This window comes from Lutjanus erythropterus, chromosome 13, assembly GCF_056507025.1.
Source record: "Lutjanus erythropterus isolate fLutEry1 chromosome 13, fLutEry1.hap2, whole genome shotgun sequence".
NCBI classification, from domain to species: Eukaryota; Metazoa; Chordata; class Actinopteri; order Lutjaniformes; family Lutjanidae; genus Lutjanus; species Lutjanus erythropterus.
Window position 1 is genome coordinate 11,985,154 of NC_139329.1, and position 144,179 is coordinate 12,129,332.

Sequence of the window (144,179 nt, forward strand, 5' to 3'; positions counted from 1 at the left end):
CAGTGTGTATTTTGGGGTGACATATAGGTCCAGTTGTATATGGTGGGGATGAAATCTGTTTTTGGTTACAAATTATATTATTTACCATGACTTGCCAGTATGACGAGTGGAGTGACTTAAAACCCCCTTTTCCCAGCAACTTGCATTACCAAATACCATTTACATTTACCATTTTGTAAAACAAAAGTTAATTGATACTGACCACTGACTCTGCCCTTTAATATCACAACTGAAACCTGATTAGTGTTACCAGAGACTGTATGCAGCATGGCAGAAATCTCAAGCCACTAGATGGTAACAGAAACATCTTAAATCATTTTTTGATCGAATAATAAAATACACTGTATAATCTTTACAGATTGTACATCTTGATGACAAGGGAGGAAGTACTTACGTACACTTTTGAATGTGAAACATAATGGTAAAATTTACCTTCCTGAATATTTGTCAAAGTCTTATTTTAGTTTCTTTTAGTATATTCTGACATATTAGTAGTTTATTTAGAACACTCTCAAATGTAGTCTCTTTGAAATGTAATTATGGCATTAAAAAAAGCTCAGTTCATTATATATATCTGTAATCAGTTTGTATATACTGTACCTGTAGTACAGTATATACAAACTGATTACAGATAATGATCATGAGGAAATGATGACGTTACAAATGCATGCACAGAAGTGGTCTAAATAGGTCACACCGCTAAAACTCCAGTCTACTTGTGTACAGATCTAAAAACAGATAAGCGATAAGATCTTTGGAACATCATACTGTCTTCATCACTTGTCTGCACCACACAGATTTGCATAAAAGGAGGAACTGACTCATGCTACTGTTGTTTACTCAAGATAAATCCGTCAATGTTTTTTTTTAATTTATAATCCCAGCCACGTCCTTCTGATTAAAGATATTTATTTTACTAATAAATTATAGTCTCGATAGTCTTCTTGAGATGACACAAAGGCAAAATCCCACTATGCCATCACTCTAAAAAAAAGTCTATTAATATCTAAAATTACTTGGCAGTTTAGTGTCTCTGCTCCCATTTTCTTTTGTGGGTGGAACAATGGCTATTATTAATACTAATATAATATAGTTAATGCTTTTTCTTCCCTCTTTTGGGGAGCAAGGGTAAACAGATAATAGGCCACTATTTACACCATATTCCTAGTCTGTGCTATCTGTGCAGTATTTGCTTTCTTTTGTAAAATGACACTTAGATTTTCTGTGGGGTAATTTAATTAAATGAGTTTAATTACGAGTATGCAATGTTTAAGCAATAAACAGTTAGTTAATGATGGTCTTAAACTTGATTTTGACACAGGTACCCTCTAATAGGGCCTTGAAACCAAGTATTAAGAAGGAGCCACCTTTCCTGCTTATTCAGGTTTGTGTGGAATTGTACAATTTCAAATGTTTACGCTTTTAAAGCATATAGATTAGTTTTATACAGTCAGGCCCAGAAATATTTGGACAGTGACCCAGTCTTCATGATTTAAGCTCTGCATGCCACCACATTGGATTTGAAATGAAACAACTGAGATGCAACTGAAGTTCAGACTTTCAGGTTAATTTCAAGAGGTTGAACAAAAATATCCTATACAACATTTAGGGATTGCAACCATTTTTATAAAAAGTTTCTTAATTTCAGGGGCTCAAAAGTAATTGGAAAATTAACATTACGATAAATAAAATGTTCTTTTTTAATACTTTGATGAGAATCCTTTGCAGGCAATGACTGCCTCAAGTCTGGAGCCCATGGACATCACCAAATGCTGGGTTTCTTCATTCGTGATGTTTTGCCAGGCTTTTACTGCAGCTGTCTTCAGTTTTTGCTTGTTTGTGGGTCTTTCTGCCTTAGGTTTTGTCTTTAACAAGTGAAATGCATGTTTGATCGGGTTGAGATCTGGTGATTGACTTGGCCATGGCATTATATTCCACTTCTTTGCTTTAAAAAAATCCTGGGTTGCTTTCGCAATATGTTTTGGGTCGCTGTCCAACCAACTTTGCTGCATTTGGCTGAATCTGAGCACAAAATATATCCCTATACACTTCAGAATTCATCTGGCTGCTTCTGTCTTCTGTCACATCATCAATAAACACTAATGACTCAATACCACTGGAAGCCATGCATGCCCATACCATCACACTGCCTCCACTGTGTTTAACAGAAGATGTGGTGTGCTTTGGATCATGAACCGTTCCAACCCTTCTCCATACTTTCTTTTTCCCATCATTCTGGTACTGGTCTTAGTTTCATCTGTCCAAAGAATGCTGTTCCAGAACTGGGCTGGCTTCTTTAGATGTTTTTTTGGCAAAGTCTAATCTGGCATTTCTGTTTTTGAGGCTGATTAATGGTTTATGCCTTGTGGTGAACCCTCTGTATTTGCTCTCATGAAGTCTTCTCTTTATGGTAGACTTAGATACTGATACACCTACTTCCTGGAGAGTGTTCTTCACTTGAGTGGATATTGTGATATTCTTCACCATGGAAAGGATCCTGCGATCATCCACCACTATTGTCTTCTGTACACGTCCAGGCCAGAATGTACCAAACTGTTGATTTGGCCACTCCTAACATTTCCACCATCTCTAGCTAAAGACCATTTCAGCCTAAAGATAGTCTGTTTCACTTCAATTGAGAGCTCCTTTGATCGCATGTTGTAGGTTCACAGCAACACCTTCCAAATGCAAATGCCACACCTGGAATCAACTCCAGACCTTTTAACTGCTTAAGCGATGATGGATTAATGAGGGAATAGCCCATGCAGGACATGAAATAGCTTTTGAGTCAATTGTCCAATTACTTTTGGTCCCTTGAAAAAGAGGCGGCTACATATTAAAGAGCTGTAATTCCTGAACCCTTCCTCCAATTTGGATGTAAATGCCCTCAAATTACAGCTGAGAGTCTGCACTTTAAGCCCATATTGATTATATAACTGTAGCTTGAATATGTTTGGGTAAACAGCTAAAATAACAAAACTTGTGTCAGTGTCCAAATATATATGGACCTATAAATCAGTCTTAGCTACAGAGTAATTAAATGTGTCTGTCTACTGGATTTGTAAAAGGTGACATGTTGAAAGCTCATTTCATGAGAAAACTAAAAACAAGTTCAATAGAATCAATAAAAATGTATTTCAGTTTTTTGTGTGTGCTTTGTACTTCTGTGAAAACATCTACACTATAAGTATATGACGAACTTGACCTTTCCACTAACTTAACACCAAGATGTAAAAATAAATACAGAGAAGACTTTTGTATTTAGTGGTATAGGGGAGGTGATTTCAGCACAACAAAACTCTGGGCTGCCCCTTTACAGTGACTTCCTTCCATGAACTAGATAACATCAATTTGAGTACTTCTTTGTGGTGGAAAGCTGAGGAGGTGTGGGGAAATTCTGCCCTGATGGGTGGATTAATTTTGGGTGGAAAGGCTGACATTAGACATCTTTCAGTTCTGCATTGGACAGGATTTATATGGACACAGAGCGAAGAGTCGATCACAGCAAAGACAGAAGAAGAACACCAGCATCATCGTTGTCGTTTTACTGACAGCATCATGAAGATTCTCTGCTTCACTCTGGGGCTGCTGCTGCTCGCTGCCTGCTGCTGCAACGCCATGCGTGAGTGATCTCTGTTTGTCCCTTGTCATATTTGTTTGAAGGTTTATCACTGACATGTTTATACTGACTTCATTTAATTTCCCTTAAAGCTAAAGCTGCACAGTTCAGCACAGCACCTGGAAGATGCTGTTTCAACTTCTACACAGGCACTTTACCAGTAAACCGTATTTCTACCGTAACCAAGACCCACAGCTCCTGTCTGAACCAGGCATTCATGTAAGTTTCTGCTTCATTCTTCTTCTGTTTCTTTCATAATGGATAGTAAAATGATGAAAAGAAAGATGGACAATCGATGACCTCCAGACAGGCTCTGTCACCAGGCCACACTAGCCATAATAATCAGTTACACTTCCTTTAAAACATGAACAAAAGACGGTGGATAAACTAAGATTTCTCTTCTGTATGTTTTACAGAGTCCAGACTGTCAGAGGAAGGCAGGTGTGCTACAGTCAGACTCTCCAGTGGGCTCTGGACGTCTACAATCAGCTCCACAACACTGTAGGCAGTGGTCTGCAGCTCTGAACATGTACTATTGTGTATTTCTCTATTAAATTTGATTAAAGTAAATGTTTTTTCAGGCCTCAGGGCAAAAATATAATATATCTAATTTTTGTATTTTAATTAAACCTTAATTGCTGTATTGCACTCTATTGTGGGGTGTGTGTTTTTTGATATGATTAGGTTTTTAATTCACACTTTTGTGAATTAGAGTGAATGAGTGTACAACGCATACAAGTGTTTTAACCATAAGCTCTATGATTTTAAGGTATGGTTTAGTTCACAGCAGGTTACTAGGGAAAAATAGATGATACATCAGTGATGCACTTTGTCACTCGAAGGACAGAAATGATCACACTATCAAGAGAGATTCCCTGTACAAATTAATGCTAATGTCACTCTGTGTCTGCTGGACGTGCAGTAGACGCTACATGCCAGCCTGTTAGCTACAACACTTTTACAAAGTGCAAGTATGTTGAGCCCGTGCATCTGACAGCTTGTTTGGAACTTTTTTTTTGACCATAAGCTATGTAATGCAGGTTTGCAAAGATGGCAGTAATAGCTGAGCTGCGACGTGTATATACCTGTGGCATGTGTGCATGTTGGCTCACTGGAAAGTCTCTGCTACACTAAATAGAACAAGACCTTAATTAGCATCATTGGTTTTATCCTACTATTTCTTATCAATAATATTATTAGAAAAATATGTCTTGTTGTTCTTAAGATAACAGGACATTTGAGAGACTAACCACAATGTTGATAATGTGATTAAACAAATCCACAGCAAAGCAGTCAAACTTCTAAGCATTAAATTACATTTACATTATAGATATTCAGATCATTAAAAAAAATACAAATGTAAAAATGTCTGGGAGATATGACAGTATGTTTAAAAAAATACTGTTAAAAAGGAGAAACAGTTAACAAGGATGTCTTGTCATATCCTGTGCCCCAAATCCATAGTACATAATTCTATACAATGTGTACTACTTACCAATTGTTTTAGTATAGTTATGCAGTAAATATTCCAACATACATTACAACATACTTAACTTTTTTTTACTGCTTTATATTTATGTGAAATGACACAAGATGTGAAATATCTATCAAACTGTGTCTCTGCAAATTAAACCTCACAAATAGAAACCAATACTTCTTGACATTTATTTCTTATTGTTGTTGTCTTTCTGGAGATGTTTCACCACCATTCATGTATTTATTTTTGTTCATTTTTTTTGCTGTGAGCATCTCCTTTTCCATTTCTTTCGTGCATTGCATTGAGGGAGAATAGTGTACAGCCACAGCACATACAAACTCAACTGTACTTGAATGAATACTGTCCGGTTTCAGGATACTTCATTTTTCCACTTTTCCAGTGTGAGCACATTTGGGACATGCTGATGTTTTTATTCAGTCCTCATCCTAACCCTCTATCTCCTGGTCCACAGTAAGCCTCTCCTGTCATTTCAGGACCATCATTCCTTACCTGTCCACCAGCAGTCCCCGTAAACTCATCACTTCATCCTTATTTCCTCACTCTCCTCTGCATTTTTAAGGGAGCGGGCAACCCTTCTGAAGTCAAGTAAGTATATTGCAGTGCATTCATTTAGTTGAGATCAAATAAAGCCTGTTAAAAAGGACCAGGTTAAGAGAAAAGTGAACTAACATTATGAAAACCAATGTACCATTTTAAAAGAAATATCTAGGTATGTACTCTGTGGCCATTCAAAATTATCTGTTTGCTTGCTTGCCTAACTTACAACTTTATAGGCTCAAGATAACCATGCTAGCCTACATGCTAGATTAATTAGTATCACTAATAACCTCTGTGTTACATGTCAAAATGGCTGCTGTGAAAAAGGCCCATTAACTGGCAATGACTTGAGAAAAGCAGAGAATGCTTAATTATATCGACACTTAGAACTGATGTTAATATGCAGATGAGACCATATCAGCAGCTACAAGATCACATAAGATAATCAGAAGAGAACTTATGACAGTGAAGACAGAAGGGCATCATCATTTCAGTAAAGACATCATTAAGACTCCGCTTTATTTCTTATTCTGTTAACTCAGTTTTGATTATTATATTATATATTTTTTATAATTTCCCATCCAGAAAAGATTATCAATGTTTGTCTCTATATTAAAGGGATATTTCTCCATACCTGTAGCTCTACTTATCCACCTAGATTGTTTTGGTGTGAGTACTTAACAGGAATGTCTCTTTCCAGAAATCATGACCCCTTTACTCAAGATAATCCACAGATCTTGTTGCGAACAATTTTGTGTAGGACCAATTTTCTTTCTACTGAGCTACACCCTCAACCTGCATGCAGAAGGAAGTGTACATCTACTCACGGACAAGACTCATGCCCATGTCAGCGTGGGATGTATAAACATTAATGGTGTCCTCCTCAGCTGAGCTGTAGCATTAGCACCACTGAGCTGGCTAGTGCACTGACGCAGTTGGTGATTGTAGTTCAGCGGAAAGAAAATAGTTCTGACATGAAACACACAAGGTGCTTTAAGGACCACAAGCTGACTGCCATCTAATTCCATTATGTTAATATCTCTACAGCTGATATCTCACACCAAAATAGTTTAAATTGACAAATAGCTCTACAGGTAAAAACAAAAATACGTACTTTTGATTTTGGGGTGAACTGTCCCTTTAAAGACTTATTCATTTCATGAGAGCGTTTTAAAAAGAATACTTGCACAAGTTAGGAGTTAAAGCATAACCTTGTCAACTTTAATATTAACCATGTACGGTTAGAGACAGAACACATAATAAAACAGAAGAGAAGCAGAAAACTGTGTACATATATATATATATATAAAAAAGAAAATATTACAAAAAAATCCACCTAAACTTAGGCCTATCTTAACTTGGTGTTACTGGAACGGTGAGTGGTTCCCAAACATTTTCAAGAAAAAAAAATCGCTTATTTTAACTTGGTGGACCACAGAATTGCTTTTCTCTGGACTTAGAGAAAATAGAGCGGTCCTGAGGTGTACTCATTGGCATAGATGTATATAGTATTTATGGGTGTGTGTGTGTAAAAATGTCTGGAAATGTATTCATGGGTCCTTAAAACCAGTTTTACTCAACTGGTTCTGTTCTGAGTACAAGTCCTGCTGTTATTCCTGGCTTATAATATTCTGGAAAAAACAAAACAAAACAAAAAACTAAAGAAAAAAAGGCCACTGAGCAGCCTCCAGTATGTACACAATATATGCATTTCCATCATGAACAAATCCATACAGGTCATATTTCATGTGTTGAAGGTATAAGGTGTTGTCCCTTTAGCATTTTGCTTTAAATGCATCCTAACTGCGGGCAGTCTGAAAAACTATACTAAAATAACAGAGTAATCTATGAGTCCTTTATGAAAACTACACAGGATTTAAGGAGTCATTCTTCAACCGTACATATAGTATTATCAATATCATCATTATATGAAAATAAAACATGACAACTCTTGGAAAGGTATACTTAAGATTGAATGTGTTGCAGCTCACTGCTTTCTGACTCTGAACTGGACTTCACAGTTTTATATATATATATAATATATATATATATAGTATTTTCAGTGAAGTCAGAGAAAAACCTACGGCTGAACCGGCAAACTTCTCCAAACAGTTGTCTTTCTGTAGAGGTCCAAGGGAGAAAGGAAGGTTAAAGGAATATTTCAGCTTTTAGATGAATTGTCCCTTTGGAAGTTCTGCACAAAGGGAAAACATCACAGCTTCAAGTCTATGACAACATCCATCACTTACATCACAATATAAAACATCTTTGCAATCACTGGAATCTGTAAAGTTGTACACACCAATGAGGCTTTTGCATATTGTCTTCTTTTTAAATAGGTAACACACACTGCAATGACAATATTCTGGCTGCTGTTACACACAAGAGTTGGATCTCCCTTCTTCTGTCTGCCCGCTACAGATCAGACAGTATCTATGACCTCCAACACAGCATCTACTAAAACACACCTGCTCACACACACACACACAACACCTGCCACTGCACTGAAAATCCTGTTTAAAGGCCTGGTCACACCAGCATTTAAAATGGCAACATTCTGATCAGTGGATTGGCTTGCGAGGGCGATTGTTTTCACGTAGAGTTTGGTGACGCCTGAATTTGCGCTGGTGACCGAAGCTAGTGGTGTGGTGTGTGGTGCTGACCTTTGAGGGAGTCTAAAATAGAAGAAGTTGTTGTAACCAAAATTTATCAGCTGTGTCGCACCACAGTTTCATTTAATCTTCTCTGAAGTATAAACTGCTTCACAAAAGAGGGATTATTTTGTAAACATTTTCAAGACAGGAGTTCAATCAAGTTTTTTAAAACAGGAAGTTTGCCAACAGGAAAATAATTTGTTAGCAACCTTACTGTTTTATTCAAAAGACACATTTTTTCCACTGACTGCTCTGACAATTTTGACAATTAATACTTAGCAAGATCTTTAGGTTTTTTCCTCTAACTTCAGTAACACTTTGTTGAATATTTATTGAAATACAAAGAAAACAGAAGTTAAAAAAGCCACTGTAACTAAATAGCACTAGCATGTTCCCAGCTGGCCTGCGTGTTACCAGTTAGCTCGCCAGTTAAAATTAATGGTCATCAAGCCTGTAGAACCACATAAGACTCAATGATTAATTTTGTTGTGCCACTTTCTGGTGTAACTGGGCCTTTATTCCACCAGACTCCTCCCTCCTCAGCGGCCACCTCATTCTTTTACCATCCCTCACATACACTCCCCCTTCTCTCAACACATTCTCAACAGTGAGGTCTTTAAAACCGAGTGTGTTAATTGGTGTACACTTGTGTTAAATTTTTGAGAACAATAAAAAGAAAGAGCGCCAAGGAGAGGGATAGTACATCTATCTGCAGATCTATGGAATATGTAGAGAACATACAACTACTACATGTGTTCAAATGGCTATGCATGGTCCCTGCCATGTGGTAACTCCATACTGTAGCTCAGAGGAACTCGGGCTTCTCCTCTTTGTCAGGAAATATAGGAAAATAGAATTTCACAAAAACATGCATTCTCCATGAAAAGGAAAGGTTTCAGCAGATACAGTGAAACCCTGCAGAGAGACGAGCAGGTGGACTGTTGTGGGCATTTGCATGTATGTATGTGTGTGTGTGTGTGTGTGTGTGTATGTATGTGTAAATGGTGTCCATGTAACACATGGTGCATGTTAAATGTTACACAGAAGAATGTTGTGGAATGTGCTGAGTGTTATATCTGTTCATGTGTGTGAATGTTCTGAGCGCCAACTCAGATGGGGTGAAGAAAATATGTGGAACTGAAGGAGCAGGTTGTGTCTCTCTTCAAAAGATTTTTCCTTTCTTCTTATTCTTTTCCATCGTCCTGTGTGAGAAACAAGAAAGTTGAGAGCATTAATTTACTATCTAGTGCAAGAAACATATAAAACTCATTACTGAGCTTTACAGGTAGCTTGGCAGTGAGCTGCCAAGAGTCAGGTCACTCACACTCACACTCACACTCACACACACACACACACACACACACACACACACACACACACACACACACACACACACACACACACACTGTCTATGGCATGAGGTCCAGTTGCAGTCTGGTCTGATAATGCTGATAATAAATATTTCTTTATAAACTCTTTTGACACCATATATGTTAAATAAACTCACACCAGGTTTAGTGAAGTGCAGCATGGATTGCTGTCAGTCACTAGATTTTGATTTTCCCATGTGGTAGGACTGATGATGGAGGATGACGAGTCTCCAAAACTGTCCAGTCAATGTTAGCCGTCAGTCCATACGTTCATGTTTACTCCTCTTGGTTGGTTTGTAAAAAGTCAGTGTGAACATGAATCGGATCAGCACTAGACGGTAAATATGAATCTTTTTTTCATGGTCTCAACCAAATCAACCAATCTAGTGATGTGAAAGCATAGTTAAAAAATTGTAGTCGGGTAAAAACAGCTTTGCCAACCTATAATCTTTATGTTCAGTTAATTTACTTTTCTTCTTTAGATGAATTTGAATCTTTGAGGTTTAGAGACCTGATTTGACATTATTTGGGTGCTTGAAAGTTAGATGGTTTTAATTTGAAAATATTAAGACACTGACCATTATCTACTTTCACTTCGAGTTCACTCAATTTTTGAAATACAAGTTTTGGGAGTTTCTAAAACTTGAAGATTCAAGTTTATTTAAAGAGGTAAATTAAGTATCATCTCAACAAAACTTTTTCTAAACTGTAAGAGTGTGAGTTGGGCTCAAAATGCAAAAATCTATATACGTGCAATAGGTGGAACAGGTTCTTGTTTTTTCCTCTCGTCAGGAAAGCAATATACACATTTTAACTGCTTTAGTTGAGGAGTACTGCAGGTATATATCTTAAATTTGCAGAATTACTTCCATAGTCTTTTATTTATTTGCTGACCCAGTAAAAGTCTTCTGTGATCCACCTGTGAGTCAAGACCCAGTTTCTGGGAATGACTGCTCTAGATAATCCACAGACGTCTCTGTGAGCAGTTTTCAATGTTATTACTGTCTACCGAAGACATAATGCCTAATTTTTTTTACAGTAAGGACTCTTAAATCTAATCTTTTCAATGTTTTCAGCAGCACACAGGAAATTCCATTTATCTCCTCCACCATATAAGCTTTTTTCACATTCTTATATAAACCAGAGACTTATAGTTTTAATGCACTGTGGAACTGCCTTATCTCTATTGGCCGTTGCAGTAATTTGTTACGGTGTGTCGCTCTGCCTTTCAGGTATCTTTCATAACCTATTAAACCTAATAAATAACACTTCCCACACACATACATACACACAAGGAAATAAACACCTCAAATGAATGAATTAAAAAAACAACAATGACGAAATGTAATATGTTGTTAGGTACTCTGGTGCAGAATAATGAAATGCATGCAAGGAGTAAGAATCAATCACAATGTAATGGATAGCATTACTTTGTAAATTTCATGTCAATATTGTCAAAGGGCATTTAGTGAGATGTACCAATCAGTAGACATATTGCATGCTTAACAAATCATTTTTAGCTAAACAGCTTTTCAGCCAGCTGTTACTGACTTAGAGGCGTCCAATTTCTGCTGTTCCAGGATTCTCTGCTGAGCCTCCCAGTTGGCCTTCTCATCCTCAAACACTCGTCTCTTCTCCTCCAGCTCTTTGTACTGCGCCTCCAAGTTCCTTTTCATCTGTTCGTGGCGTCGCTCCAGCTGGGGGTCAAAACATTAGAGAGAATCACTCTCTAAACACAAAGGCAGGAAACTCGAAATTCTAACACCCATTGTAAATGTTTAAACTCAGCAGAACTAAGTAAGTGGCTAGAGTAATTTGTATGGGACAATTATAAGATCTTTATACTGACACTGTTACGGAGGCTGTTTGACTTTGACCGAAATAAATTAGGTTTTACACTGTATAGTTCTGACTGGAATGACAGGCTCTGAATATGAGTGCATGGGGTGCTTGCCAAAATATCAGTGGATTATAAAGCCTTTCATCTACAAATATGGGGTCTTGTGAAAAGCTACAGAGAGGAGCTGCAGCTGAGTTGTTTGAGGTTAACCTATTGCATCATGTTAGACATCTTGATTTCATCTCCCTCTAACTCACACCCACCTCAGCTTCGGAATCCTTCAGTTTCTGCTTCTTCTCCTTAACCTTCATTTCGAAGACCTGTTCCATTTCTGCCTCCATCTTTTTCATTTTCATCACATGCTCCCTGCGCTCCTCCTCCATCTGTGCCAGAGGACTCCTGTTGACCATGGCAGAGGCAGACATTAATTGCTAATATTCATTAGAAAAAAAAAGAAAGACAGCTGCTATATGAATAGCCTTCACTTTCTTACAAACAAGCTTAAGGTTGCTAATAAATAAAGACTGTGCGACAACAAGCAGCCATTGTACTTTATACTCATCTTATTACAAATCAAGTTGTGTGTTCTCTGTCATTGAAATCAGAGAGCAGTTTAAGTAACTGAGGCTTACTTAGTTAGCTGTCCCTTGGTCTTGGAAGTGTCCACTCCATTACAGGTGACAGCAGCAAGTTTCTTACTGCGGTAATTCTCATAATGGACATTGTTGGTGACATCTTTGAGATCTTGCATATGGGTCCTTTGGAGGGGGGAGGAGAAAACAAAAATAAAATCAGGTACGGTAAGCCAGAAGGAGGATGGGGTGGAAAGAGGAGAAAAGGAATAAGAAAGAGAATCCAAGAATAAAGAAAAAGCTTATTGATTATTTATTCATGAGAGAAGAAGCTAAAGCTATAAATGCATATTTTATATTAAACTTTGATCATTGCTACACAACATCTGAGATATGCATAAGTGTATATGTAATACTGATGTGAGCATTAGAAGGCATTTGTCAGCCTCTAGTGGCCTCTGTGGGTTAGGTTTGACAGGAACATCTAACACTTTGATTTATCAAAGGGCTAGAAAACAAGTTGCATTCATGAGAGGAAGTTAAGGGGAATAAACATTCAGCTGAACACTGTGTCTCACCTGATCAGCATGTTGCGTAGCACAGTGAAGTCGCAGTGTTCCCCATTCTCAACTGAAACACAAGGGAGAGAGAGGGAAGTAGAGAGAGAGGGAGAGACACACAGATCAAAATTACTTTACATGAACACTCCTCACAGCAATTATCATAATAAGCCTTGGCTCAAGAGAAAGTGAACTAGAAATACATTGCAAGCATGATTATCTGAGCTTTTATAGATGTTTGCACATACAGTTTAACTGTCTTACAGGTGCTTAAGAACAACAATGAGTTCTGGATAAAGTTATTGGGTAAATAACTGTCAGCTGATGTAGTCTATCTCTGGCTATGTGTTCATATTGAGAGGCAGTCCCAGCAGAAACACACATTATTGTGCTTTTGGTGAGTAAGATCAACACAACTGTAGAGTGTGTTATTTACATGATAAAACATATATAGTATAGTGGCAATATAGAAAAAAAACCCAAAACAACAACACCAAGTTAAAATTAATGTTATTAGTCTCTCTGGAGACCTCATGGTACAAACACACACACATCACAGTAAGTAAAGTTCATTCATTCATCAGATATAAAGGAGGGGTACATCGAGAGAAAGGTATTTTCAGGTGTCGTCAGTATTTAGAGTGAAAGGAGACACTGTAGAATACCAGTTGTAGCAGCACAATAACAGAAAACAAAGGGCAGAGGGACACAAGGCCATGATCACATAGGACGGTTTTAATATGAACACACAGCTGTCATTCTGGTTTTTATCTGGTTGGGTTGCAACTGGCTGCCTTTAACAAATGATGTTTTGGGGCTTAAGACAAATATGTTTCAGCTGAGTAGCAACAGCAAACAATGTTCATGCAAACTTCTCTTGTGCAGATTCATATAGGAATTACTTCTTTTATATAATTAGACCAGTTTGCAAAGAGAAGAGTGTGTATAAAACACTGATGTGTATATAGAAAAATTTGGTAGTTTAGCTTTATTATTAGTTGCAAATGTAGCCACGGGCCTGCTTTATTTGAATGTGTCAGTCAGTTATAGAAATACATGTTCATGTTTTGTTTGTTCTGGCAGACAGATTTCTAACTGTCCTGGCTCTATTTATCATTTATTTAATATGAGGTGGGTTTAATATGATGACTGACAGAGGAGCATCACCAGTCCAAATCTGATAAATCACACACTAAGCTCACAAAAATCAGATTACACTGTCAAACTAGGCAGTACAGATCAAATACGAATCAAAATTCTGTTGCTGAATATCCTATTTCCTGCCTGAAATGTTTTCAGAAACACATTTTTTCCATTACTGAAAATGGACCAAGCACTACCCCACCTTGCATGTGTCACTAAGTGGTTGTAGGTCTGTCCAATTGTGTCTAAAGGCATTTTGGTCTGCACCCATTGGAAATAAAAAATGAACTGAGATCTCAAACTAATTAGCTCCGGCTACGCCAAAACCTCAAAGCAGCATTAAAAGAGTTTTGGCCACTTGGGATAAGAGCAACAAGCTGCAAACTTGTTCTGATGACATTGTTCTGATGTGACATGTTTATGACATGTTTAACATTTGCAGCAGACATGGAGCAACATTAACATTCATTTGGAGCTGCGTTTTTGTCCAACTGATGAATGAAAGTTTAATATTCAATCTCTTTTAGCTCTGGTTTTGGTCTCCACATAGCCTGGAAACCAGAAGAATCTGCTGAGCTCATGTTTTATTTGCTCTGGCACATAATTCACATTTGTGAAACAGTCTGGTGATGCAGGGCTGGTCTCCCCCACCTCCTGAGAAAAATATCATGATCTTAAGCTGCTAAATGCTCCACTATCTTCTGTTTGGTGCTGGGCAGATAGTGCACAGTATTATACTGAAAACAGCTGCCTGCTGTTGCTGAAAATGATATTGATAAGAAATTGCTAAGTGAGACTGAACACTAAATTTATCATGAAGCCAAAACAAAAACCTTAAAGAAGCTAAATTGTTTCAAGGAGCTAAGGGGAACGGAAAAGTTTGGTGATAATTCTCAATGTGTTCATCACTTAGAGTGAGCCCTTTAACATTACACATAGTTCAGCAGATGAGATTAAAAAGACATAGGCTGTTGAACAAGACAGATGAGTCTTGTGAAAACAAAGACTGCATCTCACTTCAGTACAGTTGATTTGTTGCAGCCAGCAGGGCCTTCAACTTAGTGCACTTTTGCATGAGCTCTAATATGCAGCCACTTGCCACTTAACTGCACAGCAATGAGAATGATGTTCAGTGTTCCAGCTCAGTTTTAATAGTGATGCGAGTGTTGTGTTTCAGCACAAGAAAAAAAAAAATCCTCCTATCTGATCACAGCCTTTCACTGTTTGAGCCCACAGACACCACATAGTTAGAACAAACAAGAGTTCTTGGTCAGGCAACAGTAAACAGAACTGGTCTCATTTTAACATGGTACAGTTAGAGGACTGTGAGTTTATATCAATGACAAAGACATGGTTACACGATCAGGCGGGATTCTGGAAAAGGACTGCAGATAAATTGCTGCTGAGGATGTATGTAGTGGATCTCCAGCCTCCTCTTCATCAAATATGCTGCTCCTTATTGGTTAGCCTCCACTCCACTGGCAGTCAATCATCCTCAGGGGAGCGAATAAGGAGGACACCTTACCATTGATGAAACTTAAGCAGTCCTGCTGCCCCTTGGCCTCCAAAGCCAGCCATTGACCTCCTGTCTCTTCTAGAGGAGGGAGCTCTGACGGAGGGGAGGGGTACGGTTTTTCAGTTACTGTCTGCGCCCAGTGGGGGCTAAATCTGGGTCTGGAGCAGCTGGGTTTATAATGGCTCAGACTTGGCCCGGTTCAAGCCCAGATCGGCCTATGTTTGGCCCAGATTCAGCCCAGATTTGGCCCGGATCAACACCATAACCTGCATGTGTCCAAGTTGACTGGCTAAAGAGTGCAGGGCTTGTAAAGGGAGTGTGGTGGTTGGAGGGGGTGTTATATGAGGATCTGAGCATGACCAGCTGGGGGTGAAAGTCTCACTGGGGGAATAAGTAAAGGAACTAAGTGGGGTCAAAGGTCATAGGAAAAAAAACTTGTAACTTATAGTATATAGCTTGTTTCTTGATGAGTGGCAGAAAACACCTGATACATAGCTCATTAAAAAAACAAGTCAAATCCTTTTACTTTTGTTTTTTGTCAATCATGGATTTAATAGAAAATTGTCTCAGTCCATCAGGTGTTTTGAGCCAGAGTGCTTTATCTATTAGCAATATGTATTTAGGCCATGATGATGAACTGCACTGGTTTAATAAATCATGAGCACACAACTGTCTATTTCAAACATGCAGTATATCTCTGTGTGTGTGTGTGTGTGTGTGTGTGTGTGTGTGTGTGTGTGTGTGTGTGGGCGTGCAGAATTTTTTACAAACAGCATGTTTTCACGTTAAGTGTTATATTAAAATTCTAAGTACGCTAATGAGTGGGAACTCATGATACCAAGCCACATGTTACCTTGATGACTTAAATGAGCTGCTACATGCCCTTTTGGAAAACTAGCTCACCATTAACTGCTCATGAACCTATAAGCAATGCGTTAGGATGGTGGATCCCAGTCCTTGGTCCAGCGATACAGCAAGGCCTGTACACACATTCTTACCCTGCAGCAACACAATTAACTCAACTCAAAATTAGCTGAATCATGCCTTGAAGCAGGGGAGTAATTAAAAGTTATTGCTGCTGCATGTGATACCACTGGAGCAAAGAAGGGAACCACAGTATTAGAATGATGTTTCTATTGCAGCTGTAGCTTCAGCACCAAACAGCCTCTAGTTTTCTCCATGACTATTCACAGCATCAGACCTGGGACAAAACAAGTGGCCACGTGAAAGCTTTAAGCTTGCTAAGAACATCAGACAGAAAGGATTTGAAATTTTGAGATACTTCAATTACATAAACGTTATCAAATGCACTATGCAGGATAATTCCTGTTTACTACAAACTCGGCCTTATTTTGGTCATTTTAGCCTTCATTCTTGTCAGTAATCATAATGTTGCAGAGATCTGGGAACACACTGACATCATTAAAAAGAAGTCTAATATGTAAAAAACACAAGCAAACACAATCAAACCCCCAGGTTACCTAAACTGTTTGAACAAAGTATATTTGCTGTAATTGTATGCACACAGATTACTTCAGGGTTTATTAGCAACATTTTAGATGCACTCATTTACAGTTTTGCCTCCAAATAAAATGGTTTTGATAATCTAGCTAAATCATTGGATTGTTTAAAACCTGTCTGATCGTTTGACTGATTATCCTCTTGCCCATTTAGACTTCAGTGTGTCATCCTGTCCCCAAAATCTCAGTAATTACTCTGGTGAGTACAATATCTCCTTAACTGATGGAAAATATTCTTAAAGCTATTAAAATAAGACCCAGGTTGTAATAAACTGGAAATATGCTTTATAAATATACAGTGGGGTTTTTAAAGACTGTCTTGCAGGCTATCAAATTATATAAGAACAAAGACAACAAATGTAATCATTCATGTGTCAGCCTAGTAGATCACCGGCCCTTGTGCCCTACGTAAGCACTAGCACACACAATGATAACGGAAACTAAGAAGCAGACAAGGCATAATACCATCTTTTGAGTGGGCTCTATGAAATAGCTGTTTTAGGTCAATGATGGGAGCTGGCTCCTGTCTAAGAGCTATTTTCTTTTTCTCTTTTGTAAATTAATAAAAGCCACAGTGCTCACTGGCCACACACCCTGCCCTTACACTGAACATTGTGTTGATCTGTGTGCACACGTACAAGTAATTTAGTGCTGCTTAACCTAATCCACACATGAGCAATAACTCCCATTACTACTGTCATTCCTTTTGTTGGAGGTAGATCAGTGTGGATTCTTGTGTTTGATGTGCTTCACACTGTCTTATGATCGAGATAATAATTGCTTTTTAACTTTAATACTTTACCATTTTTGATAAGGACGCCTTAAATTTGGGATTTGTGACCAAGACATGTACTGGGTGCAACATTTTACCATTAAAAAAATTTCATGAAAACTTGCTTTCTGGTGTGCAAACTATGCAATGGCAACACTGTTTCAAAATTACCCCAACATGCAGTTCATTTTGAATTTCTTTTGAGCAATTTCTTATCCCTTATCAGTCACATATAGCCCAGTACCAATCTATATGCAATAAACTAAATTAATGTGAGATTACCAGCCACACTCATGTATCAATCAGGCTCTAACTTACACCAAATGATATAAGGATGTAAGGTTTGTGCTTCAAACTACTAAGACATAGATAGTAACAACATGGAGCACGGCGATGATACGGCCTCTAGAATCTTTCCATAAAAGCGAAGCCTGCCTACATTGGTCAATACTCACTGCAGAGTGTATGATAAGACTTAGCGAAGAGCACTAAGACCAACATTCTACTGAAAACACATGAATGATTGTCTGTGTTCACATTTTAATGGCCCTGTTCTTCAGTGTTTTCATATGTATCCAAAATATGATGTATTTAAGTAGTTTTGATCAGTATTCAGCCCAAGTCTGATTAGAGCATTGGTTTGACCATCAGCCTAATGATGAGAGAGCACAGCAACAGAAAAGTGGAGGGAAAGGAGGGATGGAGAGTTTGGCGGACACTCCGAGGGAGGAGGAGTAGGGGAGAAAATGAGGTTGAAATAAAGTGAAAGATGGTTTGGTTTACCAAAAATGCCCTCTGTCAGTCATGAAAAAGAATAGACAAAGAAAAAAGAAAAAAGAGAGAAAAGAAAGAATGAAAAAGTGAAAGACTGATAAACGGTCAACCACAGAGCAACAACGGTATATTACCTTATATAAAGATAAAGATATATACAGTATATCATCTTTCAGAGGACTTTAAAACAAATGAAACTTAGTGGAAGACTAACATACCAGTAAGAGGAAGAACAGTTCATTGTGGCTAATGGTGAAAGCATGGCAGTCTGATGTTGGGTCAGTCAGCGCTTGCTGCCATACTCAAACAACATACCCCATAATACACTGTCTATCCCCCTTTTCCAGAATCCCTATCAGGATCAGGACCAGCACTACCAAAAGGGACTGTGTGCATGTGAGTTTGTCTGTGTTGAGGAGAAGACAGGTAGGTGTACAGTACAGTATAACATAACAATGTAATAACTGCCAGATAACTTCACACTTATCAAAATGTAATAACATCTTTAGGTGCATGTTGCACTCATTTATTTCCCTTTCGCAAGACAAAAAGTTCTGAATGTCTGACAGTCCTGGTCACTGCTAACTCTTCATTCACACATACAGCATCAAAAACTGAAGCAGAGGGCTTCCAGTTATTGGAAACTGATCTTCAAAAAGCGCCACCCACAGTGCCATCCACTGAACTCAATCCGTCAAAAGGGCGTCCAGCTGGACAAAAATGCTAAAAAAGTTTAACTTGATGCTGATGTCCACTGACAGCTGGGAGCAACAAATACGTGTGCTTATTCACAAATCCATCTGGAAACAGAAGAATAGAGGCGTTTTCTATTCAACTCCACTTTAAATAACAACTTTAAACAGACTCTTAATCATGGTCAGGAACTTCTGAATTTTCTACAATGTAACTCTGACACATTAACTGGAGTTCAACAAGAGATATAAAGAAGAGAACAGAAAACAGGCAGCCTGGTTGACCAGTAGGAGTCATTAATAAAATAACAAGGGCAAGATAACTCACTGAACTTCCAGCTGTAAACATTGCTGATTATTGTTGTTTCATGTGGCCTAACCCATGTTTTGGGATATTAAAGGTGTGGGTAAGTGGTTTGTCTTCTGTGGACCCACTGAATAAGGCTTTTTTAAAAATTGGTATTAAATCCATGAACATTTATAGTCTCCCATAACTAAGATCTTTAAGTTAGCAGAGTGAAATGCAGAAGCATCTTGACTAAATATAATATAATATAAAATAATAAACTTTTGTTTGATTATGAAGGTCTAGTGTTTAAGATCTGGGGGACTTACTGGAAGAATATGGCAGAAATTTAGTATAATATTCATAAGTATGTTTAAGTGTGTGATCACCTGAACATAAGAATAAGGTTTTTGTTACCTCAGAGTGAGTCCTTTATATCTACAAAGGGCAGAGAGGCTTCCATGTTGCACTGTCATGTTTCTACAGACAAAACAGACAAACGAAACACTGGCTCTGGAATGTCTCTTTCACAATTTTGCAAGTTTTACAGCAACCATAGGTTCTCCTGTGTGCTTGGAAGGGGAGGATGAGGTGAGCAGAATTCAGTTGGTTGCAATCTACAACATCACCCCTAGATGCCACTAAATCCTTCACACTGGTCCAACAATAATGAAATGACAAAAGTTCTACTAAAATCATTTTAAAATATACTTCAGGACTAATCCTATGAAGCTCTACTGGGTGTTTTAGGATTATGCTATGCTATGTTGACATAAAATACTTATTTTTCACTTTGAAAAGCTGCATTTGTTCAACTCATTTCCAGTCAAGAACACATTTTGACAAGTCACTGTGTTACCTGGCAGTTAATACATTCAGTGGATACAAGGGGTCACTGTGGAAAACATGCACCATATTCCACACTCTCAGGAATATCATGCTTCAATCATTATGAGAGAGGAAATACTGGGACTGCTGGACATTCTCAAACACATCAACCTTCCAACGCCAGCATGCGTCAGCCTCACTCTCACATCCATCATTGTCTGACCAAGGTGCAATGACATACTGTGCATCAAATGTCATACTTGAAAACTGACAAAAAAATAAGAAAGCTTAATTTTTGCCCTTTGTGAACTCTTTAAGTGTGCATACTTCTTTTCTAGTTCATTTCCTGGGCACCTGCAGTTTGGCCTCTAAGTGGTCCTTCCTTTCCGGCAGTGGACCTGAGTAAACCTACCTTCTGCCACGCCCCACGGGTACTGGCGACCTCGGACCTTCTTGCCATTCACCTCGATTACCACATTGCTGCCGACCACTGCCAGTGGCATCTTCTCCTGGGGTGGAAAGACAAAGAACTTTGTTTTATCATGGATAAACTGCTACAACAGCTCTTTCTGGATGGAGTACTGCAAACTGCTCTTTGAAAAACTGCTCTTTGATATTTGATGGTCATCTCCTGTAGTCAACTGACCATACCTGAGGAAAGATTAGGTTGGAATACTTAAGGCTGTAGGCATAAGGACGTTTATTATTATTTTTTTTTTACATTAAAACTGTCAAGTCCAAGTGCAGTAGACTGACAACATTTTCTACAGTGAGAGAGTTATCTTTTTCCATATTTACATATTCTTAAGGCGAGTCACTGCATAGCCAAACAGCCACGTACAAAAAAAGTGGCTATAGAGGTTTGGTAATGTAGAGACTACTTGTAGGTTAGCTAATTAAAGGGAAACTCCATCTGCATTCTTTTCAGGGGGCTTCAAATGTAAACTCCCACTCAGCCATTAGCAAAAAGTGGTGATGCATGTTATAGTGCTTGATAACCTCCCTCCCCTCTCCTAACACAGAGGGTTTATATGTAGCAACATCATCATGCAGAAACCTACACAGGTCACATGGGAAAGCATTTTTAGAAAGTCTTGGAAAAATAGCATTTTGATGCTAAAACATACATACACTGACAACAATATGAATGCTCAGATTTGAAAACATAAAGAACACTACTGGGAAGATACAGAATGATATGCAAACAAACAAGAAAATAATGGACCCGCCCTTACTATGGTGGCTGGAAAGAAAACACAAACACACTTAGGACAGGCTGACTTTTGATTGTGTGACAATTTCTGCTGAGATTACTAAAATGATTGTGTGGTCCGTTACCTTGATCTTTCTGATGAGTTTGTTGTCCTCGTCATCCTCCGTGTCTGGGAATTCATAAATTTTTATTTTGTGCTCCTGTATCTCTTTCATTATCTGATGAGGGGAGAAAATAATCAGAATGAAGGTCACAAGTACACTATAAACCTTTCTACATATTTAGCCTTATTTCTCCTAAGTTTACAATTTTCGTGCACTTAATGGACATTTTATGCTTATTCTAAAAATACTTTTTTTCTGAAACAGCAGCACTGCCTATCCCACTAATGTGACACACACACACACACACCTGTTTTTTAAAAAGCTGGCACTCCTCTGGGGTCAGAGTGTCGGCCTTGGCAATGAGCGGGATGACGTTCACTTTGTCATGAAGTCTTTTCATGAATTCGATGTCGAGAGGCTTCAGACTGATGGACAGAAAGAAAGAAACACATTTGACTAAAATCATCAACAAGTCCATTACTTTTTTCTATACAGGTGAGCAACAACTGGCCTATGGGGTATATTCAACAGGTTTATCCTAATAGAAAAGCACACAGCTAAATTTGTTTGCATGTGTTAGCATCCAGAGATGGGTTAGTCTCCACCCTGATCATCCATGAACAGGATAAACTCTTGTAGGAAATTGATGATTGAAAAAACAAAATTAGGGATGCATCGATCGACCGTCTGGAACCAGACAGTTTTCTGTGTGATTGGCCCTGACCATTTACTGGCAGGTCAGTGTCACATATTCAATTGTGTGCCGATCATATTCACACACATGCTCTGCATAACGGTCATGTCATCCGCACAGCAGACACAGACTGTAACATCACACTCACAACAGCGCTGATTTAAGAAGCACACACTCAGCACACACCAAGACACATGCTTGTTTGAAGTGTTAAGAGAAGACAGCAAGACAGAGCAGCTGACAATGTCGCCAAACAGCAGCACCGTGTCAGTCTCCGGTTTGTTTACAACTGCTTCCACACGAGATCACATAAAATCATGTCTCACAAGATTCCGGAAAATCTTGTGAAATTGTGTTCCCTCTGGTACATAATATAGTATAAATTATTTAATAGAATTTTATTATGAATATCTAAATTAATGTTACAAGAAAAGTGGCAAAAATGTTTGTGAATGCTGCCAATCATAGCTATAGAAAGATGGAAAAATCAAAATCGGCCAAAATCAGAATCAGCAGGTCAGACCCTGAAAAATTAAAAAAAATAAAAAAAATAAAAAATTGGGATGGCCAAGAAAACCGAAATCAATGCATCTCTACTCAAAATGCTTGATAACAAAGAAACAAATTTATGTGGATAAGCAACCCTTTCAGGCACTCTGACACATCCTTTGAATCAAGAATTACAGTAAACTAAACAAAATGCCTCCTTCCTCTCTACATTTCTTTTCAAAGTTAATGCAATTCAGAGGGTCACCAGCAGAGGGCCAACCAAAACCATACACTGCATGTTGCCCACAGCAAAGACACAATAAAGCCAGCTGAGTGTAACTGACTTCTTCTCTTATGTGTTCTCTCCTCTGACAACTGACAGTTTTGTCTTGCTGGGCTAATGAAGGACTGTCTTTGTTATACTCCCATAGGCTCTCCATCTCTGTTTGAATGACAGAGTCAGAGTCATATTCAGTCGTGTGGCCAGAGACAGAGAGCTCTGGTCCGGCATAAGGCTAGTGGGGGTGCCTGCATGTGTGCAGTGTATGTGGAAAGTGAGTGTATGTGTGTGAAAATCATGTAAATATAATTGTACAGGGGAGTCTCGTGGCTATGGCTGCGGCGGCAGAGCGGGTCATCCACTGATCACAGGGAAAAAAATAGAGTGAATATGAATAATGTTGGGAAATAAACAAAAAAAGTTTGCTGATGCTATAATGCTGTTTATACTAAAATTCAACTAGAATCGTTTTGATATTTTCTTAATTGTTGGATAGGGGATGTGGGATGGGGAACTTCTGAAGAGGGGCATGCCAGAAAAAGTTTTGGAACCACTGGATCAGTTGTTTTGACCATAAAAAGAAAATGGTGAAAAAATGTTAATTGAAAATGTTAATTACTAATTTCCAAAGGCCAAGGTGACATCCTCAGATGCCTTGTTTTGTCCCCAACCCAAACATATTCAGTTTACAGTCATAGAGGGCCAAGGAAACTAGAAAATATCCACATTTAAGAAGCTGGAATCCAAAGAATTCTGACTCAATGAAAACAACCCAATCCAGTTGATCAATTAGTAAAATAGTTGACAATTAATTTAATAAACGATTAATAATCACAGTGTTTCCCACAGGATTTTGTAAGACTGTAGTGGGTGGACCTCAGACCCTCTAGAGGGTTCTGGGGCAGGCTCCCCCAGAAAAAAAATATAATGCTGGGCTCTGGCTCTGCTGCCTGGTAATTAGTAATTTTAATAAAATACTATTCATTCTGAATAGTTGATGGGCATTATTTGAGAGATATACATCTATATTGCCCGGCTAATTAACAGCTTAAAATCAATATTTCACCTGTAATCAGTGTTAATCCATTGCTCCCCATCTTGCAGTATAGTCCAGAGTTGTAACTAAACCCTGACTGAGATTCTGCATAATCAGTGTCTTATTTTAATATTGTGTGTGTCTCTGATGAGTGACAGTGTTTCTCACAGAATAAGTAACTGTGAGAAAGTTGGCCCACACACTCATACCTACACCATCTCTTATTGCACACACAGCGACTCGCCCCGTCTCCGTTTCTCTCTGCCTGCACAGTCTGTCTCTGACCATTCAACTTTCTTTATCAGCATGTTTTATAGAATTGTGTCCAGTTGTGCCTACAAAATGCAATATTTTTTTATTTATGCACATTAAAATAAAGCATGCTGTGTGTGGACATGGTTCTGTACATGGTTGTCTGTGTGTAATGACGTGAGTAAAGGGGATGTTGAGGTACTTATCCCAGGAATGCAGAAATACAAAGAGGGCAAGAAAACAGCTGTTGAGTGGTTCACTAGTTCACAGAGGGATAGAGCATGTGTATGAACTAAGAATGGGGTCAGGTCGGTGTATAATGCAGCATCAGAGGAGCCCTGGAGTGAATGCGGTCCCAGATAAAACAGAGTGTCTTGCTCTAAGGAGAGAGAGACTGGAGGACAGCAGAAGACACTCATTGTCAAGGCACTTGTGTGACCTCAAAAACTTTTTCCTATTGCAGTATTATAGTATTCTAGTACTTGTTCCTACATACCAGCAGTGATGTATCTTAGGGCCAACCAAACAACATCATCATCCCTTGAGCCAAACTACTAGCGTAGCTAAAATCCATCACTAAACACCTACAACACCTTCACAAAGCATTTATAGTCAGTACACATATGTTTGTAGACACATTTCCGATGTTTTATGTGCTACCCACACTCTTGTCCTTAGCAAGATATGGATAAAATGCAGCATTTCAGCCTCATGAAACTAACAGCTGTGATTGTCAGGTTTTGGTGTCATCCCATCAGAAGAACAAAGCAGTACTGGATAGGGAAACTGGTTAAAGAAAAGAGGCCAATTGCCACATTAAGAGAAGCTATTTGGCTGGTACCACCTACAGATTTACACAATAATGTAATTTTAAAAGCCTTGCATACTACTCATCTGCGCAGATTTATAAACAATCCAAGGATGTAGATCAAATTTAGCCAGCACTAAAACCAGAGTGGGTGGATGGATTTTGGGTTACACAGCCCCACATTTTAAGTCTGGCTGGTGCTGCAGCTATACTGAGAAACAGGGAATGTTCCAGTGATGCCAAGTGAACACACACACGCACACACACTGAGACATTGCAAGATGAGAGAAGACAGAGTGTGTTTGTCTGAGATGAGAGGCCTGCCTCTGTGAGCTGTTCTGAGTCTCCGCTCTGATTGGGTGATTCAGTGATGGAGAGCAGAACTCTACTGAGCATGAGCAGAACTGGATTATATAACCTTTGTGGGTCACAAACACTGGCTGGCACACACACATGCATGCGGGCGCACACACACCCTTTCGCTTCAGCTACAGCTTGTATAGCTGGCGGGGGGTAGGAACCTGGATGGAAAGCTAGACATTTCCTCAAATTATGAGTCTTCAAGCCAAAGAGCGGTCATAGCACTTACAGGTTTTCATCTCATTTTAAAAACTGCATCAACTGATTTCACTGACTGGCACAGCAATGTCATTTGGACCACTATGGAAGAATGCTGGTTAGTGTTAGTGAATAACACCTTTGAATACAAACAGACTCACATAGGGAGCATCTTGACCAGAACAAAATCATCCTCCCACTTGCCAACTGCTGCTTCTAAAATGCTGGTGTCAGAATATCTCTGTTCACCTGGTTATAACTATGATACTCTATAATCTTATAAACCTGGAAGAATCTTAAAGCTGATATAATCAATGTCTTTTGATTCACTCTCACCATTTTTTATCAGTATAGTTTTCAGCAGCTGTTTTCAAAAAATAACCTCTAACAAACCCACTGTACACTACCTGCTCAGCACCAAAGAGCAGCAGACAGACAAAGTTAGTGACTAGCTGATGATTAAAAAGAGCACAGAGACAAATATTGTTGGTGGTGACCAAAACAGAGCTAAAAGGAGAGTTAATATTGAATTAATATTGATCAGGTGGAGAGAAATATGACTTCAAATAAATGCTAATGTTGTTCTGTCTGCTGGATGTATAAATAGCCAGCTATTTGCTTTATAACTTTATACATGCAGATTATTTATCATTCACGGTATTAAGTGCTTCATACTTTGCCTCTCATTCACAGACTAGAGTTACAGCTGACCACAGGTAATAATAATTGTATGGATTGAATATATTTACTTATTTCTCTGTTACACTGCCTGCAAAAAATGCCAAAACAGTAATTTAACGCAAGTTTAAGGTATCAGTATGCTAAAATTTACCAAACCTTTTAGAAGTCACAGTTACTCCATCAACTTCTGATTCCTGATGTCCTCTTATGTGAAGACACTGTCACTTATTATACAATGTTGGATGCAACTGTGTATTTATTTTGTATTTTGGTGTCATTATATTCTGAAAATGAGCCACAATCAAACATAGTCAATATTATAAGCTTAAGATTTTCCTACCCGTGACCTGAGGGCGCTATGAAATACAGACAGCAGTGGACTCTGTTGTCTGGCATGGACCTGCGGTTCACCCTTGACTCTGCATTCAGGAAGTCCTCACACTTACTGTCAATGTAGTTTATGACTGGCTGCCAACTGGGAAGATGGAGAAAAGATAGTAGACAGAGAAAAGAGGGGAGGACATAAGATAATAAAAAACATATGATCATTTTGTAGTATCTATCTATGCATATATTTCTGGAAAAGACCCCGATTGTGCAAGCACTACTCACCAATTACTATTATCCACAGCATCTCCAAAGCCTGGTGTATCGACAATGGTGAGTGTCAGCTGGACCCCTCCTTCCTTAATGAGCACTTTTGACTGCTCCACCTGAAACACAGCAACATGCACATTAGTTAGTACACTACTGATCTGAATGAAAACCATTTCCTCAGATCTAAATCCTAGTTGTGTTCTGATAATCTTCCTATATTTGTGTGGATTCAACACTTTGTTAATACAATTCAGAATGCTACTTGGCAACACAAATGTTCCCACACACATAGGCTTACATGCTCAATTATGAGAGACTATCCTCTCCCACTCAGGGCACTGATGATACATCATCACACTATAAGTGCACCCACACTGCCTGCTAGGAGATTCATAGATAGCAATATCTGCTGGTTGTATGTGCGAGGAAATAGCTGGCACAGTGATGGTGTGTAGGTGAGGAATGATTACCATTTCCTCACTAGGGTACCGACTCCATTCTAAACTTTAACCCCTGAATTCAGCCAATCCTGGAAATAACACAAGGCGGCTATGTTGAACTTTTTAAAACAGCAGCCTCACAATCTGAATCTTGTATGGAAGGAAAGCACTGCTGCACTGACCTCTATGGGTTGAAAGCTTAAAACTCACCACTAGTCCCCATAAAGTGATACGTATACCAAAAGACTTCTTAATTTGATCCCTTTAATTTCTACTTCATTCAATACCCATCATGTAAATGGAAGCATTCCTGAAATAATCCTTGTACATTGCACAAACTTATTTTTACCAGACGCCACAGGCATGTAGTATAGCTGTACTTTTTACCGTCTTGTTGCCATCTTGAAGCGCTTAACTGTATGCTTGACTTCAACAGACTGTACGAGTTGTAGCTGCTGCAGTAGTGGTGCAGTTGGCTACAAGCAAAACCATACAAATAGTCATTTTTTCTAGATCTGAGTACAAAAAGGATCAAATGCAGGTATCTTTTGACTGGAGAAGTTTCAATACTACTTGGTGCTGGGTTATTTTGATTGATACATAAAACGTCTTGAGAAATGATATGAAGGGTAACTTTAGTATTTTTCAACCTGGGCCTTATTTCCCCATGATTTTGTGTCTAAGTGACCACCATCAAGTCCACGAAAGTCCACTAAAAGTGTTGTTTTTGCCACTGATATGCTCAAATTGTTCTTATGAGTGTTTCTTACCCAAAAATTGCTTATTGCTCTTGCCAACCTAACTAATCTCCTTTTGAAAAAAATGGTAATTTAAACATGGTCATCTTCATTCAAACTCAAAAGAAACAAGATTCACCAATAACATCATGTCTTATCTTTCCACTGTCCAATAATCACTTTTCTTGTCAGGGAGAAACACAGTCTATAGCCACAATATTTTCTCATCCACCTCAGAATTTATTTTGACAACTACCAGTTGTATACCAGTTGTATAGAGGGATGCTGGAGCAATAATCTGTTAAGTCCATTTTGACTGAATATAAGGCAAATTTTAGACTCAGAGCAAATGTCTACAAAGTCAGCAGAAATACACACACAGACGCAAATGCAAGGTTGAAATTTCATGTTCAGCCTGAACATACTTGTGTCATGATTTTGAGATAACTGCTGGGGCAGGGGTGGGGTTGTATGTCTGGTTTGAAAGCATTTTGTGATTACATGGGAGGAGTGTGTTCAAGCTGAAATTGGGTGTTAAGTTGCCCTTCAATGTCTCTTGTAGTTGATTTTCATACTATACTGTACTTTATAAAAAAATGTTTGCCTCAGAAAATGCATTAAATATTTTGAAGAACAATGAAAAACTATTAAATGTTGACCAATGATCTATTCACTCTCATGCTGATCGAAGGTCAAGTTTAGTTAGTAATAAAAACAAACAAACAAATGAACAAAAAAAACAAACAAACAAAAAAAAAGGGTTTTAACCTGAATCTTCACTGTAGATCTTTAGTTTGGTGCCGCGTTAACATGCACTGTGTCGGAACTGGGTGTGTGTGGTGTAGCGCTGTGCAATCAGCATGTCAGGATTTTAGAATACTTGGACTATGCCAGCCAAGCAGGATGGAGACATTTCATGTTTTTTTCCCCAGTTGTTTTTTACTTTGCTGGTCATCATTCATACATTGTTTGGGAGATTCTGCAACGCTGCTTTCTTGTGAAACTCCAGTAGTGTTTCGAAAAACAAAATAAGCCCAACCCACAATTGGCATGAGGGTGAGTAGATGATGACTGACTTTTCATTTTTGGGTGAACTATCCCTTTTGGAAAATAACTACCTGATTGAGTTCTTTACCTGGCTTCAGTTTGAAACAGAAAAAGAGGACAAACAAAACCATTCCATCTCAGTCTTCAGTCACATACATTCACATCGAGTCCCACAGATCCATCATTTCCTGCAGCTTGTCTGCTGTTCCCTCGCTTTGCCGCATACTTTCACAAGGCCATCTAGTTATTTTAGAATCACCCCTTTAACTCAAACTACAGCCCTCTTGCTCTAACACAAACATTCTTCAGCTTCCACAAACCTTCAGATAATCTGTCCGACTTTACAGCTGAGCATATATATCACGCACCACAGTCATTTGACATATCTGAACTTAATTGTGCACCCAGCCTGTGTGTTCAAATGTGTGTTTAGACTGTAAGTGTTTGTGCATGACATGTCAGCCATCGCAAAACCAAATCTGCTATTTCCACCATTTCTGCGAAGAAAAACAGATTGGGAGAAAACCTCAAAAATGCCGTCAGTCTCAACACCATCATTTAAAAGAAATCTGATCTGGGGGAATGTGAGTGAGCGACAAAGCATGAGAGAATGTTCTGGAATATAAATACTCTGACCCCGTCTCTCTCCCTCAGCCTCAGACCACAGCACCCACGGCAAACACACTTACACACACTAACTGCTACTTGCAGGAGAGCATGTATGCCCACGTTGCGCTCTTGGGGTTCACATGAGGTTCGATGTGAGCAGAGGACTAAAAGGGATGTTTTCAGTCTCGCCAAAATGGAGTAAATATAGCACCGTGCTGGTGCACAGACTGGAACATAACAGATCTGCTGTCATGTGGAGATGCAAAAGATATACCGACATCACCTGATTTGTTCCTACAAGCTGTAAATTAGGACACACCGCATGAAGTGGAAAAACAGGACTTTCACTGCCCATGAATTGGTGGAAAAATGCATGCTTAATTACAATTTTTTCTTAATTACAAGAAATTTAAAGAATGCTGGTGACAAGAACATCACAGCTACATTTTTGGAATTTTTGTATTGCCTGTTGAATGATCTTTTTTGTGGAAAAGATGGGTATAAGTTCATCACTGATACCAAAACAATGTGTTTTTTCATTTTGTTAATCTGAATCTGTTTCTATAACCTCTTTTTTGTTTAAGAATTCAAAGTGAATAATTCAATCAGTAACAAAAAAAGGTTGATGTTCAACACTTAGACCTCCATATGGCCAGATTTCTAGGCCTTTCAGACCTATTGCCTGACCTCAAAAATGAAAATTATCTTATGAAGTCTAAAAAAATGGACTTAATAAATAAAAGAAAAGATAATAGATGTGATACAATGACTAAACAGCCATGAGTATACATGGGACTGCTTTTGACTCCATTAAATCAGAGTGGATGGTGACAGAGCTAATAAGTTACAATACCTTTCTCCATTTTTGACTCTCAGGCTCTCCCTTTTAAATATCGGGGCGACCGAGCCTTTTGTGTCAAAAAATAGCTGTTGATAGATCTGATTGAAAGTGTCCAGGTTTGAGATTTCTGCCTCCATCTCAATACAATGGTGAGTGACGGTGAGTAAAGAAATTGCATTGAAAAACAACAAGTCTTTCAAGAGACACTGTCCTGGTTACTCTATATGTACAGACCTCACTGTAGGGGATTTTAATCACAATTCTTTTTCATGTTGGTTTTAAGACCATTTTACAAGTTACTGAACAGTAACCAACCAAACTAATTTACCTATTTAAAAAAAATTTCTCTAAAAGAAAAAAAAAGAATCACAGACTATTTGTGCCAGATTTTTATCTGTGTGCAATCTGTGTGAATTTAATATTTTTATAATTAACTAAACCAGAGCAGCAACAGTAAACTGCTGTTTACAACAGCAAAGTTACTATATACTTAATATCTCACTGGAATCAAATCTAAATTTTTTGTTTAAAAAAGTCAGATGCTCCACACTTCTTTCCTGCATAAAAAAAATCATATTCCTGATATCAAAACACTGAGTGAAGTGTATCAAGAATGAAGAAAACAGACATCAGGCTTCCTGCTTGTGAAATAAAAGGGGAGCGTAAGAAATCCAAAGCACAACAGTTTCCTATGATTGGTTTATCTGCATTTTTCTCAGAAAGGCATGAAATGGACTATCAAACAGTGTGATCTGGCTGAGAAAAAAAACTTTGGATGCATCACGTGTATGAGCACAGAACTGTAACGGATAGAATGTGCACTGTAGCATGACACAACGGTCTCTCTGTAATCCTAATCCTTCTGATCCTTCATTTATTTTGTCATTTATTTCATCATATCACACACATCTTTTCATAAATTCAACTGAATTGCTCAGCAGAAAGTGGTCCCAATGAAACCTGCTGACTGCATATGAACACTGTTGAAAGACACGCTGCTGTTCACTGCCATTATGCTCGAGTGGAGGCAGAAATCTTAAAAGCAGACATATTAAAGCCTGGACAAATTAAACCAAAAGTAAAAGCAGGGTCAGTAATGTGGTTGAAATAAACTTCATAAGACCATTCATTTCTAAAGAACTATGAATTCTACTCTGAATTTTCTCACTCTTCTACCTACACACAGACACACTTTTGGCCAGCTGAGTGGTGAACTGAATAGCTGGCTTCTAGCAGTTGTGTGTGTTATGTGATGTGTGGGTGAGGCTTGTTTGTGTTAATGTTCAAAGACGACAGTGTACAGTGCAAGCAGGAGCCAAATCCTGCTGCAAAGTGATTTGCAATGTGTCTCAAGTATGTGTGTTTACGTAGGGGCAGTTTTCATGATTAGACAAACAATTTATTAATCAAGGAAAGAGGATGATTTTTTTTTTTCAGCTTTTTAGCAGTGTGTGTGTGTGTGTGTGTGTGTGTGTGTGTGTGTGTGTGTGTGTGTGTGTGTGTGTGTGTGTGTATCAGTGTATGTGTGTGGGTGAGTGTTACATTTCATGGGAACATTCTTGCCCTGTTACTGACCCTATCAGGCCCCAGGGAAGGTCCAAGGACTCTCACCCACTGCCCTGTTTTTCTTTGTTTCTCCCGTCACCTCTTACTAACCATCACTGCCTCAGTCTTCAGACACTCGTTGGTTTTACCCTGCTCTGTCTTTTTTCTCCCCATCACACTGCTTCTCCGTCCAACTTCTCCTGCTACCTGCATCCCTCCTCTTTCCTCCTGGCTGCATCGCTCCTCTGTCCACAACTCTTCTCTTCCACCTTATAGTAGCACCACTCACTGTCTTTGTCTTTTCCCTCCTTCTTCCCTTCTCCCCACTGCTGATCCAGATGCACCCTCCCTCCCTCCTCCTCCTCAGTTTGTCATGACCATAAAAGGACAAAACCAGGCCTTGTGGCCTTGCTGTTTCCCTCTTAGTTCTACCATCCCTCCCTCTTAGTTCTACCATCCTTCGTTCTCACTCTCCTTTTCCACGTTACTCCATCCTACTCTCCTCCTCCTCTCCTGAATACTCCATCTCTTGCTCCCACTCTTCTTTCTTCTCTAGCCTTTTACTCTCAGTGGCAGCATGAAAACTAGAACTGGTTCAACCACTGTGGCCAGGCCTGATAATATTTTTGTGCTGAACACGAAAGCAGCTATATTTAATTTTCAAATTAAATGTTCGACAGAGTTTATATGCTCCTTCTCAGCATAGAAAAATATTTTTTATGACTTTTGTGTGACTTGTCTATTGATCAACTTGCCTTTAAAGAGATAGTTCACCTCAAAATCAAAATCAAATTTTGTTTTGCATGAGTTTTGCAGATATCGACTGATGTCTGCCTTCACTCCAATAAAATGAGACTAGATGGCACTCAGCTTATAGTGCTCAATGCAGCAAAGACATACATTTGAAAAACTACAGGAATGTGTATTTCCAGAAATCATAGTCTGGTTACACAATATAATGCACAGACCTTGATGTGGACAATTTCATGTTGGAACCATTTTCACTCTATAGAAGAATCTACTGGAATGCTCTGCTAGAAAGAAAGCAGATGATACATAAAACTGCTCACAACAAGGTCTGAGGATTATCTTGAGTAAATGGGTCATGATTTTTGTAAACAGTCAGTGGAAAAATCTGTATTTTTGATTTTGTTGCCAACTCTGGCATGCACAGCTTAGGGATAGGAGGCAACTACCATAATCAAATGTAATGATTATGTTCTAATTTTGGAGTTAAAAAATGTTTTTCTATATATAAATGTGCTGGCTAAGCCTGACTCAGTTTGATGCGGCACGTCAGCCCACAGCAGAGATTTGTATCTTGATTACAGCTGGGTTGAAGGCATGTCTTTTAACTAAAGTCAAGCTTAGCAGCTGTAAATTGGCAAATAAACACTTCCTTTCCACAAATTGTTCTCCATTATTTTGTTATTTAAAAGCTTTTATTATGAAACAGCAAAATCAGGACATGTTGGGTTTTCATCAGCAGTACCTTGACGCGACTTGACTATATAGCTAAAAGTGAACATGAAACATTTAAAATAAAACAGACACCTGACAGTACAAACCACAATGTAGGAGAGAAACTAAACTTCCAACCACAGAGATTCAGTTAAAAGCTACCAAGAAGAGAAGATGTACAAAACACACAGTGCAGTGGAAATGGAAATCAGTGCAGTTTGAAATCACTTTGTAGTCTTCTCCTGCCTGTCGGTCAGTGAATTGATTAGATGCTGAAAACTTGTGGGGCTTCTCCATTGGCTCTTTTGTCCACGTTGAGTGAAAAATCTAGATATTGGGAGCTTCTAAATGAAGTAAGGAATGTTGGATTAGTTATAGAGACAGGTGGTCAGAACTCATCTTTGGCTTGTTCGCCCCTCAAACTTGACTTATGACTTTTTATTATCTTTTCTCTTCACATGCAAAGTTCAGACACAGGTGGCACCTGAAGAGTCCTTTGCTTTGCTCAAAGAACAGACATTTAATAACCTTGCAATGCATGACACTAAAATGTTTGCATATAGCTTATATTTAATCATTTTGATGGTTGTGGTTATGGTTGGGATTTGACTGGTGAAATGAGAGCACAGCTCATGGGGGATATAACAATTTTGCAAAGAAGTGACATGTGGAAACAGAGGTCCTTCATACCCCTTGGAGTTAGTTTACATACATTTAATTTACAAAAAAAGAAAAGGAAACTGTGATTCAAACAACTTACGTGCAGTTGTGTTTGGGCAACAGACCTCTCAGTTTTGAGTTTAAACAACAAAGGTCTTAAGAAACAAGCTTCTCCTAAGACACAAAACCAACACAGGCCTCAGGGAGCCAACAGTGTATATTATTATGTTGGAAAAGAACAATATCAAATACATGGGAAACACTTAGCTTACAATAAATCTGGATTCATGTCAATAAACCCTATCCAATTGAGAAATTACAAACAGATACAGTCCCTTTCTTACCATCTGCATGAATAAAAGACTGAAGTTACGCAGTTTCAACCAACAGCAGTACCTCAGAGCACTGGTTCCCACTCAGACAGCATTCGACCATTACTAGCCTGATAGTCAGACTGAACAGTTGTGTTTTGACTGAAGCAACCAGTGTTCTACAATTGGATTTGACTTTAAATTTTAGGTCGCGGACTGCTTTTTCCAATTTAAACCTTTTTTCTTTGAATTGACAGCTATGCCATTGTTAGAATACAGAGTCTTGATTTGGAGTGATCAACAGATCATTGTTTTATTCTTTAAAAAGACCGTCTATGACATTAAGGGTGATATAATGGCTTGCAGGCTATGTGTCATCTCTGAAGTGTTGTTTTTGTTTTCCTTCGTACATGCACCGGACGCGACAAGGAGGTGGGGGTGGAGAGAGAGAGAGAGAGAGAGAGGAAAAAAAACTGGGTAAATTGCCAATTCTGGCCTTGATTTCAATTACTGACACTGAAAGATTATTTAGATTGATTTAATATTGAGACTGTGACACTCATATGAAATATGGTCATTAGTTATTATTCAAACAAGGTGTGCAGCTGTGTCTCATCAAAAATGGTCAACAGCATGAGGTTATTTTTCTGGCTTTGGCACAGACAGATGATGATCTCAATCTTAATCCTGCCTACAAAGCTCTGATTGGTTGTTTTCCAACCAGGGGAAACTGCTGGACATGAGCATAACACTAGATCTATTTGAATTGCTGCAAGGTTATCAGTTTTTCAACAGCTACTTAGCTAATCAATATGTGTGCACTGTGTTCCTGTTATTGCAGCTGATGCTTGAGAGTTTCTTTGGAAGAGGTGGGGGAGATAAAATCATTATGTGTCTGGTAGAATATCTGAACATTTGATCTATTTACAACTAAAGCTTTTATTGTATTACGCATACTAAACTTGGAAATCACGTGTGATGTCAAATGACTTGAAGTTGAATAACCTTACCTGCACAGTCTTCTTTATGCGCTGGGAGGGTCCAGGGTAGTCCTTGGAGTACAAGTCAGTCAAGAAAAGAGAATTGATGAGTGTCGATTTCCCAAGACCAGATTCACCTGAGGACACACACAAATTTAACAAAGTTAAATATAAAAAATAGACGGCCTAAAGGGACAGGGCTGCAGCAGAAAAATAAAGTAGATTCTTTGTCTGGGAGGGAAAAGGTCAGGAGCACGTCTGCCAGCAAGAAAAGCTTTCAGATAGAGGGGATAAAACATTTCCTCTTCACCTCCCGCTCACTCTCTCTCTCACTATCCCCATTCATTCACTCTTCCTTCTTTCCCTTCACTAAACGCTTCCTTTTCGAATAAATCTTCCCATTTCTCTCCTTACTGTGCCAACTTTCCATTCTCTGCTCCCATACTGATGTTAGGGGCAGCATTTGCACAAACACACAGAGTTAACATTCACTTGACAAAGAGCACAGCCAGCCCTAACATACACATTGCATAGGCTCTCACACACACCATGTTGTGATTAATGGCCGAGCATCTGGCTCGTGTCTCATGAAAAGACTTGGAGGAGTGTTTGGTTGGATGGAAGGAGGGCCTGTTGTCCTAGCAAGACCCCTGACTGACTCCCACAGCACCATCACGCTGCTTTTCAGCCTTTGAAAATCTGAGGCTGACCCTACCGTGGCAATTTGTGACTAAACACCAAAGCAGGGTGGGTACACAGGAGTCTGAGGGCGCAGCATGTTGTTGTGTGGCTAATGTTGCTAGCTTTGACTGTAGACCCATATGCTGGAGAAATGTTGGAGTATGTAATGTTGCGGGGGAGTCAGAATATGAGTTGAATGTGGGCCATGTTACTTTTTGTCGAACACTGTAGTGCAACGCAGGCTCAGCAGGCTTTGTTATAGGGCTGCACAATTAATTGCAATATTATGGAAATCAAAATATGGCCAAGTGCAATATCCAAGTCACAGAACCAGTACCAAATTGCAATTTTTTGTAAAAGGAAAAATGTGTGAGAAAACAGTATTATAAAGAAGTACTGCAGTGCAGTACTGCAGATGTAAGAAAACAAACCTCAACAAATATCACATTTCCACAATTTAATTTTCAGTAAAAATGAAAACTGTAGTGCAAAAATTATCATTCCCAATAATCATATCACATGTTGTAATCGCAGTTTCAGCCAATATGACTTTCTTTTTTTTTACGATATTGTGCAGCTCTACCTTGTTAATATATAAAATGACTGTGCTATGTATTTCCAGTACAGATACAGTGGACAAAAATTATAATGAACAAACAGCAGTCACTCTACTTAGCAGATCGATGGACCTCAAAGGTCATAGAGGTATGATGTTTCCCTTGATGTATAGATAATGTACTGAACTGTGATCCCAAAACCTATGTATGTAGCAGATTTTGTGAACCATTGCACTCACTTTCACTGGTCTATTGATTTTTTTGTTTGTTTTTTTTGGATGTTTGGTCTAAAAAAAAAAAAAAAAGTGAAAAACACCTACCAAAAGTTCCCAAGACCCAAAGTGTTTTCAGAATCCAATCCAGATAATTAAAGCTGAATGATGGAGGCTAACTGGGACAGATCTGCCCTCAGGGGGGTTTAGTCTACTGCAGTGACTGAAGCAACCATTCTGCATGAACAATCCAAATCCACCGTCCAAAGTCCAAAGACTTTCACACTACAGGAAATTCTCACAAGCTCTCATTATTATAACAGTCTACTCATTTTCTGCCGATCAACAGATTGCCTTAACACTAACCTTTAGTAATGCTTGGACACCGAGCCCACAATACCTCTATCAAGCATTCAACTCTTTTTAACTTTTTTATGCAGCAGCTCTCGTTTCCAAACAAGTTTCTCTTACAGGAGGAAAAAAAAACTAACCTTGACCTGGAAGCAACTGTGAGCCAACATCTGAAGGGTCAAAGAAATCAAGCTGTTCTCACCAGCTAATGTGTACAGTAATGTCATCTGTACTGATCAACATACAGCATCTGTGTGCAGCCTAAAAGCAGTAATCTTTCCATTTTAAAATGCTGATTGATGATGTTCCTCCAGTAATTCTAGATTGCCCAGCAGTTTTCTAGAGATTCAACAGCTGGTGTGCCAGACTGTTGGGGGCTGCTTTAGAACTGGGGATGGTCCCTGGGTGCTGCACAGTAGCTGCCTTCTGCTCCTAGTACTGTGTTAAAGATGGGTTAAAGTGGGTCTTTACCATAATATAAATGTTGATTAAATATGTATCTGACACATTGAAGTAACAGGTGTAGGTTATTGACTTTGATTTTTGTTTACTCTGTTTTGTGATAAAGAAATTGTGTCAGAGGGTGCGACCTGAATCTTTTGTACATTATCTTGTGCTAATGAAAAAGAGATGGGCGAGGAAGCAGATTTGTTACCAATGGAGTTTAGTTAACTTAACAAACCTGGGTGTCAGAAAAGACTATATTGCTCATGCAACCAAAACATTTTTCTCATCTAATTTTCACTCTCTAATGCAAATAAATATTTAGAATTCAAAGGGCGGCTCTCATAAAGCAGCGCTGCAACACTCGCAGGCTGAGGTGGACAAAACACAAAACAGAGCAGAGCAAAGAATGGATGGGATTTTGACTGACTTTATTTTAGCTGATATGATTCATTAAAATATGCCTGGACCAGTTTGAGACATGTCTACTTATTCCACCTACTAACTACATTATATTTATTCTATCAACACAAGTAATTTTTCTGTTTTCAGTCTCTTCAAATCAGCCACCTGCTAGGGTGGAACATCTGCAGCAAGACCTTTTTCATTCATACTTTCCACAAGACATCTGTGTATTCCATCAGTCCATGTTGATGTGGTGTGGATCCCTGGTGGATTCTGGTCTTTACCCCTTCTTAACCCCTCGGTCTGCCCCCTGTGTGTGTTTGCTCAGTTATGGATGATATTCTGTCCCTGTGTGAGTTATGAACAAACTTTGTCTCTGTGTCTCCTGCAGTCTCTTCAGACAGACGATGGCCGACTCACCCGTTTGATGGACTGTTTGGAGTTAGAGGTCAAGCACGCGCACACACAAGAATACACAGAGGCCATTTCATGACCAGATAGCACAGATGTATGAAGCCTTCCTCCTTTTCAGTGCTGGGTAAATTACTCCCAGCCCTGCAAAGGGTTATCTAAATGTGGAGTGGAGGGACTAAGTGAATGCGTGAAAGTGTCTGTGTCCTTAGTGTGTCTGCTGTTCCTGTTAGCTTTGCTGTCTTGGTAAGTTGGTGTCATTACTGATGCAAACTCAACAAAACAAACAGCAGGAAATGAAGTGAAAAGTCTAACCTGAAAATGACCACACTCACATGGAGGTTTCAGCCGGATTATCTGCCTTTGCTGACTAAAAAACAATTACACAGCAAATCCAATGATTGATTCATGCCAAACTGAAGCAGCAATATTGCATGCTGTGAAACCAAAACAAAGAGCTGAAAGACTATAAAATGCTGCTAAGGTGACTTGCAGAGTAAGGGGATTCTCTGTGGGGTTTTTGCTCAAGCAACATCTCTTTGGACATTAAGGATGCTAACAATTAATTGATGATTGATTAATTTATCATTAAGAATTTGATCTATCAAGTAAAATTCAATCTAACTACTACCAAAACGATTTGAAATATACCAGATTATCTTTAGAGAGTGCTCCACAAGTTATCTGATATTCAAGTACATGGGTTTAATATTTAGACCTTTATGTCTTTATGTGTTTCATCCTAATGTAATGCTGTCAGAGAAGATGGATTATGTTGATGTGGAAATAAAGCTTAGATTGAGACGGAAAAAATGCAATTGGTATCGTTTGGTCTAAGCTAAATTTTTGTTTTTTTTTTTTAATTTTTTTATGATGATTAATCGATTAATTGATTACAAGTGTTACCGATAATAGATTAAGGAAAGTGCTTACAATTGCAAACCTACTGGACATAATATAAAATTATTGACAAAGATATAAGCTTTAAGCAACAACTTTTGGAGTTCTTACATTTTGGAGTACTAACTAGGACAAAGGAAAAGATGTTACCTCTGTTAAAAAAATATTTTCATTCATTTTCTTTTTAAAATTCACTGAAATTACCTACACACAAAGACATGCACATAATAACACAATTGTTTTTCAAATATTTTTGGTGGCATAACACAACAAAGGGCTTTAGGTCAGAATCCAACCAGGGCCAATGCAGAGGAGTCAACCCCAGCACATGGGGCGCAAGCTCCACCAACTGAGTCATCCAGGTGCTGCATGATTGGACAATCTTTTTTTTTTGGGTATATCTACCCTTCATCAAATTATAAAACTTACTACTACTGTATATCCAACACTCAGCTAGTCATGGCTTACGACGCACAGATTCATCATGTGCTATTTTACTTTAGAGTAACAATGGAGTCAAGATACTGACAGATGTTGTCCAACTATGTGAGCTGTCATGTGTTCTGATCTGTTCTGAGGTTTTCACAAACATGATTGAAACTTATTTCTAGGGGGACTACACACACCACCTGTTTTAGGGCAGACTGCCCTTCATCCTTACAGTGTTGACATAAATCTTCCTGACATTTCTAAGTATTTTCTGTGTGAACCTCACCATATTTCTTCGCCTATGTGAAAGCAGGGTCCCAGAGCCTTATCAGGACAAGAAAGTCATGGGTCAAAGGTTTCAGTTTCTGTTCCTGACAGGCTCTGTCTGTGGTTTTGCTGAACTCAGCTAGCCTAGTCTTGTCTGTGGAGCAGATGTGATACCGAGATCTGTCATCTTAGAAGTCCAGTCACAGGTCTAAAACAACCTAAACACCCTCAGCCACAGGTCTGTGGCCCTGATCAAACACTGGACAGAGCTCTCCTAAATGTCCCCTTGACCAAACATCTCAGTGGATCTTCAGCAAATACCATGTTGGCTCTCCCAACTGAACTAAACAGGTTTCACAAACACTATTATCTTTGGCACAAACACAGCAGTGAAGAGTTGTAAGCCAATCTCCAGATCTATTTCTACACACCATGTGACCTATTCAGGGTTCTATTGGCATTTGGTTTTCATGTCAATGCCATTATGTTTAGATCAAAGTTGCTGATAGGTGACATCTGGGAAAACTATTGAACTTAAATGGAGAAAATGTTATACCGAACTCCACTTAAAATATGACTATTTGTTGTTTGCTTGTTGACTAACATTTATCCCTGGTAGAAAATTCCTTAACTCAAATAGGGAGTGGTCAGGATGCATTATTCAGCAGGACACAAACACCAAGCAGCAATCTGATCTCCATTTGTGGGAACAGGAAAACATAATCTAAAAGTTTTTTCTATCAAATTAGATGGTGCAAAAACTGTCAATGGCTGTTTATTCATGGCTGTACAGCTGAAGTGGAGGATTTATAGCTAAAGATGATACGTTAGTTTCTCTGACAGAGAGGCCCACAGTGTGACGGATGCTTCACTCAGTCACAGCAGTAGTCTAAACCCCCCCTGAGGGCAGGTCCGTCCCAATTAGCCTCCCTCGTTCAGCTTTAATTAAATATTGGTTCCACATGACAAGTGGAAGCGTAGTGCCAGCTCTCTGTAAATAGACTAATGACCTGAACGTCAGTGATGGATGGCTGACCCTTCCAGCTCATCCCTGCTGTTTCTCTTCCTCTCTCCCTCAGTGAGCCATCAGTTCATCTTTCCATAGCTCTGTGTCTATGTCACTCAGCCTCCAACCACATGCCATTTTGTCCTATTTCTCTTCTCTGTCTCTGCTATCAGTTTTCATGTAGCTCTTTCATTGTTAGTATTGTGATTTTTATCTCCCATATTAAGAGAGAGGAGTCTTTGCACAACTCTTCATATTCATATATTTGTTTATTGTGAACTCAAGTTTTATCTGTGACACCTGATCATATTTTAACAGAACTTCTCAGTCTCACTGCTGTGATCTTTAGTTTCAGTACAGGCCGGTCAAAGATGGTGCAACACATGCAGGCAAAACAGGACTTAAATTTGTTTTTTATTGGCCTGGAGGAAGATGGCATCATTTGTGGTACATGATATTTTTTCTGTTGTCCATTTTTGCCTTTTAAGTACAATTAAACCATGATGCCCAACAGAAAAAATGAAAACCTACGAGAACATGTAAACCAGTAGATCCACTGCAACTGTGCTCATCAACTTTTTCTCAACTATTCCTGGAAGTTGCACTGCTCTGCTTGATATGGTGCTGAATTTGCTAGATGCTTCAAAATCAATAAAGACTCACTATTTTGGAAAAATAAATAACCAATATTTGTCTTACTCATTGCAGTTAACCTACAGGATTCAGTTTTCAGCCTTTTGTTTGAAACTGAAAGCTAAGGGAGATACAGACTTGCTTCTTGAATTAAGTAAAACAACATGAAAACCTGATTTTCACACAGCTGTTTTTCAAACACAAAGATTGTTTTATCTCAGTTGTTTTTTATTGCAACGATGGATGAGATCTCTTATTTATAACCACATTATTCAAATCCACTTGAATTTACACCAGATCACGGGACATGTTAGCTTTAGAAATTCCCAATAACAACAGTACTTGCTGAAGTGAGGAAGACTGGTTTCCAGTACAATGGACCTTGCTACTGATATGAACTGCAACATAAACTGAAAACATAAAGACAGAGACACTCCTCTGAGGGACTTCTATATTCTACTTTTTAATAATAGTTGTGATTTCTTGAATTAGTGAACCTTTGAGTTATTGAGTTCAAACTTTCTTTTGCAAAAGAAACTTAAGAAAAATCACATAAGACTTCCTGAGTATGTGCACTAACACTCTGCACAATTTGTCACACTGCACATTAAATATGAAAGTGTTGAAAGAACTATAGCAAGCTGGACTAGAGGGACAGAAAAACAAACATACAAATGGCCACAGTGGGCTTCCCATGGGATTCCTGACATTCCTCCCTCTTTTTCTCTCATTCTGTCGTCCCCCTCTTTTTCAGCCCTGAGGCAGCAGCTGGCCCCCTCACATCCTGACAGGCCTACTAACTAGCACCCAACACAAACACACACACAACACATCTAACAGGCATGTGTGAGGCCTGAACCAGAAAGTGTGAAATGAGACATCTGGGGAACATACAGGCATGAAGAAGAGAACAGCAGAGTCAGACAGACAGGCGGTGCATGTGAGAGAAGTTGTGTTTGCTGAACACCAGACTGTTGGACAAGATAATTCTCCATTGTTAAGACTAAATGAGACCGGCTGCAAAAGGGGGCAAAGGTCAGGGTTTTGGCAAAGATAAGGATCTGCAAGGCCAGCAGAGTCCATGGAAGAATCAGAATCCAACCTAAACTATGTCAGCACTCCGCCGGACAGCCGCGGTCCACATGGGCTGGCTACAGGAGCCTTGGAGGGACACAACCCACTTCCCTCTGGTTTTTTAAAATTAGAAAGTGAGTGTTCCGCTGCGATTCGCAGAGCCTGAGACTAAATCTGACAGAATCGGCACGTGCTGGGTCAAAGCAGACATGTGCATCTCAAAATAGAGACGCAGAGAACCAGAGCAGAGCAAAGAGAAAGAATGAGAAAGGAGAGGGAGAGACTTGCCTGCAGTGGTTTGACAGAGCATGCATGAACATGCACATGTGCACAACCACACACACACACACACACACACAAACACACACAGATGAGTGTTGTGCCCAGAGGCAATGCAGAGTCTTTGAGAAGTAGGTTTGTAAACAGGCTGCTGTCCAGCAATAATGACGAGGTCTGTCCTCCTTTAACACGAACAGCTTAATACACATTCAACTGACCACAGATCTAGTACAGAGATGAGACTAGAGAATACTGAGCTAAAGATTTTGACATCATTCTGTGACTTTCAGCTGGCCTGCTCAGAGGTTTCTGGGTAGCATAAGGTATTTTTAGAGCCCTGAGACTTTTCTCAGTACATGTTTCTGTGTCCTCTGTTGAATATCGAACAGTCGAAGAGTGTCAGGTAAGGATCAAAGAGGTTTCTATCTAATCAAAGATCTGTCTGATGCAAACTGTAAAGGAGCCCCAAAATTTAATGCATGTACATTGCTTGATGTCCCAGTGCAAAAGTGGGAATCAAGCAGCTGTGAGTCTGAAATGATGACATGAAGTCACAAGTGTTCAAGGATGGGAATTTTGTTGCTGTCAAGGTGACACAGAAACATCTTTCTACAAAAGGACACAAGTATTCTTGGATTGGACAATCCTTGAATATGGAAGTTGAGAAACTGTGCCTAGCCTGCAAGAATAACTTTTTATGGCCATGAAACACAGCTGTGCATAGCCCATGATACAAGATGCAGTGTGTGGAAACAATAAAAACAACACCTGTACAAGGTATCAGTGTAACAGCCCATTTGTCCAACTAGTCTTTTTCTGCTGTTGATTTGTGCCCATGTCACAGTGGCTACGTTGTCCATATGCCTTTCTCTCTAGCCACTTCCCTTTGCTCCTCCCCTGAGATCCTGGGATGTTCACAGGCCAGATGGGACATATAATTCCTTTGGCTGGTTTGGAGTTTGGCCCGTGTTCACCTCTGCACTGGGCCTATCACCTTACATCCAGAGGTTGGCCTCCAGAAGGACAACTAATCAGACATACTTACTTAATAGGCTTTTTTCACAACAGACACTTGTCATAACAGGAAAAGCACAGGTGAAACTAATAACATGACTGATGGCTCAGTTCCTAGTAAACCATGCTAGTGAGCCAGTAAACACAATACAACACTGGAACTGACACACCTGAATGGAATGCAGCCAATATTAATGTTACTAGGAGCACCTGTGTCTTTCTTGCAACAACATGTCAAAATGCTTCTCTGTCCGGGAAACAAAGACACGTCATTAATGATTACAATGAAAAATGCTAGGGATACACTGATACCACTTTTTTCAGTGCAAATTACAAGTACTTACATTTGGGTACTTGCCAATACTGAGTGCTGATACAAGTACTTAATGCCATTACAGTTTTTACAATGACTTTAAAACATGTTTTATTTTCAGATGTCCCGCACTTTCTAAATGTAACAAATTGTTCTTGCTCTTTCCCCCTGCTAATACAACCATAGTTACTGTACACATTACATTTTTAGGGTATTTGTATGAAGTTACAGTGAAGTTAGTGTGTTGATTTTATGTTCCATATTAAGCTGTGCAGTTTACTGTGCGCATAATTTTTCAGTGGCAATACTTCCACATTATTTTCAAACTTTTAATATTACTTATAATGTGACATACAATAATTATTTCATCATCAAAGTATTTACGTTTATTTCTTCGTGTCCTTCTTGCCTGAGAGCTAATTAGTTCGTAAATGCCATTGTGAAAGAGGGACAGGTATGGTGTGGTGCTGTGTGCAACAGTAGTGTTTACCCCGCTGTGAACCCAAAAGAGTGCAGTTGGGTGTACTGCGCTGTCATGTACTGTCATGTAGCGAGTTACAGACTTGTGGCAGGTGTGTTTTTTTTTCCTTTGTCTTCAAATTAACTAGCTGAGGCATTCCTGACGGGACTTATTAAACAGCAGCTGTAGTCTACAGGTGCACTCTGCCAGTTTGTTTCAGTTGACTGAATTTAGTTTAAAAAGCCAGTGGAGTTGTTAGTGGATGGCAGTGAGGATGAGTGTCTCAATGATAATGACAGTGCAACCAAGAAACGGGGGTTATTATTATTATCAAACTCCTTGAACTCTGTGTCATGCTGGTTCTTTAGATGTTTGCTTGTGTTGAAGCAGCTTCTCTGCATTATGTACTATTAGATGTGGGGTATTGGGGTAGTTTTATGAGTATAAGCACATGAAGACGGTATGGGACAGGTACCTGATGCCGGTGCAGGAATAGTGTAATCAATGATGTCCATCAGCTAACAATGTAATTTAATGCTAACTCACATCAAGTAACATCTTTGGTTAGTAAAATGTTGCTGTGGGAAAAGTATTCCAATGTAGGTGTATAGTGAAGGTGAACGGTTTAGGCCTGTGAGATATAGTTGAGAAGTCTATCACAATGGGGAAGTTTCGTATTAGTAGATAGATAATTATCAATCATGTAGGTTATGACTGACAACATGTTGGACAACTATCAGAACGCCCCTTCCAAATCTCCAAGCCCTTTGCCCTCTGATAGCTGTTGTCAGACTCAATAATGAAAATAAAAAGCCATACCGATGAGTGGCCAGGTCCTTCTTTATCTGCACTCATTTGGCATCTTGTTGTCTCATTGTCACTCCATATTGTACATGTAGATGGGGCAACTGAACAACACACCACTTGAATGATTGGGTGTTCGTGTGTCACTTGTAGCATCTAGGGAGAAGACTGGTTGTTTATGAGCCAGGGCAGGAGCACAAGTGGGGTTTGTCTGTGAAAGGACTGGCTGTTCGTGTGTCACTTGTACCATGCTTCATTATCAAGAGATATGACAGGCTGTTTATGAGACAGGCCATATTTCTTTTGTACTTTCATGGCGGTTTGCATTTAATACATTCAAGTGAAACTACCCAACATTTTACCAAACTACTTTCTTATTGCCTTTGAAGCAACTGAAGCGTCCACCTCCGATGGGTATTGCTATCATTTTATTGCCCATGCCTAGTCTCTCATATTATTTAACCTCCTGAGGTCACCCCCACTGTGGCTATATTTATGGCTGGATTATTTTATGTTTCTGGATCAACTAGTTGCCACATTTGAACTTTCAAATAGCCTCAGCCAAGATGTGAGCCTTGAAACCTTTTTAGCAGTCATTACTTGAAAAGAATTCTTGTCCATAACATTGTACACTCTAATTTGGCTTGATTCAGTGGGAAAAGCCAATAGGGGAAACCAGCTCTCAAGAATATGTGAGGATAGCTCATCACGTCTTACAGTTATTGATTGCACCACTTCTGGTTTTTGCAGACTGCAACTGGGCTGTTTCCTGAGATAAAATATGTGAGGAACTATGATGAGTTACATAATCTACTGTGTCACTGTGCCTTTCACATAATTCTTCACCCGCTTGAAAAACACATTCCTTGAATTTCAATCATCACAGATTAAGTGTCAATTCGAGCACTGTTCGGCAACACAAGGAGAGCTAGAAAAGTTTGAGAGAATTGAAATTCTAAATGAGGAATTACAGGTAACCCTCAATCACCACATGCCAGTATGTTCTGACTATGGCTGGTGTGTTTTAAAGTTTCATCACCTTCTTTGTCACGTTAACAGTCAACAGTTTATTCTTCTCTTTGTCACAGATCACTCTGAATAGTGAGTGTAACAGCGACAGTAGCTGGGTGACACTAAAATCCTTCATTCTGAGTGTTTATGATAAAGTGAAAATTGGGTCTAAGAATGATTAAGTAGAAGGATGGAAAAAAGAGTTTTCATACACATGGATCAACACATTGTAACAGAGAGTGTGTGTGTGTGTCTCGTGAGTGAGTCAATGTGTGTGCTTGGTGTGTATTAACGCATCTGGCTAAGCCAACAGATTAACTAGACCAAAGTCTTCCTTCACTCACTCACTTCTGCAAGGTCAGTAGGCAAGGCGGCCAATCCTAAGCCTGTCAGACCATCTAATCTGGACACAAACGAACACACACACACACACACACACACACACACACACACACACACACACACACACACACTAGCAATGTTATTACATGCACAATACACACACACAGCTCATAAGCTTAGAGCAGTACAACAACAACAGGATAGACAGCAGGACAGACGGGCAAACTGTCTTACAATCACACACAGATAAGTGAGGAAGATAAACAAATACTACTAGGCAGACTACTACTGGACTGTGAAAGAGGTTCAGGCTCATCCAGCACTTCACTGGCAGCTTCATTCACAGACCTTGACTTGTGAATGGAGGCCCTGTTGTGCTTATTAGAACCTTAAACACTAGCTAGATCATAGAGATTTAAGGAAAAAGATCATTTTACACTTCTTTATATAGTTTGAACTTAAAGTATGTTGCACCAATGGTGACACCACAAATCAGTGATGTCTCAACAGGCCTTAAGTCTTTGACAGCTATTGCAAAATACCTGCTCTGTCATTAAATGAGGTGTGTGTGAGTGCCATAAGCGCAATACGCCAAAGAATTGAGTTTATGGATATTAACATATTAATGACATGTCCATAATCAGATAGTATGTAGGCCATTTCAAGGTATAAGTTTAATTTATTCTTCTACAGTGCAGGGTTGTACAATAAAATGTAAGATCTAGTACTGTTACTTACAAAAGAAAAACTATACAAATGGATGAATAACATTACACCTGAAGGTTTTTTTTAAATCGTGGAGTGTGGAAGATAAATTGAGTCTCGTAGGCACAGTCTGGGGTAAGAAGATGCTCTGTAGTCCTGCGGTACATGGAATTTAAGTACCAATTTCACATTGCGGCCAAAAATCAAGGGTGTCACATTGTGCATTCAGCACTGTTCACAGCAACACCAAATTTATCTTCAGAGACAGATAGATTTGTGAGATCATGACATCACAAAAGAATCCATTGAGCCAGGCTTCTAGTTATCCGTCTGTCAGCATCCTAGGAGGCACTAGTAGTTTTCGGTAGATGACAGCAGGAAACGTATATGGAGGAGACTTGTCTCGAATAAACAATGGTAGCCCCTAAAGAGTTTAGTGTAGATACTGGATATTTCTGCAAGAGTCTGATCTGATTGGTTGAAGTTGGCCTGTGTTAGGCATAATAGACAAGTTGTTCATCCAATCACCTGCCAAGCACCGGCCCTTTTCCAAACATTTTTTAAGGATGACTTCCCAGATGGTCCTGTGTAACAAACCATCTGGTGTGTCAGGTTAGCACCAAATGAAAAGTTATTACAATTCATGCTGAGGAGAGGGTAAACAACCAAATTAACAACTTTCTTGACAATCTAGCAAGTATTTGCTGAGGGGAAAAGTCAACCTCCTGTGGCACTGGTTGAAAGGGGATAACCAAAATCACTTAATCCCCTGGGGATGGATGTATGTTTAAAATGTCATTGTAATCCATCCAGTACTTGATGAGGTATTTTAGTCAGGACCACAGTAGTGGGCCAACATGCCACACCTTTGCTTGGCCCAGCTTCTCAAATGTGGTTGTGCTGCTTTTCTTCCTTTTATAGAAGATTGTGGATAATTTGTCAGGCCAAATAAGCAGTTCTACAACTTCACAGACTAATCTTGATTTACTGAGAGCGTAAGTAGTCCTTAGTTGCAGTTGTAATCATGGACATTGTTTGCTTTTTTTTTCTTGTTTTATAAGTGATTCCAGGGTTTTGTTAGCAATGTATAATACATATATATTAAATATATTAAATATACTTTCTTGAATACCTTTCTTTGAGGAAATATTAACATGTCACATGAGAGCCAGATTTCTGAAATTTGAAATGTTGTCTATACACAAGCAGCTGTGCAAAAACTTTGCTGAAGTAAAAAACCTCCTAAATCAGGAACTATCTCATCAAAAGATTAGTGAACAAGATTATGAATCTGACCAGACATTCAGCTTTCACTCAGTAGTTGAACACTCAGTGCTATGGACTGAGTCTTAGGTGTGGTTTTACTTTGATCCAAATGTTGTGTCAGGCAATAAGACACACTGATAAGAACTTAATTCTTGGGAAAACCCTGAATGCTGAATGAATCAGTATGGTTATTAAAGGGCAGAGAAACTTTAAAAGAACTTGTATCAGTCCAACTCTCATGCAATGCTTGACTGGTCAGACACATAAAAACCCTCTGGTGTGCGCTCCTTCCGAGTTGCTTAGGAAAGCAAAGGCAGCAGGGCTGTTAAGTACTGGCCTTGTTGCACATCAGAGGCAGCATGAAGCAGGCATCGCTTCCCCTCTCCTCCGAGCTCCCTTCAGTTCTGATCTGACTCTCAGCTCTGTTCAGCTCTCTGCACTGGCGCTGGATCTTGCTAATCTTTCCAGGAGTTTCTATTCAATTTGCCAGCTGGACAAAGGGGCAGGAAGCAGCTTTTTCCCCCCTCAGAGAGAAGCGGATTGAGAGGGAAAAGACAGAGAGTTGGACAGAGGGGAGGAAGAAAAGTGCGGCTAAAGAAGAAAAAGAGCAGTTTCTGGTGCCGCTCCTTCTCAGGGAGTGACCGACTGACAGCTGAACAACTAAAGCTGCTTCCTGGTGAGCAGCGACAATGTGGTCAGTAACAATGCTATCATTCTGGCATCCAGACCAGTAATACTATAAAAGACACTACTATGTACAGCATCAGACTAAGCAATATCAAAAAACCACAGTCATTGGTGTAGTTTTGGTTTATCATCATCTGTGTTGAGACAACGGGAATTCTAGTGTTTATGTCAGGTTACAGTAATTATTGCCAGCCTTCCTAAATTGCATTCCATCAACCTTACTGATAGTTGGTGCAACAGGCAGCCACCAATGCAGCCCCTTGCATTTCTTTTATGCAGAGCCAAATTATAGTGAGGGCTGCGGCTGAGGCTATTCAGAAACTGTAGAGCTCACCTGTTTTTTTGGTGTCATACTGTCTATCAATCAGAAGAAAGTGAATTTTAATTAGTATGGAGCTGCCCCTCAAGATACCGTTAGTCATCTTGGTCAACGTTTTCATTCTGTTTTTTTTTTGTGAATTCCATTCATGCCTGTTGGATTGTTGCAACAAGGACCTTTTCTCTTGTAACACTGAAGTAACCATGCACTGCAGCTAACTGCCCTATAGCTGCTGGTAGCTAGTAAGTGGTGCTATTAGACTGGGACACAGCCTCAGAGACCAATGGAATCCAGTTTGACAACCAGAAATACAGTAATGTTTTCAAGGTGATGTACAGGACTCTGACCCTGGGAATGATGAAGACAAGATGGGTTCAGACTGGGATGGGAGGCGTGAAGCAATGAGGGGCAAGTTAGTAACTTGGTGAGTTAATTAGTAAGTATAATGTATGTACAATATTTTTAGGCTAAATAATAGGCAATATATACCTTGCTATATACGTTTTCTCTAAAATAACTATAAATTCTGAAATAGTGCAAACATCTGATGTTCTCATATATACCGATCAGGCATAACATTATGGCCACCTGCTTAATATTGTGTTTGTCCCCCTTTTGCTGCCAAAACAGCCCTGACCCATCGAGGCAAGGACTCCACTAGACCCCTGAAGGTGTGCTGTGGTATCTGGCACCAAGATGTTAGAAGCAGATCCTTTAAGTCCTGTAAGTTGCGAGGTGGGGCCTCAATGGATCGGACTTGTTTGTCCAGCACATCCCAGAGATGCTCAACTGGATTGAGATCTAGGGAATTTGGAGGCCATGTCAACACCTCAAGCTCATTGTTGTGCTCCTCAAACCATTCCTGAACCATTTTTGCTGTGTGGCATGGTGCATTATCCTGCTGAAAGAGACCACAGCCATCAGGGAATACCATTTCCATGAAAGAGTGTACATGGTTTGCAACAATGCTTAGGTAGGTGGTACGTGTCAAAGTAACATCCACATGGATGGCAGGACCCAAGGTTTCCCAGCAGAACATTACCCAAAGCATCACACTGCCTCCGCCAGTTTGCCTTCTTCCTATAGTGCATCTTGGTGCCATTTGTTCCCCAGGTAAGTGACGCACATGCACCTGGCGATCCACGTGATGTAAAAGAAAACTTGATTCATCGGACCAGGCCACCTTCTTCCATTGCTCCGTGGTCCAGTTCTGTTGCTTACGTGCCCATTGTTGGTGCTTTCGGCGTTGCACAGGGGTCAGCATGGGCATCCTGACTGGTTTGCGGCAATGCAGCCCCATATGCAACAAACTGCGATGCACTGTGTATTCTGACACCTTTCTATCAGAACCAGCATTAACTTTTTCAGCAATTTGAGCAACAGTAGCTCGTCTGTTGGATTGAATTGCATTAATGAGCCTTGGCCACCCATGACCCTGTCACCGGTTCACCACTGTTCCTTGGACCACTTTTGATAGATACTAACCACTGCAGACCAGGAACACCTCACAAGAGCTCCAGTTTTGGAGATGCTCTGGCCCAGCTGTCTAGCCATCACATTTTGGCCCTTGTCAAACTCGTTCAAATCCTTATGCTTGTCCATTTTTCCTGCTTCTAACACATCAACTGTGAGGACAAAATGTTCACTTGCTGCCTAATGTATCCCACCCACTGACAGGTGACATGATGAAGACATAATCAATGTTATTCACTTCACCTGTCAGTGGTCATAATGTTATGCTTGATCGGTGTAATATGATGTATTGCTGTAGATTAAACTACCCAACAATATATACAGTACAGCACAACCTTAAACATCTGCAGCAATGAAATACAACACACACATGGATGCAGCAGTAATATTAATACAGAAGCATCTGATAAAATAGTAAAACACTGACAGGGACAATTTTACTCCACAATGAGCAATGTTACATTTACCTGTAATACTTTCAGTAACAGCAGAAACTGTGGGCCCACACAATGGTGGAACATACAAAGCAGCTGCTGAATTTGTCTATAATGCACATCAATTATTATACAAATCTAACAAACATAATTGATATATATTAGCGGCCCCTAGAACAACCCTAATTCCAATCCACATATTTATACCCGTATTTTAATCCTATTTTCTAGCTTGTATGGCACACAGAGCACTGATTTATAAAATAAACATTATCAGTCATTTGTAAAAAAGTATCTAGCATAAAGACTTGGGTTAAACAGTTACCAACACACAGCCTGCAGCAGTCAAAAACACAAGTACAGCTGGATGCCATTACAATCTGTTAAACTGAAACGTCGCGCCATGAGACATTTTAGAGCTTGTATTTCAGTCAGTCTGACCTTTGTTAACACTTACACGCATGCACATGCACACACAAGCACACACACTCTATTCATTTTAATAGAAACTGCATCTTGTGATGGTGGGACAGAAAGCAGTTGATACATATTTTTATTAAGTCATTCTAACCTTCACATTTTCAAGTAGCAGCTACAGAGACGACTTGTCCTCGCTGTGAGCACTGTTGGAATTTGAACGAGTTACCTGCAGGCATCAGCACAATCATCTCATACTCCACCATCTGTCTGTTCCAAAACTACAAGGGAACAATACTGGGCCTCTGAGTGGAGCTGAGCTTTCACACTTCACTACAATGCCAAGGACAGCAGTGCTGAATCCAGCCTTCAGTCTTTACTTTCACAGTCTGCCTTCTGCTGTAGGTCCAGCTGGCTGCTTGTCAAATCAAAAAATAATCAGCTCTCCTGTCCATCTGGTATTAACACAGGGATTTCCTCTACATTCCACTACTTTGGTTTGTGATCATGTTCATGATTATATTAATGAAATTTAGTTTTGTGGTTGATTCTACATTTATGACTCAGGAATATTAGTTTATACTAGTTTTGTTTTTTTTTTGGCAATTTGCTCCAGAAGGAACAAAATCACATTCTGTTCTGAGTGTCCTAACTAACCTCACCAAAATGCCTCAAAATGACCAAAAAAATGATAAAAATCTGCTTTATTTGTAAATGAAAATGCGCCTAAGGGTATTTCACAAAGAAGCAAAATCTTTTTAGTGCTCAAACTCAAAAACAGCACAAAATTATAAAAATAAATTTGCACAGAGTGTTGATAAATGTCAATTGTAACAACAAATGTGTTCTTTTCAGTACTTGTGTCAAAATAAAAAATGCAAAAAAAAAGTAAAATGGTAAAACAAAACACTGAGTTGGTTCACTGAAATGTACTGAGATGTACATGCGCAGGGGACCACTGTGATTGGTGGAATTAGTGGATTTTGGTAAAAATTGCAAGTTCACACAGAATTAACTGGGATTTGTTGAATTTGCATGAATTGTTGCGATTGCAACATCACAACTTCCTGGAGGGACTAATATATTACTAAAGTTGCATAAACCAGCTTCACACTTAGTAGTTCTCGTAGTTTATTGGACCCATTAACCTTTTAACCTCCTTGGACACACAAACTTGCTGCTGTTTTAGAGACAGTTTGGTGTATTTTGTAATTTCCTACATGACATCACAACATCACAAGTAGCATTAAAAATGGAAAATTGACTATTCCACAAAAAAAGAATGGTTTGTAGACCATTAAGAGATAGTAGTCAAAGGTACAAAAATGTCTTTTGAATAAGCTGTGTAAGCCGATTATCCTGTCAGTGACAGAGCTTGCTACCTGACATTTGCAAGTTTAATAACAATGCAATATGCCAGGAAGAAGTAAAGGGCTGAGTCTAGAGAAAACATATGTTTCATAACTATTGTGAATGAAAAGCGCCAGCATGTTTCCCACCTGCTAGCTTTACCGCTACAGTAGTTTACAATCTGATTTTTGGAGTAGTCCTTACATATGCTAAAACCTAGAACCACAAATACCGGGAAGACGCACAGATGCAGTTTTGTCTACTCAAAATTTGTCAACAAAAAAATATGGCAATTCATTAAGAGGTTTTATTTTCAAAATCTTTAAGCAACTGGTTTTTTTTTTGGTCAATGATATTATATGATATTATATGATATTATGTCACAGTTTTAGTGTCAAAGTCTGTTTTGTCACGTCAATACTTCCTCTATGTCATGGGAAACCAATATTTCATCACAGCTTTCATTCATCATTGCTTACAAAGAGCTTTTAATGGTGGGACAAACAAGCCCCAGCTGAGAATGCTCTCTCTGATCCTTTTCTTTATGCTGTGTTGAGTGGTGAACACACTGCTATGCCCCTCACATTTGTTATGTGTGAAATTTGGATCAGCTGGGGTATGTGGGGCTGGGAGCCAGAAAAGCTGGGAAGAGAGACAGAGGGGGCCCATGTGTGAGAGGGCCTGAAACAGGATCTAGTTGATTGCGGATCCCTCTGGTTCTCTCCCAAGCCATCACTCCACTGTCTTTGTCTCCCTCCCGCTCCTCTTCCACAGTGTCTGTTTACTAAACAGGAAGCTAAAACCCCAGGCTGAAATAATAAAGGTTGGACGCCTCTTTGTGTGAATGTCTTTCTCCTTTCACTGAACTGAATGGGGTCACCACAAGATACACTGAGTTAGATTTATGACCTTTTCAAGTATTTTAATGTTAGCTGGAACACAAGTTAAGACCAACTTAAAAAAAAAGCCAAATCCAGATTTTTTCTTATGAAGCAAAAATAATAATGAAGACAGAAAGAAAGAGAAGCACAAGGTCTAAATGTCTTACATTGTAAAGTGATGTTTGAATTCCCTGTTGCCAAAAGCAGGGAGGAATATCTGGAGAATGTGGCAGTCATACCCAGAGCCAAGATCTAATCTAAAGTATGTCTGGTGACATTTTTCATCCATAAAAACCGAAAGAAAGACCACAACTAATTATGCATGATTAATGTAAGTATTGTCTGTGTTTTAAAATATTTATGTCTGCAGTAGAAACCAATGGGCTTGAGACAGAGTGACACAGACAGGGTAAGGAAGTTGGAAAGTGAGAGGACAGACTAACATGTTGTTAATTTTGGTCTTTTCATGGGATTTGATGACAAGTAGAGGAAAATAAAACAGCAACCTCATAATGATGAGGAGAAATGGGTGGAAAATACAGCAGTAATAGTAGAATTAGCAGTACAGCTGCACTGTGCCTACTTTCTACCTTACACAAAGTGTGCACTGACAGTGTGAAGATCAATTTCATTATTTGAAAGCTGAGCAGCTCTGCAGGACTTCCATAGTATAATCAATTTCTGTTCGTTACTCATTAAAGGCCCCACGCACACAGAGCACAGTTCAATATGTCAATTAAGAGCTGAAGTGAAACTGGGGCTTCCGAGTTCTGTTTCTGAAGTAAGAAAACCTCACTCAAAATCCCAGTGACATTTGTAACTAAGCTAAGAACTAAAAATCCAGCCTGGACAGTGTCTTTGTCAACAGTATGCTGTGTGGTCACTTTATATGTTTAAAGAAAATCTTTTACAGTCTATTCAATATTTATGTTGCAACAGTGCTCACAGTTTTTTCATGGGAACTGGAGTTTTTTCTGGGCACACAAAGTAAATGATGCTTAACGCCGTTAAAATCACAAAGGTTTCAATTTCTAACAGCAAGTGCTGTAATGGATGCTGATTTGTTTTAAAACATGCAATATGGTCTCACACACATTAAAACTATAACGAAAGATGTAGTCTGATAAAAACTTTAGTAATGTGATTTTAAAAAGTGCCGTATTTAAGGTTGTATGTCCCCTCAGACTTGCCATAGACTTTGGATTTAATTTTGACTGGAAGTTATAGCAACTAGTGGCTAGCAAGAAAGCACACTGTCACCTTGAATAAATTACAGATTTCTCTAAGTTTGAACATGGTTGGAAATAATAATAATATAAACACAATTTCTAAGTGTTTCAGACCTGTTGCAGTCATATGCAGTTAGTCTGCTGGTATCCAAACCCAGGTTTTTCACTGACTATATATTTTATTTATCTAAAGACATTTTGAGTTGAGTAAATTGCACTTCATAATTATGCTGACATTTCAAATTATAATATACTTGTATATTTACATATAAAGCCTATCATCATTCATTCAATGATCTACTATTACTTGCTGTGCAGTATATCAGCACATGCTGGTTTATGAAGTCTCTGTCCAGGCAAACATTCTCACTTCTTCTGTTTTTGATCTCTGTGATGAAAACTTGCCCTGACGCCCTCCTCCTGATGCAGTCGTAGAAATGCAGACGTGAAATGTTCGTACTAGCCATTTGTATGAAAAAAGTAAGAGAAATTTAAAATAAAAATCCAAAAATGTTCTTGCATGAGATCCAATGTCTCCCTATACAATACTACTTGTGTGTGTTTGTGTGTGGGGCCGTACAGACAGCCAAACCGATGGTTCGTCCACTTCCCTCCCTCTATCATGCTCTTAACCACATTTTGTAACCAGGTTCATTCATATTTGAACCGACATCTTGCAGCTCACTTTCCAGATCAGATCATCCAAAACACACAGATGTGTTATTGTGTGTCCTGGGATTACCGAGGAAACTCCCCTGGGAAACTGTGGGAATCCAGCTTGAACAAAAAATATTCCCACATGCACACATCCTCCACCGTCACTGAACAACCCTGCAGATGTTGTCAAAGCCAGGCCACACAGGGCACTACTGCTCTGCAGAAACAGATTTTTACATTGTCAACTCGACATCCTGAGTGCGCTGGATGCCACACATGCTTTACCTCCTTTCAACCTGTGCTGATGACCCACATTCACACAAAAATGAAAACACACTCAGAGGAGTGGACGCAGATAGATGGGCAGGTGTGCACACATAGCTTTGGCACACGCACACACTGTCACATGAACAGAGCAAACATACACATTGATATACTCACTCATGGGACAAATGTCAAAGAATCCAACTTACCTACAACCATTAGTGTAAATTCAAACCCTCTTTTGACCGACTTCCGATACACCTGGTTTGGCAGATTGGCGAAGCCCACATAGCCCTCCAGGTTCCGCTGCTGAAGGACACACACAGACACACGAATGTCAATGCAGGAATCACACAGCATGAAGAAATAATAAAAACACAAACACGCTGTCAGACTTGTCTGAAATTTGTATCTTTAGTACAGTAAATGAATATAGGCCTGTAACAGCTTTACCAGCCTTTTGGCCAAAGATGAGCCCCCAACACAAAGATGCATGTGTGCAACACATACGGAAACTTTGTTACTATGGTATTTTATGTGTGTTTGGAAAACAAAAAGACACACACTTCGCTGTAAACCTACAATTAGTATTTCTGTGTCCTGCAGCAAGAGAGCCCCTTTGAAGTGAAGTGCAGCTGAGATAAATACAAGAGGGGAGAAGGCTGTTTTAAGGGGAAGAGAGGTGAGGGGAGGCAGAGTCAGAGAGAAAAATATCAGGCATTCCCTGAGGAGGGAGGAAAGAGGAAGTGGAATCAACCCCGCTGAAGTCCATCAAACAAGTAATCTAAAACAGGTAAGTAATCTAAGCCAGTAAATGAAGCCAACTGGTTCCTTAAAGCATGAATACAGATATGTCAAACCTAGGTGGAGAAAGATAAGGAACCACAAACAAAGAAATGCAATCTTCCTACGTGTTGAATAATGTCCATCCTGTCCCTCATGTAGCACAGTTCGTGGCGAAGGAAGTGGCTCTCAGACCAGATCACAGTGAGGCCAGGCTCCCCAGCTGCTCTCTCTCTTTATCGTCAAGGTATCTCTTCATCCCTTTCTCACTTCTACATCTCCCTCTGCCTCTGTCTAACTCCCAGCCTGCTGTCAGATAACACCCCCCTCCAATCACCGTGCTGTGTCCTGCACGCTACATGAGGCAAACACAATTGATTGCTAGCCTGCCTTCCTGCAAGCGGCCTCTCCGGCTCTGTCATGCATGGTGCCGATGGAAAAGTGCAGCTCTGCACTGATAGGTCTGCTGAAAGAGTGGGTTTAAACACCTGCAGCTGAATTCAAACTCCCAAATGGAGACACAGAATGACCATATCCTTGGTTGTCAAAACATAAAACAGGGCAATATAAGGTCACATCCATGCTACTGCAGATTACTGTCACTCCCTTGATTGTCACAATCTGGCTTCTGTACATGGACTATTTCGTCTTCATCTGTATGAAGCATTTTCTGTGTGCTATGTGTGTCACACCATGCAACTCTCTGAAATGTGTCCAGTTTATATTGCTTGTTGTATCATTTTGCATTTAGCCTTTGTTTTTGCCCAACCACACAAAAATATTGCCATTATCATATATCCACTCCAATAGTTCCCACAATTCCAAAGCCTCCACACTGACATGTCACACATTCTGTAATTAACATGTGTAGAAACAGAAAATAGAGACATTGTGGCTTATTTAGCAGCCAGCCTTTGTTTTAGAGGTATTTAGAGACCATTAGCAGTTACCTTAGCCTGACTGACTGGCAAGAAATACTGAGCTGAGTGAAGTCAGAAGGTTCCCAAACCCTCCAACTCTGTACAACACTTAAGTGATTCCTAAGTGGAGGCTTAGCAGTGGCTAATGTTAGCAAAAAGGCAGCTATCAAAAAATTCCATGTAAATGAGATAGCAAAGGTGGAGTAAGAGATTCTGGAGAGAGATAGCTGATTGTTGAGTCTCAGTCCCAGGTTGTCAAATACAGATTCTTTCAGTTGATGGCTTGGACTGACCTGGAAATGACACGCAACAATCGACTATCTTTCTCCAGAATCACTGACTCCACCTTTAAGAGTTATTCTAAACCATATTCTTCTTGTTTTGGCTGAGATCACCCTTTCACTGCCTAAACTCATTAAAGCTTGGACTTGGTATCAGCAGATATCCAGTATTAAAAGGCTTGGATTGGGTATCACTGGGTGAAAGGAAGTGGTACATTCCTACCACGGATAATAAACTCACCAATATTGATAGTTTTAGTAAATGTCCATTTCCAGCCTTATTTACATTCTACTATATACTTCAAAATTCCAATCGTTAGGTTCAGGAAACTGTTACACACCAACATTACTAGTGGATGTTATGGACACACAGCACGTGCAAAACACAATGAAAAGGGAAACAATCTATTCGTCTGATCAATATTCTGTGATGCATGCAGCTCGAGAGCGGGCGTAACAACTCTGAACAAGCCTGAGGCACTTTCCACCATTTCCATGTTTGATCCGCCTACATACAAGTTTTGTGTGTGTGTGAGTAATACATGTGTTACATAAGGTGAAACCTATGATGGTCTGTCCACTTCCCTGTAGCTGCACTGTGGTTGACACAGGCAATGGGGCACACTGTGGTCACTCATTTAGCTACTGGGAAGAAATTGTTAGTGCAGGCTGTCAGTGTTTAACCAAAAAATGCTCTGTGAATGTGTGCGTCGGTGTGAGTCTGTGAAGCAAATGGTGCTCTACATGACTAAAACATTGTGTGTGCATGTGCAAGTGTGTGAATGCATCAACATACAGTATGCATGTTGATGTGCGCATGAATGAAAACCCTTTTATTCACAGGGACCTTGCGCCTGCAGCATACAATAGGGTCTGTATACAAGAAACACCCCACACGCTTGAAACATCTGATTTTCAGATTCATAATAATTGTCCATCACATTGTCTCTAAAATATTCACAATGCTGAATTGAGACTTTCCTCTTATGCAATGCATTATGATAAATATGACTGTTTTTCCTCAAGAAAGTGACTCACAGAGCGAAAGACAGATGGGAGACTTAGAAGAGGGAAGTAATGGGGAATGAGAGAGAGGAAGGCTTGTCAGTCCATACCCTTAAAGTTAACCCCTCCCCCAGTCCACCCAGTGGTGATAGTAGCTGCCTGGTTCACTGACATCATCTGTATTGCTAAGTCCACCCCCCTCATGCATTCAGCAGCTGATGCTGAGTCCCTCTCACTGCTTCCATCATCTGTTTTAAACTTTCAGTGATTGCATACTGAATATTAATTATGTAATAAATATTGCATCACTTAAGGAGGACAGAAGTCATTTGAAAAAAGAGGGCCTGTGCAATTTATTTCTTTTGTGAGTTTAAGCACTGAGCACATTGCGCCCACTGCTCCTTCGCTATCTCTCTATCTCTCTAAGTGCACATTGTGTGTGCCCACCTCCTTACTGTTGTGTCAAGAGAAGTCACTGCCAATCACTTCAGACAGTATCACAAACAGATTCAGTACAAACACAATATGTGGTGCGTTGTGTGATGAATAATCACTCATTGCTAAATCTAAGCGTCAGTGTAAAAAGCCCTTAACAAAGATGTGGTCAACCAAGTGCAGTTGTGTGGACAGTCAAACCAAACTCCATTTGACAATTCAGCAGTTTAATGAAGACATGCTGCATCTTCAGTATATGAAATTCGGGGAAAGGGCTTAATATATACTCTAGTAAGTGTTTCAGCATCTTTTGCCATATAAACAATACGTTTTGCTTCATTAAATTCACAATAGATATTGTTCATGGTATAAACGGCAAGATTTCTAAAGGGAATTTGGAACAGGATAGCAAATCTCATGGGGGCTTGATACTTAAAGCAAAATCAGGCTATCAAAACTGGCAAGTGCTATTACCTGTATTCTATTCAAATACATATGTTTACTCGTAACATATTATCAATATTATGTCGGTGTGAAAACACGTCTTAAAAAGAATTTACTGTTGCCCATGTCTTTCCTAAATGCAAAGGCTCTAGCGTTAATGTTAATGTAACCCTGCTACGTGCTGTTCTGTTTAATGTTCAGGGTTCCCTCAAACTAGCATCCTTTCAAATAACTGCCATTAGCTACATTACTGTGTTATCGCTTTGAAAATTGAGTCAACACAGCATCCAATAAACATAATTTATTGTTGCAAAAATGTAGCCTAAATTATGTTACTAGTTTCGCCGCTCACATCATCAGAATAAAGCTACACAGAGGTAGGAGGCGTGATTCATTATTTTACACGATGGCATTTGTAAATCACGTTAGGCCGAAGTTATCAGTGGACTAAATCAATTTGGTAGAAGATCTGTCTGATGTTTCAGTCAAGGATATGTCTTTGTAAACATGCAAAATATCCCCACACCGACAGATTGTTAAAGGACCTTGGTGTGCAGTTCTCCCCACAGCGTATATCAAAGGACGGTTAACGTATACGGACGGTCGGTAACATTAACTCATACCAGCAGGAACTAAAAGGGTTAAACGGAGTATTCCAACGTGAATCTCAATAATTAGCTTATTTAAAACAAATGTAACGTTAGTATTATCACAGCACACTGGTTTATCTGGAGGACAATCTGACTTACAGCGATGCTGGGAACCGCAGTGTCTGGTCTCTCGATCATTGTCACCACCCAGCCTGCAACAGACAGTCACCGAGGCATACACCGATAAAACGTCCAAAAGAATGACGGAGTGGAGACAATCACGCAGCTTTTCACCGAAAAAAACCTAGTTTGGTGTTAACACAAAGAGGCAAATTGCGTCTGAAAATGAATGAATGAGGTTAAATTACATATGGCCGCTGTCGGTACAATACTACTACCAGATGTAGCACGGCGAAGAAAAATGCTCCGACTGTTTTCTCTCGCCAGGCTACTAAAATCATCTAGGCAAACACATCCGGCTGAGGATTTCAGGATAAGACGCAATAACAAGTCTTTTTGTTTGTTTGACCATAAAACCTTAGGTTCTTAACATTGAAAATACTTACAGCTTGTCAAATTCAGCAAGATAAAATAATGTTAACTGTGTTAACAAAAAGTAAATTGTAGTTTGTGTTGTTTACTAAAGTTCTAAGTGTAATTTATGTCTTTTAAATATAGATGTGGTTACATGTGCACGGAAGAATCAATCTTTAAATATGCACAAAAACTCCAGCATCAAATTTCAGATTTTCAGAAAGATAAAAGAAAAGATAAAAGCTGAAAGCCCCCCCATAAAAAAAAGATGGGCTCTCATTTTGAAAGTACTACAAAACTTCCGGTCAACGCTTTGCTGTGTCTGACCAGCTTACTGCACCTGTAGGGGGACCTAAATCAACCCTCCTATTGGTCAAACAAGAATGTGATCGGCCTCTGATCTGGAGGCTAAAATCTGCTGCCTTCAAAGACTGTTGTGAATAGCGTTGCTAAACAATTACCAACAACCGACAACTCATTAAATGCGACCTGACATTAATTTGGCCAAACCGTGGAGCACCAGGCAAGACTGATGTTTTGTAATTGCTCGAACAGCTACTAAATTATAAAGGAAATTAACTGTCAGTCGGAAAGACATACGAAGAAGATTTTGGACCAGTACTGACTCTGAGGGGATCATTCATGACATGCAACAATATATTTATCACACATATCACACAATAATGGTCGAAAAATTATTTGCATGCACCTGGTCATTGTAGTGACTTGTGTATGACATTCAATGATCAATTGGCGCCCTCTAGTGGCAAAGAAACTAACTGCCAACAGACGTTCAAACAGATATCCAATTATGTACATCTCCTGAGCTGTAGACCACATGTGAGTGTAAGGGACTTTGCAAATAACATTTTATCAGTGGTGGACAAAGTACTCAACCCCAGTACTTGAGTCAAAGTATAGATACTCCTGGTCAAATATTACTCAACTACAAGTGAAAGTTGCTCAGTCTTTTAAAAATACTTAGATATTCAAAAGTATGTTTTAAAAAATACTTAAGTATTCAAAAGTACAAATTACAAAGTACATTTTCTAATATCAACACATGCTGTATTGTTTTCATGATGCATTTACAGAACCTTGTAACTCTCTGAAACCATCTAATGATGCACTGATGCTTGTAGAACCAGTCTGCTACACTAAACCTATAGAAACACCTATAAAAACTTCAGCATAGAAATACAATCAAAAACAAAAAGGACAGCTGTTGTCAATTTCTGATGTAACTGTATTAAAATCACTGCATAAAATTAGATTGAAGCCGACTGTAAGGAGTTCTCCAAGTCTGTTAAATAACTGAGATTTCTTTCTGTCTGAGGCAGTATATACATGAATTATACTGTATTTTTCACCCCAGTAAAACCAATCAAACGTTAAAGCCTACCTGGAATAATTTATAATTATAAGAACATCTGGAGATTTAATTTTGTCTTTCTCCTGCTGTCACCATTACTGCTTTTTGTTTGAATGAAAGAGGGAGAGTTTGCTTGTGCTTGTTACAGAGCGCCTGGATGATGAATTTCCACTTTTACATCAGTCCCATTTGAGAGAAGCTACTGTGATTGGTTTCCTTCTGTGAGGAACACAGCATGTGACCAATTGCATTTTAGAAAAGAAAAAACAGCAACAGCTGACTTCAAAGCTTAGTCGAAAAGTAACAACAACCTTCCTAGAAATGTAGTGGAGTCAAAAGTACAATATTTGTCTTTGAAATGTAGTGGAGTGAAAGTCAGAAGTTTCCCCCCAAAAAACCACCAAATACTCAAGTAAAGTATAGATACTAAAAAAATGTAGTTAAGTACATTACTCAAGTAAATGTACTTCATTACTGTCCACCACTGCATTTTATAAATATAATCTGGCTAAAAATACAACAGCCTACATGTAAGTATTAAACAGGTACTGTACATAACATGAATGCTTTGCAATGTTTATTTCAAATACTGAAATATATAGTATGTAGCCCTGTTTGGGGTGAAATATACAATATGTACTGAACTGACCATAGTAAAAGTATTCTGAAATATGAGTTATATTTGGTCATCACACAAATCAATGATAATCTTGTTTTTGAGCCACTTTTTTCAAGGTGAATGTTAAATCAAGTCCACAACTCACGATCACCTCATGGACGTCCCTCCATTCTGCATGCAGTCCCACACCTGTATGGAGGAAACTGTTTGCACCCTGTGGACCTGGAAAAGGTTCAGCTTGAATGTGTGTTCAAGGACTTCCCATGTGATGAAGACGTGTTCTATATCTGTGTGGACTTGATATCAGAATACAATCTGAAACTAACAAAAGACGTGTATGAAACAGTCAACCTCTATATTAAACTCCTAAACAATGAACTAGAGCTAAATCATTAACTTTCATGGGCCTGTGTGACATTTTGTATTTTTTAGTCATGATATTTTCCTGGGTGGGCAGTGGTTAGCACAGCAAGAAGATCCTGAGTTCAAATCCCCCAGCTGGCTGGGGCAGGACCTCTCTGTGCAGAGTTTGCATGTTCTTCCAGGTTCTCTGGCTTCCTCTCACAGTACAGAGACATGTATGCTAGGTTAACTGGTGATTCTAAATTGCCCATAGGTGTGTGAGTGGTTGTCCGTCTCTATGTGTCAGCCCTGTGATGAACTGGCGACTTTCCAGGGTGAACCCCGCCTCTCGGCCAATGTCAGCTGGGATAGGCTCCAGTCCCCCGTGACCCTTCGGGAATAAGCGGTTACAGAAAATGAATGAATGAATGAATTATTGTCGAAATCCTAAGTTTTAACCTGTGATGAATTTAAATATATTTGTGGCTATTTTAGTCACATCAAACATGTTCCAAATAGTTTCAATTCTAACAAAATATGTACTTTGTTGTCCATTTCGTTGTGTAAATCCACACATGTATAACTGAATTATTTATTAAAATATTTAAACAATCACACCATACAAAACTGCATGTTTTCAGTGAAAATATTTACATTCAAGAATGAAAGATTTTTGACTTTTTTCTTCTAAAATGACTTAAAATCATTAATTTAAAACTTACTTTTTTAGACGTCTATTAAGCATCAGTCACAGACTGCCACTATATTACCAAGTACAGAAATCAAACATATTATTTTGGCATTCATATCTTATTAGATGTAGATCTTTTTTCTCAGCAGAAACAATCAACATTTGGTAATCTGTAGAGCGAAGACAACACTTGAGCACTTTCTGATGTACAGAACACGGTTTGGGATTGTGTCTGCCCGCATTATAATGTACCAATGTACGTGGTTCAACACTCTACAAGTAGCCGAGATGCAATATGCTGTTCACTCCAGCTGTGCCACCTCAGCATAGGAGGAGCAGTGCTTGTTGTGGAGGCTGATGTGGCCTCCTAACACAGAGCAACTTAACACAGACGCACTCACTGTTTTCATTCAGCGATACGGTCAAATGCCAGTCACTAAAATGTTGCACTGATTAATAATGATATGTGGTTCTTTCACAGTCAAAAGATATGATCAAAACTACAAAGAAGTTTTTTATTAAAAGACTTATATAGTTATACCAAACAGCTAACATTTACAGAAGTCACCTGTAATAGTTACCTTATTTAGCACTGTATATCTCTAGCATGCTATGGATGACTTTTTTATCTCATAATTTAGACTTTTTTTTTAATCTCATAATTATGATTTGGGAATATTTTTTCTTTCATTGGCAGAAATGGGCTGCCAAAAGAGAAGAGCTATAGAGAATAAAGACATTATTTAGTCACTGATGCATGAAGTAATGATCTTTATTGATGTTAAGCGTGAGGGCTGACCTGTAGGGTGAGAGCACTGCCCTCTGTAGGTTGGGTCAGAGAGAGTTACCTGCCTTTGTAAGGACAGGTGTGGGCAATCAGTGCCTCTTTGCCTGAATCCTGGTAAATGTAGGACTGTTTGGTGTGTGCAGTTGTAGTGAAGCTGTGTCCTGACTGATCCTGACTGATGTATGCTCTGTAACCCCAAGTTGAATAGAAAAGTCAACCTGCTGATGTTCCCAGTGTCTCCTTTAATCAGGGCCTCAGAGTGCCAGACTGCTGCTTTGCCTGAACCAGTCCACCTACATCATCTGGCCTAGTTTGGCTACCATATGGAATTGAATTCAACCTTAGTTTTACTGTAAACTGTACTGCTACACTTTCAATAATTGCATTTAGTAATGTCCTTTACACCATTGTGAGCTGAACCAACTGACATCCATCCCTTATTTTTGTTTCATTTTTTAAATATAGGCAGTGGGATGAGCTGCGGGAAGTATGCATGGGGTTCTCACCTTTGCAAGCCGTGTGCTAGGCCTCGTGGTGGTGGTCACTTGAGTGTTTTGCAGATTTACTTCTCCTTGCAGTGTGAGTTGCAGTGTTAGTGATCACAGTGGGCTCAGATGGTGGTAGTTACTGGAGTTACTGGTGTTCTATTTTATATTGGAGTTTGTACTTTTTAGATGGTAAATGTTTTAGCTATTTATTATTGTAAAATAAACATTGTTTGCCTTAAACTTATGGCTGTTTTCTCTTTTCTCAGGTCTCCAGCAACAAAAATTTTATTTTTAAATAAACATTTTAATGGTGAACTGAATGCACATCTCCTGCTCTCCTTGAACCTATAAAGTTCCTTTGTGTCAACACATATGTAGTTTGGGCCTATAATGACCCATGGGTGTATATAGACACTGCATTGGTCTTAAATACCGTGTTTGGTCACAAAGTGGCGCTGTGAGCAGAGTGCCCACTTAATGTGTGATCACATTTGTGTGGATGTAATTAATTTAGTTTTATTGTGTATTGTTTGTTGCATATATTTGGAGATTAGGTCTGCACTTTATTTTATTTGGGAAATACTATATTCATTGTTGTGAAAAAGTAACCTGATAACTTACAATGGCAGTTTTATGACAGTAGGTGGCGGTGTGAGACCGTTGTTTACACCAGAGTCTATGGCCATGACCGTTGCTCTGCTGGTTTCCCCTCGTAACTACAGAGGATTCAGTGGAGTCGAGCCACGTCTCCCTGCCTCACCATTATTCCCTGTATTACAGGACACACATATATCTGTTCATGGGTGCCACAGTAACACATGCATTCAAATCAGTTGTTTCAGTGGTGTGATTTTGAGTGTTTGTTTGCTAGTTTGAGTATGCCTGTATTTTAAGATCATTTTTTAAAGAAAAGAAAAATCTAAGAAAATAGAATAGAAAGATGAAAAGATCAAAAGCTGATAAAAGCTGTGGAAACTAGCACGCTGATATAAAGAGAGAGAACCCAGAGCAAAACTGGGTTATTGTCTTGCTTTAATTCAAGAGAGTCAAATTAGTAGCATAAGCATACAGAAATAAATATTTTTTGTCAGATTGTACAACGGAGTTCAAAACATGATCGTAAAAACAAAAAGAACACCATCATCATTTTACTTCACATAAAAAAAAAAAACAAGACAGAGCTCACAGTGGGTCATTGTAGAAACAGAGGTAACCCATAGCTTATATTCTACTGATGACATCAAGTGGAGTTGGGAGGCATTGCTCTAGTTTCTGTGAGTCACTTCAAATTACAATACAACAGTCATTCACAGTGCTGACGGTCGGTTTTTGAGTGTTCTGTAAAGCAAAAATGTATCTTTTGTTTCATATGTTCTAATTAAACTATTTAAAACAAATGTTAAAAAAAATGGTGTGGTGTAAATGTTAGTATTAAAGGGGTGGTAAATTAAAACTATGTTATGCATATATTTTTACTTTTGAATGGAAGAAAAATCATTTAAGATGTTATGTATATAAATCTCTCACTAAACAAATCCTGTATATTTTTGCATATAGATAGATAGAAAACTGCTGTGTAGCTTATGATTTCCCCCTGCAGACTATGCTGGAGATAGTAACATATTTGTAGCTAACGCGCTGCAGCATCAGAGCACAAAAAACTGACCAGATTTTGTTCTTCGGAGGCTCTGATTGTGGATATACTGTTGCCACAGGTTACACGTTGGATGCTTGTCCTGGGACAGATTTGGCTTCCAGGTAGCTGATGAGCTCCTTCACCCAGGGGGCTGAAGGTCTGGCACACAGCTCACGACCTGCCCTTGTCTTGAACCTGAACACACACAGTCAGGTTCAGTCCATTCATGTGAAGATACAATTGTGTTGGTAAGATATGTCTCTTAGGTTGTTTACTTACAGGACGGCAGGATTGGGGCACCGCTGGCTGGTCCTGGTGTAGCCCACCACTTTCTCTCTACGCACCGGTGTCTCATTGAAACCCAGGCAGCATTTCTTTGGTGCAACACCACGCATAGCTGCAAACAAACATGCACAACTTAGAGCAAACACACAGACTCAAACACATGTGCTTTTAATATTATTTTATTGATTAGAGCAATTTAAAAATCTTTTCATACAACTAGACAAGTAGTCAAATCAGGGTTACGGCTGCATCAGTAGGTTTTTGACCACTCAGGGGCAGCAGAACAAGACATATTATCAACTTATAAAGCTGTTAGGGTTAATATGTTAGCAAACCGTTGCTTATTTACACATCATGGCCACATGAGGAGTGTAACTCCAGTATTCACACTTGTTTTAGCTCTGTTTTGGTCTATCCAAACTCTGTCCCACTCTGTTTAGCTGCTTGGCAAATGTACACCGAACACTCAGTTTATCAGAAGTAGACATTAGAGTTATGAGAGTGATGAGACTGAACCAAAAACAAAAAAGTATTGGCCGGTAAAACCAAAACAATGACCTCTATGACGCTGAAAAAGCTCTGTAGCTGACAGAAAAGTACATTTTTTGAGTATTTGTACTTTACTTGAGTATTTGTTTTTTTTGGAAAGTTATTACTTTCACTCAAAAGTACAAAGCAATATTTGACCAGGAGTATCTATACTTTGACTCAAATACTGGGGTTGAGTACTTTGTCCACCACTGAATATTACTCAACTACAAGTGAAAGATGCTCAGTCAAAACTTGAGTTTTGACTTGAGTTAAAGTACAAGAGTTATTGCTTTTAAAAATACTTAAGTATTCAAAAGTACATGTTTTTAAAAAATACTTAAGTATTATAAATATTTACCTCCAAAAAAACAAATACTCAAGTAAAGTACAGGTACTCAAAAAATGTACTTAAGTACAGTACTCAAGTAAATGTATTAAATGTACTTCACTACTGTCCACCACTGGTAATATTTGACCAGGAGTTCTATACTTTGACTCAAGTACTGGGGTTGAGTACTTTGTCCACCACTGAATATTACTCGACTACAAATGAAAGATGCTCAGTCAAAATTTTACTTGAGCTAAAGTACTAGAGTTATTGCTTTTAAAAATGCTTAAGTATTCAAAAGTACATGTTTTTAAAAATATTTAAGTATTATAAATATTTACTTCCAAAAAAACAAATACTCAAGTAAAGTACAGATACTCAAAAAATGTACTTAAGTACAGTACTACACAATATTGTGATATTACATTTCTTCGCTGTGAGCAGTTGATTGGATGTATTATTGTCAAATTGCCTCTTACCTTCAGTCAGAGTGACGACAGCCAGCATCAGCACAAACACAGCCAGAGCAAGACGAGGAGCCGCCATCCTGAAGTACGCGTGTGTCTGTTTGTGTAGCAGTAGGTGAAAGTCTTAGTTGAGCTGTATGGGCCTGTTCTCTCTGCTGTGTGAACTCCATCTGCCGCCACACGTTTATATACTCAGAAGGCAGAAACTTTTGGGATTTGGCCATGACGTGTTCTGCGGAGTTTCTGTTCGTTTCAGTTCTCTAAATAGATTGACATTCACTGATAAACAATGAATGAGGAAGTTTTTTCATTTTTTTTTCTGGCGTGGTTTCCCTGTGAATTACACCTTGCTTGTTTGATGTTAATAAAAAATTTACAGTCATTTCAGTTTGTATCTTGTCTCAAACCTACCAAACAGATAAAATGACTTATAGTTAGAACACAATGATAACAGAAAAGAACAGTTTACCCTAGGTATTTGAGAGCAGTGTACTACTGTGAGCTAATGAATATAAAAGGAACAAACAACCAGTCCAACAAAATTATACTTATATATATATATTGTGTTATACAGTGTTTTTTGTGTGAAATCCCTGTCTGTTATACTCAACATTTTGTCTGACAATTTTCCAACCTGTCATTACGACATTAAATTATAGGACAGTCCAAATTATGTAAGTAATGATTTGTTTGACAATAGAACTTTACAATGGAAGTTAAACCAGTAAAACCAGTCTGGGGATTCTCAAGGGTTTTCTGCAGGATTCCCTCACACAATGACTATTATATCACCAACACAAGGATGTGGATTTCATTTTGACAGTTTGGACTGATTCAATGATTCCCGGAGGTTGGGACACCTGGTGGGGTCTCAAGATACATGATTAAGAGATTATAAGGGCACTCTGTTATTTTCTCAGACTGGGAAACACTCAGACAAAGCAGACATGATAGCAGTTTTTAAAAGATGATACCAGAATTTTTTGGGGGAATTTACATTTTCAAATAATCTTACAAGGCAAAATAATTTCTTACAGGCATTGTACATCATGGCCCCACAAAAATTGCAACAGACACTCTTTCAGCTGTTCTAGTCTCATAAATGTCATTAATAAGATATCAAAAGTCTGAAGAAATCCATATGAAGAAAGAATTAAAAAATACTGAACTGAGTAATGCCACAATTTCCCATTGTGCCCATGTTAAAATACAAGTAATGCATGACTTCTTGATTCTTCTGATGTACAAACCAGTGTGGTTAACCACACAGGGTTCAGTGCTTGTCCTCTCCACTGTGATATTTAAAGTGATATTTAAAGTGATATTTAAATGATTTTGCTTTAAATATTTATATGGATTAGTGCCAATATACAGTTGAGAACAAAATTATTAGCCCCCCTATGAAATTGATTTTTCAAATTTTTCCCAAGTGCTTTTTTTTTAAACAGAGCAAGGAATTTTCAACATATCTTTTCTAAACATAGTAGTTTTCTTTAGAAAGCATAAATTATTTCTAATTGCACACAATAACAGAATTATTTCAGAAAAAACAAAAATGACCAGGTTTAATATTATTAGCCCCCTTAAGAACTGGCCTTTTTATTGAGCCAACTTTGTAAGTTTGTAAAATCAAGTTAAAACTGAGGGTTATCTTCCAATTTACACACAGTATAAAAACTTCAGTAAGGGTTTGAGCTGTCACTTGAGAAAGCATCATGCCACAAACAAAAGAAATCAGTTTAGACTTGAGAAAAAGAATTGTTGATGCTCACAAAGCAGGAGAAGGACATACAAAGTTATCACAGCATTTCCAAGTGTCAAGAACTGGAGTGAAAAGTATCATCAAGAAATTCAAAGAGAGCCACACAGTACAGAACAAGTCTGGCAGAGGTAGGAAGTGAAAGATTTCAAAGACTCTGGAAAGAAAACTAGTGAGAGATGTGTCTAAAGACCCAGAACAACTGCCAAGACACTAGTGAATGACTTAGACAAGTCGGGATTGTAGTCTCAAAGAAGACAATCACTAGAGCCCTGCACAGGAATGGACTGTGAGGTTGTGAGACACCTTCAAGTCAGACTGAAGTATGCTGAGGACAACCTGGAGGAAGATATTGGAAGCATGTCCTTTGGTCAGATGAGATGAAAGTAGAGCTCTTTGGCCATAGAGATGTTGTTTATGTTTGGAGAAAGAAGGGAGAGGCACATAACCCAAAGAACACCGTCCCCACAGTGAAGCACGGTGGTGGGAGTATTATGCTGTGTGGATGCTTCAGTGCGTCTGGAACTGGGAATCTCGTCAAGGTGGAAGGAAGCTGGGTCTGGGTTGTCGCTTTGTCTTCCAACACTACAACGACCAAAAACATATATCACTCCTGGTGAAGAACTACCTCCAGAATTACTAAAGTGAACGTTATTGACTGGCCTGCACAAAGCCCTGACTTGAATCCCACTGAAAATCTGTGGGGTGAACATTTTCTCACAAAATGTCTGTACTAAAACAAGAATTTTTGGTACCATCATATTTAGTTTATTTCAAAACTTTCCCTTCATAAGATTCCCTCAGACTGTTTTCCTTTCCTCTCAAAGTGTGGGTCATTCTTTAAGAAAACCAAGTAAGTAGGTTCACCAGACATTATTTCATTTGAAAGACGTGTTATAAATGATCTTTTTAAAACAGTAAGGAAAAGGTGTATAAAACATTTGTTTCCAAAGAGAAGATACAAACTACAGCAGTATTCACTGTCAGATTGCAAACTGTAACAGGTGGGTTTTGTGTGAGAACCCCAGAACATCTGTATGAGGGCTTACTGTATGTCTGACTCATATTACTGATCTGTATTTTTAGCATTAGGGAGTCTAGTCATAGTAATCCTCTGTGGTCAGGCTTGATCCAGTCATATATGATGACACGCTGAAATGGATAAATACCCATTTCCTTAAATATGGTAGACAACAGTAGTGAAAAAATGAACATTTAAAACAGTGCAGAGATTTATTGGCAGAATATGGCAGCAATGGAATAAAAATATTCATGAATTTGTTTTCATTATTGTATAATCACCTGAAAATAAGAATCAATGTGTTGCTGTTACCTCAGACTGACCTGTTTAAATCTCCAGAACACAGTAGGAAGCGAAGAGTGAGACTCCACTCTCCACTGAGCTCCACTCAGCAAGGAAATGAAAGAGGGATGCGAGGAAAAGACGTGAGAAAGGAGGAGACGAAACTGAACTGAACTGAACTTTCCACAGCGTTAGTCCGAAGCGACGTCAATTACTGATTGCGTGTTACACAGCTGTATTAGCTGTCAGAGGGACTGCAGCTGAATGCCCATAGAAGCCTTTACTTATGAATAAATTCTAAAAACTTACAGTAGTCTTTAATTTTGGCATTTGTTTTAAAAATGTGGATCATTTAAACTTTCTTCTAAATCATCTAATATATGTATGGGTTTGTGTTGTTTGGTGATCACTCAAAAAAACCCAAAACAAAACAGTTAAAATCACCTTTATATCCTAAAGTGCCAGACACATCACGCACAGACTGACTGTCTGACTGATGTTTCATCATGTAACTGTGAGAACTGCGTAATTAAAATGATTTCATTGTGTTCAGGATAACATGCGTCATTAATATGGCACCGGTGTATCCTCGCTCTGAGCTCCTCCAGAAGCCTCCTCTCTCCTCACTCCTCATCTCCTACAGGTGCATTTAAGTGACTGGAAAATCCTTCATCATGGCAGAGTGGAAACGACTTCCGGGTCGCCGAAGGAGAGAGGGGAAGAGGAGGCAAAATTCACCGTAATGAAAAGCACCCAAGGTCTTGGCAATCTGCAAGCTCACCGCTAGATGACACTAAATCCTACACAATGGTCCTTTAATTTCAACACTTAGGGGCAGAGCATCAACCTGTGAACACAACTTTGGCAAATTATGATAGATAGACATCCAGCAGACATGGACTAATATAAGCATTCAAATAAAGTTTTGTTTCTGTCCACTTGCATAAATCCAGTAATCACCCTACCTTCACTCTGATCCACTAACAAACGCCTGAGTGAAATATTTTCAGCTGCTGATGCTCCACTGTGTTCACCAGCTAGTTGGTTGTTCTTAATATATCTGGAAAGGATGCTGATGAAAGTGGTGAGACTCAATGAAAACCGCAAAGTTGCAGGGCAAAACCAAAACAAATTGCTGAAAGATGCTAAAACAGCTGTGGAGTGGAAGGGAACTGTAGAGCCAAAAGATAATTCTCTGCTGGTTCATCGAAAGACCCCTTTACACATTACATATAGTCTTTTGACCCATTGTTCAAATAGAAAATATTGAGTGCTGCTGCTTTAAAGGACCAGTGTGTAATAATTACAGGAATTTATGTACATAAATGAGATATATTATATATAAGTATGTTATTTATTATTATCAATCAACGTAAACTCATAATCTATATGTTCCCGTTACTTTAGAAATAGCCATTTATAGTTACATACTGTCGGGTCGAGTTACGGAGATCATCATCCTGCGCCGTCTATGGCAGCGCAGAGCGGACAAACTGCACTAACAGTGAGTCTTGGGAAGCCCATGGCGACCTTACATAGACGCCGCAGCGTAAACATGGAAGTAGACGGGGAGGATAGACGCGGGTGATTGCTGGCAGACCATTTAGCGTTGTGAACCTTGACTGGCACAGTTTTGACAAATGGAGGATCAGACATACACTGTATCAGAACAAAAAGCAGCGGACAGTGAATCCCCGTCATCCAAAAAGCGGAGACGCAAAGAAAGTAAACGCAAGCATGACAGGAAACGGCAAAAACACAAATCAACATCGGCATAGCGTTTACACGATGGAAATCGTTTTCACAGTGACGCCGAGGTTGCCTGTTTTCTGCTGGACAGGTAATTCATCCTACACACATAATTGTAGTTTGTTGTGAGACAGCTTTCGCTCGCCATTTTGTCCGCTGACGGCCACCGTACTCTTGGTGAGAGAGGGGCGGTGTCGGGGTAAATCCTCTTAGTTGCAATCTAAGGTTTGAACGCTAGATGCCACTGAAAATCACACACTTCTCCTTTAATAGACCCTTTTTTTTTTCGCAGCAACCATTTTGACATGAATAGTAGTTTAAACACAGATGTTACCACTGATACTAATAATTAAGGTTCTGTTTCGTTCAGGTCAAACAGTGTCGGGGTGCTGTTATTGTGTATGTTGGCTCACTGGAAAGGCTCTGCTACACAGAATGAAATAGTACCTTAATAAGTATAGTGACACGTGTGTTTAACTTGTTATTTCATATCAACATGACTTCTGGCCACATCGTGGTCATGTAAAAAAATGACTCGAGTGGCTTTTAAAAAAGCTTAATTGAAATATGTTTTGGTTATCCGTACTAATACTGGAGAACAAACAACTATTTTCTTCTTTAATTGCATTGGAAATTCTTTGGGAAACTCAGTGCACTTTGAGTCTGTCTTGGTCTCGTGATTTTGTGTTTGCCATTTATGAGTGATCGGACTTTGGTTTCAGTGTGAGGGGAGTTTTTCACACTTGGCAGAGTACCGTATGTAAATTTTAGTGCTACATTTCCCCCTCTGTTCATCAAAAGCAGAAGAACTCCTTAAAAGCTTCTTTCACTTCCTCAAGCTGCTACTTACTGTCCTTTAAGAGAGACAAATAAAAGGTACTTTTAGGTCTGACCTTAAACCTTTAAGTCTGACATTTCAAATACCAGTCTCACTTAAGTGTCACAGACCAAGTGATACTCTTGCATAATGTGACTATGATATCATTTCATATTGTAAAAAAGAAAAAGACCTATACACAACCTACTCTAACTGAGAACTGCTAAGTTTCACTGAAGTTTCTCTTGAGTGAAACTTAGGGTCAACTACTGCTTCTGACCATCTGTAGCACTACATAGTATTAATGTCACCATCCGTTGTTTTACTGACTTTATATGAGGTTTGACTGCAGCCCAGTAAATTATTCCAAAACAAACAGAGCTCAAATAATGACACAGAGACACAGATAAAGAAGGAAAACTCCTTTGTTTTTCTTAAAAAAGCAGAAGAAAATAAGCAAGTTTGTTGAAGAAGCTTAGAAAGAGAAAAGCTATTGATCCCCCAGCCACATTACAGAGACCAAGCTAATGACCCCATCGAGAAACACCCCTCATCCAAAGAGAAAAAACAATTAAAAAAACATGAACATTTGAGACAAAGTACAGAAAATCAAACCAGAAAAGGAGAGCAAAGTGAGGCATCACTTCTACCGAGACTACAAGCCTGAAGCATTATTACAGTACATGCGGCTACAAAAGCTTAGAGCTCATCTCAGACTTGCTGCGCTCTGGTCACCTGCAGAATAATTCTGTCGTGAACATGATTTAGACACAAAAGGGACCGTGACTGGTTATAAAAATGTTTCAAAATACTTCAGGAATTCTCAAAACAGATGATTCTTAGCTATTGACCCACTGGTGACCTTACTATAGACACAAAGTAATGTATGAGTCCTGCCTAATTATCAGTTATAATGCATGAATTATCCAGAGGAAGAGGACCTGTTAATGTAAATTCGTGTGACTGCTCCATCATAGGCTTTATACAATGTAAACCAGTCAACAGAGTATAGCAAAGTGTTTGGATTCAGCACAGGGGAAACATAGATTATTCTGGTGTCTACGTTCTCATCACACAAGAAGTTAGATGACCATCAGGATAATCTAATTATTCCATTTATGACAATGATTTGAGGAAAGACTCAGGTGAGAAAAGGAGCCCGGTTGGGGTGTGTTCTCCCTGCTCGACCCCTTCAGGTCGGCCTGTGCTGTTCTTGTTCATGGTGTGGGCAGTGCAGGGGGGCTGTGTGGTGAGTGTGTAGCTTCACAGAGAAATAGAAATAATTGGGAGGGTATGACAGGTTACTTCTGGTTGCTTGATTATCATTGTCAGCAGTATCATGAAACAACGTCCCTCCGTGGAGAAACTAGACATTATGCTCCTGAATGGCTATATGATAGAGCCCAGACTTTTCAGTGACTCAGCAGCTAAGGTTGAAAATAATGACTTTAGGTGAGTGTAAAGTAACAAAAACACATAATTTACATTGACAGTGATTTCTTTCTTATAATGTAAAGTTAATAAATTAGACTGCTGCTTTGATCAGTAGTTTTACTGTCATACAGCCTGAGCTGCACTCCAGTTAGTGAGCGAGGAAGAAATTCTGTGCTGATTTTACAGTTTGTATTGTAAAGCTGTACTTTAGGTTGGGTAAAATTACTGACTATTACATATTGATGAACCCACAAGGGTTCTACAGAGTGTTTTAGTGTCTTTCAGTGAATTATTTCACTGCTTCGGTTCAGCCATTGGCATAAATAAAAATGCACAACCTGTCTCCATTTGCTTCCACTGTACAAAAATGTCACAAAAAGTCAGAATCTGTGCAGTTAGGGTCGGAGATTCGGTTTTGAGTTCCCGCCCATACAGCTGTTTGACTTTAATTAAAACCAAACTGATCAGAAAAATGAACATTTGAACAAATGTCAACGTGATAAAAAACTAACTAAAAAAAACAGAAACCATCTTTGGGAAACATTTATTTGACATGCACTGTTTTACTGTTTAGTTTGGCTCATGTCCCATCTACTAACATGGAGGGGGCAAGATTTGTGACATATACCGCAGCCAGCCACCAGGGGGTGATCAACATGTTTTGGCTTCACTTTTTTGGGGCTCTCATGTTGTCCATTTTCGTGTTTGTCAATGGTTCAGTCTCACTGCTCCCATTAACTCAGTTCCAAGTTGCAACAGGCAGCTGTTTTCCAATAATAGACAGACAAAGATAGAGACTGGCTAGTGAACACAGCGGAAGAGGCCAAAGAAGTAATAATACAGCTTTTAAATGTGTTTTGTTACATCCACTTAATTAATTTTTCTCGGCCTTAGACATCATGAAGAAGCTTGTGTACCATCTGCTGAGCTCATATTTCCTCTCATAATTAATTTAATGAGTGTCTAAGTGACTGAAATGTCAGGGTGCCACCACACAGCCTTCCTGAATTAGGGACAGGGCTCACCATGAACATAGACAGCAACATAAACCAAAGCACTTTGCCTTCACACCTTAAATCAGTCAATCAGCTTCTTTGTCCATCACTTTCTTCATTTGTTATAAAAAATATGCAAAAATACAAACACAGAACAACCAGAAAAACAAAATAGACTCCAAATTATAAAATTCATTATCTCCACGTTCCACCTTTTAAAAACTACATAAAGTACCATCATGATGATGTAGCGCGTTACACATATCCCATGGATGCTTACTGCATGTCTCTTCACACTTACTGATGAATTGTTCGGCAGTATTCAGGTGTTGTGTAATAGAATACAACAGTTTAAAGTAAAGGTAATTAAATAAGCGTTTACATCGGCTGCCACTGCCCCCCCCCCCCAAAAAAAACCCAGTACGTATTTACCCTAAGAGCAGATTCTCAGGAAAACTGTGGCACCTTTCTGTAACTCACTATAGACCTATAGTGTATTTACATGACTATTTACCAAGTAAATAACATATTCTAGCATTTGATCTCATTTGAAGTTCCCTCTAACCAGAGGAGTGGTAATTTTCAAAGGAACCTGACAAAGATACACTCTAAGAAAAACAAAACAGAACATGGTGAAACTTGAATAGAAAAAAAAAACACAGATACAAACCTTAATAATATGAAGAATATATTAGTCATAATAATGTGAGTCATAATGAGAGTGCCAGGTGACCTGTGGACTCATACTGTAGGAGAAAATGACAGTTGAACATACGAAAAAGAACAACCGATACGCTTCCTGCATTCACTCCCACATAGCGCTCACACACACATACACCACAGTGGGATGTGTACGCCTGAAACCACTGTCTCCGTAAACACATACTGTACTGTCCATCCCATATTAGCTGTCAGCGCGGTGTGTTCAGAGACACATCAGTTAGCACAAATTTTGTATTGAAAATATATAACATGATGAGCTGCCCAAACATACACATACATCTGTGTTGAAACTGACACTCGAAAAGCTCCTCTCTGGTACCAAGAAACAGACAGGCAGGTCAAAAACCATTGTAAACATTGTTCACCATGCAGACCATGGAAATCAAACAGCATCTGAAGTCCTAAACTGTTAATAATGATGAATAACACATGTTTTATTCAGAGAAACAGGGTTCTATATTATGGATCTTTTTGCACACATCTGTAGAAGAAATATACAACATGATTATGTAGTTGTCATCATCCATATGTTCCCAGTATGGTAGATCATTGGTCTGAAGGTCCATGCTAACACATTAGCATATATAGTGTTGAGTGGTAGAGAGGCTGCCATCACTTAAACCAACCCATCTTTTAAGGCCACATGTAAATTCTGTTTCTAGGGCTTCACTGTTAAACAATCACTATAACTGATGAAAGGATAAAGTTTTATTTACAATTCTATCTTTTTGGCCGGTTTTGCTGCAGCAGCATCACTTGGTCTGGACTGACCACTAGCTTATGGTGGCTAGTTTTAAATTACATTACTGCATTTTGCTGACTTTTTGAAACAAAACTTTTAAAACTGAAGAAGATGATGATTTAGGTTTAGACCTGCCTCCATGTTACTTTCTAAAATTTGAGGTAATGGTAGTGGCCCACCACTCAACATATGTTGACAGGTAGCACCATGGTCAACAGGTCTACAGGGGACACAAGGAGACTCTCTGAGCAGTTACACTGACTAAACACTGCCCTTTACAAAGTTTCAGTTCCTGTTTGACTCCATGGTCTGTGTGGATCTGTTACAGACTGGGAGTTGAATGTTAATTCTGAGCATTACAATGACTGAAAATGTTCCAAAGATTGTAATGTCTGCATGGGTGAGCATCTGTGGTGTTTTGTTGTCCAACCAGCAGCAGAATTCTGAAGGTGTGCTTAGACTGAACGTGAACTAAATTTTTGCCTTGCTTGACCGTTTTTGCATGTTATGTTTATCTACCTCAGACAATTTACAGACTGTACATATGTTAGCTGTAGCCAACTAGCAACAGACGTACAAGATATGACTTTTCTCAAATCTTCGATCTTCTTCAATCTGTTTGTGTTATTTTATGACAGACCTTCTCCTTTTATCTCTGTTTGTTCATAAAGCCTTGAGATAAATGCAAAGTTGTCTTTTGAGTTGAAACATTTGGGTGGATGTTTCTCGCCTCACTGTGCACTGCCCACAGTGAAATAACTGACTTGCGTCTTGGCAGTTTTAAAGTAAGATGACCAGATTTCAGACATGAAAACTGGGGTACATTTCCAGTTTGATGGTCAATATATACAAGAGGACTGTTTGGGCACTAATTGGGCACTAAGTAAGTTACTTTGTGAACTCATTAAGTCATAGTTTACAATACTATGTCTTCTTTCCTTTCCAATCTTCATTAATAAATTGTACACTATTAAAATAAAATCCTTAATAGATTCCTATTGCATGCTTGTTTTTTTTAATTTTATCTCAAAATTATTGTTTGGAATAATAAGTTGGCAGGCTTTGTATTCACATCTTTACCTCTCCTCTCTCACTCTTCTCTTCTTTAACACACAGTCCAAAACAGGGACATTTCCGGGGACAGCTCCCGCTGGGGACAGACCCCCAGAAACAGGAACTCTCCCTGATTAACATGAAATCCCGGATGTCTGGTCACCCTATTTGTTTGTTTGTTTTGCTTTCAGTCTGAACACACCTTACCTTTACGGATGTGTGTAGTTGTGTATTCTGTGCGTCTGAATTCGTAAGTGTTTGCACTTTGTGTATCTGTGGGTGGGCTGTCTTAATCTTTGGAACCGTTTATAATGTTACAAAATGTGTTGATGTAGTATACTTGGCATATTGTACAGGGTGAGCGCAGTCTTTAGGTCTTCAAAATGTGTGTGTATTATGAGGTTTTACAGTTGCGTCTCAATATGGCTGTTACCATTTTGATCCACTGGACAACTGATTGTGCTCATACCAAAAACTGGGCTGTAGAAGGTATTTTAGCTAGAGCACCAATCAGACATGCTTACAAGACAGTGGCGGCTCACTACCCACACAGTTACAGTGGTTTGTTAGCTGACAATATCTACTCTCTCAAAGAGTCACATGTGGTTCTTAGAGGAACTCCAATATGGCCTCCAGAGGGTGCGTTACGTCACCTGAAACCCCTCTGTACATTTTGTGTGTAGCTGTGTCCAGTATGCTTGTGTGGAAACTTTTATGTGTGTTACATGGAGTCTCACGTGCACAAATGTCACACTGGCATACAGTAAGTGTGTGTTTTCAGGGAAAAAGCTTCTCGACTCATCAAGCAGCCAGACTCAAGCAAGCAAGTGTATCAAGCCTCTATAATAATGTTGTAAACTGATACCGTTTCCCATCATGCATCAGCAAAACCTCATTTCCCACCATTCCAACAAAAAAAAGTCCTGTCTAATTTTCAACAGTCATGGCTGAAAACATGCTATAAGTGTTGCATTGCACCAATTTCATGTCCCTTTATACAATACCTCTTATTAGAAACATACCTTATAGTATTAAACAGGCATTTAAACTCCCTATAAAAAGTGGTGTGGCGACAATAGAAATCGTATTATATTACTTCTCTCCTTTTAGAAAGACTAGTTTAGTTTTTTTTTTGTTTGTTTTGTTTTTGTTTGTTTTTTTTAGAAAAAAAGACACTTGTTGAGGTTCCTGGGACCAACGTGGGAGCAGTGAGGTGAATGACTGAACTGACCAATTGCCTCTCAGGAAGGAGCACAACACAAGGACACAGACGGTCAGTGTAAAGGCCAGTCAGTAGATGTACGCTTCACTCTCATCACTTAAATGATGTGTTTTCATTTTGTACACAAACACTAAAGAATCCAACTGTCCCTGAAGGTAGAATCATAAAAAAAAAAAAAAAAAAAATCATACGCACACTAACAGCTAAAACAGATTTGAGGAAAGGAGTGTGTGTCAATTGGCTACATGAAACAATTCACTGTAAATAAAACCATCTGGATTCATTCAACAGGGAGTGTTGGAGGAGAAGAGTGGAGAGGCCAGGCGATAGTCAGCAGTCCAAATGTCCGTCAGTTGTGGTTGTGTGTTAGTGTGTGTGTGTGTGTGTGTGTGTGTAGGTGGTTTACCCAGGAAGATGAATACCTTTCTGGCTTTTTAAACTGAATTCCCCTGCTTATCTTTTCCCTCCAGACTCTTTCTCTTTCATATCACTCCTCTGCCGTCGCTCTCCTCTACCTTCTTTATATCCATTCATTCACCGAGCGCTCCCCCGGTGATTCATCCGTCCATTTCGCTGCCCCTTCAATCCCCTCGCAGGACTGCATTTTGTCTGTTTATCTGTAAACTCTTAGTCTCTTCCTCTCTTCCTGGTCATCTGTCACTCCTCCATGGCAGTATTTTAAAAAAGCTCAGGTGGTCAATCTAAGGCTCCTCTTCACCGGTGGAAACAGCCAACCGCATGGCCACAGACAGGTGGTCGGTGACACTGGCCAACTGGGTGACGAAACTGAACTCCTCAATTTCCTGCAGGAGAAGGAGAAGAGAAGTGTCATCAATCATCATGATCTAAACTTTTATTCTGTGGAACTTTAAAACTGAATTAAGTGATCTTTTTGGTCACTTGAAGGCCACGCACCTAACTGAAAACATTTCACATATCTCTGTGTAAAGTTGTTATTAGCAAAGGTGTTCACAAACAGTCACTCTTTTACTCACCCAGCAGACATAGATCAATATTAGCATTTAGCTTTTGTGTATCTGGTCAAATACGTCTAAAATACTCACTGTCCTGTTCTGTTTTATTTGGTCTCCACCAACCATTGACATACATAAAGATGGAAAACATGAGAGTTGCCAAAAAGTGAAGCCAAAACCTCTTGATTTTCAACCTGGTGGTTGGCTGCAGTATAGGTCACAAATTTTAGGACATGGACCAAACTATAACATCAAACTACACGTCAAATAAATCATGGTTTATGTCCTTTTAGGCACTTCTTCTCACGCTGATGCTTGTTAAAGTGTCTGTTATCTTGCAGTTGAGTTCACCGGCTGTATGGGCGCGACCTTCATACTGCAGCTCCAACCCTGATCACTACTGAGCAGAATCTGGCTCCAGAAACAGAGATGACCAGTGCAAGGTGGCTGGTTGTCTATCTTTATTTGTATCATTTGACATCTTTATATGTCACCAACTCCTGAGAAATATATATATCTATATACAGTATATCTCTTTAGCAGCTAAATGGCTGAAACCAAAAAACAATGAGCTAAAAACTTTTGTAGAACTGAGGAGAACTGCAGCGTTGGATGGACCTCTATACGTTTGTCAGTAACATCTGTCACAATACAATTAAAAAATAATAATTTTTAATGGTAAAAATATGAAAATAATGTTGTATACAAAGATTTAATGAATAGTTTATAACACAGTTATGTAGTTGTAGGCAGATATAAGTCTTAATCAGTGTATTTATGAACAACTATAACTCCTCCTGTGGGCCCCCAGAAGTGGTGGCTGGTGTATAAACAGAAAATGAATGACAATACAGTAAATCATAGTTGTAATAATATAAAATATGTCTTCACTGAACACGTTAGAATTATTGACTGACACTGTAAGTGAAACCCAAACAGTCAACAGAATAATTGCAGGAATTTTGTATAAAATAAGCCATTTGGATGAATTTTGAGCTGATTATTTCTTGTCAGTATCAAAGATAAGAGATGAGTTTTCCTGAAATTTTTAGGTACTTTTTATACACTCCTCTCTTTCTGTTACATATTCTTTGGCACGACCTTTAGAACAATTATGTACACATAGTAGACTTCACAATTTTCTTCTCCCAGTGCTTTACCATTGTTCTATTGGCTTGGTTGTTTAAGTGTGTACATTTCTGATGTAGGAAGAGGCTGATTAGCAGAGAGAGAAGGATCTGTGAATACAGTTTGTGTTAAGATATTCACTGCACTCTTATCCTGTGAGATTCTTTATACCTTAAATAATTATCTGAATTAATAGTGATATTGATTTTTTACCCCCACACAAATCAATTAAATAGTTTTCTTAGTTTCAAGAAAAACAGCCTTATAACTGTTGACAACTGCATTACTGTGTTATAAGGCATTTATTGAATATTTATCCACTGCTTATAAATGCTTAATGGGGTGTTGGATGGGGTTGGGTTCAGGCCTCAGTGTTCACAGACCTGGCTTTGTGCACACAGGCATCGTCATGTTGAAACAGGAGAGGGCTTTCCCCAAATAGTTTGAAAATTTGAATCACACTAAAATGTGTCATGTAGCATTTCCCTTTACTGGAACTAAGGGGACTTGTCCAAAATAGTACAAACAAACCCAGACCAAAAAGTATGAGGACAGGTGTATCTACATACTTATATATCACATTATTTTGATGCATCTTAATCTACCTTATGTTGATTTAATGGTAATGCTAATGTTAATGTTTGCTAATTTACTGTATAAGCATCAGTGGAATCAGCTTACTCAAGCAGAAAAACCAAATGAAATTGCTGAGTGTTCTCACGTGTTCTCCAAAAGTGAATAACATGTGTAAAGATATGCCATAGTGGTTTTAAGGGTTTTGAGGTTTGCTTAAGAGGAAGCAAAACAAAAATACATTTCAGCTGTTTCACTTGGTGAAAGTGACATATTACAGTAACTATATTCTGGCACAAGATGGCATCAGGCGGCTGTTTCCTGACACACAAAGAGTCAGACAGAGAGTAATGGAGAGAGAGATGTTCTGTGTAAATGATGTGATTTGGTTTTCCAATCCTCTCCAATCCCTCACACAGACAGACAGCCATGACAGTATTGTCCTCATTCCATTCCTTCCCACTTTGTTTTGTTGTGTTTCATTGTTCGCCTCTCTAGCTTTTCACAGTACCTCTTTAAATCTTTTTATCCTGTTAACAAGTCAAATGTTCTTCTGTGGTATGAGATCATTTAACTGCCTTTTAGTTATATTTCATGTCACGCGGGAAAAAAAAAAGACAACAGTTGACAAGTGTCTTGTTGCTAGGGAATGAATTAGGCAGAATACGCAGATCACTTCCCTGCTGACAAGAAAATGGCACACAATTCACTAGAGTTCTTGGACTAAGTTTTTGTAAATGGAAACAATAATTTCATCCCATTAGCAGTCTTACAACATTGATGTTTGATTCAGTGTAAGACTGAAAAATTTGCTGGAACAGGCTGCTGCACAGACCTCCATGTTGGATTTAAAGGACCGATTCAAAACCCATTTAGCTGTTTCTGTCCTCATACTGCATTTTATATATTGAAATATTTTGACCCTACTAATTGGAGTAGACCTGTTGAAACCTTTGCCATGTGTCATTAGTATTGTTTTAAAACAGTTACAAATATAACTAATGAAAATAAACTTGTTATTGGTTTAGAATTTCAGATTTCAGATTTTTTCTTTAAATCTTTACCCTTAAATGATTGGAATAGAGCAAGATCAGATCACTTGGTTTAACTGGTTAAAATCAGCATCCCTATTTTAAGGACTCACAAGTTGAGTACCATCAGTTAAGAATACATATAACTAAATCAACTGAATCAAAAAATAAAGTTGTCCTGTGGGCACCTTTCCAGCTAATTAATTGGCAGGCAGCCATGACAAACTCATATTATTTGTGTGAAGTTTATTCAAACAGACATGTCAGGCTACACTTTGGGAAATGTGTGTAAAATGATGCACACATCATCTAAAATATTTCCAGAAGACTTGGTTGTGAGATAAAGTCTGAGAGACAGCGTGGAACAAGTTAAACTGGTAGTTTGGACAATACACTTGTTTTATATGTTTCTACATCTGTCTGGTAAATGTAAAGCTGTGAACAATTTTCATGTGATCCTCAGCTAAACCGTACCAGTTTCCAGTCTGGCTGCAGGCCCTCATCGCTGTAGAGGATGTAGTCAATGCGACGTCCATTGCCCTTCAGTGGGATCTTCCTCCCCTTCTGACTGCTGGCGGGACACTGGCTCTTACTGGGAGGAAACACCAGGTACTCCTTCCTCCCCTCCTCGTTCTCCATCACTCTGACGGAAACATACAGGGTAGGAAAGGATCAGTCAACTGAAGTTTAGACAGGGACACAGGCAGACAGATACGCACAACAGAGGCTATATTTCCTGTGGTTACGCTGCCCGAGTCCAAATGCAGGTAATAAAACTTTAAGAGTTGTGAGACCTACAAATAAAACAATAAAATCAAGTGCCAGGGCAGCAAGGCCATCAATTAAAACAAAGATTGTAAGTCCATGGAAAACATGAGGATAATTAAGGATGATTTTATTTGACATGAATGAATGAAATGGATTTTAGTTTGAATAGACCTAAATACATTTAAAAACATGTTTATTCCACTTTTTTTTTTTTTTGATTGTTATCAACAAATGACTAATATTCAAACAAACTCTGAGTGAGAAGTTCATACTTGCTTAATGCTTAACCCTGGACTAATCAGAGCCACTGGACTGAAATGGGGACGGGGAGTCAGTTGGACGAACATTAGGTTTGTTAGCATTAATGTTACAAACATTAGGCTATAATACTTCTTAGGCACGTAACACTTCTTAGGCCACGGCGTCAGCAAAGTCTACGTAACGATACAAGCAATGCAAAACATGTTGAGTTTCTTGTCTTACTTATTTATCAAACTATAAGTCATAAATAGCTCAGGGGTTTTCCTGCGGTTCATAGCAGGCTAGATATGGAACCCACAACTAGTTATTTGCATAGTGTTTCACATGATGTTGCCCAATAAGGATTCAAATTGTCAACAAAAGACACTGGTATTTAAAAAAAAAATATTGACAGAAAAGAAGCAGAGGAGGAGGAGGGCAGTACATTTTTGAGGAGCAAAGGGCCAAACTGAGGGGGCCTCCATGAAATTCCTGCCACGGCCATGACTGTTTTAGTTTTCAAGTTTTAGATCTTGAATGATTCTTTTTTCATCAGAAAGCCTTTTGTTGGGTTTAAGTCAAGGTTAGGGTTAAAATTAAGGCTGGGCTAGACCTGTGGCTGTGGTAGAGCTGGACAAATGTGTGTGTGTGTGTGTTTAAGCGACGGGAACGACTTACTTTTGTAAACTTTCAGGTGAACTGACCTCGTCGTCATAAAGGCCACTGGGATCCAGTAAAGTACCTGTTGAATGACACAGTGAAATGCATAACTACCCCTCACTGACAGTCATGATAGAGACAATAAGAGAAGAATCATTCTTATACTTTCTCTCATGTTGGTGACACAATATAGCTAATATCACACAAGTGCTGTTTTAAGGGTGTGAAAGCGGTGGTGGAGGTCTGGGTCACCAACTTCATCACCAACAGTCATTAATCCTTTCTGAAGTGATTGACCAGATGAGCAGAAGTCTAAAAATTAACTTAATTTCCTTCAGTTTCAAGTCCCTATTTTACCCACTGGCTGTTCTCACGACTGAACAGCACCAAACCTCCGTGTCGTGCTCTCAGAGATGAAACGCGAGGCGTGTGATTGAAATCTAGGTCATGTTTTGAGCATTTGTTAGGACAAACATTCAGAAGCAACCGTTCATCTCCTCTCTATGTTTTTCATTTGCAGCAGTGTACCTGCAAACTATTATTTCTGTGCCCTGTTTATTGATCCAGTGTATGCTTTACAAACCTCCCCCTCACTGTTATGACCAGCTTCTCCCTTCAAGTATGGCTATTCTAAAAGCAGAACTTGGCGTCTGTCAGTGTGGTAAAGGAAGTGTCAGCACACCTTGTTCTGAGACCATATATCTCCACCTTTATGGCTGATCCACTGTCATCAAGCGGTGAAATACAGCCAGAGAGAGGCAGGTGCTCAGAGATGCTTTAAACAATAAGGACGTGAGGCTGGATAATGTGTTGAAAATGTCCAATATGAAGAGAGCGGCACTCTGAAGTTACTCCAGTCATTTCACAAGAGTTGGCGTCTGACGCACAGCCGGCTCTTTTCACACAAGTCTAAGAGCAGGTTTTGGAATATCGAAACAAAGATGGTGAGGTGTTAGACACACTCACACACACAGACTGACTGCTGCCTGTCTGCTGTGCTGAGCTGTCGTCTGCACGCTGCTCGTTTGGGAAATGACATACATGAGATTCCTTCTTTCAGGTGGATAACGTGTCTCCAGTTTCCCTGTCTTCATAAATTCTAGCATCACAAACAAGGTGTGGTATACATGTGGGGAAGAAAATAGACACTTTTTTCACACCAAAATTGACCACACTTCAAGTTCTTCACAAAATAGGGTAGACTGGGGACAGCTGTAACTGGGGACGGTTGTAAAAATCCTTATTTCTCTGTTCTCCCTTGACCTTGATCCATTGGTTTTCTCCTTTTACTGTTGTATTTATTGTTGTTTTTGGTTTTGCCATCTGTCTCTTAATACCTTAATTATTTATAAATCATGTATCTTACATTTGAATTTGAAATATGCTATATAAATATAATATCTTCTTCCTCTTACTGTTATATGTTGGGGACAATAAGTTGTTGCAGCCTTCCTTAAGTTAAGCAGCCATATCAAGACAGACCACAGTATTTTTCAGTGTAAACTAGTCATTGTTGCAGTTTTGTACAAGAAATACATGTTTAATAAGATTGTCGCATTGAAAATCATTCCTTTCTTCCTGTCTCACACTGAAATATAGAACAGCATCTTTAATATTTGCTCACTGAGTCAAGGTAGATCTACGTTCTGCACAAAAACAAACCAAACTCAATAACTGATATTTAGTAAATATAAATAAATAAATGAGACAAAAGCAAAAGTTATTTACTGAAATTTTATGTATTTTCAACAAGTTGCAACCTACCCTTGATTATTTTGCAGGATTGGGGTCAGTTGCAACATGACTTCTTTCAGTCAAATAAATATTGTAAACGATAAGTCATATGTAATAATTAAATGTTATAGGTATTTAGTAGGGATGCATGATGAGGATTTACAACAACTGATAAGTACCTGTTTCTCATTCCCAATACCAAAATGATCCGTATGCCAAAGTTAGTTGATTTAATATTCCACAGATGTTACAGAGCTGAACTGACATGACTAATACAACAAAAACAAAGAACAGTTCTGACTCTTCAAATATTCATTTATGTTTTTTAAAGTCAGCCCAATATCGACCAACAATTTATCAACCCTTATATTTATTGTGCATGCCAGTTTACCAGACAAATGGTTGGTTGGTCTAGTCCAAATAGGCTCTGAGTAAGTGAGAAAAATGCAGAAAGTGTTGCTACCGTCCCCCGTCTTTCCTACATGGGAAGCCACAGTTAGTGTACTTGTTGGCTTTTTGGTTTGTGCTTGACATGTTTAATCTGCCATCAAACACGAAATCAAAGGAAATCACCAAAAGAAGCATATCAGTTGTGAGAAGAGTTGATTTTTACTGAATCCTTTCATTTTCACAGCTTCAGTTGTGTGATACTTCCATGTCACTGCTGTTTAATGAGGGGGTCCTGGGCTAGCCGTAATTCCCATGTGCTTTGAATGCAGCACAGGCCCTGCAGGTTGCCTGTGTGTTTTTGGCAGGCTGGGTGGTCAGCAGTGGGGGACTCCAGCAGCACATTTCATAAAATCTACCATCACACCGTCAGTAGTACAGGATCTGACAGTGGCTGTCAGCCTGGCTCTCTGCCTGCCTTTTTTGGCTTGACATTGTATTCATTTAGGTTTAATCTCCTTTGGATAAGCTTTATGAAATGGGATAATCTTTCCTGCCTTTCTTTCATTGATTCATTGATCCATTCTCCTTGTCTTTCCTCCCTCTTCCCCTCCTGTCCATTACCGACCAAACTGGAGACGCAGATCTGTTTCCCTGGTTCGCCGCGCAAAATGTCCCTGTCCAAATAAATAAGCTCCTCTCTAAATGAGCCCTTTCTCTCCGTCCTGCCCACACTGTCCCTGAAATACCGCTGGCCTAAATAACGCTTCACATCCAGACCAAAACCCTCCAGTCTTTACGTCACTAATGCCCATGTATCAGCACGCTGTACTGGGTGTATTTTAATTCACACAGTGGGTGCATCCTGATTTAGCCAGACGGAGCCAGATTATAGTCTGCTCTGCTCTGCATACACTATATGGATCACCAGAGGTTATGAGTGTATAGCTTAATGTATTTCTAATTTAGTTTTTGATGATTAGTTTGGACGATGACATGTATTTTCTAAAGTTTTTCATCTGTGAATACATGCACGTATTCAGTGTTTATGAACACAGAGGACTACAGTATATGTGATTTCTGACTGTGTCACTAGAGGGACGTGATTCTGCTGATGTGAATTTGTATACGTGTGTGTGTGTGTGTGTGTGTATGTGTTGTTACCCAGAGCCCATGGTTTGTCCTCCCCTGGCCCTAGGCGACATGGGTCCTTGTATTGAGTAAAAAGTGCATGCTGCTGCTCCAGCTTGTCCTCTGGAAAAAAAAAAAACACAGCAGCACACATAAAGTTCAGTTTAACACAAACATTCACAGTTTTAGTCAATATGTTACAAGAGAGTAACACATTCCTGATGCTTATTTTAAAGATGTTTCCTGAGACACTGCCGGGGAACAGGGAGAAATAAGTGAGTAAGTATGAAGGATCAAGAAACCAAAGATTGTGGAGCTGTCAGATAAGTTAATATATACTTCCACCCTTCACAAATTCTTCATACCTAAAACACCTGAAAAGAAGGCCTCTGTTTTTTGTATTGATTTTAGTTTTGTATTTTTCCACTATCATTCTATCATTTTATCAAGAACTTTTTAAATACTTCTACATGATGTAAATAGTGTGGGCACTTTTTGATTCTGATTGTCTGGAAGGTTTTGATTAACATTTAGTATCTGGACAGTGACTGCTTAGCTTTGATGCATGTCTTTTGACATAGTTAAGAAAGAAAGTTAATGACTTATTTTTAGTAACTGTGATGTTAATTTTGTATCTAAAACAAAAATAATTGTGCTTATTTGTTGGAAAACAATAATGTTATTATTTTATATACTTCTTAATGTAGTACATTGTACATATGTGTACATATTGTTCATATTATATTTATTTTCTATTTTCTTATTCTATTCTATTCTATTTTATTATAATTCTTATAATTATGTATTGTTGTATTCTTGAATGGGGGCATCAGTAAAGTGACCAATTTCCCCTCAGGGATAATTATTTCAGTATTTTTGATTCTGTATTGTGTTGCTGATGAGTCATCTGTACACCGCACAGTGCTTCACCATCAAGCTTTTGCATTAATGCTAAATATATTAATATTTCATAAGTTTCCACTGTCAACACCCTGGCACCATGCAACCTTCCTGTGTTACAGCTATAAGAGGGCCTTTATACTGTGTACTTGAATTATACATTACAGATAAGTATTCAGTGATTCTTTCATTTTATAGGTCACCATGGTGGAGGAGATATTGTGAGATAAAACCTCCATTACTCTGGCACGTGAATGGATTGACACAAAATGAAATGTTTAAAATATATTGATTTAGCTGTGACACCTGCGTACCTGAAGAGCAGTTATCAAAGTTGAGGTCTCCCAAGATGACGTCAAAGGCCACCAGGTCTTCCAGCACCTTCTCTCCTGCAGGTGGCTGGGATGAGGATTGGCGAAACTCGGCGCCCCATTGGAGCAACAGGTCCAGCTGCTCACAGCGTACGGATGCATCACCTGGTAGACAGGGCAGTGTGTGTGTGTGTGTGTGTGTGTGTGTGTAGAGACCGTGAGAGAAAACAGGGAAAAGGGAGAGAAGAAGCAAATTAATACAAAGTGTCTGCCATGAAGTCACCCAGGCATGTCTGAATGAAACTGACCTGAACTGATCTACAAAAGAGGGAGTAGCTCCAAATACTGTTGAGTTATGTTTGCTGGATGTGTACAAAAGTAAATATTCACTAACATCATAGCCTTAACAACTGTATAAGATGATACTATGTTGTGTTTACACCTTGTTGCCCCCAAGTGGCCAAAAACATCAATTAAAGGATTTCTTTAGGAATCATTTTCTGATGACTTAATAAAAAAAATGAGATATATTCAGTATGTAATTGTATGTATACAGTTTCGTTGTTTATTTATTATGTTACTAATATTAGTGACATAATATGAAGTCACTTTTGGTGCTATTTTGCTTTGGCTGTGTTTCTTCTCTCCACTCCTGCCAGTAAATCTGATAAATAGGAGCTGGAGAGAGGAGGGAGGAGGTGAATAGAGGGAGGCGGGAGGTGAGAGTGTGAGAAAGAAATAACAGCTGAATAGTGGAGAGTGTGAGAAACAAAGAGGTGTTAAGATACTGGTGAGTGAGTAGGTGGCTTTAGCTTTGGCTTTGATTACTCTCAGCTCCAGCTCAAGTACATGTGAAATGTAATGTTTTTTGTTTTTTTGTTTTTTTTTGTTTTACTGGATCACTTAGAGATAGATGGAGCTAGGGGCTGTGGGGGCGTGTTTGCTGTAGATTTTGTCTGTGTGTGTGTGTGTGTGTGTGTGTGTGTATGCATACTTGTTTTTTCAGCTTGGCTTGCTGTGTGTGAAAACTCGTGCGTAAGGAAACTTGCCCGGAAAAATTGGATGTACTGAAGAATATAATTATATATGTATTTCTAACTCAACAAAAAGTGCCAAACTAATGAGTATGATTAGTTATTCAGTCCAGGCTCTGACTATCTACACCTAATATGATGTAAGACTCTTGTTCCAAAGTCTCCTCCAAATCCAGATGAGCAATGCTGCCTTCTTTTGTTCATCTTTGGAAGGTTCTACCTGGTTAAATGCGCATACTTGTTGTCTTTGTCAATTTATGGATTTGGGACTTTTTGTGTTTAAAAGCAGGAAGTCACCGTTGAACAGTCAACAAAGTGGGGAATACCAGTGGGGAATCTGGACAATTTCACATGATGTGAGAAATATGCAATGTAGTAATGGACTATTGATCCATATTTGATCAGTGCTGTCTAGTTTGACAGTTTGATCTAAGGTTAATGAGCCCTGTGTGTTGTACTGGACAGACTCACAGCAAATGACCTGTTAGTCACATAGTAGCTCAGCCCTAGTATACCCTGCTTTATCATCTATTGTACTCTAAATAGACCATAATTTACTATATGAACATTATAGTGTATTGAAGAAGATTCAAAACTAGCAATTGAGACCATAAACCCATTAGGAAACTGTTTACTGAGGTCATAAATCAAGTGAGAAGTAAGCTCATTTTCTCATAAGACTCTATTCAGTCAGACTACTTTTTGCAGCCATCAGAGGTGCCCCCTGCTGTTCATTAGAAAGAATGCAGGTTTAAGGCACTTCCACGTTGGCTTCACTCTTCAGGCCCAGAAGCTCCATCCATTTTTTCTTCAGAATTGACAGAAATGGACTGACATGATTAGATGTCAGGCTGACTTTTGTAGTGAAACGGCAATGCAGTCTGATTATCAGGTTTGTGGAGAACACAGTCTGAACACAGTCCTACTTTTCTCAAAGAAGGCAGTCTGAGATACAACTTTTATTTCTACCAAATTTGCTTTATTTTTTAGGTTGAAAGGCCAGTGAAGCAGCCCTAATTGTACCCTATTTCACATTTTATATTGTTAAACTTATATTTCCATGCATATCATACTGTATGGAAGCACAGGGAAATACATTAAAAACAAATTCAAATCCAATGTTACACTACAAAAGAGAGCCTGAAGAGTTGTAAACAAAAGGATTTACAAAGAACCTATAAACCCAATCAAATCAAAGACTTGGTAGATCTTAAAACAGTACAGATGATGTGTAAAGTCAAAAACAAATTTCAATATTCAGTATTTCAGTTATACATACAGTATGTAAGTTCTGATGCTAGGGTCTCTTTCACATTAAAACAATAACAAAAGACGTAGTTTGAAGAAATCTGAAGTAGCGCAGGATCATGGGAGTTGATTTCTTCATTGTTAAAAACCACCATCGCAGATGAAAATCTATCTAACATGTCTCAGACAGAAATCGTGTTCATGGACGAGGTAGTATTAAGGTTTTATTCACCTTATATTTAGTCACATTTGCCAACTTCCTTCCTCACTCTGTGACGTTTCTGATGTTTCCTGTGTTTTCTGTGAAATTACAACAACTAGCGACTAATACTTGTAGGAATTTAATACTGTGAATTTAAATATATGTTGAAAATAATTTTCCACAATGTTTTTCAACAATTTCAATTAGGTTTTGTATTTAAATATAATACACTGTAGCTCCTTTATACAATGCTGTATTCAGTGTTGTTGTGGAAGTTCACACTTAAAAAGAGCTAGCTCAAAATGAAACCTAAAATGAACTAGTTAAAGTTAGTTTAAATTTTTTTTTTTTTTTTAGATAGAAACTCCCACCAGGGACACTACACTGTATAATTACATCTCATGCAATATTCATGTTTCTGTATTAAAACATTGATATTGAATGGCCAGGATTACCTGTCTTTAGTTATGAACAACAATTTACAGCAATCTGATAAAGTTTTAAACTTACAGATCCTTCTGTCCTTCTGTCCTTCTGTCCTAAGTTTTTGTATCACTTCAACATTTCCGTCCATGTTCGCCTGCTCTTTCTCTCTCTCTGCTGAGATCACACTCAGCTGATGATGTGAGCGCTGTTATTGAACCCAGGAGTGAACATCACTCACGTTCATGGTCAGTGATTGCAAACCGATTTATCCAGTTCAATGTTCACCAAAAATCTTAGCACTTTCAATGAACGCTGTTCTTTTAGTGCATTCGTGCGCAACACTGGCTGTTATTATTATTTACAGACTGAAATACATTTACTACTTTGGCCTCTACAACTGATGCTACTAGTGAATCAGACATTTCTATGTTTCTTCTTCTCCTACACACCTGCCCTGACAGCTTCTCAGGTGTGTAAAAGCTTTCTTGACTGTGTACAACTCCTTCCTCTCAGAAAAGAATCAGGTCTCTGTGCTCCTCCCCCTTTTTTCCTCCTCGTTTTCTCCCCCACTCCCCTCCATTTGCCCCTCCCCCCTCCCACCCCAAAGGCTTTATATTTGATGTATCTTTAGAAACAGCCCTGGCACTGCTATATTTAGACCTGCGAGAAGCGTAGGAGGAGCCCAGAATAGCAGGCAAAAGGGGGAGACGTGTCGTTGGTAAAAAATGAGGGAGGCATCGACCGGAGGCTTTAAATAGGGCTGTGACGCCTTAAACAGCTTGAGTCAGTCTCCATGGGAACAGCAGGAGGAGGCACGCTGGGGTTTTGATGCGCTCATTTATCTAGCTATCTGGATATACAAACACACATGCACAAACAGGGCTGTGTGTGTAGCTGGATGGTTGTAAATGTCTGGCACACACACACACACACACACACACACACACACACACACACACACGCACACGCACACACACACAGAGCTAAGATGTTCTCTATTCTTTGTAGAAAACAGCCTTGAAGTAAAAGGAGATGTCATGCAAATCATATAAATACATTTACGTGGACACATGCATGCAGACAGCTGTACGCCAAGCGACTGTACCTTCTATGGCATGGAGGTGCGTACATGTGACATATCCCACAACCCTTTGCTCCTGATGAGAGGTGCCCACGTGAACCTGCGGGGAAGCAGAGACAAACACGACATGGTGTCACTCAGCTGCGTTCAAACGAGCGACATCAAAGGCCGCTTAACAAAGTGTGTTTGCGTATGTAAAGCATGGCAGGTAACTACAGTGCCAATTAGATCATACAAGGCAAGGTGAAACTTTATTGATCCCTGAGAGGAGACAGCATCATTACAACAGTCATTTAACAGCAGCAGTTTGGTGGTGCTACATCACAGCAGCGGGCCAAGAAAAAGAATGAAACATACAGTATGTGTCATATGAACCCTGCATTTACCAAGGGAAAAAAATAACTGAGAAGTAATTGTGTAATTCAACTCAGATTTCTGTATCTTGTAATTATGACTCACCTGCTCATAATTAGTGGATCTGTATCTCATAATTTCAAGGACCATCAAAATTATGATGTCCCTATGCAGTAATAATTATTCCGTCATTTTAAGAATCATGAAATCTTATAATTACTATTTTGCAATGATAAGATCTCATCTTGCCAAAATCCAGCAATAATTACATGATGTCAGAATTATGAGATAAAATTGTTGACACTTTGACAATCGATATCCCATAAGTGCATAATCTCATAATTTGTAGTAATAATGATAATAATAATGATAATAGAATTTATTATAAGATATTGTGTCCAACTTGTTTTTCTTTGCTGTATGCAGAATGGTTCTGTAAAGCATGCACAGTATCATATCAAAAAAATCAGGTGTCAGATTAGAGGGATATGAAAATATGGAGCAACCACCACACAAAGCGTGTGAAAAGTTATATGTATTAGGTGTAGTATACAAGTACGTTTAAATTACAGACGCATACATAACAAAAGTTTGAGGATGTACATATTTAAAATGTATATGTATTTTTTAAAAACTGATGTGTTTGCCTGCTCTTACTCCACACTGATTGTACCCTGATAGCTGATTGCAGGCTGCTGCAGCTGGAACATTAGCATGTCTTTTGCTGCAGTTGACTGATGTTGCTATAAAAAGGCCAGATGCAGTGAGCATCGCTGGAAACCTGCGGTCTGCTGTGAGCCCCGTTGTCTCTACTGATTAGCATCCAACATCCAGATACAGCATTCGCCTCTTCAGTTTCAGACATACGGTAGCACTTATTATTATTAATATCAATTATAAAACAACTGGCCTACAGAAATATCCTATCTAACTTTATAATTATGCCTCTGTTTCTAGTCCTCATGACTCTTTCTCTGCACATTACAAAGATCACATGTCACTCAAACAGTATCCATTTTAGTCTTGTCTCTGGGTTTCCTGTTAATTGAGCTTGGGTTTATTCATTTTGGGTTTATGTTCAGTGTTTTATGTATTGTCTATCACTGCTAATGCTAAATACCCAGTTGTTCTCTTGTGGAAGAGATATAAAACACATCACTTGGAAGGACTGCAAAGGCGGTCAGTTGGCCCACGCACTTTGGTCAGGACTGAAATATCTCAACAACTACTGATGGTTGGCCACGAAAGTTTTGTACAGACATTCAGGATTCCCACAGAATGATCTCACTGACTTTTCCTCTAACGCTGCCATGAGCTTGACATTTGAGGTTGTGAGTGAAATGTCTCAACAAATGGTATATAGGGAGATTTGTAACGGAAATTCATGTCACCTTCATGATGAATTGTACTATTTATAACTAGTGCTAATTATTAGATGTTAGCATCCAAGCCACTGAACTAAGATGGAGAATATGGTAGACATTACAACTGCTCTACGAAGCAAGATCAGTGCAATGTATGTTGACTCTAAAGCCAGCATTTTCAATGTCATGAAGGTGGCTCCACCTGGGCAGAGTTTCAGATAAATCAGGTCTAAAATGCACCACTCTTCAACTAATTATTTTACTGACGATGTTCTTTATGAGCGATAGAGATTCTCAGCTCAGGGAAAGATGTTGTATATGCAAACATGTTGAGCTGTAATTCAGTAATGTCACTGAACGAAGCTGTGTAATGTCATTACAGCAGTGCAAACTGTATGCAGTAACCTGTAACCTGAAGAAGAAAGCCTGGGTTAACAAAACAAGTTGATAATCACCGTCGTGATACTCATTTTATCTGACTGGGGTTTTAGGTTTTATCAAGCCAGCTAACGCAAAAAAAGCCTGCCTGTGTTGAGCTTCCTTTAGAGGACTTAGCATTAACATGTTAGCATTAGCATTGTGAGCATGTTAGTATGCTGAGATTAGCATTTAGCTTAATGCACTGTTGTTTCTAAGTTCAACCTGGTTTATGATTCCTAGTCCTGGAATACAACACTGGATTTTGGACAGTAGATCTAGTAGATAATTAGTGATTAGTACCTCAAAATTTCAGGGCTTTTATCACATAGACAAATTCCGAATTGCTGATATTGTATCAACAGAAAATAACAAGCAGAAAAAAACCCTTTCCTATATAAAACTGTGTTGGTTATTATTTGAAGGAAGAAAAAATGTTGTGTTTTCCCCCTCTGACATTTGCAGTCTTGACATTTTCTGCTGCATTATGAATGGTCTGCCATGGTCTCAGGGGCATGGAACATTTTTTATCAACAGGGAAAAAAATGTCAGCTATTGATCACTGTATACAAAAGAAAAAATGCAGGTATGGCTCTCCACACTAATACAATCTGCAGCAACTTGTTGTATTGTTGTATTGCTCTATTAAAACAATTAGTTGGATTAGTCTGTGCCGTTCATAAATGCACCATGAAGATAGTTTATTGTTGTCTCTCCATCCTAGGATGTCAAATATCGATGTTTTGGGTGGGAACAGTGTCCTGAGCACAACAAAGTGATGACAAAATACAGACAAAGAGCAGAGTCTGTGCAGATACAGACACCTCTGTGGGTCATACATGATAATTGAAAGGGACTGTCCTTTATATGACTCGAAAAATGTGGGATATTATGTCAAACAAGAACATATTTGCATTGTTGTGACTTTACACCTTTGGAGAAAAGTAGCCTAATTAGCAAAACTAAGAGAACTTAAGAGAGTAGATGACAAAACTCCATTTGATTGTAGTTTTATAATTGTGTTATTTGAAAGGTTTTAATACATGATTGAAATGAGTGAGTGACATTCTGTAAAAGAGCTACATTTACTTAATGACCATGAGCTAAACACACAGCTGAAGATTTTACTTTTTCAGCATGTCCTCACACACTTTATGCATTTTTCAGTGCATCTTCCCGACCTCAATTTCTCCATTCCCACAGCAGCAGAGTGTGAGCAAAGCTGCAATGAATTGAGCATCATTGGAGATTTAATCAGACACCTCGAGCATCAGTGTTGAGAAGTCCTTCAGCAACACAGAAATAAGACACAGAGCGAGGCTGAGGCTGGCTGCTCTGAAGTGCCGGTGGGTGGATGCAGACTGATGAGGAGGAGGAGGAATAAAGGATTGCAAAGAAAGTGAGATGGTGATTGTGGGGTGGTTAGTTTAAAGTGGGAAGGCGTCTGGGTGGAGTAGGTCTATAACAAGACAGAATACACCCTGTCAGAGGCCTGCTCAGCTACTGCTATAAATATATGTATCTATACTGTATATTGTTGCAACTAAGTTAACAGTTAATGAAAGCTGTTGCATTTTCTGTTCGAAAAGCTTGCATGCTGGCATGTTTTTTTTGCCAGTATTATTCCTCTGACAAATAAGACAATATGACTTTCACCTGTGTTTTTAATTTTTGTACTGAACAGGAGGAAAGCTAGCCTTTGTAGAGTCTGCATAGTTCTTAATGTGTGTGTATAGATGTTTGTTTTATCAGTTTTATTAAACTATTCCCTTCTAAAATTGTATGTTTGCACAATTATGGCAAACATCATCGATTAAAGTGAACATAGCACGATATAGTGGATGTGCATTTGTTTACTTGGGAGCACAATAAGTTGTAAACACAATGACATATCATCTCCTTAAAAAGTTGTTATGCAAAACAAGTTAGAAAGCAGTTGCCTACTTCTGTATCCAGCATACACGGAGCAACATTAGTATTCATCTGAAGTTTTGCCTCGAGAAGAATCAAAGTTTAATGGCTCATTTATGCTCCTTTTACATATGAAAATAAATTTGTTCATTTTAAATGATGTAACCATCATTGCCCGGATACCTCCATGAGTCCTTTACACCGGCATGGATGTTAGGTGATACATTCACCAGAGGACACCCAGAGTAAAAAGTTACCCCAAGGAAGGTGAAGAGTCAAAAGTTTCTGACAACGACAACCAAGATGACATTGCAGGAGGTTGGGTAACACTTCTTCGTTGTATCCTGTTATTGTGTTTCAGTTGAACTATGGCTTCCCTGCCTGCACAGCTACTGGTCGCACTGCCCTGTTTGGTCTGTTTGATCCGTGTCCATAAGCTTTCAAAAAAAGTGCAGAAATACTGACAAAGTGAACTCAGGGTAGATACAAAAGACTCCATCTGTATCCATATGTGTATCTAACATAGAGCATGAATGAGCCTTAATATTCATTCTCTAGTGACACCATTGACCTTACATATAATGATCTGATGTGTTGCTCATCTCCAGCTCTAAAGCTTTGTCATATTCTCAAATGAAGGAGGGTGAGTAAAACGTTAAAGCTCATCTGGTCTGGTCAAAAACAGAAAATAATGTCAAGAAAAAAGATGATGACGATGATTTTGGTTGCTCACCAGTCCTTAACTTCTACCTCCAGTGACTTGTTTTGCAGAGACTTGTTGGGCTTGCTTGTGACTTGTTGTGCATGCTTTTGTGTGACGCTCTCATTCAGTCAAATTAATTTAGTCAAATTTAAAATAAATCCATGCCTGCTATTATGAAAAAAGAACTCAGCATTTATCTCTCTGGTGAATTAACCACAAAGCCTCCCTCTGAGGAGGGGATTTTCATTTAGACAAATGGAAAGTGATTGCCAATAATGGGATGGCTGTTTTGGCTTGGTATCTGTGTAGAGCTCCAAATAAAAAAAATCCTAAAAGCCACAATAAAGCATTAGCTTAATTAGCTTAACTTTAATACTAAACACAAAGCTCACATCGTGGACTAGAGTACAGTAAATACACCTTACAGCAAAGACCATACATTTCCCTACAAAGATTTGAGGCACTAATGCAATTAGTCTTAATGGAATGAGTGTTTTGTGAGAATAGGTTAGAAGAGCAGGAAAAATATGAGTCCAATTTTGTTAAACGCACTCTCAGATGATACATTAACTTTTCTAATAGTGTTGCATAAGATGTGAGTCAAGTAAAGATTTGGGAGACTGTGTTGCTTTGCTGATAACAGTTGACCCAGGCCGACACCAGAAACCTATGGTGGATACTTTATTTACCAAACTTCCACATTTCCATACATACTAAATATCTTTAGTAATCCACATTTGGAAATACACTTATTGGTTTCTTGCCAAGAGCTGGATGAATAGCTGGATACCGCTCTCAGGTCTGTGTATTAAACATGAAGCTACAGGCAGGAGATGGCTCGGTTAGCTCAATGTAAAGACAGGAAGCAGGAGGAAACAGTTGGCCTGGATCTCTCCAAAGGTTAAAAAAAAAGTAAATGCAGACTACCATCACCTTTAAAAGTCATAATTTAACATGTCACATATTGTGCTTTAAAACTGTAAAGTAACTGAAGTGTAAAAACACCACGTCACTACTCAATTTGCTTTGGAGTTAGGAAGTCTGAGCTGGGAATGACCCTCCACACAAGTCGGACAAAACTTTCCGCAGTATTTTGCACTTACAAACAATGTAGAAACATGTCCACAGAAAGAACAGCATGTTCATTTGATTTACTGACACACGAGTGCTAAAAAAAAGCTTTACTACTGTTGATGTGTGGAGCAGCCATACTGGATTTGGAGGTTAATTTTGGGAGGATCCTCCATCAGAAATCAGGCTTCAGGGGGCACTGCAGTTCATATTTCCAACTGGGAACCCCAACTTCCCAGTTCAAATAGAATGCACCAGCATGAAACCCCCAGTAAAACTGCTTAGATGTTGTTTTCATGCCACATCTTTTATACAGATTAAACAAACAAGAAATAACTTGTAAATCAGTGAGCTTTATAAGTGATGGTAATGCACACAAAATATTTGCTTAACCCATGGAAAAAACCAAGCGACCTAAGTAGCTGCTAGCTGTAGCTCCATAGTATGCAAACAGAAATAAGAGTGGTATTGAGCTCCTCATCTAATTATCAGAAAAAAAAAGAAACAAACAAAAAAAACAGAATAACTTACATGTCTAGGAATAATTTGACATTTCCCAAAATGCCAAGCTGTTATAATAAATACTATTATGCTAGCTTCAGTTAAATCCAGAGCTTCCCAATCAGTCGACTCCAACTATTATATGTTGAAAATTAAAGCTCATATTTGCTCATATTATATGAATACCCTTCATTGCTTTTTATGTGTCAGTTTGGGTTAATCTTACCTCAGGAATCATTAGAGTTTCATCTAATCATTTCATCTTTTCTTTTTGTCCCCTCTCTCTGACTCTGTCCTCATTCTTTCCCTTTTGGTTGCTCCCTCTCTTCCTCTTCCTCTTCCCTCCCCTCTGCTCTTCTCTGTATCTGCATTAATATTTCAGGGGCTTATCTATGCTTCAATAGGTGTGTGTGCACCCTGAAACTGACAAGAGGCCTGAGGGGATTCTTATGAGTGTGTATGTGTGCGTACACACTCATGCATCCAAGACAGAGTGCATTTTCGATATGTTTATGTTATCTGTGGTCTATGCAGAAGACGAAGTTCAGACGCCAACGCTAATTGGAGTCTCTGTAGTGACGAAGGAAAGCTTAAACTGGAAGCAATTTATTCTGAAATGAGTTCAAAGTGCTTTTTCCCCTTCTGCTCTGTATGATTAAAATAATATGAAACGAAATTAACTGCATTTCTGTAAAAATAAAACAGCAAATGAGTCAGAATGCAGGATATGAGATGCTGAAACTTCCTTTCATTACAGGGCATTGACACAGAGCCGAGCGGAAATGAGACGAGCTGTGGGAGACGATTTCAAACAGGAAGCCAACCAAACCAAGCAGACTTATCAAAGCCTAATTATGAAACCTCCAAGGCTGCTGTAAATGATTACCTTAACTTTACCATCAGATAAGGAGTATGCTGAATTTTCGCCTCGCATTACATCACATGAGTTTGATCACGTCATTTGAAAACCAAGCAGCCAAACCGTCATGATGATAGACAGATGGAAGAAAGCAGCAGGATGACGGATGAGCAGCGGTTTTGTTTTTCAGTCTTTCCAGATGAACAAAACCACAGACATTCTTGTAATTCAGTCTTGTCAATGTAAGCTTGGTAGCCATGTTATCTTTATGGAATGTTGTGTTGTCAAACGGCGTTTTATGTTGTAAATCCTGTGCAGTGCTAAAGATTTACTGGGGTGTGGATAGACTCCCGCCTGTAGCTGACTGGCTGTGTCAGACGGCTGGTTTCTCAATTTCAAGAACGTTCAAGCCCAATGAATATCTCAACAATTCCTCACGGTTGCATTCATTTCTCTCTGTTCCTGTACTGTTTATCGCAAAGTTTCAGTTCAATCGAGGCAACTTTTGGTCATGTCTCAAGTCAAGTGAGAAAAGTTCAAGTCAAGTCATGAGTCAGTTGAGACAAGTTTAAGTTAAGTCTCAAGTCAATCAAGGCAATTCAATTCAGGATCAAAACAGGTTCAAGTAATCAACATGTTGTGTCAGTGGAGACAAGTCCAAGGCAAGTCACAAGTAAATCTTGGCATGCATGTATCAAGTCTTGACTCAAACAAGAAAGTCTTAAGTCGTCAGGTCTTACAACTTGAAATGAAAGCATGAAGTTGCAAGCCTTTCAGGTTTCTGAATGCTGGACAAAATGACATGGCATTCCAACATGTTGCTCTCAATTTTTGGTTAATAGCTGTGTTAAAGTTAAAGTTGGTGAGTAGTTCTTATTTGTGTCACTTATGTCTGACACAAGTCAAGTCTCAATTCTATAGCTGTAGTATATCATATAGTAAGTAATGAACCAAAAGCCTGCATGAGCACAATTATTTGTGAGCCAGCGTTTCTTATTTTCTTTATCATCAAAAAAACAAAAGCATTTTGATGCAAATATAACAGAAGAATAGATGATCTGTCACAGATCAGGTGCGAGACTGTATTTTAGGGCTGAGACATGTGCTGTGTTGATGAGTGTTTGATTAAGTGTTGTGTTGAGAAAAAGGTTGAAATCCCCCTGGCCCTGAAAAAGAAAACAATTTGTATCAATAAATTGAGTTGACCTCAATATGAATGGAGGTCCTTTTGGTCATTAAAGGCCAGGGGTGATTTGTGGGAATTCACCCATTGATTTCCATTCTATCCAATCCAGATTTGAGCGTGTCCCTGTTTTGAGGCCTAATCTGTAGTAATGCATTCAAACTGTGTATTTACACACAGACAAACACACACGCACACGACTCTTCAAACATGCACTTAGTAGTTTGAAATAATTATAAGAGGGGATAAATGTTGCGACTGAAAAGCTTTAATTACGGAGCCAAAGCTGGCTCTCTCTTTAGGGAAACATTTTTTAATTAATATTCCAGCTCTGCCTCCCTCTTCCTCTCTCGCTCTCTCTCTCTAGTGCGTCACTTCTCCACAAGAGACAATTCAAATTTATGTTGCTGACCTGCAGCTGCTCTCCAGGTAAATACATCCATGGGGAAATTATGAGACCGTGTGCGTACCCCGAGTTAGATTTTTTAGAGACCAAATTCATATAAGAACAGCATTTTTGTCATCAATGGCTTATTTGGTTAAAATGTAGTTCACTGTAATAATAAACATAAATCATGTGCTAGATAACCCAAATTAAAATATAAGAAATAATATAATAAAGAAAAAATAAAGCGACCCTCATCATAAAAAAAAAAAAAATGGAGAGAAATATGAACATTCTCAGACCAATCTACTGCCAGACAAAAACATCAGTCTTGACTGATTATGCAGAACCCTGAATAATGTTCAGTAAGGTAATGACAATGCATTTAGAGTTTCCACTCTCTGCTTGTCTGCCAATGGTACTGATTCATTTTGTGGGAAGGTTAAAGATAAAGCAGAAATATGTAATACATCCAGTGACATCACTTAATCACAAAATGACTGCATGTTTTCTCAGACATGAAATGTAATGAAACATGCTTCTCCTACAACAATAACGCTACAGCCAGCATGCTCTCCTTTCAAATTTCAGTTTCAGTTCAGAACGTCTGTTTACGTTTGCCATTTCATGTATATTAGAGTTAAAATTAATTTAAGTTTAGTTTAAGTTTATGAGCTGCAAATTACTAATAATCTTTTGAGGGAGTAGATGTTTCTAATGGTTAAACAGAAATATCTTAATGGAGTCTGGCAGGCAGAAAGACAGCAAATCACTGAACTCAAACTCCAGAGTGTGTATTTTCAGAGCAGTGTGCTTTTGTTTTGCTTCAGCCATAGATTGTATATCAAAAAATTATTCAACCTATTTCACACAGCGTTTACAGTGCCAATTCACTATTTGGACTAAAGCCGTAATTTTTGAATGCTTGAAAGATTTTTAAGGATCACCACTTTAAAATGACTTCTGACTAAGCATCCATGTTTGATATGAAAGAACAAACACAGTATCCAAAACCTGCGAAGAAAAACACAGCGTGAACATCAGGTACATCAAATGAACTGCAACTAATGAGATGCATCCCAGATGGCGGCGACGAGAGCCGCAGTGTCGAGTAGTAATGAGCAAGAATGACCAAAGGTTCACGGAGGGGAAGCGAGGGTTCACATCAAGATGCTGCCTTGGAAGGCTGCCAAGACGTCTGGAGGATGGAGAGGGGCGAAGGATGAACAGCAGGCACATCAAAGCCTGCAGCTGGCTGGGAGATGCGGGTTATAAGGAACGGCTATAGCTAAAGCCACTGCTGAACGCTGTTCCACTGATGAGAACAACAACATGCCGACAGAACAGAGCATGCAGTAAGAAATAAGAAGTGTGGCTCTAAAAACTCCTTCAGTATTGATGGTTGAGAGCATGGTACACAAAATGGCTCTTAACAGGGTTTCAAATGTCCATTCGAACTCTGGCACATTAGATTAGCTTGCTTGGGTATTTGATAGCAGCAGTTCAAGCTGAGAAAACACTGACCCATGAAGACATTTTCTAGTCTGTGTCAGCTTGTGGTGGCATCAAGGTTGGACAGTAAACTTGAAGCAGTTACCAACATTAAGAATGTCTTGACAACTCTTGTTACTTGAACACACCATTATTTGATAAATGCACCATCTGTATCTCATATAATTCAACTGACAATAGTTACAACAACATAGTGTATCATATCATTATCTAAGTAAATGTGACAGTTCGTTAGGATGTAGATTTTAGGTCATATTGTATCATTCAGCCACTCATTGTGTGGCTGTATGCAATTTGGAGACTTTGAACTTTGAAAATGTCAGGTCAGCATTGTTTGTTGTAAATAACTTTTAATGGAAAAGAGGGAAGAAGCAATTATACCTAAAAAGCAAATTGGTTGTATTAGTGCCATCAATGAGCATTTCAGAATCAACTCTTAAGAGCTTTATATGCAACTACAACATGCTGCATATGTAACAAAAGACATACGCAACTGCTGTGGGAAACACCGTATCTGTGAAACATCAAGGACCTTTATGGTGTGTAGTAAAATGAGAGCAAGTCCATAGAGATGTTGCCCCAGCAGCCGAATGGAGAAACACAAAGGTGAACAGGTGAGTAAACAAAATAACATTTGGACACCTGGAAAGCTGAGCATTGTGTACGCCGAAAAGAAAACCGATTTTAAAAAGACGTTTCTGGCCAGATGATCAAAGAAAGTTGATGGAGGTTCTGTCGGGTATCGAGGGGTGAGATTTAGGAGGGGTCAGTTCTTCATGAGTTCTCGACTAGTGTGAGGACCAGCTAATGATGATTTTTACAGCGAAGGGGGTGGAGATATGGGGTGGCATGTGGGCCTAGCTGAAGTCGAAATAACCATTTCCCGGCAGTAAGGAGAATCAAAGCAGCTTGCACTGAAACACGTACCTGCCAGCTGGCTGACAGCCAGCTTGTCAGGGGGACCTGGAGTGACCTCATGCACAAGGAGGTGGTGAAATGGGGATGTGAGGCCGGCTTGTAAGCTACAGTGACAGTCAGCAGGCAGCAGGACTAACAGGATGAGACTGTCAGCATGCAAGCTGTGATGGAGTGTGCCTTTATTAGATCTGGTATATGTAAGGGCATGAACAGACACAAACAAAAAGATGCTCCCTCTCTCTCTCTCTCTCTCTCTCTCTCTCTCTCTCTCTCTCTCTCTCTCTCTCTCCATCTATCTATCTGTTTCTCTCTCACATACACACACATACAGATAACCGTCATCAGCATCAGATCACATAATGAGGATCAGTCCTGGCAGGAACTGGATCAGATCCAGACTCACATCCTGACAGTCAAAGTGTGTGACTGATTACTGAACTTACAGGCTGTCAGCACTCATCACAGGGGCAAACACACATGCAGGTACACTCACAAACAATAGGACATACACACACAATCACAGCTCGCGTACTACTGCATCTTCTCTCCATTGAGAACTCTTGGTGTTTCCTTATTTTACAAAATAAAAGGGACTGAAGTTCAAAACAACCATGATTTAAATTAACTATAGAAATCCCATCACTGTGCATGTAGCCCACTTTAGTACACTGGTAGCCATGTCATAAACCCAGCCTGCTTCCTCAGCTTTGAGCAGCAAATCCAGCGTGACCACAATGCATTAAGACTACATGTCTTGCCATATCTACACTGGATTTGTCTTCCTGCTGAAAGTGCCTAATGGACTCCATAACTTATACAGTAGCAGGCGTCAGAGGATCCTGCCATCATGCTTCTGACTGCAATGGGGAAACATGACAGGATATCCTTCACTTACTGTTGGGAGCATCTGCAACAACTCTTAAGACTCCATAAATAATAACTTTGTGTGCATGATTTTTCACTGTCTGTAAAGGCAGTCAGCACTCGAACGACTGGAGCATTTTAACAAACACTTCAGACCCTACATTACAGTGTTGGGTGCAGACTAATGATTCCCAAATCACTGAAAAAACCCTACACACCCACCAGGCGCATAAGTGAGTAAATCAATCAATTATAGTAACTCAAAATACCTGAAATACCTTGGCTGTGGAAGCCAATATGAATAAAAAGTAGTATAAATATTGCATTGGGATTATTGGGATGTTAAGTTGTTTATATCAGATTTTTTTAATTTAAGAGAAATCTTAATGGGGGAAAAATAATACATCGGTGACATCACTTCTAAAATTTAACAATATTTTCAGTGCCTTCATCATCTTGTTTGTTCAGATGTTTACCCCCCTCAGGCTGGCTCTACAGACAGTAATGCTGGTCTGTTGGTGCACTTCTTTGGTTCAGACTGAACTGTTTCAACAACACTGAGATGGCTTGCCATTAAACATGTTAGGAGTATTCATGAAGGATGAATCCACCTGGGTTTGTTGATCCCCAGACTTTTCATCCACAGTAGTGTCATCATCAAATCCAAATTTTAAGTCGTCCATTGCCAACAAAACTTATGATATTCCCAACTGCTTTAGCTGTACTTCATGCTAATAAATCTAAGATTGTTATTGTGGTAAACATTTTATTAGCTAAACATCATCTTGATAATGTTGTCATTGTGAGTGTGACCCAAGCATACACAGGAGATGCTCATACGGATCAAAAAGTTTGGGACGGAATCCTTCTAATACAAATGTTGTTTAAATAAATCGCTTATAGTAATCAGGCAGTCTGCTGTGTTCATTTTGGGTCTTTTCATACATGACAGCTTCTGGAAAAACATTTTGTTTTTAAACTTTGCTTCCATGATAGTCTGCCTCGTGGTAACCCATCTGCTGCTGCACGCACATTGAAATCATGATGGGAAAAACAAAAAGTACTTTTCTCTCAATAAAAGACTTACACTCCTTGAAACTTATGAGAAACTCCCCAAAACAAACCAATGAGATTCAGCACCAAAACTTAGCGTTCACCAGATTACCTTGTGTAATCAAACAAGAAACATTCTGTTACTGATGGAGACAGAAAAGTCACGTAATGTTCCCTTGAGCGGGCCCTTAGTGAAGGAAAAATAGTGAAGCTGTCTGTTTAACTACTTTATATTCACGTGATACATATACAAATGTCAATTAGATGCTAATCTGCATGAGAAATAAAGAAAAGCAAAACAATTCAGTTATAGTAATCAACCTGGACAGATGTGTTCCTTACAAGAGGTTTCCATTGTAGTAATAATTGCTGTTGAAATATATTCAGATGCAACGGTAATGTCGTTTTATTGTTTACGTCACTTATAAAGCCAATCATCAAGGAAAAAACACAAACATTTGCTGTTTCCTGGCTCTTAAATATGAGATTTGCTGCTTGTGAACTGAAAATCACCATTGGTCAGACAAAAACAAAAAAGAAAGAAATTTGAAAGCATCACCTTTGGCTCTGGGAAGTTATGCTGGGCATTTCCACTATTTCTATTATCAGCTGAATTATTAATCAACTAATCTGCTGGAATACTCAAGACATTCATGAATAATGAGTATGATCATGAGTTGCGTCTCTAAACAGAATCACATTATATCTACTTCTCGTGGATTAATTTTAGGTGGCCCAATCACCTCTGCACAACTGTGAAATTACACAGGAGAATTAAGAATCAGTGAAGGGTCTGTTAATAAACATGAATACATGGAATTATATATGTCAATACCCAACCCAGTGATTACACCTAAAAAATCCAAATGTTGACATGACACAGCTTTTAAGAAACCTTTAATTACATCTGAATAAATTTATACAATAAAAACACTGTTTATCAACACTGTGCTTCAATACAATATTTAATACATATGTGGAATTATGCTAACGTGTAAGACGAAAACCTTAAAAACACATGACACCGTGTATCTTTTTTTTTCTTTTTCCACACAGCAGTGGGAGATGTGGAAAGGCTGTGAGTGTTTTGTAATTACTGTGGTGCGTGCCCTCACTACAATGACAGATATGTAATGTGTGAATGGATGTGGGTGTAAGTAAGTGCATTTACCAAGTACTGTCTGCAGTCTGCAGATTGTCTACTGCTTAATCACCGTGACAACAGAGCAGTAAACATGTACTGAGTGGCGTTATTTACAAACCCCAATTACAAAAAAGTTGCGACACTATGTAAAATATAAATAAAAACAGAATGCAGTGATTTGCAAATAATAAACTCTATAGTTTTACTAATTTAGAATTTGATTCCTGCAACATGTCCAAAAAAATTAGTTCAACAAGTTAATTGATTGAAGAGATGGGGTGAGCATCACCACTGTGAAAAACTGCAAGGGCAAAAGGTTCTGTAGAAAATAACATTTCTCACCTAACAATTGCAAAGAATTTAAGAATTTCACCATCTACAATAAATAATATTAAAAGATTCAGATAATCCTGAAAAATTTCTGCATACAAGAATTGAATGCAAGATCCCTCAGGTGGCACTGCATTAAAAAATAGCATAACTGTGTAGAGGATATTACATGAGCTCTGGAACACTTTGGTAAACTGTTGTCAGTCAAAACAGTGTGTCGCTAAATATAGTGTCTTTGTACTGCATTCAGTTAAAATAGTTGGATTCACTTTTTAATTTATGTTTTGCACAATGTCCCAACTTAATTGAAATTGAGGTTTGTACATGAGGACAGCAAATGGGTTATGAAACGCAGCATGCTAGCATACTGGTGTGTGAAAGTTTTATAGTAAGAAAATCAGAAGTGAGAATTGTTTTGTAATAGGATGATATACTACAGTGATCTACAGTAATTAATGCAGGCAGCTGGCAGGTCATTTTAAGTCTGACACTCCGTTCCTCTTTCACACTCTCTTTCACACTTACAGTCTCTTTCACAAATGTATAATAAGATAATTTAGTATAAATAGACTTAATGGGCAGATTCAATTATCGCCTTGCCAAAGTTACAGATAGCGGCGTCAGAGATAACAAGATGAGCTTTTGGCTGAAATGGCACCAAGCAGTGATCACAGCAAAGACACAGTTCTGCTGCAGGAAAAGCATCAAATCAGGCCCACAGTGACATTTGCTTTTAATTCAGCTCAGTCTGAAATGAAATGAGATGATGAAAAGATGATCTTTTTTAGTAGCATCTGTAATGTGAATAGAAAGACAGACTTTCTGATTTTTAAAAATGATTCCAGGAAAACAGTAAGGCGGTGAGACTTAACTTGCGGTCTGTGAGCCAGATTTGGCCCATGAGTGTGTGCCAGGTGGCTCTCTGGGTGTTTTCTAATTCACAATAAAAATAAAAGTATTCACACTGTTTTTCCAGGGCGAAGGGACAGATGTGCGAGTTTTGTATGATGAGATAAATTAGGCTGTTAGAGACAGAGGAGGCTGTTCTTTCAGGCTGTGCAGAGTGCAGCAGAATCAGACTGTGAGCTATGCAAGAGAAGACGACTACTAGCTGAAGAGCAGAACAAGTTACTAATTCTGACACCCATAAATGTGTATTTCACACTTAAATAGCCGTCACTGGTCAGAATAGTTTATGTTTATAAATCATTCCAACATTTCAGAGTTTGTGTCATGGAAGAGGTTCCAGCTGTTTGATACTGATAGAGCATCATTTACAACTAAAATACAGTTGCAGTTAAATCACAATGCAGTAAAATCTGATTTCTGTCGATCAATCCTTGCATCAGGTTTATCTAAATAATTCACTAAATTTGAAAATGAAGAAAAGCAACTAATGATAATGATTTTATCTGATAAAATATGTTATTATTAATATTTTGCAAGAGTGGCTCCTGGGCACTTAAGCTGAGTATCCCTGCAGTAAGGAGGCAAACTGAAAATCAAGCAGTCTTGTCAAAGCATCCAAAAAGTAGTCCTTTCTAAACACAGACAACAGAGCTGCAACAATCGGTCAGTTAATCGATTAGTTGTCAACTATTAAATTATGTGCCAACATTTTTGATAACTGATTATTTTTTTTAGTTATTTTTTCAGGTAAAATGTCCAGATTCTCTGATATATGCCTCTTAAATGTCAATATTTTCTGGTCTCTCTATAACATTAAACTGAATATCTTTAAATCCTAATAAACAGACAGATAGATAATAGATATTAGTTATGACATTTCTTAAACTGGCCTCCTCACTGACCTCAATGAGAATGACTGGTTGAAGTTGTTAGAGCAGTAATTGAAGTTTTTCATGGAGGTAATATTATTGAAAATATTACAGAGCTTTCAAACACCCGTGTGTTGTTCTTTTATTTCTTTTCAGATTGTGTGGCGCTCATTCTTTGTGTGCTACTTCACTTTCCTCCTTGTGAATTAGATGAGAAGATCTGTACAACTCTCGTGCAAAAAATGACAAGTTGTGGTTTCAGGTCTGAAGTTGGGGTTTATGTACTGGATTATTTCTTGGTTGAACACAGTGAGTTCCTGGAGTTTTGTCATCAGCAACCTCATGGTGATGACAAAAGTCAACAAGTTTTACAGTTTTGTGCATCAGCTCAGTAAAAACAAGAAGAAGACGGGGTGAATAAAGTAAAGTTACTGACCTTGGCAAACAGTGCTCCCTTGGCTGCCAGTGCATCTTCCCCTCTTCCGTTGGGGTAGCACTCATACCGCGCATCCAGGATGGGATAGCGGCTGGCCAGCATCAGCCCACTATTCAGGAATTTGAATCTTGAGCAGCAGCCTTTCCAGCCATACCGCCCAACATCACTCAGCACATAGGGGAAGTAGCGATGCAACTGCTGCCGCAGTCTAGTCGTTGCTCCATGGTCAAACACTTCCTGTAGAGCCAGGAAGTCCAAATTGGCAGGAAAAAAGGCAGAGATCTCGTGGTCGAACGTCTCATCTCCATGGCGACGTTTTCGACCAGGACGCTTAAAGATTGATGTGCGAGGGACGTGAGAGAGAGTGTTGTTGGAGGATATCCCTACGCCGCCATCACTTCCGTGGTATCGAGCGAGGGATTCCCTGGAGGCAGTCATGCTGCCCGTGTCTCCCCCTGCCTGCTCCCCAGGACGATGGTTCCCTGTCTCAGCCTCCTCCTCCTGGGGGTCTGGCTCGGGGGCGCTGATGCTGATTTGAACCCCTGAGGTGTGAAGTGGGCAGTCTGGGGACGGTTTTGGCTGCGTCCCGTCCCCGTGCATGGGACAGTCATGATGGCTGTGGCCATTCTGAGCCCCTGTGGAATGCATGGGACAGTCTGAAGCTTCCCCTGAGGTGTGGACGGGACAGTCTGAGCCGCTGTGTGTCCCTGTGGTGTGGAGGGGACAGTCTGCTGTGGGGTCTGCTCGGTCTGCATGAAGGGGGCATTCAGAGGAGCCCTGGTCTCCTGCAGGGGGGTGGACGGGGCAGTCGACAGCACCTGAGGGGTGAATTGGGCACTCGGTGAGGGGTTCGGTTTCAGGGTCGGCTGGGCCGTTGGTGGTGTGTGTCTGGTCTGGACGCTGGTCCAGAGAGGAGGTACGGCGGAAACCTGTGGCAAGGCTGCTGAATGATGCCGCACTGAAAGAAAGAAAGAAAGAAAGAAAAATAGACAGCAAGAAAGTTTGTATTTGTAATTTAGAATGTAGAAGAATATATGCTTAAACTACCAGCAAACTCTCCTCACCTGATGGAAGTGTTGGTTGGTGAGTCGATGTAGATCTTTATCTGAGGCCGACTGGCACCGTTGCGGATCCTTTTCCCCACCTCCCGGGCTCTCCTGTGTGTGTCTGACAGGTTGTTGAACCTGGCCAGGGAGTCAGGCAGCAGGCATACGTTGGCACTGCAGAAACAGAAGCTTCTGCCTTGTGGCCTCCATTCCCCAATCCCAACACCCCCTGGTCCGGCCTGGCCCTGCTCGGCCTGGTGTTTCTCAGGTCTGCATAAGATAAACAACAAAATATCAGGTCAAATATAGCATCTAAATACTGTATACATAATATATTTAAAGAATAGTCTGACATTTTAGAAAATTCACTTCCTTGCTGAAAGTTACATTAGAAGATCAATACCTCTCTGATGTCTGTCTATAACATATACAGCTAGCAGCCAATTTCATAAAAACCATAATTTTCAAAATATTAAACTATGTTGCTACATTTGTCTGAACTCTTGACATGAGTCTGACAGGTACTGCAGAAGCTGATTCTCTGAAAGCATTAAGGTAGTTTCAAGGTTTTTCCTCATTAACATACAGGTTTATGCAGTCAGGTGCTGTAAAACCAGATCAGCTGCTCTATGGGAAGAAGATATTGTGCAAACATCCAGTTTTAATAAGTTAATTTCAACTTGAGTTTCTGCAGACACAGTGATGTGTTTGCACACAGACAGACATGTGACAGCATGATTCACCACTAGATTTTAATTTTAAAGGCCACGAGACAGTTTCTTGGAAAACAGTCCACAAAACCAGATTCAAAAACTTTATTAGGGAAATTGAGGAATCAAGTTGATTAGAGATGTACAATATTATCAACAAGTCATCAAAGTAAATATTGGTATTGGCTTGAAATACTGCAGGAGTCTCTAGTGTTGAGTTATTTTAAAGTGTCTGAAACACAAAGTTGCTATTTGCTCAACATTGGTTTTGTGAGGAGGAGCCGATGACAGTCCTTCAACACTACAAATTAAGAGCTGTCATCCTGATCATTATGATAAATAAGAGAAGAAAACAAAAGGGAAAAAAACACTGCCAGGAGTAGTTTTCTTAATTTGCCCTGTGAATATGTCCATTTGGAAAAGTGTTTTGTTTTGAAAAGCACTGTGTTTTATGTCTTCACCTGCCAGTGGATCATCATGATGAGAGTAAGCAGAATAATTTATTAACTCCAGAAGAGACTTTATAATAAAGATTTTTCCATTTATCCATGTCTACTTCAGTAATCGACCAAAATGAATTGGAAAATATTGGCATACCCGATACAGGCAAAAATCCAATATTGTGCATCGCTGATTCCTATTGACCTGTATTGATGACAAGTAGTAATAACAACAACAAGACCTTTCTCTTTCTATACTAGCCTTCATAAAATCCCCTCTGTCCTACGATACAATATCTTTGATATACAGTAGTTATATGGTATCTGAATTATAGCACCCTGGTATATCAATTCATATTTAAGTTACAGACTGAAAAGTGAGATTTTAAAGTCTGATATTTCAGCACCTGATGTTACTGAAATTAGTCAAGTAGCCTAATCAAGCTCCCACTTACTGTACAGATATATTCAGGTTCTGTTGTGAAATGGGGCAGAAAAATCAGTGTTTCAATCAGTTTTGATTAATAATCCTGTTTAAAACAACAAAAAGTATGGCCTCATTTAGAGAAGCCTCATGCAAATCTAGATAGTTATGTCTCTCTGAAGTCATTATTTTTCACATTGGTTCTTTTTCATCTTCATAGCCTTTTTTGTTGTTGCCCATATCACTAAAATATCATTTGTTTGATCTCGAATCTTTGATCACATTTACATTGCGCATCATCAGGACATCTGCTGAGTTACTGGCAGAGAATTCTGCTACACCCACAGCAAACAGAGCCAAACACAGTATTTCAAAGTTTGTGGCTGTGGTGTGTAGCCACTTGGATGGGTGTTTGGATAACCAAACAGCCACTGAGACCTGGTAGAGCCTGGCAGCTGCCTACTGAAACTTCCAAATGTTGTGAACAACTGGCACTGTAGATATCAAACGAAGCATGACTCTCAGGGTCCTATCTTACACCTGGCGTACAGCGGATGGTGTGGGTGACACATGTAGCATTGCTATCTTACACCAGTGCAGCTTTCATTTTCCTCATGTTTGCATGATAGTTAATGAACTTGCGCCTGTCTTTGCGCAAGGGGTCTAAAAATGAAGGTGTGTGGCCAGGTGCGTTTGGTATCTATACTGCAATACAAACCTGTAAATATATTGTTTTTTTTCAACCTAAAGAGGAAATATTTTTAATGAATGTTTTTATAAAGTACAAAATGTTGATGCAGAACAATCTGCAAAACAGCCACTGAAAACATACTTCATGAAGCCCAATTCTTGGTGCATCTGTGTCGTCACGATCATCCTTGTGATGTTAATTTCATCATCTACCCATGTGTGCATTACAAGTGTACTGACTGTACATGTGCTATAAAAGCAAAATGCAAAACTGTTTTGAAGAGAGGCTGTGCAAAGAGATGCATCTCTTTCTACATCTTTATAATTCATCTTAAGGGAGTACAAAGATACTTAAATGGTTTTAAATTCCTGTAGAGAAACTGCCCAAATCTGTGGAAGAAACTGAAACGGCTGCACCTGGAGCGCGCTTACAATAAGAACTTTTAACAGCACAGATATGTGACGACCAAAGGAAAATGGAGTGGAAGATCAATGAAAAATTTATTTTTTGTGCAGAATTCATTTTCACTGTGGCAAAAGCTATTATGGAAGATGAAAAGGTAAGAAAGGAATTTTTAAGTCAGAGGGTTTAACAGCCATGAGGTCAAAAGTACAAGCAATACTGTATTTCATATAGCAGGTATGAGATAACAGTTGGGGCTGGTTTGCACCAACAAGGGTTAGTTTTTAAACCCGATTTAATAATGGATTAACTTTACATTTTGTTGCACTAATTTTTTAAACTTGAAATTAACAAAGAAGATTTGAACCCACAGTTTAACCCACAGTTAAGTGTTTACTCTAAACTAGATTAAATTCGTTTTGTTACACCAAAACTATAAACCCCAATTTCAGCTGTCCTCCAGTTTTAAATTTAAACTCACTTGAGGACGTTTTACTTTTAAAAATGTATTTTTTTAAAGCTAGCTGACAAACGATGTAACAGTTAGTTAAATTTTTAATTTGCTGGCACATAATTAGATTAGTTAGCAGGGTAACAAACAATATAAGTTTTGTGCTAACTATCAAACATGCAATGTTTTATTAAACCAAAAGTTAGTGGTTCATTCATTCATTAATTCATTGAAATTGGGATAAACTATCATTTTCATATTGATTATTTATCTATTTACTCCTTTTAAATATAGTTTTGCTAAACTCTGGTTGAAACTAATTTTAAATTTAATTATTCTTTGTTGCTGCAACCCAGTACAAGTGTTTCCGTTGTTACGTGACTTGAAGTAAGTAAAGTAAAAGTGAAAAAGAAAAAAACAACCAAACAAACAAACAAAAAAAACCCTGCACTACTAACCTGCGGTAGGTGTACAGGTAAGGCTGGCGGACGGCCTGCAGGGGAGCCCAGATGATGAAGCCCAGTAGAGCGAAGGGTAGGGAGGCGAGGAGGAGGAGCAGGTACAAGGGTGCAGAGATCAGGACACATAAGGTGAGGAAGGAGCAGGGGTCCTGGGAGCGTTGGCGCTTTTCCAGTGAAGTGGCTACGCAGGAGGCCAGGAGACGGTCCAGGAGCCAGTAGCAGGGGAACACCAGGCTCCATGACAAGCCATCCAGGAAGTGCAGACAGGCACTGGAGTACGGGGTGGTGTGGAGGACCATCTCTTTCCTTCTTTCTCTCTCTTTCTTCCTCTCTGTCACTTTCTCCTCACCTCACACTGTCTATCCACACCCACATACACTCTTTAAACAAGTAAGCAGCAGAGATTACATAAACAGAAATAACTAGAAAATAAACCAGACTCAAGTGTAGACCCTCCCCCCTCCTTGTAGAAGGGTTCACTACATGGTTTGGGTGATTTTTCTGTCACAGTCGAGCTTGTCTCTGTCTCACTTCCCCCTCAGCAATTACACCCTCCACAGGAGGGGTCATGGAGCGCTGTCCAGAGGTAGGGGGTTTCCATGATGCGAGCTCCTCCGTTGATGATGGATCTATGATTGCAAGGACTCAAACGACCTCAGGAGGGGGTGCTTACTAAACATCACTGTTTTCTCAGGACCTGGAGAAAGTAAGCAAATCAATAGAAGAATAGAGAAGGGAAATGGGGAGAAGAAGGAGAGGGAAAGAAAAACAAGAGGCAGGGGATCAGTGATTGACGTGTTCTGATGTGAGCACGCTGGGAGCAAAACAAGCCTCGTACATCTGTGAACGATTAAAAAATATTCAATAGAATGTAGTTCACTGAGATATAAGGTATACCAAAAACACCCTATGTATTTTATAAACTAAGAAACCCAACATAGCTTCTTACCTTCAGTGTTTTCATTTTCTCTTTTGGTAGGTTTTCTGATATTTGGTGTTCAAGCAGAAAAACACCAGATATGTTCACATTATCAACTTTTTGTGGTTGCAGCTATAACTATCTTTATTATTCAGTGAAAATATTGCAGTGCAGTAATATTTCTGGTAAAACCAAGCTAGCGGGAATAAAAATAATAATAAAAGTAGTGATGCAGCTCTTGAGCCCGTACTGAAGTTCTGCTAAGTTCAAGGACCGGTGTGTAGGATTTAGTGGCATCTAGCAGTGAGCTTGCAGACTGCAAACATCTCGTCTCACTCTCCCCTTCCAAACTAGTAGGAGGAGCTATGAGTGCTACTAAACTTGTGAAGAACACAAAAGGCCCTATCTAGAGCCAGTGTTTGGTTTGTCTGTTCTGGGCTACAGTTAACAAACATGGTGGTCCAACATAGCGGACTCTGTGGACCCGTGCCAGGTAACAAAAACACAGCAATTGTCATTTTCAAGTGATTATGCACTAATGAATATCATATTCAGTTTCTGCCATATCCAGCCAATAAATGCCTGTAAATCTTACACAGGGGGCCTTTAACTTGTTTAGCAGAAGTAATAATGAAAGCTATTTCACTACAGTAACCTAAGAAGTTATACTCCTGCCACATTTAAATTATGACAGTCCCTTTTTTCGTAGGAAATGCGCTGTGGAAGTAATTCCTAGAAGCACAGGTAATAAATGCTCACAAAGAGGATGACAATCAATATGATGCTAACCACTACTGTTTAAAAGATTTGATCGCTTCCTGCCCACAGATGACACAGGCCAGAGTGGAAAGAGAATCAATTCCACCAGCATGAATAAATAATGAATAGATTAATCCATTCATGTCAACAGTCAGGGGTTTAGGAAGACAGACAGAGTGTTGACCTCAGTCTAACCTCATGTACCCCCCTGGGACCCCCAGCGCAAAAATATTCTTAACAGTCTTAAGTTAACATAGTGTCATACAGCGTGACAAAATGACTCCATAATCCATCAAAACACACAGCCAAAATTCATCATATGTTGTAGGCAAAGGTTATGTCTCCAGTTACACATTACATTACTGTAATCGGTGTCAGTACTGATGTAACAACTGATTAATATGATAGCATGTTCATCCAAGTGATCCCCCACAAAGCCCCGCCTCTAAACAGCAACTGTCCAATCATACACTAGCAACCAAGGGCACCACAGTCCTGTCAAGCTTTGTATTTCTTTACATGTTGCAGCAGCGTGCAGGCGGCTCTAAGAAGAATGATACTCTGTGTTTTGGAGCAACATATGCTGCCATCCAGACAACGTCTTTTTCCTGCTTATTTCATGCATGTGTTACAACAGCTTGGCTTCGTAGTAAAACAGTTTGGGTACTAGACAGGCCTGCCTGCAGTCCAGACCTGTCTCCCACGGAAAATGTGTGGCGCATTATGAAGCACAAAATACGATAACAGAGAACCTGGACTGTCAAGCACCTGAAATTGTATATCAAGCAAGAATGGGAAAGAATTTCACTTTCAAAACTACAACAAACTACAACAAACTACAACAATTAGTGTCCTCAGTGCTGTCAATAGAAAAGGTGATGTATGACAGTGGTAAACATGCCCCTGTTCCAGCTTCTATGGAATGTGTTAACATCAAATTCAGTATGAGTGTATAATTATGAAAATCAATAAAGTTAATCAGTTTGAACATTAAATATATTGTCTGATACTGTATTCAACTGAATGTAGGTTGAAACGTTTTAGCAAATCATTTCTTTCTATTTTTAATTGATGTTTCACACAGTTTTTCAACTTTTTTGTAACTGGGGTTGCAATTAGTTGGCAATCTATTCTTTCACCCTCAGTTTTGATTGTATAACTACACCTACACAATGTCCCACTTAAAAAAACAGGACAAGAACAACACATGGTCTGTCTCACATTAATTTTACATCCAGGGTCTGTTCTTTTATCCTTTCAAGATACAACACTTTTCAGCAAATCACCACTGTGTGAGCCATTTGTCATAACAGTCTGCTATTTTCTCTCAAAATGAGACTCTTTTGTTAGACAGGCTCATCCTCTAGCAACGCATTTATATCAGAATAACAACCACCACTGTCTCCTCCATCCCAGTAATCTTCTTCTGTACAGTCAGAACCTTTGTGTACAGTAATGCTTCATGTTATGACACAACAGCTGACGGTTTAGTAAGTTGACTGACTTGCCGCCTGCTACTGATTGACTTTTTGGTGTGTTTGTTGACCGGCTGAAAGATGAAGAGATGACCTGCTGACTCACCAGTAGGCCTGACTAGCACGACTGCTCTGCTTCCAGATGACTGACTGACAGACTGTTTAACTGCCTGAACAACGTACTGACTTGATATGTGATCGTCTGGCAGATTAACAGGCTGACAGACAGTGCTTTTAACTAGGTAGATTCAGCATCCTGGCAGTCTGTGATGTACCCAGGGCTGCAGCTATGACCTGCGGTTATAGTATTTTTAAAACACTGAATGTGACTGTGATGGTAATTGGTTAAAACACTGTTTAACCCACTAATCAATGGAACTCTTGTATCCATTTAGCATAAACAGAAGCCTGAGCAGGCAGAGAGAAAGTCAGTGAATTAATGAAAGGCAGCAAACAGGAGGCTTACCTCCCCACATAAACTCTAATCCAGACAAATTCACTCATTGCACTGTGGCCTGGCATTTAAGCTGCAATTTGCGGCCTCTCCTCATTAAAATGAGCTATTTATGGCTCACTGGCACAGTTTCACTAAGAAAAAACATGGATAATTTGAAAGAAATCGATCAGTTTAAATATCTTTATACATTTTATTTTGAATGAATTCTTGATATTCAAAATCAATTTTTCCTGAGGATTTATTATATTGGATTTCATGGTCCTCATCAGCTTCCGGACTAAATGAAGATTGTGAAATGCAGCTGAAAGACCCAGAGAAAGCTAATAAATGGACCTTGAGTTAAAGAAAGTTTCATTTTGGGAGATAAACCTAATTTTCTTGCCAAGAGTTACATGAGAAGATTGATGCCACTTTCACACAGGGTTGCCAGAACTTTCTGACAAAACCAGCCAAATGGTAGATCAAAACCCCAAAAGTGGCCCAAAAACCAGCCCAAGACCAGAACTCAAAATATGCCCCTGCCAAACAATATACACTGCTTTTAAATTGAATTGAGAAATGTATTGTAATATCTATAAAGCCACAGCATAAATATATAATGTGCCAGCATTAAAAGCTGGCAAAGTTTTCCTTAAACAGTTCTTTTGGCCTTGTGCTTTTAAATATAATATAGTACCATAGATAAAATACAGTTCTGTGAAGATGTAGACTGATTCACCGACACACAAACTCTGCTTTTATACATATATTTGGTTTTTATGCCAGCAATCAATAGGACAGCTGAAGTTATGACAGGAAAGGGGGAGAGAGAGAGTTGAGGAATGACCTGCAGCAAAGGACCGCAGACAGGAATTGAACCCACCACCACTGCAGAGGACTCACAACCTCAGTACACGGTGTACACGCTGTACCAACTGGAGGCTTGGACAAAAAGCAGAAAGAACAGAAAAGGATTGCTGCAGATTGGCTTCATTTCCCATCTTTCTCAGATGACATTTAAAAGCAGACAGTGAATCAAGATGATTGACGAGCGGTGGAGGATGAAGTTGCCCGACTGAGAGGGGAAATAACCTTTAATTGCAGTACAGGCGTTGTTCATTTTCTGCTTCTTTTATTGTATGTGTGTTACATGCCATAATCTACAAGGTAGGTATCTGCAAGGCTTCCACTTTTCAACGACACTGTTTTCCTCAGATTCTGCGAAGACTTTTCTAGACGGCATCAACAACCAAACCCAGAAAAACATCCATCAGTCACAGCTGATATATCAGCAAGCACAAACTGTCACACTTAGCCTTATCAGGGGAAACGCAATGGTGCATAATTCATACCCAAACACATGGGCTTATAGAAAGAGAGAGTGACGGTCCGCATACATTTTAGTGGCAAATACACACACATTTATACACAGACGCACAATCCAAAAAGCACTCCGAAGACACAAAGTATATCCATGCAGGCTAAGACATATACATGTTTACAGTGAGTCAGGTTTGTGCCACAGAGAAATCCTTTGTTGTGCTGCATTACGCTGAGGAGCTGAAGTGTGCTAATTAGAGCTCCTGCTTCTGAATCCTGCTGCCACTGAGGTTTCACCAGAGGAACAGTGTTGACTAATGGAGACAAACATTGTGTCTGTGTTTCTGTCTCTTGTACTCAAGACTCAGATTTAAACATTCTCCCTTTAGTTTACTGACAATGCTCTACTTTTTCAGAAAAAACCCCCCCAACAAACCAACTTTTTGTTCTTTAACAAACTGCAGGCTGGAAAAGAAGTTACAAGGTCAACTGACCAAGCAGTATTTTTATTGTTATTGTTATTTTATCGTATATTATTACAACTATACCCAAGTCAGTGTTGGGCAAGAAGTGTAACAACTTACTTTTTTTAGTCACTCCTTTAAAATGAAATAATATTACTTTACTTGTTACAATATTAGTTATATTAGTACATTACTTTTGTACCTTGTAACAGTTAACTGTTAACACTCAGAAAACTTTTGTTGTCAGCTGTCCAGATGTTTGCTGTGGTGGAAACAAAATGTGACCTTCAAATTAGATTCCATCACAACATACGCCACGATACTTCCACCTGTGGAAAGTATACTGGTCGACACTGGTCACCAAAGCATTGGAAATGTAGAGAGAGCTGAATTCTCTCATATGTGATTTTTCTTCTTTTGAGTTAGAAGTTAAATAGTATTTTGCTACAGAGCAAAACATTAATTAACCAATTAGCTAATGACTGTTGTATAAGAGTTACCAGTTAGCTTTTATTTTGTTCACATGATCTAACTTATGAAGCATCATTTAATCAAAATTTGGTCTTCTTTTCAACATAGATGAGCCTAGCACAGAGCACATATAAGTAAACAGGAAAGGACAGGTTCAAAAAGGGGTGGGACGTACACACGGTCAATTGTTGATTATTAGCATAGTTGAAATTTAATAAAAGCACTGATACATCATTGACATATTAGCACCTTATAAGGTTGTAAAAGTGAATGTGTAGCAAACAGTTATGTATGTAGATATCCAGCAGGTATGTTGGTGAACCAACAGCGGCACGTTTTTGCAATTATACATTTACTCACGCTCAATTAAGTTCTCAGAGATGCCAAAGGACAAACTATAGTAAATGGCTATTTAAAATAGTTAATATTTTGTCAGCTATGTGCCTAAGCTATTAATGAATCCCAGGAGAATGGCCTGTTTTACATTACAGAGAGATGAAACTACCAGCTAGTGTCCGATATCAATGCAATATGATGAGTGGTGCTTTAATCAAAGAGCAGTGTGTCTCCTAATTAGACAAAAACAGTGACATTCCAAAATTACCTTTTCCTCATTTACATACATAATAAACAGTGAGAATAGTATGGAATAAAATTCGATGTACATTGTGGGAGAAAGAAGAAAGAAGCTGCTGATAATACACAGGCCAGATTTTCTTCTTTCCTTTGTTTATCTCTTTAATTATTTGGTGAAAGGAGTACAATCAATACATGTCTCTCATTTAGGCTTGTGTGTCATTAAGACATCATGCACAAACAATCTATAGGCAGACAGTATATGGCACTGAAGCACAGCGTGGACTAACAGTAACAGTTTCACATCTCTAATCACACAGCAGCACACACCTTACTGTACTGGGAGGCTCATTAGGACGCTCCAATCGACAGCTGGGAAGTAAGTGATGAATGACCGTGTCAGCTTGGGAAATGAATGTTTGTCAAAGTTTTCCCACAGATCTGCTTCAGAGAATTTCCCTCTCAGCCCTGATCAATACTGTCTGGATAAACAGGAGGAAAACTGTGTGTGTGTGTGTGTGTGTGTCAGTGCCCATTGTCTCAGTGTATGTGTATGCATGTGAGTATGAAGAGGGCCGCATTCACTTTGCTCATGTGAGCCCGTCAATAGTGTGTGTGCACTCTATACGTATTTGAGTGTCTGTGTCTGTGTATTCTTTGTGAGGCATAAGCCAGTGTGTTTGTGTGTGTGTGTGTGTGCGTGACTGTTTGTGTGCAGTACTGTATGTGTGCGTGTTTGTCGATACAATGTGGAGCAGCCGCTGAATGGAGCAGCAATCAATGCCCTCCTTTTGTTATGTGGGAGGGAGTGGAGCATTGAGTGACACACACGCACATACACACACATACACACACACACACACACACACACACACAGAGGGACTAGTGATAAGACGAATAAGACCATCTGGCAGAAACTAAAATAGTGCTGGAGAGCACATCAGAGTAATTATGCCCTCTCTGCATCTAATGCATCTTTTAATTCTTTTAATTTTCCTCACTGTCAGTCTTTTGTCTCCTCCTGTCTTTGTCTCTGCTTTACTTATTTTCTCTCCCCCCTTTTCTTCTTCTTTCTCTCTCTTTTTAAAAAAATATTACATCACATATATTTAGCCAATGTCTTTATCCAACCCGACTTACAATCAGGGGCGTTTCCAGACATGTCAGGTATGCATTAATTTCCGTTTCTTGCATCTACTTTGATTACTATCTTCTCTCACTATTATCTCAGTTTCTACATATTCCTGTGTTTTTTTTAAATTGGAAGATAAATAGTCCTACCAATCACAGCACAACAGAGTGGCATCATATAAATATAATTTAAAGCTTCCACACTTAACTCTTTAAGTCCTCAAAAAGAAATTGTACCTCTGTTCTACCCCTATTCTCATCATTTTCCCCCTTCTGCTGTACACAGTTTTTTGTGTTTCAATTAACCTTTTAAAAAAATCAAAGTAGGCAACATACAAAAGAAAACAATGCACATTTATAAATAATTGTAAACAAGTTATTTCAAACTAAGGTTCCGCTTCTCACTAGACAGACAGCCAATCATGCTTGAGGATAATGGGGTGGCACTTGGGATGGCCAAATACCCCTGCTTACTTAATAAATAATTGCATTCAGCCATGTGGATACTAAAGCTGTGTATTGGAAAGATACTTAAGAGAATCATTTTTTTCTCCCATCCTACAATCTAGTGGTCAGGGTTTTAAAAACTACACAAAATGAACCATTGCCACAAATCTTTGCGTGTTTTAAAGTTAAAATCACTACAGATGCAAGATTTAGATTAGTTGGCAACTATTTTGATAATCCATTAATTCATCACTTTGGGCTCTAGTTGTGATTAGCATTTTCCACAACAGTTGATTAATCCTGAAAATAATCAGCAGACTAATCAATAACGAAAATAGCTGTTGCAGCCCTAGATATCATGACACACTGTTCAGAAAACTGGTACACTATCACGAAACATAAAATCATGATACTCAAGCATATCAATATTTTCTTACACCCCCGCTGGATGCAGCCCAAAAATGGCAACAATCATACAATCATCTTCATCAAATATGCTGAACGGCTTCAAGTGCTGCAGGTAGGAACAATAAGAGATGAAGAGACGTTTTCTTTCGTTTGGTGAGTCTGTCTCTCACACACAGCATCATCCAGCACCTTCTACAGGACCAGCAACTGCCACATGTACTGTACTCACATGAACACACACACACACACACACGCATGCAAAGGCTGGTGACGTCACTCTGCTCTCAGCATGCTCCAGTGAGTTCTGTTGTCATGGTGACCTCGTCACATGCACTTAGTAACTGTACTAGTGTGGCTGCCTGTCACCGTACAGAGAACGCACACGCACACACGGGCTCAGTCAGGAGCCTCTCGCACAAGCACACAATGAAGTGTTTGCAGGGTATCGATATAATGCGGTACATGTATGCTGCTATAATGAAGCGTCTCAGGTGTTTAGTTTATGTTTTATGGTCCAACAGGGGCTTGACACAAGTGATACCCGTGTCACATGTTTCCCTCTGGATAGTTATTTGCCAATCAATTAAGAATTGTGGCTCTTTGAATGACAACACGTTTCCATCAACTACAACGCAATCTGGGCTGAGATCAGGCCTGTGGGAGCAGCGGGACGGAACAACAACTCCCATGAGTGCACTGGCTTCTCATCTGGACTGGATAAACTGTCAAATTATTTATCATCAGCCAGAGCCTGCAGCTAATTACCCTCAATATTTCACAGCTGTATTATAGCTTAGAGGTCAGGAGGCTGTCTGTATATGTGTGTGTTTGCGTGCTGCACTCATACATTATGCTTGTACAGTGAGTATTTGTGTGTGGCGAGGCTGGAAAAATCTGCAGCAAACACAGTGGATTACTGTTGGAAAAAATTGTGTGTGTGTGTGCCTGTACATATTGTTGTACATTTTGGTGTGTGTTCCATGTGTGTTTTCCTGATTATGTCCAGCTATTTTCAAGATCAATTCTTATGCTCACATTAACATGAACAACATCGAGTCCCAATAGACAGAAAAACTGTGCAAAACTGCAGTTCCAATGTCATTTTGACTTTCACTACCAAGGAACGTGTTTGTAATGAGAACTCAGATTGTGTACAACTTTTATAGTAATGTGGTAATGAAGATTCTGTAATGAGTCTGTTGTTAGGTCAGGCAACTAATATTGTATACATGCAACCATACGAGACTAAACAAACATTTTTTCAACTCTTATGGATAATATATATAGATAATATATTTACTGCAATAAAACAGCACTATAGCCTCAGTGTCCTCCTTTGGAATGACCATCGAATGAGTAAGAGTCTGTGAATGAGTCATAATAAATCATTAATGAACTTTTAGATGAAGTAGATGTTTATAACACTTAAACTGAGCAATATGTTAATGGAGTCTGGCAGGCAGAACACAGGCGGTGACTGAACTCTTCACAGTGTGTGGTTTCAGAGCAGTGGGCTTTTGTTTTTGGGAAAATGGGCTTAGATTTACATTGACAGACAACTGACAGTTATAAACAGCTGATCAACTTTCAGTACAGGACTAATCGTCATTTATTACTGTCAAATCATGATGTTGTGCTCGTCTTGCACTCCTGTAATGTTCCTGCAGCCTTCTCATATATAAACCACAAAATATGATGTTAAAACTTTAATTAACTAAACAAACATCTCTTAATTTCTTGGAAAATGTACTTGTTTTATCTGATTTTAAGGAGAATCCAATCCACTGGCAGCCATTAAGAATAAGAATATAGAAATAAGCAGAACAGATATATAGAAAAAGTCAATCCTCTTGTGCACGGTCTTGTTTTCTTTTTGAGGTCATATGGAGGCATTAGTGTAAAACTGAGATGGTTTCATAGCCACTTAAAAACTCCTTGTAGTAATGTTAAGCTAATGTAGTTTAAGTGCTGACATCATTGACTTTTAAAATAACTTTGTGAGCATCTTCACACACAGTCAGGATGTTCAATGTCTCTCAAATATATAATGAAATGAAATGGGGGGCGTCATTTGCGCCTAGAAACATCACATACTCGATATTAATATTTTGGGGGGCTGTATATTTGCACTCTGATGCTCCAGGAGAAGAGCAGTTGTCTCACCACGACTTCCATTCTGGTACATTAAACTGTTGGCTGTGTGTAGAGAGGACACAAAGCAGCTCCTGTGGTTGGACATTACAGGCCAGATTCAACCTGCTGCTACTGTATTCTTACCATTAATCATATTTGTTTTTTCTCGCTTGCACTGTGCTGTGTCAGGATTGCACATGCGCCTGTGGTCTCTAATATTGCAAAAATTACTTAGTCACACTCATGAGCACTTGTGCCACAGGTTTGTTGTTTGTTTTGCACCCATTTACAGGAAATAACGGACGACTGTGTGTTGCAGATTATTCATGCTCTCTGTGTGTTATTATTAAATTCATTTACAGTATACCTTACACTTTGAATATCGTGAGTATCTTGAGCTATCAAGAGATCACACCCTCCTCCTCTGTCTCTGTCTCTCCGTCCCCTTTGTCAGTGTAATTCTGGTTGTATAACACGGTTAGTGGAAGCATATAATACCATCACTATGAGACACAATGTAATCAGCGGCGTAATTCGATCAGGACCTGCTGCCACCTGCTCTTGAGCAACATTGCTGCTCTCATGACAACAAATGAACTGGACAAGGCTGAGTCACAGCAGGAGGGATGGGAGGGGCAGGACTCTTTTTTTATAGATTAACGGCGAACAAAATAGAATGACAGGGTGCAATTACTTAAAAGTTAATTTGCTGGTCTGAAATTTCGGCTTCTCGAATTGAAAAGACCAGGGCAATTAGATATGAGTAAGTAATTTTACTGATTCATACAAAAGTACATGAAAGCACTTAGAAAATCTCTTCTGATAATAGAACTCTCATCTGCCTTAAATCGAAACTAACTTTAATAAAAAATAAAATCAACGTGACGTTCACTCTGAGGGATCATCAAAAACATTTCCTTATTTCCTCTTGGAAATTAACATACAAAGATGTGGAAAACAGTAACATGAAATGTGTGTAATTTTGCGTAAATGGGTTAGAACATCACTGCAGTGGCTCTTTATCTGAGTGACTTTATAGCTTTGATTCTAACCCCTGACCTTTTGTTTCATGTCGTCTTCTCCTTCATGTCTCAGTCTGGCTGTCTGCCTCTCCCCTGTATTTACTGCTTCTCTTTCCTGTCCATGATCTAATAAATCGCTCTGCAGAGCAGCACAGCATCACCTCTGGACTTTTACATAACACAAGGCTGGTATTAGAGCCTTTCTACCATTAACCTGCTTTTGATTTAGGGCCCACTATGTCATTAGCTGTGTGTGACTGCCATTATGACATGTTAGTACAACAGAGTACCTTCACTTTGTGCAGAAAGATCTGTGATATTTCTGTGCAGCCCAGTATCCCAGCAACGTCCATTTTGGATGAATTGTCTCAGGTTTTTATATCCAGTGCCAATGTTTGGTGAAAATTCAAGAGGTAGTGTGCCCTTTATGTAGCGAGGCAGAGGGTAAGGGTGTGGGTTATGGTGGTGAATGGGTGTGCAGTATGTCTGACTTTAATGCAGGACTTCTGAGTTTGCAGATCTTAATATACGGCTGTTACTGAAGGAGCAATATGTAATATATTTACTGTATTGTAAAACTGTTTTTGTATGCCTGTTTGACATTTAACAGACTATAGAAAACCAAATGTTAGCTGAATGAGTCACTGTCTGATTATGTGTCATAAGAAATCATCAATAATCTTTTAAAAGTGTGATTAAAATTTGCTATTTGGACTGCAGTGCTTATTTTTGAATGTTATGGTCTGATATATTTCTCCTTCCACCAAGTTTTGTAGTTATCTACAGCAGGCTTTCAGTTGTTTTCTGCTTTTTTCTTTTTTTTGGCTGAAAACAGCTGTCTCCTGCAGCTTGATACAATTAGACTGAATCAAAAATTGCCCAGTTGACTGACAATTCTCTGTGGGTTAATCGCCACAAGTGATACAGTGTTAAATAAAAATGTTGATTACTGCTGTTTTAGCCACATTTCATTTGCCGAAGCCATGACTTAAATGTTGTAATCTAAAAACTCCAGTGGTGACATCATCACTGACCATATTCTGGGATTTTGCAGAATCCACCGTTGCTGACATTCTTGTCTGAAGACAGGGCTGTTCTATCAGGGCCTTTATGGGGCATACAGCAACTTAAGCCCCTTTTACACTGAACAGAAAAAAGAGTACATTGTCAAATGACTGCAGTAGTCAAGGGTATTTATAGGTTCCAGCTCTGACTGGCAGTGATGGAATCATAACACCCTGCTGAACACATTAATTTCTGATCTTTTTCCGTCGCTTCCGTTGATAATTTTTTTTGACTCCTTTGTCCCCTTTTCATGCACATGTTCTGCTTGGCTTGACGCGGTCGGACTCACCCGACATCACAGAGTTTGCACCGGCTTGAAGGTGTGTATTTGACTGATGAAGTGCAAAAAGTGTATAAATTCTTCACAATAAAAGCCCCCCATTTTTTTCTTATTTAAAAGCTTTTATCATGAAGCAGCACAATTAGGAAACGTTTTTCATCAGCAGTATCTTAATCTGACTCCCATCAGCTGAAAGCAAACATAAAACAATAAAACAAAGCAGATACTTCAAAGAACAAACAGCAATGCCAAACAACAGACAAACTAAATTTCAAACCACAGAGATTCAACCAAAAGCTCCAAAATTAAACACACAGAGACTTTTTTCAAAATGTCTTTCTGTTTGCTGTCCTGCAAAGACAAGAATGGAGTCTTGTCTTTCCAGTGCACATCAGAGAAAAAAAAATAATAAATCCAAGCTCTAGTGGCGAGGTGAAACATGCTAATTTTACTGGAGAAATTGTATTGTTGGCCCACTCTGATATTCATAGTGAGAATGTGCTAGCATCTCTGTCTCAGGCAATAGCTTACAGCTCATCTCAACCTCCTCGAAATGGTTCCAGTGTTTCGTGACCTTACAATCACGTATGAAGAGCTCGGGGGCCTGGCCAGGCTGCAACCCTCCTGTAATCTCAGCTGAAGTACCGCAACATCATCATTTTCATCTTTTCTCTCTCATTGCAAGAACCACAGGGGAGAAATCACAGAGCCACCAGAAGCCTCCATCCTCCACCTGCCTTTTGTTTTTCTTTACCTCTCCTCAGCCTTCAGTGTCATAAATGGCTTGGTCAAATTTTTACAAAAGACAAGATCTTTTGAGGACAAGGATAAAAAGCAAAGACAAATCAATGTTCATCTCAACTTCTTCTGTTCTATACTGAGTGACAGTTTATTACTAATTGGCATCACAATCAAACAGGGAGGCAGTTTAACATAAAAACATTCACAGTACTATGAAGTACACAAGGAAACCCCTCAGTTACACTAACAAGAGTTACTAATATCTTCCCTTCTTGCTTTCTAGAAATCATTATCTCTCTCCTCACAGCTGCATGAGCACTTGACAGACATTATAAGACAATCCAATACATCCAGGCCTGCCCACTGCTCAGCACAGTCTTACTGGCTGCATTCACATTCAGCGGATTATAATCATGACTCACAATTACCCAACAGCCCTTTGGGCAATCATCCATATGGGTTCAGAGCAGGCAGCAGTGGAGCTCAGACAAACAATGTGTGTGTCTCTATGTGTTTTAGTGCACATGCCCTCTGCCTGTGTGTACATTGTGTACATGGATGTGTGAATGTGTGTAGAGCTGCTACCCTGTTTGATCCGTGTAATCCACAGCAGCCATCAATACCTCCAATTGATGGATTTCAGTGTAGTGCCAGTCTGCTCTATATTACATGACAATACACAAGGCACTCCTCTAGCTTCTTGTCTAATGTATAGACACACACACACACACACACACACACACACACACACACACACACACACACACACACACACACACACACACATATATATATAAAGGCATCATTCAGTTTTTTGTAGTCACATGCTAAAAGAATAAATAACTTATGTGGACTTTCTGGGTGTTTAGTTAGCCAACACAGAACAAAATCACAATAAACAACTCACAGAGTATGTTTACATGCACACTAGTATCCAAGATCCAAGCTTGTCATTTTTGCACTTGTTTTAGTCCTCGAAAATTGGACTCCAAGATCACCCATTCACATAATTGTAAACTGCTAATGTAAGACATAAACCGAGAAAATTTTCTGTCTCCTGGGTTTGCAAATCTGCTCAGCCTATAGACTTAATATTGGGATGATGCTATGCACATACATGTGGCTGTGAGAGCATATTTACAAAGATAAAGCCTTCATAGTCTAAAATGTCATCATAGAAAGAGTAATATCTTGACCTTTTTGCTGTTCTAGTTGTTGAAGGTCTAGTGTGTAAGATTTACTGGGATTTATTAGTGGAATATGTCAGAAATTGAATATAATATTCATAGGTAAATTTTCATTATTGTATTATCACCTGAAAATAAAATCATTGTCTTTTTGTTACCTTAGAATCAGCACTTTATACAGAGTTCATGGATGCTCCTCCACAGAGTCCATATTGCACCACCACGTTTCTACAATAGTCCAGAATAAACAAACCAAACATCGTCTCTCCTACATGTTTGGAAGGGCAGAGTGAGGTGTTTGCAATCTATATGCTCATCGCAGATACCAGTAAATCCAACACACTGGTTCTTTAACAATCTCAGTAGTAGTACTTGATAGTACTTAATAGTACTTGACTTTGCATGTCTTGTACATGTTTTCTCAGTCACTTCCATACAGTCACAGTATTATTGGAAGCTGCTTCTGGTGATGATTACAACAATGCAACTGAGCATGCGTGCAGACACATATGGCGAAAATGCAATGGAAGTCCACAGTTCAAAGCGCAAGCTGAATTAGACTTGAATTTGAAAAGTAACACCTCAGATTGGCTGGAGACTTTTCTCTCTCTGATTGGCTGATATCCTGTATCTATGGTATTTGTTGATTCCCTGTCAGATGGTTGTAGAGATTAGTATCACAAGAGCAACTCCTCTATGCAAAAGAACATGGTAATATGACATATATCCTGTTTATTGACAAGAATCATGGACAAATATGTTGAGGAACAACCTCCAACATCACTGCCCACATGATACACTTTTTAATTGTTTTTCCTTTTTCCTCTTACCTCTCCGCCCTCTCGCTCCTCCTTTTTTTCCTCCTTCCGTTTTCCATCTCACGCTTCTCTGTCCTACTGAACTCTGACCTTTGTCCCCTCCCCCCATATCAGTCTAACAGCCTTTATATAAACACACATCCACACACACCCACTTACATATCCATGCACCCACACATATAGACAACCAATAAGCTCGGAGACATGAAGGCAGACAGACATGAGTTTTCACTCTCGGTACATTAAGTCATCAATACTTGACCGAGGCATGAAGACACACATTATCTGCACACACAACACAAACACACTCCATACCAGGCCAAAAACACACACACGCACACGCTCAAATATACATCAGTCACACTCCCACACTGTTCTGGCCTGGCTGCAGCCAGAGCAGTAAAGATTGTCAAGCATTGATTTGCTCCACATTCCATTACAGCTAACAGTTACGTGCTGATCCACTGTCAAAACACACTCACGCTCCCAGTCACACCATAGAAATGCAGTTTATATCCACATGCCACTTGGTCTGCTGCACTCTAATATTCACAAGCCACTTTTTAATCATCTATTTCACCAACACACTTGATTCTGATGAGCTGGGACTTAAATCTAGTTTGGCTTTCTGCCTTAACAGCCACAGAACAGAGAAACCTGTCATTATGTGGCCTAAATTAGAAAACATTCTGCCTGTGGTCATCTCCCAACATGCTCCCAGTAGCAAGGTCATTTTTTATGGCAGATGAAAACCATGTACATCAGCTTTGCCATAGTTAAAACCATCGTGGGAAATTCACACTGACACAACTCCACAACAGGTTGTGAATGTTGAGCTTTCAAGTGAAAACACAGAGAAAGCTTAAAATAAGTTCCCACATCGTATTAACTGTGCTGGGAGGGGTGTATGTGAACACAAACCAGAAAGGCAGACAGTCGAACACTTTTCTACAAACATAGAAAGAAACTCCCTGGATTAGCTACTATAGCTAACTAGTTAGCAAGGAAGTTGTAAGTAGAAGTAGATCCCTATGCAATTAGCTACAATGGCTTATCCATGTTACAAATTTTTGTCCACTTTAAGTTGGAAAAAATTGATTATTATTATATCTAACATATCCACGTTAAAATGTCTAAAAACACTGGATATGTGTTATATATGTTGTTGCGCTGTCTACTTATATTATGCTAAATGATTTCAATAATGTTTAAATGCAAAGAAATCTGTAATTTATTCAAGGTAACTGTATGTTTCCTGCTAACCATTGCTCACTATTTGGTAGAACTTCCAGGAAAACACAGGACATGTTGGATAAACCAGGGAGTGAGGAAGGAAGTCAACATGTGACTAAACTGAATGTGAATAACATTGTCTTCGTCCATGAACATGATCTTGTTCTGAATTATGTCAGACAGATTTTCATTGCAATGACGCTTGTTTACAAGTAACAACTACAACTCCCATGATCCCATGCCTCTTGATGATGACATTAAAATGACGTCTTTAGTTATTGTTTTAATGCGAAAGAGACCTCTAGCGGCAGAATTTAAATATTGTCTGTATAAGTGCGAAGTTAGCGTGACCAATAATCAGAATGCCCCCAGCTGGACGAATAAGACCCAGGCCGTATAAGTACTAGTATGTTTTCTTTGAACTAAATTTAATTTCCTCATGTATAAATGTCTCAAGTTCTACAATGCCTCTGAACACTGATTTTGCTGCCTCTTTTTGATGAATTTTCTTCTCACAGAAATGTCAGTGACTGAACCATAAAGTGTCCCTCTGACATCAGACGGGTAAAACAGAACGGCTGACTTTTCCCTAACATGTAAGTGAGGAACTTGTGCAAAGGTGCAGTATTTCTATTCCCATAGCTTCTTAAATCAGCACATGGGTCACTGAGTGGGAGTGATGTTTTTTTTCGAAATACTTCTCAACTTCCTACACACATATGTGCACACATGAACACTTACATACAGGAACAGAGAAAATCTATTCTTAAAAAGCAGAACCAAAACAAAGGTCAAGTTCACTTACTTAAAGGAAGGAAACTGCAAGCCCACAGTGTGACGTTGTATGGGGCCTCATCGACTGGGTCAAGAGGACAACCACTAATGTGTGAACACATTACTAAAGGCTAAGCCATCAAACTGTATGAATCTGTATGAGTAACCTTACTGTGAACGTTTCTTCCAGTCCATGGTTAAACAAGGATTATCACACAACTTTGCAGTTTACCTCAGATCTATGGTGCATTTTAGCATCTTTCATCTCAGTTTGAGTTTTACAACCTGCAACTTCTCTGTTTTGACTCAGTCTCACTGCTCTCTTCAGCCTTGATTCCAGCAACAGCTGTTTTCAGTGAAAAAAGCTTTAATAAAGCCACTGTACTTTACCTGCCCAACAACAAACAGCAGACAGCCCAGTTAGTGATGAGCTGGTGAACATAATGAAGTATTCAGTGACTAAAGGGCTGGATACTTTCCTCAGGAACTAGCAGAGACTAAAATAGAGTGAATATTGACCTTATAGACACCAGAAACAGGACTCCACATGAATGTGTGAATAGGCAATAACTTGCACTTACAACATCATAACTTTATGTGGTGATAATATGCAACTGCAATTGTGTTTACCGGTTGCTGCATTACTTTAAAGTGACCAAAAATCTATTAATACAAATGCCAAATGCATTTATTCTGTTTTTCACAGATTAAGAAATAAGTTTTAATTAAGAACCTCTCCGATATTAAAAAAAAGACGTATTTTGATGACATTGTGAAGCGGCATGGGATCATGGGAGTTGTCTTTTGTCTTGTTTGCTGACTTCCTTGTTTACTCTCTGATGTATTTGATGTATCCCATGTTTTCCCAGACGTTTTATCAACCTTGAATAAATTACAGATTTTTCTGGGTTTGAACATTGTTGGAAAGATCTGGGATAATGTAACTACTGTGCACAACTCAACAAAATAGATAAAAATTGTATCATTTTTAGATATTTTAATGGAACAATGTTAAATATTATAGCTTTAAGTAAAACCAAGGTTTCTATCTCCTCATAACCATACAGTTGAAGTACTTTAAAAAGACAGAGAGTTGCTCTGGTCACAGTTAGTCAGTGGTTATCGCTGTTGCCTAAAAAGAAGCTCCTGGGTTTGCACTCACTCATGCTCTATGGAAACTTGTGGAGTTTGCAAGCTGCCATAGTCCCGCTGGATTTCCTCCCACGCCAAAAGGTACCTGCACGTTATGTTTCAGGGATACCATTACCATTACCCTTGAGGAAGACTGTGGGCTCAGACCTGGACGACCAGCAGCACAATCCTGCTCCGTCCTCCTTACATGCTGCTGTTAACAAGTCTGCTGATCTATCCCTTCACAACCAAAGCGTCTTCCTGTTCTACAGCACTTCCTGCCTTGTGTATAATTTATATTATAATTTATGCTTCACACCTCAGTCATACAGGTTTGGAGTATTCTGTTTTATTACACATTCAGGTTTGGATCCGTCTGGACAGCACCCCGAGCTTTTAGCTCTCAGTCCTGACTACTGTATGGGTTTTTGAATCTTCATAGTGATTTTTTTCTCATCATCATCATGAAAAAGCTTAACCTCAACACGCTTAGAATCATTGATATTGAGATATGGAGACATTCTCAACTTGTCAAATGGAAAAGGAGGGATAGAGAGGAGGACATAATTGGAAAATACAGAGGGAACACGGGAGCAAATGACTGATGGCTGATTGTCAGCAGTGTGGTGAATGTTGCTATGGAAACGGCCCAAAGTTCAGGCCATGGCAAACACAGGTAAGTGTTTGGTTGAGAGACAGTGAGCGATAGAGAATGAGATGTCCCTCTATCTCTCTCTCTTCTCTTCAGTAGTCAATCATTTTGAAATTATTATTGTTGACAGTTTTTTTTTAGATTTTAGAAGAAGTTTCTTATATGTTAATACTGAACTGAACAGAAATACACATGCAAGAAAGCAGCAAGAAACATGAGGGTAAACAAGGGTAAACTGGGCCTGTGTGAAAACCATACAGTGAACATCTGTAATCAGCAGCCTGGCTGACCATTAAAGTATATTGTGAAAGAAACACTCACAGATCAGTACAACACACAATAATAATAATAATAAAAAAAAAATCTCTTTTGTGACCCAAATACGTAGAAAAAGTCACAACGTGACTATGTCTATATTATGACAATTATTTGTTTATAAAAATTACAATCAATCAAGTCAAGCAGACCTATTTCTTTCTTTGTTTGTTGAAATATTCTCTTTCTCTCCTTTTGCTAGGGACCCCCTTCAACCCATGCAAGGACCTCTGCTGGTCCTCTGCCCCCAGTTTGAAAACAACAGGTCTATATAACAACATCTACTGCATAATTCACCAGACTGCTTCAGATTCAAGCCTTGTCTTAAATTGATTCTGATGCCAAGATCACAAGCCTGTACTGAATATTACAGGTTAGTGGCTGGCTGAGCTGCAGATTAATGGTTGGTATTATCTCTTCAGCAGGTTTGTCTAATTTTTCAGTTCACATTATTCAGAGTGATGAAACACCCTGGGATTTTTAACAGCAGTTTTTTTTTTAAATTAATATTATTCAATACAGGAAATTACACAACCAAAATGATCTTTATCTGGTAAGAATGCAGCTATGTACAGAATACCTGATCCCTTAAGAAATGTTTAAGTAATAACTGCAACAAAACATAAAGTAAAGACATATAGTTTAGATTTAAAGTGTGGGCATATCCGTATTTTGTGTTGCATGTTACAGTTTATTGGACAGGACAGCTGAAGAGCAGACAGGAAAGCGAGCGGAGAGAGGGGGGATGACATGCAGCAAAGGGCCGCAGGAAGGAGTCGAAGCAGCGGCCCCCGCAGTGGACTGACAGCCTGCGTACATGGAGCTCATCCTCTGCCAACGAAGCTACAGGGGCAACCTCTACACTGAGATTGTTAAAGCACTAAAGCTGTTTTATATTTATGTGCTTACTTCATGTCCAATACAAATTTCCTGTGGGACCAGTGAAGTCATGCTGAATTATGAATCTTGGGATGCTCTGTAATCTTTGCTTTCATCTTAATTTAATGACATATTAAGAGCAAAGGATGCGGCAGAGAAAAAGCATTTGCCTTAAAATCACTGATAGATAGCTTGACATACGATTAAGACAGAAATGTGTTTATTTCGGCGAGTTTAATCATCTTATTTTTAAATCAGTAATAGGCTTACTCTATGCTCAATGCACTCTGCTACTACTACCACTACTCACTCTTTTTGAAATCAATCAAAATTCTGGAAAATGTTCAATGTACAGGTCTTATTTGTACCTACATTTCACTGAGAATACTGTGGTTGATGCAATTTAGTGACATTTTAAGGAAGACTATATTACTAATGCTTGTTTTTTGGAGAACACATACTGTATCTGGTGACTCACTCAGAGGTAAATAAATACTAGCAATAACCTCTCTTGGTACAATTTGTGAAGGAGGTAGCTGCAGGCACTTCTGGATCAATATTAAATAAAAAAAATATTGCTTAAACTACCCAATAGTTTAACTCGTCATACTGAGAGCATTTTTGCCTGTTCTCCATTCACAATATTTATGAGGCAGTTACTACTGCATACTGCATAATCAGTAACCCAACAAATACAGTATTTGCATAAATTACTGTAAGTATTGATGGCAGTCAAATTCACTTCATTTTGGTAGATGACTCATCCTTAATTCTTACTGACCTGGTCCAAGACTTTGATACAAAACATCGATAAAAGTACAGTGTGCTTCCAGTTCACTGACTCGGGTTGATCATTTTCCACAGCTGATCATACTACTATGTATTTCTTTAGAATAACCTGAATTATAGCTTTTAATTAATAATTCAAATAATTGCTTAAGAATGACTTGGCTGAACAATCTCTGATGTGTGATGTGTGCGTCAGGCAAATGTCCTCACCATTACAAAAGGTGCACCACAGAGCTAAGTACTAGGCCCTCTGTTATTTACTTAGAATATACTATTCCATGGTTAATAAAAACAACATTCACAATTTTGCTGATGACAGCGATCTATTCATCACACCCTTTGTTAATCAGTCTAAGTGAAGGTCAGACTTTTAACTGAATTTAAACTGAGCTAAGACCTATCATATAGCCTACTTTTCACTTGAGAACATTTGACTATGAAAACTGTAAATGATGACCAATTACAAAGTGTTTCATACTAAAGGTACCTTGGGATATGATTGGATAATCACTATTACAATTAATTACTTAATTTATTATATTCATCATTGGGGTTGTTTAACAAAACAACTCATCATCGTCTTGTCTATGAGAAGGCAGAAAAACACTGCCTGGTGCTCATAAGTATAGCGATTTTTAATAAGTTGTCTATATGCATTTCATTGGCTGTTGTGGAGTCTGCTTGAGTGGTCTTATGAACCAGGTAGTCGATCCTCTATTACTTGGTAGCGACATAGTATGTATAGCATTATTACTGGTCATTATTATGAATAAACCTATTGCAAAACATACTGGCAAGATATCAGTTAACACATCACTGATATCAGCATGAGTACCACTATATTGACAATAAACTCTAAATATGTAAAAATAATAATTAATGAGAATAAGTAACCTATGATAGGATTGTTTGCTATCTGCCAGCATGTAGGCACTAGTTGTAATAGCACTATTATATGTAAGCTTCAGTGGTGTAACCTTTTTGTCATTAGGTTTATGTCAATCTTTTATCAGTGGAACAAATATGAGCAAAAGCTGATGTATTTCAGATGACACTGTATACTTGGTATTTTTCTGTGCTTTACCTAGATCTTTCACCAACTTCTACATTTTGAAATACAAGATTTCTAATAATTGAATCGCAAGCCAACGTTACCTGAACACCTGAATAAATATTATTTGTGTGTGCATGTGTATGGAGCACACACCCACGTCTTACCTTGTAATGAATGTGATTTTGAGTCAAATAAAGTTTCTCTCTGTGCTTTAGAGAAGATTCATGTTTTAATGTGTCTTGAAATGTGTTTTGGTTTTGCTGACTTCAGATGACAGGCTGAGATTGTCAGAGTTTATGTAACATATAATCCCGTTGGGTCTGCCTGTGATTTACTGCAAGGTGCCCTGTATTTATCTTGTTTCCACATGACTGTTTACATATGTGGGATATCAGTGGCTTGTTTTGGCTGACAGGGAGTGAGACTGGGAGGTGGTGCAGCTAACAGTTGTAGTTACCTCTGATTAGAAATCTATGATGCTGCAGCTGACAACTGATGGGTTGCAACAGGAAAGGCTTCAATGGAGGATTTTTTTTGTTGTTTAGAGACATAGTTTCCACAGGAAGAAATGTTGTCATTCCTTTGAGTGTTTTTGGCTCCAAAAGAGTGAATATGTGGTTATGGAATCTAACGTGAAGGCCACACTCAGAGAGGTACAGTTTGTTTGTGAACAGCTAACAGCAAAAGCTTTCTGGATGTTAACAGTTAACCAGATCAGCAGGAATATAAAAAGTAAGTAAGTAAAAAGTAACTTATTACACTTCCTGAGTAAGTTTCCCAACACCGGTCGCAGAAGGGTGGTGACAAAAAGTATTTGATGAGTTAGGAATGAGACCGGGCTGCAGATGGCTAATTGTTCAATGCCAGATAGTGTTTGATTGGTTTATGAAAGCTTTTTTCTAACAACAGCTGTCTGCTGCAGCTGGAAAAAGTGCTGATATGAGTGCTGAAAAACAGAGAAGAAGCCATAAAACCAAAACAAGAAGCTGAAAGAGGCTAAAACGCTGCACAAAGCTGAAGAGAAGAGCAGAGCTGAGTGGTGATCCTGTGTGGGTTTGTCACTATGAGCGACACCTTACAAATTACACATTTGATTTGAAATATTGATTAGTGCTGTTTCAAAAAGTGTGTCAACAGTTGACCAGCTGCATGGTCTGACTCCCCTTGCTTTGCTTTGTCTGTTAGCAGACAGGCTGCAGCCAAATGACACCAGGCCCTGTTCCAAACCGTCTCTGCTCCTTCCGCTGGTTGCAACAGAATCTGTGTGCACCCAGCCTAATCAATGTTGCCAGCTGCACTAGTTGCACCTCAAACTCTGCATTTTGAATCTGCTCAGCCATTCACTAACTTTGAATTTACCACATGGGAAGGCTCAGAATAGAAGACAGGGAGGAGGAAGTCTAAAATCAGGTTAACATGGAGCACTGAGCCGCAGCCCACCCTGCCTTGATGTCATCTTTAACCTCAGCACCTCACTAATTACCATACAGGGCTGCCTCTCAGCCTCTCTCCCCACCCCACCCCGCCCCTCTCCTCACTTCTCCACACACTCGCACTCACTCATTGAGGTCAGAACGCGGCCTGCAGTCCACGCAGGTAATGAGAGACCATATGTGCAGCTCGAGACAGATACCGTGCGGTCCTCCCATGTACTAGTTTGTTTGAGTTTCATCCCCGTTATCAGTGTGTGGCCACTTCTCCATGCATTTCTAAAGCCATATGCTTCAATTACATCGACCACATCTGACACGCACACCCGACTCCACCCAAAGCACCTCTTTCCGACCTCACACGAGAAGTAGATTAGGGCCCTTGGGAGACAGAACAGGAGGGCACCTCTAGGGCAGACAGAGCGGCAACACAACAGCTGTAGCTAATATGTGTGTAGCATAAAGAGCTATTTTAGTGGCAGAATGTATGAGAATTGCAGGAACAGTGCCAAATATCAGTCAGTGTGGTTAATAGTCTGAATGATGTGGCCCTCTATGATTTAGCAGGGTAGATGACTGACAGAACTCAAACACACGCACGCCCGTGTGCACGCACACGCACACAGACACACACACAGACACACAGTTTCCAAATATAAACCTCTGACTGGAAGATTAACTCAACCAAACCCAAATCCTCCTCTCTGCATCCTCTCAGCAGAGGTAAAGACAGGACCAGTGGTGAAAACATAATCTCTCCATGTTCACACAGTTGCTTCTCGATGACCTGCCAACAGCAGCAGGCAGGCAACCAACCCTCTCTTCAACCCTGAACACACACACACACACACACACACTCACAGACACACACACACGCACAGACACACAACCATCCACTGCACAGCTGTCCACCCTAAATGTAGCTTTAGTGAGATGCACATATTTCGACAAAACGATTATAATCCAGAGTAAATATCGTTCAGCCAATCTCATTGAGATGGATTACAAAGAGGAACCATTCGCTTTCCAAATCCGCCAGCAAAAAACCCAATTTGAACATGCTGATGCTATAATCTTAGACAGTTCAGTTTACATTAGCGAACATAAAGTAGTCACTTACCAAAGCCAGTGCTTAAAGATTAGCATCTGCATCTGCTCAGCTGGGCACTTGTGTATTTACATGGGGAGTTATTTAGATTTATTTTAAACATTTACATTTCATAGTTTAAAAAACTATACAGCATGTAAAGTTTTGTTTTTTCTCAGTACAAACAGATTTTTTTCCTTTTCTTTTCTTTTCTTTTTTTTTTATGGATTCCATTGTGACGTGATTCATGATTAGTTGGAATGATCATTTTTGCATCACAATTTTCATGTTCTCTAAAAATGCTGTGAAATGATGTTGATGAGACATTTGTTGTGGCCTGTACCCAACAATCTGGAGAACAAGATTTGTAGGCCAGAGCATCTCTGCACCCCAACACTACTTCAGAATAATGCTGTTTAGTAAACATTTTTTTATTATTTAAAACATTGTATGATATTACACTGGGCTATATTGTGATTCTGATAATATTTCAGTTGATTATATCGTACTGAACTAGTTGTATTAAACTGGTACAGCTCCCTTAACTAGATAACTAAAAGAAGAAAAGCATGCAGGATTTAAGATAATATTTCAGTTTTACCATTTTATATCCTTTGTAATCGAACATGTATTTTCACAATGTACGCCACAAATAAGCACATTAGAGGTGAAATTAACAATTGCTAAATCTGTAAGCATGAAATGCACTTTGGTCTTTACTCAGTCACTCATCACTAATTGATCCTATTAGCTACTTGTTGGATTGTTATGGTTCAACGAGTAGCTAATGATCCAAGACAGGATTGTTTGCATATGGCAAAATGCTCATTATGATTCCAGGTACACATGAAAACCATTTTGTTTTCATGTCCCTATATTTCTCTCACCTTTAAGTAAATCTCACAAGGGTTAAAGGGCCAGTGTGTAAGATTTACAGGGATTTATTAGCAGAATATTGCACAGATGGATGTGATATTATAATAATATGTTTTCATTAGTATTTAATCACCTGAAAATAAGAATTGTTGTGTTTTTATTACCTTAGAATGAGCCCTCTATATCTTGAGTCTGCCATGGTGCACCACCATTTTTCTACAGAAGCCCAGAACTGACAAACTAACCACTGGCTCCAGATGCAGCTGAGCTACTCCTAGATGCTCAGAAGGCAGGAGTGAGATGAAGTGTTTGCAATCAGCGAGCTTGCCACTTCACAACCCTCTCTTCAGCAAAAGTATGAATCACAAACCTTGTCTGACCACCCTAACACTTTTTAGACAGTCCCTCACCAGCGTTTGTACAAAACAAAACAGTGAAACATTCAATACAAGTTTGGTTAATGACGTTGCTGTTCACTTTTCACTGCAATGGTATCTACTGTAATCTGTCATCTGTAGCCCTGAGTAACAGCTGGGAATAATATCACATCGGTATGAAAGCCTTTTCTATTTTTGTGCGATCAATCGCATTGATCCGTGTTGTAGTTTAACACTCTCTGTAGACTTGGAAGATCCTCCATCATCCAGCAGTAAATGAGAGCCTATGTTGATTTATGGCACACACGACTTCTATGAGAATGTGGCAAAAGTTTTCTGTTGTTTTTCAAAAAGTCAGCCACAGTGAAGTGGCTCCATCTCCTCTCAGCGGTAAATCAGAGATGAAAGCTGCAATGTTTGTAGTTGAAGAGTCTTATTTGTAGTCACTTGTGTGACAGTCAAAAAATCACCAGAATGAAAGATTTTAAACCAGTTACCCTTGTTATATATTGGATTGCTGAAAATGTTCAGGAACAGCATGGAACAGCATGGCAGGGTAATGAGAGATAGCATGCGTAAGGACACACACAGCACCAGCGGTGAGCACGACTGGAAGGACACCAGTTCAACCAGTGGTCACAGCCCCTCTGCTCTCCTCCCTGCTCCTCAATTGGATTTTAAATTATAACAACAGAACAATTTACAATGCATGCTCAAGAGGATAGACTGTGTGTGTGTCTGTGTGTGTGTAATTGTGTGCTACTATGTATGACGCATGAGATGATTTATATAATCTCCTCTATGTGTCACAGAGCACAAGTGAGGTTAATGTGTATCAACTATGTGAGTGTGTATGTGTGTCTGTGTATGTGCTAACTCATAGTCCCTGCAGCGGACAGTTGACCTTGGGTAGGTTGTCTGCCTTCTGCTCTTTAGATCCTCTTACTGTGAATCCCAACTTCTGTCTATGCTATGGAATGGTTCTATGTTGAAGTGCTTTGCAGACTGGTTGTGCTCTATCATATGGGATCCGTGTGATTTTCACATCATTACATTTTGAGACAAACCAGTAAAAACCGAGGAGAGACGGTTCAGGTGGGATATGATTCCACACCAGCAGTTTTAGGCAATCAAAGTTTGATTTTTATACTATTGAGTGTGAGAGGCTTCGCTGACAATAATCAGTCAAAATACACAATTGGTTGATGAAATACCTGGCACTGTATTTTTAAAGCCCTCTGATAGAAATGAGTGATTTTTGGCTAAATAAATAAAACAAGTTTACTTGAGTTGCCTATCCTGATGTGGGAGGAGGAATAATTTGACTGATCTTTGAGTATTTTTGATAATGCAATTTTTACTTAAAATGATCTAGATCATTTGTTGACATTATCAATATTACTTTTTGTAATTCAGCATAATTTAAAGCTGCAGCAACACATATTTTTATATTAACAATGTGACAAATGACAGTGTAATGGAAAAGGAACTTAATGGAAATTATCACCCCTTAGAGGGCACACAGTGTTTCAGTGTCCTTGTTTTCCCTACAGCTTTGTT

General features: G+C 39.1%; 4 protein-coding genes across 4 annotated transcripts; 1 reads left to right on the forward strand and 3 right to left on the reverse strand.

The window, feature by feature from the left end:
* The first annotated feature begins 3,543 nt into the window (after positions 1–3,543).
* LOC146316229 (C-C motif chemokine 4-like) lies at positions 3,544–4,934 on the forward strand. Its single transcript, XM_084734582.1, has 3 exons — positions 3,544–3,622; positions 3,712–3,838; positions 4,036–4,934. Exons 1-3 carry the CDS (start codon positions 3,559–3,561, stop codon positions 4,142–4,144), a joined length of 300 nt encoding a protein of 99 aa, XP_084590708.1. The 5' UTR covers positions 3,544–3,558; the 3' UTR covers positions 4,145–4,934.
* A 3,773-nt stretch (positions 4,935–8,707) lies between these two features.
* On the reverse strand, positions 8,708–61,706 carry LOC146316230 (septin-7-like). Its single transcript, XM_084733279.1, has 14 exons — positions 61,417–61,706; positions 57,009–57,108; positions 35,555–35,661; positions 26,909–27,009; positions 26,637–26,771; positions 21,806–21,923; positions 21,520–21,612; positions 20,594–20,690; positions 18,385–18,396; positions 12,669–12,720; positions 12,151–12,276; positions 11,782–11,917; positions 11,230–11,375; positions 8,708–9,510 (listed from the first exon to the last, which is right to left on the reverse strand). Exons 1-14 carry the CDS (start codon positions 61,453–61,455, stop codon positions 9,471–9,473), a joined length of 1,302 nt encoding a protein of 433 aa, XP_084589405.1. The 5' UTR covers positions 61,456–61,706; the 3' UTR covers positions 8,708–9,470.
* A 5,399-nt stretch (positions 61,707–67,105) lies between these two features.
* On the reverse strand, positions 67,106–69,512 carry LOC146316231 (monocyte chemotactic protein 1B-like). The gene is made up of 3 exons (XM_084734058.1): positions 69,350–69,512; positions 68,006–68,123; positions 67,106–67,921 (listed from the first exon to the last, which is right to left on the reverse strand). The coding sequence occupies exons 1-3, from the start codon at positions 69,414–69,416 to the stop codon at positions 67,807–67,809; spliced, it is 300 nt and encodes a 99-aa protein (XP_084590184.1). The 5' UTR covers positions 69,417–69,512; the 3' UTR covers positions 67,106–67,806.
* Positions 69,513–79,888: 10,376 nt separating this feature from the next.
* smpd3 (sphingomyelin phosphodiesterase 3) lies at positions 79,889–117,063 on the reverse strand. Its single transcript, XM_084734752.1, has 9 exons — positions 116,368–117,063; positions 112,810–113,061; positions 111,746–112,703; positions 94,987–95,062; positions 90,975–91,136; positions 89,794–89,883; positions 86,527–86,590; positions 85,315–85,483; positions 79,889–81,937 (listed from the first exon to the last, which is right to left on the reverse strand). Exons 1-9 carry the CDS (start codon positions 116,667–116,669, stop codon positions 81,836–81,838), a joined length of 2,175 nt encoding a protein of 724 aa, XP_084590878.1. The 5' UTR covers positions 116,670–117,063; the 3' UTR covers positions 79,889–81,835.
* Between the last annotated feature and the right edge of the window lie 27,116 nt (positions 117,064–144,179).

What these genes read in the sequence shown, in the direction of transcription:
- LOC146316229 (XM_084734582.1), top strand. Translation starts at nt 3,559, where the DNA reads ATGAAGATTCTCTGCTTCACTCTGGGGCTGCTGCTGCTCGCTGCCTGC. An exon ending in CTGCTGCTGCAACGCCATGC is followed by an intron (nt 3,623 to 3,711) that starts GTGAGTGATCTC and finishes TTTCCCTTAAAG; the next exon opens with CTAAAGCTGCACAGTTCAGC. An exon ending in TGTCTGAACCAGGCATTCAT is followed by an intron (nt 3,839 to 4,035) that starts GTAAGTTTCTGC and finishes TATGTTTTACAG; the next exon opens with AGTCCAGACTGTCAGAGGAA.
- LOC146316230 (XM_084733279.1), bottom strand. Translation starts at nt 61,455, where the DNA reads ATGATCGAGAGACCAGACACTGCGGTTCCCAGCATCGCT. An exon ending in GCATAAAGAAGACTGTGCAG is followed by an intron (nt 27,010 to 35,554) that starts GTAAGGTTATTC and finishes GCTGTGTTTCAG; the next exon opens with GTGGAGCAGTCAAAAGTGCT. An exon ending in CTACGCAACATGCTGATCAG is followed by an intron (nt 12,277 to 12,668) that starts GTGAGACACAGT and finishes CCCCCTCCAAAG; the next exon opens with GACCCATATGCAAGATCTCA.
- LOC146316231 (XM_084734058.1), bottom strand. Translation starts at nt 69,416, where the DNA reads ATGGCGGCTCCTCGTCTTGCTCTGGCTGTGTTTGTGCTGATGCTGGCT. An exon ending in TGTCGTCACTCTGACTGAAG is followed by an intron (nt 68,124 to 69,349) that starts GTAAGAGGCAAT and finishes GTTTGTTTGCAG; the next exon opens with CTATGCGTGGTGTTGCACCA. An exon ending in TGCCCCAATCCTGCCGTCCT is followed by an intron (nt 67,922 to 68,005) that starts GTAAGTAAACAA and finishes GTGTGTGTTCAG; the next exon opens with GTTCAAGACAAGGGCAGGTC.
- smpd3 (XM_084734752.1), bottom strand. Translation starts at nt 116,669, where the DNA reads ATGGTCCTCCACACCACCCCGTACTCCAGTGCCTGTCTGCACTTCCTG. An exon ending in TCACCTGAAAGTTTACAAAA is followed by an intron (nt 85,484 to 86,526) that starts GTAAGTCGTTCC and finishes TGTTTCCGTCAG; the next exon opens with AGTGATGGAGAACGAGGAGG. An exon ending in TGCAGCCAGACTGGAAACTG is followed by an intron (nt 81,938 to 85,314) that starts GTACGGTTTAGC and finishes CTTCTCCTGCAG; the next exon opens with GAAATTGAGGAGTTCAGTTT.